The 144179-nt window shown below is 49.5% G+C and overlaps 1 long non-coding RNA gene across 1 annotated transcript; it reads right to left on the bottom strand.

Annotated features, from left to right (window-relative positions):
• Positions 1-55220: 55220 nt before the first annotated feature.
• LOC308191375 lies at positions 55221-100392 on the bottom strand. The gene is made up of 2 exons (XR_013947925.1): positions 100067-100392; positions 55221-57117 (listed from the first exon to the last, which is right to left on the bottom strand). It is a non-coding gene; the product is annotated as an uncharacterized lncRNA (long non-coding RNA).
• Positions 100393-144179: the final 43787 nt, after the last annotated feature.

Raw genomic sequence — 144179 nt, 5'->3', positions numbered from 1 at the left:
CACTGCAGTTACTCCAGAGAGTGCACTGGCACCACTGGGGATGCGGTGCGGTGAGTCCAGAGAGTGCACTGGCACCACTGGGGATGCACTGCAGTGAGTCCAGTGAGTGTACTGGCACCACTGGGGATGCACTGCAGTGAGTCCAGAGAGTGCACGGGCTCCACTGGGGATGCACTGCAGTGAGTCCACAGAGTGCACTGGCACCACTGGGGATGCACTGCAGTGAGTCCACAGAGTGCACTAGCACCACTGGGGATGCAGTGCAGTGACTCCAGAGAGTGCACTGGCACCACTGGGGATGCACTTCAGTGAGTCCAGAGAGTGCACTGGCACCACTGGGGATGCAGTGCAGTGAGTCCAGAGAGTGCATTGGCACCACTGGGGATGCAGTGCAGTGAGTCCAGAGAGTGCACTGGCACCACTGGGGATGCACTGCAGTGAGTCCACAGAGTGCACTGGTACCACTGGGGATGCAGTGCAGTGAGTCCAGAGAGTGCACTGGCACCACTGGGGATGCAGTGCAGTGAGTCCAGAGAGTGCACTGGCACCACTGGGGATGCAGTGCAGTGAGTCCAGAGAGTGCACTGGCACCACTGGGGATGCACTGCAGTGAGTCCAGAGAGTGCACTTGCACCACTGGGGATGCAGTGCAGTGAGTCCGGAGAGTGCACTGGCACCACTGGGGATGCAGTGCAGTGAGTCCAGAGAGTGCACTGGCACCAATAGGGATGCACAGCAGTGAGTCCACAGAGTGCACTGGAACCACTGGGGATGCAGCGCAGTGAGTCCAGAGAGTGCACTGGCACCACTGGGGATGCACTGCAGTGAGTCCAGAGAGTGCTCTGGCACCACTGGAGATGCAGTGCAGTGAGTCCAGAGAGTGCACTAGCACCACTGGGGATGCAGTGCAGTCAGTCCAGTGAGTGTACTGGCACCACTGGGGATGCCCTTCAGTGAGTCCAGAGAGTCCACTGGCACCACTGGGGATGCACTGCAGTGAGTCCACAGAGTGCACGGGCTCCACTGGGGATGCACTGCAGTGAGTCCACAGAGTGCACTGGCACCACTGGGGATGCAGTGCAGTGAGCCCAGAGATCGCACTGGCTCCACTGGGGATGCAGTGCAGTGAGTCCAGAGAGTGCTCTGGCACCACTGGGGATGCAGTGCAGTGAGTCCAGAGAGTGCACTGGCACCACTGGTGATGCACTGCAGTTACTCCAGAGAGTGCACTGGCACCACTGGGGATGCGGTGCGGTGAGTCCAGAGAGTGCACTGGCACCACTGGGGATGCAGTGCAGTCAGTCCAGTGAGTGTACTGGCACCACTGGGGATGCACTGCATTGAGTCCAGAGAGTACACTGGCACCACTGAGAATGCCCTTCAGTGAGTCCAGAGAGTGCACTGGCACCACTGGGGATGCACTGCAGTGAGTCCAGAGAGTGCACTGGCACCACTGGGGATGCGGTGCGGTGAGTCCAGAGAGTGCACTAGCACCACTGGGGATGCAGTGCAGTGAGTCCAGAGAGTGCACTGGCACCACTGGGGATGCACTTCAGTGAGTCCAGAGAGTGCACGCGCTCCACTGGGGATGCACTGCAGTGAGTCCAGAGAGTGCACTGGCACCACTGGGGATGCAGTGCAGTGAGTCCAGAGAGTGCACTGGCAGCACAGAGGATGCAGTGCTGTGAGTCCAGAGAGTGCTCTGGCACCACTGGGGATGCAGTGCAGTGAGTCCAGAGAGTGCACTGGCACCACTGGGGATGCAGTGCAGTGAGTCCAGAGAGTGCACTGGCACCACTGGGGATGCAGTGCAGTGAGTCCAGAGAGTGCACTGGCAGCACTGGGGATGCAGTGCAGTGAGTCCAGAGAGTGCACTGGCACCACTGGGGATGCACTGCAGTGAGTCCAGAGAGTGCACTGGCACCACTGGGGATGCAGTGCAGTGAGTCCAGAGAGTGCACTGGCACCAGAGGGAATGCAGTGCAGTGAGTCCAGAGAGTGCACTTGCACCACTGGGGATGCAGTGCAGTGAGTGCAGAGAGTGCACTGGCACCACTGGACATGCAGTGCAGTGAGTCAGAGAGTGCAGTGGCACCACTGGGGATGCAGTGCAGTGAGTCCAGAGAGTGCACTGGCAGCACTGGGGATGCAGTGCAGTGAGTCCAGAGAGTGCACTGGCAATACTGGGGATGCAGTGCAGTGAGTCCAGAGAGTGCACTGGCACCACTGGGGCTGCAGTGCAGTGAGTCCAGAGAGTGCACTGGCACCACTGGGGATGCAGTGCAGTGAGTCCAGAGAGTTCACTGGCACCACTGGGGATGCACTGAAGTGAGTCCAGAGAGTGCACTGGCACCACTGGGGATGCAGTGCAGTGAGTCCAGAGAGTGCACTGGCAACACTGGGGTTGCAGTGCAGTGAGTCCAGAGAGTGCACTGGCACCACTGGGGATGCAGTGCAGTGAGTCCAGACTGTGCACTGGCACGACTGGGAATGCAGTGCAGTGAGTCCAGAGATTGCACTGGCACCACTGGGGATGCAGTACAGTGAGTCCAGTGAGAGAACTAGCACCACTGGGGATGTAGTGCAGTGACTCGAGAGAGTGCACTGGCACCACTGGGGATGCAGTGCAGGGAGTCCAGACAGTGCACTGGTACCACTTGGGATGCAGTGCAGTGAGTCCAGTGAGTGCACTGGCACCACTGTGGATGCAGTGCAGTGAGTCCAGAGAGTGCATTGGCACCACTGGGGATGCAGTGCAGTGAGTCCAGAGAGTGCACTGGCACCACTGGGGATGCACTGCAGTCACTCCAGAGAGTGCACTGGCACCACTGATGATGCAGTACAGTGAGTCCAGTGAGCGCACTGGCACCACTGGGGATGTAGTGCAGTGACTCGAGAGAGTGCACTGGCACCACTGGGGATGCAGTGCAGTGAGTCCAGAGAGTGCACTGGCACCACTTGGGATGCAGTGCAGTGAGTCCAGAGAGTGCACTGGCACCACTGGGGATGCAGTGCAGTGAGTCCAGAGAGTGCATTGGCACCACTGGGGATGCAGTGCAGTGAGTCCAGAGAGTGCACTGGCACCACTGGGGATGCACTGCTGTGAGTCCAGAGAGTTCACTGGCAGCAGTGGGGATGCACTGCAGTGAGTCCAGAGAGTGCACTGGCACCACTGGGGCTGCAGTGCAGTGAGTCCAGAGAGTGCAGTGGCACCACTGGGGATGCAGTGCAGTGAGTCCAGAGAGTGCACTGGCACCACTGGGGATGCAGTGCAGTTACTCCAGAGAGTGCACTGGCACCACTGGGGATGCACTGCAGTGAGTCCAGAGAGTGCATTGGCACCACTGGGGATGCAGTGCAGTGAGTCCAGAGAGTGCACTGGCACCACTGGGGATGCACTGCGGTGAGTCCACAGAGTGCACTGGTACCACTGGGGATGCAGTGCAGTGAGTCCAGAGAGTGCACTGGCACCACTGGGGATGCACTGCAGTGAGTCCACAGAGTGCACTGGCACCACTGGGGATGCAGTGCAGTGAGTCCAGAGAGTGCACTGGCACCACTGGGGATGCAGTGCAGTGAGTCCAGAGAGTGCATTGGCAGCACTGGGGATGCAGTGCAGTGAGTCCAGAGAGTGCACTGGCACCACTGGGGATGCACTGCAGTGAGTCCAGAGAGCGCACTGGCACCACTGGGGATGCACTGCAGTGAGTCCACAGAGTGCACTGGCACCACTGAGAATGCACTTCAGTGAGTCCAGAGAGTGCACTGGTACCACTGGGGATGCAGTGCAGTGAGTCCAGAGAGTGCACTGGCACCACTGGGGATGCAGTGCAGTGAGTGCAGAGAGTGCACTGGCTCCACTGGGGATGCACTGCAGTGAGTCCAGAGAGTGCACTGGCACCAGAGGGAATGCACTGCAGTGAGTCCAGTGAGTGCACTGGCACCACTGGGTATGCAGTGCAGTGAGTGCAGAGAGTGCACTGGCACAACTGGGGATGCACTGCAGTGAGTCCAGAGAGTGCAGTGACACCACTGGGGATGCAGTACAGTGAGTCCAGTGAGCGCACTGGCACCACTGGGGATGTAGTGCAGTGACTCGAGAGAGTGCACTGGCACCACTGGGGATGCAGTGCAGTGAGTCCAGAGAGTGCACTGGCACCACTTGGGATGCAGTGCAGTGAGTCCAGAGAGTGCACTGGCACCACTGGGGATGCAGTGCAGTGATTCCAGAGAGTGCATTGGCACCACTGGGGATGCAGTGCAGTGAGTCCACAGAGTGCACTGGCACCACTGGGGATGCACTGCTGTGAGTCCAGAGAGTTCACTGGCAGCAGTGGGGATGCACTGCAGTGAGTCCAGAGAGTGCACTGGCACCACTGGGGCTGCGGTGCAGTGAGTCCAGAGAGTGCAGTGGCACCACTGGGGATGCAGTGCAGTGAGTCCAGAGAGTGCACTGGCACCACTGGGGATGCAGTGCAGTTACTCCAGAGAGTGCACTGGCACCACTGGGGATGCGGTGCGGTGAGTCCAGAGAGTGCAGTGGCACCACTGGGGATGCAGTGCAGTGAGTCCAGAGAGTGCACTGGCACCACTGGGGATGCACTGCAGTGAGTCCAGAGAGTGCACTAGCACCACTGGGAATGTAGTGCAGTGAATCCAGTGAGTGCACTGGCACCAGTGGGGATGCACTGCAGTGAGTCCAGAGAGTGCACTGGCACCACTGGGGATGCACTGCAGTGAGCCCAGAGAGTGCACTGGCACCACTGGAGATGCAGTACAGTGAGTCCAGTGAGTGCAGTGGCACCACTGGGGATGTAGTGCAGTGACTCGAGAGAGTGCACTGGCACCACTGGGGATGCAGTGCAGTGACACCAGAGAGTGCACTGGCACCACTGGGGATGCACTGCAGTGAGTCCAGAGAGTGCACTGGCACCACTGGGGATGCAGTGCAGTGAGTCCAGAGAGTGCATTGGCACCACTGGGGATGCAGTGCAGTGAGTCCAGAGAGTGCACTGGCACCACTGGGGATGCACTGCAGTGAGTCCACAGAGTGCACTGGTACCACTGGGGATGCAGTGCAGTGAGTCCAGAGAGTGCACTGGCACCACTGGGGATGCACTGCAGTGAGTCCAGAGAGTGCACTGGCACCACTGGGGATGCAGTGCAGTGAGTCCAGAGAGTGCACTGGCACCACTGGGGATGCAGTGCAGTGAGTCCAGAGAGTGCATTGGCAGCACTGGGGATGCAGTGCAGTGAGTCCAGAGAGTGCACTGGCACCACTGGGGATGCACTGCAGTGAGTCCAGAGAGTGCACTGGCACCACTGGGGATGCACTGCAGTGAGTCCACAGAGTGCACTGGCACCACTGAGAATGCACTTCAGTGAGTCCAGAGAGTGCACTGGTACCACTGGGGATGCACTGCAGTGAGTCCACAGAGTGCACTAGCACCACTGGGGATGCAGTGCAGTGAATCCAGTGAGTGCACTGGCACCACTGGGGATGCAGTGCAGTGAGTCAAGAGAGTGCACTGGCACCACTGGGGATGCACTGCAGTGAGCCCAGAGAGTGCACTGGCACCACTGGGGATGCGGTGCCGGGAGTCCAGAGAGTGCACTGGCACCACTGGGGATGCAGTGCAGTGAGTCCAGAGAGTGCACTGGCACCACTGGGGATGCAGTGCAGTGAGTCCAGAGAGTGCACTGGCACCACTCTGGATGCACTGCAGTGAGTCCAGAGACTGCTCTGGCACCACTGGGGATGCAGTGCAGTGAGTCCAGAGAGTGCACTGGCACCAGAGGGAATGCACTGCAGTGAGTCCAGTGAGTGCACTGGCACCACTGGGGATGCAGTGCAGTGAGTGCAGAGAGTGCACTGGCACCACTGGGGATGCACTGCAGTGAGTCCAGTGAGTGCACTGGCACCACTGGGTTTGCAGTGCAGTGAGTGCAGAGAGTGCACTGGCACCACTGGACATGCAGTGCAGTGAGTCCAGAGATTGCAGTGGCACCACTGGGGATGCAGTGCAGTGAGTCGAGAGAGTGCACTGGCAGCACTGGGGATGCAGTGCAGTGAGTCCAGAGAGTGCACTGGCAATACTGGGGATGCAGTGCAGTGAGTCCAGAGAGTGCAGTGGCACCACTGGGGATGCAGTGCAGTGAGTCCAGAGAGTGCTCTGGCACCACTGGGGATGCAGTGCAGTGAGTCCAGAGAGTACACTGGCACCACTGGGGATGCAGTGCAGTGAGTCCAGAGAGTGTACTGGCAACACTGGGGTTGCAGTGCAGTGAGTCCAGAGAGTGCACTGGCACCACTGGGGATGCAGTGCAGTGAGTCCAGAGTGTGCACTGGCACGACTGGGAATGCAGTGCAGTGAGTCCAGAGATTGCACTGGCACCACTGGGGATGCACTGCAGTGAGTCCAGAGAGTGCACTGGCACCACAGGTGATGCACTGAAGTGAGTCCAGAGAGTGCACTGGCACCACTGGGGATGCAGTGCAGTGAGTCCAGAGAGTGCACTGGCACCACTGGGGATGCAGTGCAGTGAGTCCAGAGAGTGCACTGGCACCAGAGGGAATGCACTGCAGTGAGTCCAGTGAGTGCACTGGCAACACCGGGGATGCAGTGCAGTGAGTGCAGAGAGTGCACTGGCACAACTGGGGATGCAGTGCAGTGAGTCCAGAGAGTGCAGTGACACCACTGGGGATGCAGTGCAGTGAGTTCAGAGAGTGCACAGGCAGCACTGGGGATGCAGTGCAGTGAGTCCAGAGAGTGCACTGGCACCACTGGGGATGCAGTGCAGTGAGTCCAGAGAGTGCACTGGCACCACTGGGGATGCAGTGCAGTGAGTCCACAGAGTGTACTGGCACCACTGGGGATGCACTGCAGTGAGTCCAGAGAGTGCACTGGCACCACTGAGAATGCAGTGCAGTGAGTCCAGAGAGTGCACTGGCACCACTGATAATGCACTTCAGTGAGTCCAAAGAGTGCACTGGCACCACTGGGGATGCACTGCAGTGAGTCCAGAGAGTGCACTAGCACCACTGGGAATGCAGTACAGTGAGTCCAGTGAGTGCACTGGCACCACTGGGGATGTAGTGCAGTGACTCGAGAGACTGCACTGGCACCACTGGGGATGCAGTGCAGTGAGTTCCGAGAGTGCACTGGTACCACTCGGGATGCAGTGCAGTGAGTCCAGTGAGTGCACTGGCACCACTGGGGATGCAGTGCAGTGAGTCCAGAGAGTGCATTGGCACCACTGGGGATGCAGTGCAGTGAGTCCAGAGAGTGCACTGGCACCACTGGGGATGCACTGCAGTCACTCCAGAGAGTGCACTGTCACCACTGGGGATGCACTGCTGTGAGTCGAGAGAGTGCACTGGCAGCAGTGGGGATGCAGTGCAGTGAGTCCAGAGAGTGCACTGGCACCACTGGGGATGCACTGCAGTGAGTCCAGAGAGTGCTCTGGCACCACTGGGGATGCAGTGCAGTGAGTCCAGAGAGTGCACTGGCACCACTGGGGATGCACTGCAGTGAGTCCAGAGAGTGCACTGGCACCACTGGGGATGCAGTGCAGTGAGTCCAGAGAGTGCACTGACACCACTGGGGATGCAGTGCAGTGAGTCCACAGAGTGCACTGGCACCACTGGGGATGCAGTGCAGTGAGTCCAGAGAGTGCACTGGCACCACTGGGGATGCAGTGCAGTGAGTCCAGAGTGTGCACTGGCACCACTGGGGATGCACTGCAGTGAGTCCAGAGATTGCACTGGCACCACTGGGGATGCAGTGCAGTGAGTCCAGAGAGTGCACTGGCACCACTGGTGATGCACTGCAGTGAGTCCAGAGAATGCACTGGCACCACTGGGGATGCAGTGCAGTGAGTCCAGAGAGTGCACTGGCACCACTGGGGATGCAGTGCAGTGAGTCCAGAGAGTGCACTGGCACCAGAGGGAATGCACTGCAGTGAGTCCAGTGAGTGCACTGGCACCACTGTGGATGCACTGCAGTGAGTCCAGAGAGTGCACTGGCACCACTGGGGATGCAGTGCAGTGAGTCCAAAGACTTCACTGGCAAAACTGGGGATGCAGTGCAGTGAGTCCAGAGAGTGCACTGGCACCACTGGGGATGCAGTGCAGTGAGTCCAGAGATTGCACTGGCACCACCGGGGCTGCAGTGCAGTGAGTCCAGAGACTGCACTGGCACCACGGGGGATGCACTGCAGTGAGTCCAGTGAGTGCACTGGCACCACTGGGGATGCAGTGCAGTGACTGCAGAGAGTACACTGGCACCACCGGGGATTCACTGCAGTGAGTCCAGAGAGTGCACTGGCACCACCTGTGATGCAGTGCAGTGAGTCCAGTGAGTGCACTGGCACCACTGGGGATGCAGTGCTGTGACTCCAGAGAGCGCACTGGCACCACTGGGGATGCAGTGCAGTCAGTCCAGTGAGTGCACTGGCACCACTGGGGGTGCAGTACAGTGAGTCCAGAGAGTGCACTGACACCACTGGGGATGCAGTGCAGTGAGTCCAGAGAGTGCACTGGCACCACTGGGGATGCACTGCAGTGAGTCCAGAGAGTACACTGCCACCACTGGGGATGCAGTGCAGTGAGTCCAGAGAGTTCACTGGCACCACTGGGGATGCAGTCCAGTGAGTCCAGTGAGTGCACTGGCACCACTGGGGATGCAGTGCAGTGACTGCAGAGAGTACACTGGCACCACCGGGGATTCACTGCAGTGAGTCCAGAGAGTGCACTGGCACCACTGGGGATGCCCTGCAGTGAGTCCAGTGAGTGCACTGGCACCACTGGGGATGCAGTGCTGTGACTCCAGAGAGCGCACTGGCACCACTGGGGATGCAGTGCAGTCAGTCCAGTGAGTGCACTGGCACCACTGGGGGTGCAGTACAGTGAGTCCAGAGAGTGCACTGGCACCACTGGGGATGCACTGCAGTGAGTCCAGACAGTGCACTGGCACCACTTGGGATGCAGTGCAGTGAGTCCAGAGAGTGCACTGGCAGCACTGGGGATGCAGTGCAGTGAGACCAGAGAGTGCACTGGCACCACTGGGGATGCACTGCAGTGAGTCCAGAGAGTGCACTGGCACCACTGGGGATGCACTGCAGTTAGTCCAGAGAGTGCACTGTCACCACTGGGGATGCAGTACAGTGAGTCCACATAGTGCACTGGCACCAGTGGGGATGCAGTACAGTGAGTCCAGAGAGTGCACTGGCACCACTGGACATGCAGTGCAGTGAGTCCAGAGAGTGCACTGGCACCACTGGGGATGCACTTCAGTGACTCCACAGAGTGCACTGGCACCACTGGGGATGCAGTGCAGTGAGTGCAAACACTTCACTGGCACCACTGGGGATGCAATGCAGTGAGTCCAGAGAGTGCACTGGCACCACTGGGGATGCAGTGAAGTGAGTGCAGAGAGTGCACTGGCACCACTGGGGATGCACTGCAGTGAGTCCAGAGAGTGCACTGGCACCACTGGGGATGCACTACAGTGAGTCCAGAGAGTGCACTGGCACCAGTGGGGATGCAGTGCAGTGAGTCCAGAGAGTGCACTGGCACCACTGGGGATGCAGTGCAGTGAGTCCAGAGAGTGCACTAGCACCACTGGGGATGCAGTGCAGTGAATCCTGTGAGTACACTGGCACCACTGGGGATGCAGAGCAGTGAGTCCAGAGAGCTCACTGGCACCACTGGGGATGCAGTGCAGTGAGTCCAGAGAGTGCACTGGCACCACTGGAGATGCAGTACAGTGAGTCCAGTGAATGCACTGGAACCACTGGGGATGCAGTGCAGTGAGTCCAGAGAGTGCACTGGCACCACTGGTGATGCAGTACAGTGAGTCCAGTGAGTGCACTGGTACCACTGGGCCTGCAGTGCAGTGAGTCCAGAGAGTGCACTGGCACCACAGCGGATGCAGTGAAGTGAGTCCAGAGAGTGCACTGGCACCACCGATGATGCAGTACAGTGAGTCCAGTGAGTGCACTGGCACCACTGGGGATGTAGTGCAGTGACTCGAGAGAGTGCACTGGCACCACTGGGGATGCAGTGCAGTGAGTCCAGAGAGTGCACTGGCAGCAGTGGGGATGCAGTGCAGTGAGTCCAGAGAGTGCACTGGCACCACTGGGGATGCAGTGCAGTGAGTCCAGAGACTTCACTGGCACCACTGGGAATGCAGTGCAGTGAGTGCAGAGAGTGCACTGGCACCACTGGGGATGCAGTGCAGTGAGTCCAGAGAGTGCACTGGCACCACTGGGGATGCACTGCAGTGAGTCCAGAGAGTGCATTGGCACCACTTGGGATGCAGTGCAGTGAGTCCAGAGAGTGCACTTGCACCACTGGGGATGCAGTGCAGTGAGTCCAGAGAGTGCACTGGCACCACTGGGGATGCAGTGCAGTGAGTCCAGAGAGTGCACTGGCACCAATAGGGATGCACAGCAGTGAGTCCACAGAGTGGACTGGCACCACTGGGGATGCAGCGCAGTGAGTCCAGAGAGTGCACTGGCACCACTGGGGATGCACTGCAGTGAGTCCAGAGAGTGCTCTGGCACCACTGGGGATGCACTGCAGTGAGTCCAGAGAGTACACTGGCACCACTGGGGATGCACTGCAGTGAGTCCAGAGAGTACACTGGCACCACTGGGAATGCAGTGCAGTGAGTGCAGAGAGTGCACTGGCACCACTGGGGATGCAGTGCAGTGAGTCCAGAGAGTGCACTGGCACCACTGGGGATGCACTGCAGTGAGTCCAGAGAGTGCATTGGCACCACTTGGGATGCAGTGCAGTGAGTCCAGAGAGTGCACTTGCACCACTGGGGATGCAGTGCAGTGAGTCCAGAGAGTGCACTGGCACCACTGGGGATGCAGTGCAGTGAGTCCAGAGAGTGCACTGGCACCAATGGGGATGCACAGCAGTGAGTCCACAGAGTGGACTGGCACCACTGGGGATGCAGCGCAGTGAGTCCAGAGAGTGCACTGGCACCACTGGGGATGCACTGCAGTGAGTCCAGAGAGTGCTCTGGCACCACTGGGGATGCACTGCAGTGAGTCCAGAGAGTACACTGGCACCACTGGGGATGCACTGCAGTGAGTCCAGAGAGTACACTGGCACCACTGGGAATGCAGTGCAGTGAGTGCAGAGAGTGCACTGGCACCACTGGGGATGCAGTGCAGTGAGTCCAGAGAGTGCACTGGCACCACTGGGGATGCACTGCAGTGAGTCCAGAGAGTGCATTGGCACCACTGGGGATGCCGTCCAGTGAGTCCAGTGAGTGCACTGGCACCACTGGGGATGCAGTGCAGTGACTGCAGAGAGTACACTGGCACCACCGGGGATTCACTGCAGTGAGTCCAGAGAGTGCACTGGCACCACCTGTGATGCAGTGCAGTGAGTCCAGTGAGTGCACTGGCACCACTGGGGATGCAGTGCTGTGAGTCCAGAGAGTGCACTGGCACCACTGGAGATGCAGTACAGTGAGTCCAGTGAATGCACTGGAACCACTGGGGATGCAGTGCAGTGAGTCCAGAGAGTGCACTGGCACCACTGGTGATGCAGTGCAGTGAGTCCAGTGAGTGCACTGGTACCACTGGGCCTGCAGTGCAGTGAGTCCAGAGAGTGCACTGGCACCACAGCGGATGCAGTGAAGTGAGTCCAGAGAGTGCACTGGCACCACCGATGATGCAGTACAGTGAGTCCAGTGAATGCACTGGCACCACTGGGGATGTAGTGCAGTGACTCGAGAGAGTGCACTGGCACCACTGGGGATGCAGTGCAGTGAGTCCAGAGAGTGCGCTGGCACCACTGGGGATGCACTGCAGTTAGTCCAGAGAGTGCACTGTCACCACTGGGGATGCAGTACAGTGAGTCCACATAGTGCACTGGCACCAGTGGGGATGCAGTACAGTGAGTCCAGAGAGTGCACTGGCACCACTGGACATGCATTGCAGTGAGTCCAGAGAGTGCACTGGCACCACTGGGGATGCACTTCAGTGACTCCACAGAGTGCACTGGCACCACTGGGGATGCAGTGCAGTGAGTCCAAAGACTTCACTGGCACCACTGGGTATGCAGTGTAGTGAGTCCAGAGAGTGCACTGGCACCACTGGGGATGCAGTGCAGTGAGTCCAGAGAGTGCACTGGCACCACTGGGGATGCACTGCAGTGAGTCCAGAGAGTGCACTGGCACCACTGGGGATGCACTACAGTGAGTCCAGAGAGTGCACTGGCACCACTGGGGATGCAGTGCAGTGAGTCCAGAGAGTGCACTGGCACCACTGGGGATGCAGTGCAGTGAGTCCAGTGAGTGTACTGGCACCACTGGGGATGCACTTCAGTGAGCCCAGAGAGTGCACTGGCACCACAGAGAATGCACTTCAGTGAGTCCAGAGAGTGCACTGGCACCACTGGGGATGCACTGCAGTGAGTCCAGAGAGTGCACTAGCACCACTGGGGATGCAGTGCAGTGAATCCTGTGAGTACACTGGCACCACTGGGGATGCAGAGCAGTGAGTCCAGAGAGCTCACTGGCACCACTGGGGATGCAGTGCAGTGAGTCCAGAGAGTGCACTGGCACCACTGGAGATGCAGTACAGTGAGTCCAGTGAATGCACTGGAACCACTGGGGATGCAGTGCAGTGAGTCCAGAGAGTGCACTGGCACCACTGGTGATGCAGTGCAGTGAGTCCAGTGAGTGCACTGGTACCACTGGGCCTGCAGTGCAGTGAGTCCAGAGAGTGCACTGGCACCACAGCGGATGCAGTGAAGTGAGTCCAGAGAGTGCACTGGCACCACCGATGATGCAGTACAGTGAGTCCAGTGAGTGCACTGGCACCACTGGGGATGTAGTGCAGTGACTCGAGAGAGTGCACTGGCACCACTGGGGATGCAGTGCAGTGAGTCCAGAGAGTGCACTGGCACCACTGGGGATGCAGTGCAGTGAGTCCAGAGACTTCACTGGCACCACTGGGAATGCAGTGCAGTGAGTGCAGAGAGTGCACTGGCACCACTGGGGATGCACTGCAGTGAGTCCAGAGAGTGCACTGGCACCACTGGGGATGCACTACAGTGAGTCCAGAGATTGCACTGGCACCACTGGGGATGCAGTGCAGTGAGTCCAGAGAGTGCACTGGCACCACTGGTGATGCAGTTTAGTGAGTCCAGAGAGTGCACTGGCACCACTGGGGATGCACTTCAGTGAGTCCAGAGAGTGTACTGACACCACTGGGGATGCGGTGCAGTGAGTCCAGAGAGTGCACTGGCACCACTGGGGATGCAGTGCAGTGAGTCCAGAGAGTGCTCTGGCACCACTGGGGATGCACTGCAGTGAGTCCAGAGACTGCACTGGCACCACTGGGGATGCAGTGCAGTGAGTCCAGAGAGTGCACTGGCACCACTGGGGCTGCAGTGCAGTGAGTCCAGAGAGTGCACTGGCACCACTGGTGATGCAGTCCAGTGAGTCCAGAGAGTGCACTGGCACCACTGGGGATGCAGTGCAGTGAGTCCAGAGAGTGCTCTGGCACCACTGGGGATGCACTGCAGTGAGTCCAGAGACTGCACTGGCACCACTGGGGATGCAGTGCAGTGAGTCCAGAGAGTGCACTGGCACCACTGGAGATGCACTACAGTGAGTCCACAGAGTGCACTGGCACCACTGGGGATGCTCTGCAGTGAGTCCAGAGATTGCACTGGCACCACTGGGGATGCAGTGCAGTGAGTGCAGAGAGTGCACTGGCACCACTGGGGATGCACTTCAGTGAGTTCAGAGAGTGCACTGGCACCACTGGGGATGGGTTTCAAGCCAACTGCATTAACCGCTCATGCTTCTTTCTTATGAGACGTTAGTAAACCAATTACATAGCCTTGTCAAGACTAAATCACAGGTAAAAATCCTGTACATCTCATGTGGCCAACCACTCCCAACTAGGATTCCAAGAACCAGGAGGTTCGGTGAAAATAGGGCTAGTGCTATTAGAGGGGTGATTATTAGGGTAAGCCCTAAGCTGTCTTTAATGGAGAAGTATGGGTGGAATGGGATTTTGTCGCAGTCTGATACGATTCCTAGTGGGTTATTTGAGCCTGATTCGTGTAGGAAGGTTAGGTGGACTAGGGTGATTCCTGCAATTAGGAAGGGCAGTAGGAAGTGGATGGCGAAGAATCGGGTTAAGGTTGGATTGTCTACTGAGAATCCTCCTCAGGCTCATTCTACTAGAGTTTGCCCAATGTACGGGATGGCTGAGAATAGGTTGGTGATTACGGTGGCCCCTCAGAATGACATTTGTCCTCATGGTAGGACATACCCTACGAAGGCAGTTGCTATTAGGGTGAGTAGGAGGATTACTCCTGTGTTTCAGGTTTCTTTGTATAGGTAGGAGCCGTAGTAGAGGCCTCGTCCGATGTGTAAGTAGATGCAGATAAAGAAGAGCGAAGCACCGTTGGCGTGGAGGTTGCGGATGAGCCATCCGTACTGGACGTCTCGGCATGTGTGAGCTACTGAGGAGAAGGCGAGTGAAGTGTCTGCGGTGTAGTGTATGGCTAGTAGCAGGCCTGTTAGGATTTGTGTGGCTAAGCAGATGGCTAGAAGGGAGCCGAAGTTTCATCAGGCAGAGATGTTGGAGGGGGCGGGTAGGTCGATTAGGGAGTTGTTGATTATTTTTAGTAGGGGATGGGATTTGCGGATGTTAGGGGCCATTAGTGAGTCTGTGTGTTATTAGGATTATTACCAGGATGGAGAGGGCGAAGGATCCTAGGTAGGCCTTAATTAGCCCTGTGTGTATTGAGGTTGCGGCTTTGCTTGCGGCTACTTGTAGTTCAGCAAGGCCCTCTGGCCCTATTTTTTTGAGTCAGGAGAGGTCGATCAAGTGTAGGGCAATGTTTTGTCCCTTTTCTAGTAGGTTTTTGGAGAAGAATCGGTGTACTAGGGGGTTGAAGTACCCTAATGCAGAGGAGAAGTTTATGAGGGGGTTTGGTTTGGGGTGAGTGAGGGTGTGTGTTATGTTCGATAGTTCTAGGGCTAGGATGATTCCTAGGATTGTTATGAGGATGGCAGCGGTTTTGGTGATAAGGGGTATGGTTATTGGGGGGGTTTTGGTTGGTGTGATGAAAGAGGTAATGATTATTCCTGCTGTAATGCTGCCTAGGGCGAGTCGGGTTAGGGGGGCGGTGATTAGTGGGTTGTTTTCGTTTATTGATACTATTGGGGGGATTCGGGTTTGTCCAGCTTGGACTAGGATGGTTATGCGGATGCTGTAGGTTGCGGTGAATGCTGTGGCTATAAGGGTTAGGAGTAGGGCTCAAGTATTTAGGTATGATGTGTTTAAGCTTTCGATGATGAGGTCTTTTGAGTAGAATCCGGCTAGGAATGGGGTTCCTATCAGCGCCAGGTTTCCGATGGTTAGGCAGGAAGTAGTGACTGGGAGTATTTTCTGTAGGCCTCCTATCTTTCGGATATCTTGTTCTCCGTTTAGGTTGTGGATGATAGACCCTGAGCATAGGAATAGTATGGCTTTAAAGAAGGCATGGGTTGAGATGTGTAGGAAGGCTAGTTGTGGGAGGTTTAGTCCGATAGTGACTATTATTAGTCCTAGTTGGCTGGATGTTGAGAAAGCAATGATTTTTTTGATGTCATTTTGGGTTAGGGCGCATGTGGCAGCGAATAGGGTTGATAGAGCACCTAGGCATAGGCAGGCAGTTAGGGCTGTCTGGTTGGTGGCTAGCAGGGGGTGCATGCGGATGAGCAGGAAGATTCCGGCTACTACTATGGTACTGGAGTGCAGTAGGGCTGATACTGGGGTGGGGCCTTCTATTGCTGCGGGCAGTCATGGGTGGAGTCCAAATTGGGCGGATTTTCCTGCGGCTGCGAGGATTAATCCTATGAGGGGGAGGATTGGGGTTTGGTGGGGGTGTACGGCTTGTTGGATCTCTCAGGTGTTGAATGTTGAAGCTAGTCATGCTATGCTCAGGGTCAGTCCGACGTCTCCGATTCGGTTGTAGATTACGGCTTGTAGGGCGGCGGTGTTGGCATCTGCTCGGCCTTGTCATCAGCCGATGAGAAGGAAGGACATGATTCGTACTCCTTCCCAGCCTACGAATAGGAGGAATATGTTGTTTGCGGTTGTTAGGAGGAGTATGGCGACTAGGAATGTCAGTAGGTAGGTGAAAAATTTTGTTACGTATGGCTCTGAGGCCATGTATCATATGGCAAATTGTAGGATTGATCATGTTACAAATAGGGCGATTGGAAGAAATGTTATTGAGTATTGGTCTATTTTTAGGCTCAGGGGGATTTTAAAGTTTATAATGAATTTTCACTCCCAGTGGCAGGTGACAGATTCTACTCCCGAGTAGATGAATGCGGTTGTAGGGGCTAGGCTAATTAGGAATGCGGTTTTAACAGCGCGGGTGGTGGCTTGTGGGGTGTTTTTAAAGTTTTTAAATAGAAATGGCAGGATGATTGGGGTTAGGAGGATTGTCAGCGTGAGTAGTGTGAGGGAGTTGATTAGTAGTGTGGGGTTCACTACTTTTACTTGGATTTGCACCAAGATGGGTGGTTCCTAAGACCAGTGGATTGCTGTTATCCTTTAAAAGTAAGGGGGCTGAGGTTTTAGGCTCAGATGTAAGAGTTAGCAGCTCTTGTTGGTTAAACCCTCCCCTCGGCAGGTAAGAAGGTTTGAACTTCTATTCTTAGAATCACAGTCTAATGTTTGGTTTAAACTATACTTGCATGAGGGGATTCCGGAGATCAGTTCGGGTTTGAGGATTAGGAGGAATATTGGGATAATGTGGAGTGTTATGAGCAGGTGTTCTCGCGTGGTTGAGTTTTGCATAGATGTGATGTGGGAGGGGATTGAGCCTCGTTGGGTCATTAGTAGTATGAATAAGGTGTAGGAGGCGGTTAGTAGGGTTGCGATTCCTGTTAGGATGATCGTGAAGGCAGATCAGTTGAATAAGGTGATTATAATGGTTAGCTCTGCTATGAGGTTTGTTGTTGGGGGTAAGGCTATGTTTGTTAGATTGGCCAGCAATCATCAGGTAGCTATGAGTGGTAGGAGAGGTTGTAGGCCTCGTGTGAGTAGTAGAATTCGGCTGTGCGTACGTTCATAGTTTGTGTTGGCTAGGCAGAATAGTATGGAGGAAGTTAGTCCATGGGAAATTATTAGGATCATTGCCCCTGAGAATGATCAGTGGGTTTGGATTATTCCTGCGGCGATAACTAGGCCTATGTGGCTAACGGATGAATAAGCGATTAGTGATTTTAGGTCTGTCTGTCGTAGGCAGATTGAGCTAGTCATTAGGGCGCCTCATAGGGCCAGGGTTAGGAAGGGGTAGTGCAGGAGGTTGGACAGTGGGCCCATAAATAGAGTGACTCGTATAATTCCGTATCCTCCTAGCTTTAGTAGTAGGGCGGCGAGGAGTATTGAGCCTGCGATGGGTGCTTCTACGTGGGCTTTTGGCAGTCAGAGGTGTAGGCCGTATAGTGGGGCTTTTACTATGAATGCTATGAGCAGTGCTAGACCTGATAGTATTCCTGTCCATGAGGTGGATAGGGTTGGGTGGGTTAGTTGTAGGGTTGGCAGGTGCAGGGTGCCAATTTTCACGTATAGGTGTATGATTGTGATTAGCAGGGGTAGAGAGCTTACTAGCGTGTAGAATAGCAGGTAGATGCCAGCGCTTAGGCGTTCTGGTTGGTTCCCCCATCGGGTGATTAAGATTAGGGTGGGAATGAGGGTTGCTTCAAATGAGATGTAAAATAGTGCTAGTTCTGTGGTGGAAAAGGCTAGTAGGATGAATGGCTGGACTGCGACTAAGGTTGAGATAAAGATTCGTTTGCGTTGTAGGGGTTCTTGTTGCAGGTGGTTTTGGCTTGCTATGATTATGAGTGGGAGTAGTCAGCAGGATAGTACTAGGAGGGGGGATGAGATTTGGTCAATTCCTGTTCAGTTGGATAAAAATTTGTAGGGGTAGTAGGTTGGGATTAATCACTGTAGGCTTAGGGCAGCGATTAGGAGGCTGTATAAGGTGGTGTTAGTCCATAGAAATTTTGGTGGAGACAGCAGGGCTGTTGGAAGAAGTATGATTGTGGGTAGGATGATTTTTAGCATTGCAGGAGGTTTAGGTTGTGTAGATGGTCGGAGCCATGTGTGCGGGTGGAGGCTACTAGGATGGCCAGGCCTGTGCCCGCCTCACACGCTGAGAAGGTTAGCATGAGAATTGGTACCATGGTGAATGAGGAGACTTGGTTTTCGATGGATCGTATTGATAGGCCTACGAATATCGATAATATTATGCTTTCAAGGCATAGTAGGGCGGATACTAGGTGGGTTCGGTGGAAGGCTAGTCCTAGTCCGCTGAAAATGAAGGCTGAGTAGAAGCTTAAATGTAGGGGCGACATAAAAAAGTTACAGGGTTGGCTGTAATCTGCTGGGTCGAAACCAGCTATCTTTTTGGTTAGACTAACTTTCTGTTATTCTGCTCATTCTAGGCCCCCTTGAATTCACTCGTAGGCCAGTCCGAGTGTTAGGAGAAGGAGGATCACTACAGTTCAGGTGAGGGTCATTAGGGGGGATTGGAGTTGGACGGCTCATGGCAGGGGGAGTAGGAGGGCGATTTCTAGGTCGAATAGGACGAACAGGATGGCTACTGAGGAAGAATCGGACTGAGAATGGTAATCGAGCAGATCCAAGTGGGTCGAATCCACATTCGTACGGTGAGAGTTTCTCTGAGTCGGGGTTTATTTGGGCGAGTCAGAAGTTTAATGCGGTTAGGGCGGCGCTTAGGATTGATGATAGGGCGAATATGAACATGAGTGCGTTCATTGCTCTCCTCTGGGTTTATACCAGATTCTAGAGATTGGAAGTCAATTGTAATTAATATACTAGAAGAGCAAGATCCTCATCAGTAGATGGTTATGTAGAGGAATAGTCAGATGACGTCTACGAAGTGTCAGTATCAGGCTGCTGCCTCGAATCCGAAGTGGTGGTCTGATGTAAAGTGGAACTTGATCAGTCGGAAGAGGCAGACGGTCAGGAAGGAGGATCCGATGATTACGTGGAGTCCGTGGAATCCAGTGGCAACGAAGAAGGTAGATCCGTAGACGCTATCGGCGATTGAGAATGGGGCTTCGTGGTATTCTATTGCTTGTAGGGCTGTGAAGTAGAATCCCAGGAGGATCGTTAGGGTTAGGGCGTGGATGGCGTTTTCGGTTTCCTTCTGTGATGCTGTGATGGGCTCACGTTACGGTAACGCCTGAGGCTAGTAGGATGGCTGTGTTTAGTAGGGGGACTTCTATCGGGTTGAGTGGTTTAATTCCTGTTGGGGGTCATTGGCCTCCTAGTTCTGGGGTCGGGGCCAGGCTCGAGTGGAAGAACGCTCAGAAGAACCCTAAGAAGAAGAATGCTTCGGATGTGATGAAAAGGATTATGCCGTATCGTAGGCCTTTTTGGACTGTGGGAGTGTGATGGCCTTGGAAGGTGCTTTCTCGTACAATGTCTCGTCATCATTGGAGTATTACTAGGAGTATTGAGATGAGGCCTAGGGTTAGTAGTATGGATGAGTTGTAGTGGAATCACATGATTAATCCTGAGGTTGTGAGTAGGGCGGCGGCTGCCCCGAAGATTGGTCAAGGGCTTGGGTCAACTATGTGGTATGAGTGTGCTTGGTGTGCCATTAGATGTTTTCTTGTAAGTATAGGCTTAGAAGGAGCACGAAGACGTAGGCCTGGATTATGGCTACTGCTACTTCTAGGATGGTTAGGAGTAGTAGGATGATTATTGTTAGGATGGATACTGCAGGAAGGGTGGGTATTAATGCAATGGAGGCTGTAGAGATGAGTTGGATGAGTAAGTGTCCTGCTGTAAGGTTGGCTGTAAGGCGGACTCCGAGGGCTAGGGGGCGGATTAGTAGGCTGGTTGTTTCGATCAGGATTAGTGCGGGGATTAGGGGTGTAGGGGTACCTTCGGGTAATAGGTGGGCTAAAGAGGCTGATGGTTGGTTTCGTAGGCCTGTTAGTAGTGTGGCGAGCCATAGTGGGAAGGCTAGGGCTATGTTCATAGATAGTTGGGTGGTTGGGGTGAATGTATATGGAAGGAGGCCTAGAAGGTTGATTGTAAGAAGTATGATTATTAGGGATGTAAATATTATGGCTCATTTGTGGCCATTTTTGTTGAGTGGGACTATTAGTTGTTTTGTGATTAGGTGAAGGAGTCATGTTTGGATAGTAGAAAGGCGGTTGTTGATTCATCGGTTGTTTGGGGACGGGAATAGTAGGGCTGGGAAGAGTAGGGATAGTAGGATTAAGGGGATGCCAAATAGATTGGGGCTGGAAAATTGGTCAAAGAAGCTTAGGTTCATGGTCAGGATCATGGTGTGGGTTTGGTAGTGAGGGAGGTCTTATTTGATGGGGGGTTGGTTGTGGTGAAGGCTAGTAGTTTTGGTTGGATGAGGAGTGCTAGGGTTAATCAGGTTATAATTATGATTGAAAATCATGGTGCGGGGTTAAGCTGTGGCATATCATTAAGGAGGGGGAAGTCCCTCTTTGGCTAGCTTAAAAGGCTAGTGCTGTTGCATAGCTTCTTAATGATTAGGATGATGATAGAAGGGACGATCAGGCCTCGAAATGTGGGAGTGGGGTTGATTCTACTACAATGGGTATGTAGCTGTGATTAGCCCCGCAAATTTCTGAGCATTGTCCGTAAAAAATCCCAGGCCGGGTGGTAATGAATGAAGTTTGGTTTAGTCGGCCTGGGATTGCGTCTGTTTTAACTCCGAGCGTTGGGACTGCTCAGGAGTGGAGTACGTCTCCTGCAGTAATGATCACGCGGATGGGGGATTCTATTGGGATAACTACGCGGTGGTCAACTTCTAGCAGTCGGAAGTGGCCGTTGGGTAGGTCTGGGGTGGGCACTATGTAGGAGTCGAATGATAGGTCTTTGAAGTCTGTGTATTCGTAGCTTCAGTATCATTGGTGGCCGATGGCTTTTAGGGTGAGGTCTGGTTCATCGATTTTGTCCATTATGTAGAGGATTTGTAGGGATGGGAGGGCGAGGAGTACCAGGACGATAGCAGGTAGGATTGTCCAGATCAGCTCTACTTCTTGGGCGTCTACAGCATTGGACGAGAGTTTTTCTGTTAGTATGTGGGCTAAAAGGTAGAGAACTAGGCTGCAGATAGCTAGGGCAACGATTAGGGCGTGGTCGTGGAATTCAACGAGTTCTTCTATGATGGGTGATGAGGCGTCTTGGAATCCTAGTTGGGAGTGGTTGGCCACATGAGATGTACAGGATTTTTACCTGTGATTTAGTCTTGACAAGGCTATGTAATTGGTTTACTAACGTCTCATAAGAAAGAAGCATGAGCGGTTAATGCAGTTGGCTTGAAACCAGCATGTGAGGGTTCGATTCCTTCCTTTCTTGTACTTGGACGAAGGCCGGTTCCTCGAAAGTATGGTATGGGGGAGGGCAGCCGTGGATTCATTCAACGTTTGTGGTAGTTAGTTCTGGTTGTAGGACTTTTCGTTTGGCCGGAAAGGCTTCTCAGATGATGAATATTAGTATGATTACGGCTACTATTGAGATTAGGGAGCCGATGGAGGAAATGGTGTTTCATAGTGTGTAGGAATCGGGATAGTCCGAGTATCATCGGGGTATTCCTGCTAGGCCTAGGAAGTGCTGGGGGAAGAACGTTAGGTTTACTCTTGTAAATATTACCCCGAAGTGGGCTTTTGCTCATGTTTGGTGTAGGGTAAACCCAGTGAGTAGTGGGAATCAGTGAGTAAATCCTGCTAGAATGGCAAAGACGGCGCCTATGGATAGGACGTAGTGGAAGTGGGCAACTACGTAGTACGTGTCGTGCAGGGCGATGTCTAGGGAAGAGTTTGCAAGAACGATTCCTGTTAATCCTCCGATGGTAAATAGGAAGATAAATCCTAGAGCTCATAGTATTGGGGGGGTCTCATTTGATTGTTCCTCCGTGCAGGGTGGCTAGTCAGCTAAATACTTTGATTCCGGTAGGGATGGCAATGATTATAGTGGCTGATGTAAAGTAGGCTCGGGTATCAACGTCTATTCCTACTGTAAACATGTGGTGAGCTCAGACAATGAATCCTAGGAAGCCGATGGATAGTATGGCTCAGACTATTCCCATGTAGCCGAAGGGCTCCTTTTTGCCTGAGTAGTACGTGACTACGTGTGAGATGATTCCGAACCCCGGTAGGATCAGAATATAGACTTCTGGGTGTCCGAAGAATCAGAATAGGTGTTGGTACAGGATTGGGTCTCCTCCTCCAGCGGGGTCGAAGAATGTGGTGTTTAGGTTTCGATCAGTTAGTAATATTGTAATACCGGCGGCGAGTACGGGGAGTGATAGAAGGAGTAGGATGGCGGTAATTAGTACGGATCAGACAAATAGTGGGGTTTGGTATTGTGAGAGTGCGGGGGGTTTTATGTTGATGGCTGTGGTGATAAAGTTGATGGCCCCAAGGATGGAGGAGATACCGGCTAAGTGGAGTGAGAAGATAGCCAGGTCTACTGAAGCTCCGGCGTGGGCAAGGTTACCTGCTAGGGGAGGGTAGACAGTTCAGCCTGTGCCGGCGCCAGCTTCTACAGTGGATGAGACTAGTAGTAGGAGGAATGATGGGGGGAGGAGTCAAAAGCTTATGTTGTTTATTCGCGGGAATGCTATGTCGGGGGCACCGATTATGAGGGGGACTACTCAGTTGCCCAATCCTCCGATCATGAGCGGATGCAGTGCAGTGAGTCCAGAGAGTGCACTGGCACCACTGGGCATGCAGTGCAGTGAGTCCAGAGAGTGCACTGGCACCACTGGGGATGCACTTCAGTGACTCCAGAGAGTGCACTGGCACCACTGGGGATGCAGTGCAGTGAGTCCAAAGACTTCACTGGCAAAACTGGGGATGCACTGCAGTGAGTCCAGAGAGTGCACTGGCACCACTGGGGATGCAGTGCAGTGAGTCCAGAGAGTGCACTGGCACCACTGGGGATGCAGTGCAGTGAGTCCAGAGAGTGCACTGGCACCACTGGTGATGTAGTACAGTGAGTCCAGAGAGTGCACTGGCACCTAAGGGGCTGCACTGCAGTGAGTCCAGAGAGTGCACTGGCACCACTGGGGATGCACTGCAGTGAGTCCACAGAGTGCACGGGCTCCACTGGGGATGCACTGCAGTGAGTCCACAGAGTGCACTGGCACCACAGGAGTTACACTGCAGTGAGTCCAGAGAGTGCACTGGAACCACTGGGGATGCAGCACAGTGAGTCCAGAGAGTGCACTGACACGACTGGGGATGCAGTGCAGTGAGTCCAGAGAGTGCACTGGCACCACTGGGGATGCAGTGCAGTGAGTCCAGAGAGTGCACTGGCACCACTGGGGATGCAGTGCAGTGAGTCCAGAGAGTGCACTGGCACCACTGGGGATGCAGTCCAGTGAGTCCAGTGAGTGCACTGGCACCACTGGGGATGCAGCGCAGTGACTGCAGAGAGTACACTGGCACCACCGGGGATTCATTGCAGTGAGTCCAGAGCGTGCACTGGCACCACCTGTGATGCAGTGCAGTGAGTCCAGTGAGTGCACTGGCACCACTGGGGATGCAGTGCTGTGACTCCAGAGAGCGCACTGGCACCACTGGGGATGCAGTGCAGTCAGTCCAGCGAGTGCACTGGCACCACTGGGGGTGCAGTACAGTGAGTCCAGAGAGTGCACTGACACCACTGGGGATGCAGTGCAGTGTGTCCAGACAGTGCACTGGCACCACTGGGGATGCAGTGCAGTGAGTCCAGAGAGTGCACTGGCACCACTGGGGATGCAGTGCAGTGAGACCAGAGAGTGCACTGGCACCACTGGGGATGCACTGCAGTGAGTCCAGAGAGTGCACTGGCACCACTGGGGATGCACTGCAGTTAGTCCAGAGAGTGCACTGTCACCACTGGGGATGCAGTACAGTGAGTCCAGAGAGTGCACTGGCACCAGTGGGGATGCAGTACAGTGAGTCCACAGAGTGCACTGGCACCACTGGGGATGCAGTGCAGTGAGTCCAGAGAGTGCACTGGCACCACTGGGGATGCACTTCAGTGACTCCAGAGAGTGCACTGGCACCACTGGGGATGCATTGCAGTGAGTCCAAAGATTTCACTGGCACCACTGGGGATGCAGTGCAGTGAGTCCAGAGAGTGCACTGGCACCACTGGGGATGCAGTGAAGTGAGTGCAGAGAGTGCACTGGCACGACTGGGGATGCACTGCAGTGAGTCCAGAGAGTGCACTGGCACCACTGGGGATGCAGTGCAGTGAGTCCAGAGAGTGCACTGGCACCACTGGGGATGCAGTGCAGTGAGTCCAGTGAGTGTACTGGCACCACTGGGGATGCACTTCAGTGAGCCCAGAGAGTGCACTGGCACCACTGAGAATGCACTTCAGTGAGTCCAGAGAGTGCACTGGCACCACTGGGGATGCACTGCAGTGAGTCCAGAGAGTGCACTAGCACCACTGGGGATGCAGTGCAGTGAATCCTGTGAGTACACTGGCACCACTGGGGATGCAGTGCAGTGAGTCCAGAGAGCTCACTGGCACCACTGGGGATGCAGTGCAGTGAGTCCAGAGAGTGCACTGGCACCACTGGAGATGCAGTACAGTGAGTCCAGTGAATGCACTGGAACCACTGGGGATGCAGTGCAGTGAGTCCAGAGAGTGCACTGGCACCACAGGGGATGCAGAACAGTGAGTCCAGTGAGTGCACTGGTACCACTGGGCCTGCAGTGCAGTGAGTCCAGAGAGTGCACTGGCACCACTGGGGATGCAGTGCAGTGAGTCCAGAGAGTGCACTGGCACCACCGATGATGCAGTACAGTGAGTCCAGTGAGTGCACTGGCACCACTGGGGATGTAGTGCAGTGACTCGAGAGAGTGCACTGGCACCACTGGGGATGCAGTGCAGTGAGTCCAGAGAGTGCACTGGCACCACTGGGGATGCAGTGCAGTGAGTCCAGAGAGTGCACTGGCACCACTGGGGATGCACTGCAGTGAGTCCAGAGAGTGCAGTGGCACCACTGGGGATGCAGTGCAGTGAGTCCAGAGAGTGCATTGGCACCACTGGGGATGCAGTGCAGTGAGTCCAGAGAGTGCACTGGCACCACTGGGGATGCACTGCAGTGAGTCCAGAGAGTGCACTGGCACCACTGGTGATGCAGTACAGTGAGTCCAGAGAGTGCACTGGCACCACTGGGGATGCACTGCAGTGAGTCCAGAGAGTGCACTGGCACCACTGGGTATGCACTACAGTGAGTCCAGAGATTGCACTGGCACCACTGGGGATGCACTTCAGTGAGTCCAGAGAGTGTACTTACACCACTGGGGATGCGGTGCAGTGAGTCCAGAGAGTGCACTGGCACCACTGGGGATGCAGTGCAGTGAGTCCAGAGAGTGCTCTGGCACCACTGGGGATGCACTGCAGTGAGTCCAGAGACTGCACTGGCACCACTGGGGATGCAGTGCAGTGAGTCCAGAGAGTGCACTGGCACCACTGGGGATGCAGTGCAGTGAGTCCAGAGAGTGCACTGGCACCACTGGGGATGCACTGCAGTGAGTCCAGAGAGTGCACTGGCACCACCTGTGATGCAGTACAGTGTGTCCAGTGAGTGCACTGGAACCACTGGGGATGCAGTGCAGTGAGTCCAGAGAGTGCACTGGCACCACAGGGGATGCAGTACAGTGAGTCCAGTGAGTGCACTGGTACCACTGGGCCTGCAGTGCAGTGAGTCCAGAGAGTGCACTGGCACCACTGGGGATGCAGTGCAGTGAGTCCAGAGAGTGCACTGGCACCACCGATGATGCAGTACAGTGAGTCCAGTGAGTGCACTGGCACCACTGGGGATGTAGTGCAGTGACTCGAGAGAGTGCACTGGCACCACTGGGGATGCAGTGCAGTGAGTCCAGAGAGTGCACTGGCACCACTGGGGATGCAGTGCAGTGAGTCCAGAGAGTGCACTGGCACCACTGGGGATGCAGTGCAGTGAGTCCAGAGACTTCACTGGCACCACTGGGGATGCAGTGCAGTGAGTCCAGAGAGTGCATTGGCACCACTGGGGATGCAGTGCAGTGAGTCCAGAGAGTGCACTGGCACCACTGGGGATGCACTGCAGTGAGTCCAGAGAGTGCACTGGCACCACTGGTGATGCAGTACAGTGAGTCCAGAGAGTGCACTGGCACCACTGGGGATGCACTGCAGTGAGTCCAGAGAGTGCACTGGCACCACTGGGTATGCACTACAGTGAGTCCAGAGATTGCACTGGCACCACTGGGGATGCACTTCAGTGAGTCCAGAGAGTGTACTGACACCACTGGGGATGCGGTGCAGTGAGTCCAGAGAGTGCACTGGCACCACTGGGGATGCAGTGCAGTGAGTCCAGAGAGTGCTCTGGCACCACTGGGGATGCACTGCAGTGAGTCCAGAGACTGCACTGGCACCACTGGGGATGCAGTGCAGTGAGTCCAGAGAGTGCACTGGCACCACTGGGGATGCACTGCAGTGAGTCCAGAGAGTGCACTGGCACCACTGGGGATGCACTGCAGTGAGTCCAGGGAGTGCACTGGCACCACCTGTGATGCAGTACAGTGTGTCCAGTGAGTGCACTGGCACCACTGGGGATGCAGTGCTGTGACTCCGGAGAGCGCACTGGCACCACTGGGGATGCACTGCAGTGAGTCCAGAGAGTGCACTGGCACCACTGGGGATGCACTGCAGTGAGTCCAGAGACTGCACTGGCACCACTGGGGATGCAGTGCAGTGAGTCCAGAGAGTGCACTGACACCACTGGGGATGCACTACAGTGAGTCCACAGAGTGCACTGGCACCACTGGGGATGCTCTGCAGTGAGTCCAGAGATTGCACTGGCACCACTGGGGATGCAGTGCAGTGAGTGCAGAGAGTGCACTGGCACCACTGGGGATGCACTTCAGTGAGTTCAGAGAGTGCACTTGCACCACTGGGGATGGGTTTCAAGCCAACTGCATTAACCGCTCATGCTTCTTTCTTATGAGACGTTAGTAAACCAATTACATAGCCTTGTCAAGACTAAATCACAGGTAAAAATCCTGTACATCTCATGTGGCCAACCACTCCCAACTAGGATTCCAAGAACCAGGAGGTTCGGTGAAAATAGGGCTAGTGCTATTAGAGGGGTGATTATTAGGGTAAGCCCTAAGCTGTCTTTAATGGAGAAGTATGGGTGGAATGGGATTTTGTCGCAGTCTGATACGATTCCTAGTGGGTTATTTGAGCCTGATTCATGTAGGAAGGTTAGGTGGACTAGGGTGATTCCTGCAATTAGGAAGGGCAGTAGGAAGTGGATGGCGAAGAATCGGGTTAAGGTTGGATTGTCTACTGAGAATCCTCCTCAGGCTCATTCTACTAGAGTTTGCCCAATGTACGGGATGGCTGAGAATAGGTTGGTGATTACAGTGGCCCCTCAGAATGACATTTGTCCTCATGGTAGGACATACCCTACGAAGGCAGTTGCTATTAGGGTGAGTAGGAGGATTACTCCTGTGTTTCAGGTTTCTTTGTATAGGTAGGAGCCGTAGTAGAGGCCTCGTCCGATGTGTAAGTAGATGCAGATAAAGAAGAGCGAAGCACCGTTGGCGTGGAGGTTGCGGATGAGCCATCCGTACTGGACGTCTCGGCATGTGTGAGCTACTGAGGAGAAGGCGAGTGAAGTGTCTGCGGTGTAGTGTATGGCTAGTAGCAGGCCTGTTAGGATTTGTGTGGCTAAGCAGATGGCTAGAAGGGAGCCGAAGTTTCATCAGGCAGAGATGTTGGAGGGGGCGGGTAGGTCGATTAGGGAGTTGTTGATTATTTTTAGTAGGGGATGGGATTTGCGGATGTTAGGGGCCATTAGTGAGTCTGTGTGTTATTAGGATTATTACCAGGATGGAGAGGGCGAAGGATCCTAGGTAGGCCTTAATTAGCCCTGTGTGTATTGAGGTTGCGGCTTTGCTTGCGGCTACTTGTAGTTCAGCAAGGCCCTCTGGCCCTATTTTTTTGAGTCAGGAGAGGTCGATCAAGTGTAGGGCAATGTTTTGTCCCTTTTCTAGTAGGTTTTTGGAGAAGAATCGGTGTACTAGGGGGTTGAAGTACCCTAATGCAGAGGAGAAGTTTATGAGGGGGTTTGGTTTGGGGTGAGTGAGGGTGTGTGTTATGTTCGATAGTTCTAGGGCTAGGATGATTCCTAGGATTGTTATGAGGATGGCAGCGGTTTTGGTGATAAGGGGTATGGTTATTGGGGGGGTTTGGTTGGTGTGATGAAAGAGGTAATGATTATTCCTGCTGTAATGCTGCCTAGGGCGAGTCGGGTTAGGGGGGCGGTGATTAGTGGGTTGTTTTCGTTTATTGATACTATTGGGGGGATTCGGGTTTGTCCAGCTTGGACTAGGATGGTTATGCGGATGCTGTAGGTTGCGGTGAATGCTGTGGCTATAAGGGTTAGGAGTAGGGCTCAAGTATTTAGGTATGATGTGTTTAAGCTTTCGATGATGAGGTCTTTTGAGTAGAATCCGGCTAGGAATGGGGTTCCTATCAGCGCCAGGTTTCCGATGGTTAGGCAGGAAGTAGTGACTGGGAGTATTTTCTGTAGGCCTCCTATCTTTCGGATATCTTGTTCTCCGTTTAGGTTGTGGATGATAGACCCTGAGCATAGGAATAGTATGGCTTTAAAGAAGGCATGGGTTGAGATGTGTAGGAAGGCTAGTTGTGGGAGGTTTAGTCCGATAGTGACTATTATTAATCCTAGTTGGCTGGATGTTGAGAAAGCAATGATTTTTTTGATGTCATTTTGGGTTAGGGCGCATGTGGCAGCGAATAGGGTTGATAGAGCACCTAGGCATAGGCAGGCAGTTAGGGCTGTCTGGTTGGTGGCTAGCAGGGGGTGCATGCGGATGAGCAGGAAGATTCCGGCTACTACTATGGTACTGGAGTGCAGTAGGGCTGATACTGGGGTGGGGCCTTCTATTGCTGCGGGCAGTCATGGGTGGAGTCCAAATTGGGCGGATTTTCCTGCGGCTGCGAGGATTAATCCTATGAGGGGGAGGATTGGGGTTTGGTGGGGGTGTACGGCTTGTTGGATCTCTCAGGTGTTGAATGTTGAAGCTAGTCATGCTATGCTCAGGGTCAGTCCGATGTCTCCGATTCGGTTGTAGATTACGGCTTGTAGGGCGGCGGTGTTGGCATCTGCTCGGCCTTGTCATCAGCCGATGAGAAGGAAGGACATGATTCGTACTCCTTCCCAGCCTACGAATAGGAGGAATATGTTGTTTGCGGTTGTTAGGAGGAGTATGGCGACTAGGAATGTCAGTAGGTAGGTGAAAAATTTTGTTACGTATGGCTCTGAGGCCATGTATCATATGGCGAATTGTAGGATTGATCATGTTACAAATAGGGCGATTGGAAGAAATGTTATTGAGTATTGGTCTATTTTTAGGCTCAGGGGGATTTTAAAGTTTATAATGAATTTTCACTCCCAGTGGCAGGTGACAGATTCTACTCCCGAGTAGATGAATGCGGTTGTAGGGGCTAGGCTAATTAGGAATGCGGTTTTAACAGCGCGGGTGGTGGCTTGTGGGGTGTTTTTAAAGTTTTTAAATAGAAATGGCAGGATGATTGGGGTTAGGAGGATTGTCAGCGTGAGTAGTGTGAGGGAGTTGATTAGTAGTGTGGGGTTCACTACTTTTACTTGGATTTGCACCAAGATGGGTGGTTCCTAAGACCAGTGGATTGCTGTTATCCTTTAAAAGTAAGGGGGCTGAGGTTTTAGGCTCAGATGTAAGAGTTAGCAGCTCTTGTTGGTTAAACCCTCCCCTCGGCAGGTAAGAAGGTTTGAACTTCTATTCTTAGAATCACAGTCTAATGTTTGGTTTAAACTATACTTGCATGAGGGGATTCCGGAGATCAGTTCGGGTTTGAGGATTAGGAGGAATATTGGGATAATGTGGAGTGTTATGAGCAGGTGTTCTCGCGTGGTTGAGTTTTGCATAGATGTGATGTGGGAGGGGATTGAGCCTCGTTGGGTCATTAGTAGTATGAATAAGGTGTAGGAGGCGGTTAGTAGGGTTGCGATTCCTGTTAGGATGATCGTGAAGGCAGATCAGTTGAATAAGGTGATTATAATGGTTAGCTCTGCTATGAGGTTTGTTGTTGGGGGTAAGGCTATGTTTGTTAGATTGGCCAGCAATCATCAGGTAGCTATGAGTGGTAGGAGAGGTTGTAGGCCTCGTGTGAGTAGTAGAATTCGGCTGTGCGTACGTTCATAGTTTGTGTTGGCTAGGCAGAATAGTATGGAGGAAGTTAGTCCATGGGAAATTATTAGGATCATTGCCCCTGAGAATGATCAGTGGGTTTGGATTATTCCTGCGGCGATAACTAGGCCTATGTGGCTAACGGATGAATAAGCGATTAGTGATTTTAGGTCTGTCTGTCGTAGGCAGATTGAGCTAGTCATTAGGGCGCCTCATAGGGCCAGGGTTAGGAAGGGGTAGTGCAGGAGGTTGGACAGTGGGCCCATAAATAGAGTGACTCGTATAATTCCGTATCCTCCTAGCTTTAGTAGTAGGGCGGCGAGGAGTATTGAGCCTGCGATGGGTGCTTCTACGTGGGCTTTTGGCAGTCAGAGGTGTAGGCCGTATAGTGGGGCTTTTACTATGAATGCTATGAGCAGTGCTAGACCTGATAGTATTCCTGTCCATGAGGTGGATAGGGTTGGGTGGGTTAGTTGTAGGGTTGGCAGGTGCAGGGTGCCAATTTTCACGTATAGGTGTATGATTGTGATTAGCAGGGGTAGAGAGCTTACTAGCGTGTAGAATAGCAGGTAGATGCCAGCGCTTAGGCGTTCTGGTTGGTTCCCCCATCGGGTGATTAAGATTAGGGTGGGAATGAGGGTTGCTTCAAATGAGATGTAAAATAGTGCTAGTTCTGTGGTGGAAAAGGCTAGTAGGATGAATGGCTGGACTGCGACTAAGGTTGAGATAAAGATTCGTTTGCGTTGTAGGGGTTCTTGTTGCAGGTGGTTTTGGCTTGCTATGATTATGAGTGGGAGTAGTCAGCAGGATAGTACTAGGAGGGGGGATGAGATTTGGTCAATTCCTGTTCAGTTGGATAAAAATTTGTAGGGGTAGTAGGTTGGGATTAATCACTGTAGGCTTAGGGCAGCGATTAGGAGGCTGTATAAGGTGGTGTTAGTCCATAGAAATTTTGGTGGAGACAGCAGGGCTGTTGGAAGAAGTATGATTGTGGGTAGGATGATTTTTAGCATTGCAGGAGGTTTAGGTTGTGTAGATGGTCGGAGCCATGTGTGCGGGTGGAGGCTACTAGGATGGCCAGGCCTGTGCCCGCCTCACACGCTGAGAAGGTTAGCATGAGAATTGGTACCATGGTGAATGAGGAGACTTGGTTTTCGATGGATCGTATTGATAGGCCTACGAATATCGATAATATTATGCTTTCAAGGCATAGTAGGGCGGATACTAGGTGGGTTCGGTGGAAGGCTAGTCCTAGTCCGCTGAAAATGAAGGCTGAGTAGAAGCTTAAATGTAGGGGCGACATAAAAAAGTTACAGGGTTGGCTGTAATCTGCTGGGTCGAAACCAGCTATCTTTTTGGTTAGACTAACTTTCTGTTATTCTGCTCATTCTAGGCCCCCTTGAATTCACTCGTAGGCCAGTCCGAGTGTTAGGAGAAGGAGGATCACTACAGTTCAGGTGAGGGTCATTAGGGGGGATTGGAGTTGGACGGCTCATGGCAGGGGGAGTAGGAGGGCGATTTCTAGGTCGAATAGGACGAACAGGATGGCTACTGAGGAAGAATCGGACTGAGAATGGTAATCGAGCAGATCCAAGTGGGTCGAATCCACATTCGTACGGTGAGAGTTTCTCTGAGTCGGGGTTTATTTGGGCGAGTCAGAAGTTTAATGCGGTTAGGGCGGCGCTTAGGATTGATGATAGGGCGAATATGAACATGAGTGCGTTCATTGCTCTCCTCTGGGTTTATACCAGATTCTAGAGATTGGAAGTCAATTGTAATTAATATACTAGAAGAGCAAGATCCTCATCAGTAGATGGTTATGTAGAGGAATAGTCAGATGACGTCTACGAAGTGTCAGTATCAGGCTGCTGCCTCGAATCCGAAGTGGTGGTCTGATGTAAAGTGGAACTTGATCAGTCGGAAGAGGCAGACGGTCAGGAAGGAGGATCCGATGATTACGTGGAGTCCGTGGAATCCAGTGGCAACGAAGAAGGTAGATCCGTAGACGCTATCGGCGATTGAGAATGGGGCTTCGTGGTATTCTATTGCTTGTAGGGCTGTGAAGTAGAATCCCAGGAGGATCGTTAGGGTTAGGGCGTGGATGGCGTGTTTTCGGTTTCCTTCTGTGATGCTGTGATGGGCTCACGTTACGGTAACGCCTGAGGCTAGTAGGATGGCTGTGTTTAGTAGGGGGACTTCTATCGGGTTGAGTGGTTTAATTCCTGTTGGGGGTCATTGGCCTCCTAGTTCTGGGGTTGGGGCCAGGCTCGAGTGGAAGAACGCTCAGAAGAACCCTAAGAAGAAGAATGCTTCGGATGTGATGAAAAGGATTATGCCGTATCGTAGGCCTTTTTGGACTGTGGGAGTGTGATGGCCTTGGAAGGTGCTTTCTCGTACAATGTCTCGTCATCATTGGAGTATTACTAGGAGTATTGAGATGAGGCCTAGGGTTAGTAGTATGGATGAGTTGTAGTGGAATCACATGATTAATCCTGAGGTTGTGAGTAGGGCGGCGGCTGCCCCGAAGATTGGTCAAGGGCTTGGGTCAACTATGTGGTATGAGTGTGCTTGGTGTGCCATTAGATGTTTTCTTGTAAGTATAGGCTTAGAAGGAGCACGAAGACGTAGGCCTGGATTATGGCTACTGCTACTTCTAGGATGGTTAGGAGTAGTAGGATGATTATTGTTAGGATGGATACTGCAGGAAGGGTGGGTATTAATGCAATGGAGGCTGTAGAGATGAGTTGGATGAGTAAGTGTCCTGCTGTAAGGTTGGCTGTAAGGCGGACTCCGAGGGCTAGGGGGCGGATTAGTAGGCTGGTTGTTTCGATCAGGATTAGTGCGGGGATTAGGGGTGTAGGGGTACCTTCGGGTAATAGGTGGGCTAAAGAGGCTGATGGTTGGTTTCGTAGGCCTGTTAGTAGTGTGGCGAGCCATAGTGGGAAGGCTAGGGCTATGTTCATAGATAGTTGGGTGGTTGGGGTGAATGTATATGGAAGGAGGCCTAGAAGGTTGATTGTAAGAAGTATGATTATTAGGGATGTAAATATTATGGCTCATTTGTGGCCATTTTTGTTGAGTGGGACTATTAGTTGTTTTGTGATTAGGTGAAGGAGTCATGTTTGGATAGTAGAAAGGCGGTTGTTGATTCATCGGTTGTTTGGGGACGGGAATAGTAGGGCTGGGAAGAGTAGGGATAGTAGGATTAAGGGGATGCCAAATAGATTGGGGCTGGAAAATTGGTCAAAGAAGCTTAGGTTCATGGTCAGGATCATGGTGTGGGTTTGGTAGTGAGGGAGGTCTTATTTGATGGGGGGTTGGTTGTGGTGAAGGCTAGTAGTTTTGGTTGGATGAGGAGTGCTAGGGTTAATCAGGTTATAATTATGATTGAAAATCATGGTGCGGGGTTAAGCTGTGGCATATCATTAAGGAGGGGGAAGTCCCTCTTTGGCTAGCTTAAAAGGCTAGTGCTGTTGCATAGCTTCTTAATGATTAGGATGATGATAGAAGGGACGATCAGGCCTCGAAATGTGGGAGTGGGGTTGATTCTACTACAATGGGTATGTAGCTGTGATTAGCCCCGCAAATTTCTGAGCATTGTCCGTAAAAAATCCCAGGCCGGGTGGTAATGAATGAAGTTTGGTTTAGTCGGCCTGGGATTGCGTCTGTTTTAACTCCGAGCGTTGGGACTGCTCAGGAGTGGAGTACGTCTCCTGCAGTAATGATCACGCGGATGGGGGATTCTATTGGGATAACTACGCGGTGGTCAACTTCTAGCAGTCGGAAGTGGCCGTTGGGTAGGTCTGGGGTGGGCACTATGTAGGAGTCGAATGATAGGTCTTTGAAGTCTGTGTATTCGTAGCTTCAGTATCATTGGTGGCCGATGGCTTTTAGGGTGAGGTCTGGTTCATCGATTTTGTCCATTATGTAGAGGATTTGTAGGGATGGGAGGGCGAGGAGTACCAGGACGATAGCAGGTAGGATTGTCCAGATCAGCTCTACTTCTTGGGCGTCTACAGCATTGGACGAGAGTTTTTCTGTTAGTATGTGGGCTAAAAGGTAGAGAACTAGGCTGCAGATAGCTAGGGCAACGATTAGGGCGTGGTCGTGGAATTCAACGAGTTCTTCTATGATGGGTGATGAGGCGTCTTGGAATCCTAGTTGGGAGTGGTTGGCCACATGAGATGTACAGGATTTTTACCTGTGATTTAGTCTTGACAAGGCTATGTAATTGGTTTACTAACGTCTCATAAGAAAGAAGCATGAGCGGTTAATGCAGTTGGCTTGAAACCAGCATGTGAGGGTTCGATTCCTTCCTTTCTTGTACTTGGACGAAGGCCGGTTCCTCGAAAGTATGGTATGGGGGAGGGCAGCCGTGGATTCATTCAACGTTTGTGGTAGTTAGTTCTGGTTGTAGGACTTTTCGTTTGGCCGGAAAGGCTTCTCAGATGATGAATATTAGTATGATTACGGCTACTATTGAGATTAGGGAGCCGATGGAGGAAATGGTGTTTCATAGTGTGTAGGAATCGGGATAGTCCGAGTATCATCGGGGTATTCCTGCTAGGCCTAGGAAGTGCTGGGGGAAGAACGTTAGGTTTACTCTTGTAAATATTACCCCGAAGTGGGCTTTTGCTCATGTTTGGTGTAGGGTAAACCCAGTGAGTAGTGGGAATCAGTGAGTAAATCCTGCTAGAATGGCAAAGACGGCGCCTATGGATAGGACGTAGTGGAAGTGGGCAACTACGTAGTACGTGTCGTGCAGGGCGATGTCTAGGGAAGAGTTTGCAAGAACGATTCCTGTTAATCCTCCGATGGTAAATAGGAAGATAAATCCTAGAGCTCATAGTATTGGGGGGGTCTCATTTGATTGTTCCTCCGTGCAGGGTGGCTAGTCAGCTAAATACTTTGATTCCGGTAGGGATGGCAATGATTATAGTGGCTGATGTAAAGTAGGCTCGGGTATCAACGTCTATTCCTACTGTAAACATGTGGTGAGCTCAGACAATGAATCCTAGGAAGCCGATGGATAGTATGGCTCAGACTATTCCCATGTAGCCGAAGGGCTCCTTTTTGCCTGAGTAGTACGTGACTACGTGTGAGATGATTCCGAACCCCGGTAGGATCAGAATATAGACTTCTGGGTGTCCGAAGAATCAGAATAGGTGTTGGTACAGGATTGGGTCTCCTCCTCCAGCGGGGTCGAAGAATGTGGTGTTTAGGTTTCGATCAGTTAGTAATATTGTAATACCGGCGGCGAGTACGGGGAGTGATAGAAGGAGTAGGATGGCGGTAATTAGTACGGATCAGACAAATAGTGGGGTTTGGTATTGTGAGAGTGCGGGGGGTTTTATGTTGATGGCTGTGGTGATAAAGTTGATGGCCCCAAGGATGGAGGAGATACCGGCTAAGTGGAGTGAGAAGATAGCCAGGTCTACTGAAGCTCCGGCGTGGGCAAGGTTACCTGCTAGGGGAGGGTAGACAGTTCAGCCTGTGCCGGCGCCAGCTTCTACAGTGGATGAGACTAGTAGTAGGAGGAATGATGGGGGGAGGAGTCAAAAGCTTATGTTGTTTATTCGCGGGAATGCTATGTCGGGGGCACCGATTATGAGGGGGACTACTCAGTTGCCCAATCCTCCGATCATGAGCGGATGCAGTGCAGTGAGTCCAGAGAGTGCACTGGCACCACTGGGCATGCAGTGCAGTGAGTCCAGAGAGTGCACTGGCACCACTGGGGATGCACTTCAGTGACTCCAGAGAGTGCACTGGCACCACTGGGGATGCAGTGCAGTGAGTCCAAAGACTTCACTGGCAAAACTGGGGATGCAGTGCAGTGAGTCCAGAGAGTGCACTGGCACCACTGGGGATGCAGTGCAGTGAGTCCAGAGAGTGCACTGGCACCACTGGGGATGCAGTGCAGTGAGTCCAGAGAGTGCACTGGCACCACTGGTGATGCAGTACAGTGAGTCCAGAGAGTGCACTGGCACCTAAGGGGCTGCACTGCGGTGAGTCCAGAGAGTGCACTGGCACCACTGGGGATGCATTGCACTGAGAGCACAGAGTGCACTGGCACCACAGGGGTTACACTGCAGTGAGTCCAGAGAGTGCACTGGAACCACTGGGGATGCAGCACAGTGAGTCCAGAGAGTGCACTGACACGACTGGGGATGCAGTGCAGTGAGTCCAGAGAGTGCACTGGCACCACTGGGGATGCAGTGCAGTGAGTCCAGAGAGTGCACTGGCACCACTGGGGATGCAGTGCAGTGAGTCCAGAGAGTGCACTGGCACCACTGGGGATGCAGTCCAGTGAGTCCAGTGAGTGCACTGGCACCACTGGGGATGCAGCGCAGTGACTGCAGAGAGTACACTGGCACCACCGGGGATTCATTGCAGTGAGTCCAGAGCGTGCACTGGCACCACCTGTGATGCAGTGCAGTGAGTCCAGTGAGTGCACTGGCACCACTGGGGATGCAGTGCTGTGACTCCAGAGAGCGCACTGGCACCACTGGGGATGCAGTGCAGTCAGTCCAGTGAGTGCACTGGCACCACTGGGGGTGCAGTACAGTGAGTCCAGAGAGTGCACTGACACCACTGGGGATGCAGTGCAGTGTGTCCAGACAGTGCACTGGCACCACTGGGGATGCAGTGCAGTGAGTCCAGAGAGTGCACTGGCACCACTGGGGATGCAGTGCAGTGAGACCAGAGAGTGCACTGGCACCACTGGGGATGCACTGCAGTGAGTCCAGAGAGTGCACTGGCACCACTGGGGATGCACTGCAGTTAGTCCAGAGAGTGCACTGTCACCACTGGGGATGCAGTACAGTGAGTCCAGAGAGTGCACTGGCACCAGTGGGGATGCAGTACAGTGAGTCCACAGAGTGCACTGGCACCACTGGGGATGCAGTGCAGTGAGTCCAGAGAGTGCACTGGCACCACTGGGGATGCACTTCAGTGACTCCAGAGAGTGCACTGGCACCACTGGGGATGCATTGCAGTGAGTCCAAAGACTTCACTGGCACCACTGGGGATGCAGTGCAGTGAGTCCAGAGAGTGCACTGGCACCACTGGGGATGCAGTGAAGTGAGTGCAGAGAGTGCACTGGCACGACTGGGGATGCACTGCAGTGAGTCCAGAGAGTGCACTGGCACCACTGGGGATGCAGTGCAGTGAGTCCAGAGAGTGCACTGGCACCACTGGGGATGCAGTGCAGTGAGTCCAGTGAGTGTACTGGCACCACTGGGGATGCACTTCAGTGAGCCCAGAGAGTGCACTGGCACCACTGAGAATGCACTTCAGTGAGTCCAGAGAGTGCACTGGCACCTCTGGGGATGCACTGCAGTGAGTCCAGAGAGTGCACTGGCACCACTGGGGATGCAGTGCAGTGAATCCTGTGAGTACACTGGCACCACTGGGGATGCAGTGCAGTGAGTCCAGAGAGCTCACTGGCACCACTGGGGATGCAGTGCAGTGAGTCCAGAGAGTGCACTGGCACCACTGGAGATGCAGTACAGTGAGTCCAGTGAATGCACTGGAACCACTGGGGATGCAGTGCAGTGAGTCCAGAGAGTGCACTGGCACCACAGGGGATGCAGTACAGTGAGTCCAGTGAGTGCACTGGTACCACTGGGCCTGCAGTGCAGTGAGTCCAGAGAGTGCACTGGCACCACTGGGGATGCAGTGCAGTGAGTCCAGAGAGTGCACTGGCACCACCGATGATGCAGTACAGTGAGTCCAGTGAGTGCACTGGCACCACTGGGGATGTAGTGCAGTGACTCGAGAGAGTGCACTGGCACCACTGGGGATGCAGTGCAGTGAGTCCAGAGAGTGCTCTGGCACCACTGGGGATGCACTGCAGTGAGTCCAGAGACTGCACTGGCACCACTGGGAATGCAGTGCAGTGAGTGCAGAGAGTGCACTGGCACCACTGGGGATGCAGTGCAGTGAGTCCAGAGAGTGCACTGGCACCACTGGGGATGCACTGCAGTGAGTCCAGAGAGTGCACTGGCACCACTGGGGATGCACTGCAGTGAGTCCAGAGAGTGCACTGGCACCACCTGTGATGCAGTACAGTGTGTCCAGTGAGTGCACTGGCACCACTGGGGATGCAGTGCTGTGACTCCGGAGAGCGCACTGGCACCACTGGGGATGCACTGCAGTGAGTCCAGAGAGTGCACTGGCACCACTGGGGATGCACTGCAGTGAGTCCAGAGATTGCACTGGCACCACTGGGGATGCAGTGCAGTGAGTCCAGAGAGTGCACTGGCACCACTGGGGATGCACTACAGTGAGTCCACAGAGTGCACTGGCACCACTGGGGATGCTCTGCAGTGAGTCCAGAGATTGCACTGGCACCACTGGGGATGCAGTGCAGTGAGTGCAGAGAGTGCACTGGCACCACTGGGGATGCACTTCAGTGAGTTCAGAGAGTGCACTTGCACCACTGGGGATGGGTTTCAAGCCAACTGCATTAACCGCTCATGCTTCTTTCTTATGAGACGTTAGTAAACCAATTACATAGCCTTGTCAAGACTAAATCACAGGTAAAAATCCTGTACATCTCATGTGGCCAACCACTCCCAACTAGGATTCCAAGAACCAGGAGGTTCGGTGAAAATAGGGCTAGTGCTATTAGAGGGGTGATTATTAGGGTAAGCCCTAAGCTGTCTTTAATGGAGAAGTATGGGTGGAATGGGATTTTGTCGCAGTCTGATACGATTCCTAGTGGGTTATTTGAGCCTGATTCGTGTAGGAAGGTTAGGTGGACTAGGGTGATTCCTGCAATTAGGAAGGGCAGTAGGAAGTGGATGGCGAAGAATCGGGTTAAGGTTGGATTGTCTACTGAGAATCCTCCTCAGGCTCATTCTACTAGAGTTTGCCCAATGTACGGGATGGCTGAGAATAGGTTGGTGATTACGGTGGCCCCTCAGAATGACATTTGTCCTCATGGTAGGACATACCCTACGAAGGCAGTTGCTATTAGGGTGAGTAGGAGGATTACTCCTGTGTTTCAGGTTTCTTTGTATAGGTAGGAGCCGTAGTAGAGGCCTCGTCCGATGTGTAAGTAGATGCAGATAAAGAAGAGCGAAGCACCGTTGGCGTGGAGGTTGCGGATGAGCCATCCGTACTGGACGTCTCGGCATGTGTGAGCTACTGAGGAGAAGGCGAGTGAAGTGTCTGCGGTGTAGTGTATGGCTAGTAGCAGGCCTGTTAGGATTTGTGTGGCTAAGCAGATGGCTAGAAGGGAGCCGAAGTTTCATCAGGCAGAGATGTTGGAGGGGGCGGGTAGGTCGATTAGGGAGTTGTTGATTATTTTTAGTAGGGGATGGGATTTGCGGATGTTAGGAGCCATTAGTGAGTCTGTGTGTTATTAGGATTATTACCAGGATGGAGAGGGCGAAGGATCCTAGGTAGGCCTTAATTAGCCCTGTGTGTATTGAGGTTGCGGCTTTGCTTGCGGCTACTTGTAGTTCAGCAAGGCCCTCTGGCCCTATTTTTTTGAGTCAGGAGAGGTCGATCAAGTGTAGGGCAATGTTTTGTCCCTTTTCTAGTAGGTTTTTGGAGAAGAATCGGTGTACTAGGGGGTTGAAGTACCCTAATGCAGAGGAGAAGTTTATGAGGGGGTTTGGTTTGGGGTGAGTGAGGGTGTGTGTTATGTTCGATAGTTCTAGGGCTAGGATGATTCCTAGGATTGTTATGAGGATGGCAGCGGTTTTGGTGATAAGGGGTATGGTTATTGGGGGGGTTTTGGTTGGTGTGATGAAAGAGGTAATGATTATTCCTGCTGTAATGCTGCCTAGGGCGAGTCGGGTTAGGGGGGCGGTGATTAGTGGGTTGTTTTCGTTTATTGATACTATTGGGGGGATTCGGGTTTGTCCAGCTTGGACTAGGATGGTTATGCGGATGCTGTAGGTTGCGGTGAATGCTGTGGCTATAAGGGTTAGGAGTAGGGCTCAAGTATTTAGGTATGATGTGTTTAAGCTTTCGATGATGAGGTCTTTTGAGTAGAATCCGGCTAGGAATGGGGTTCCTATCAGCGCCAGGTTTCCGATGGTTAGGCAGGAAGTAGTGACTGGGAGTATTTTCTGTAGGCCTCCTATCTTTCGGATATCTTGTTCTCCGTTTAGGTTGTGGATGATAGACCCTGAGCATAGGAATAGTATGGCTTTAAAGAAGGCATGGGTTGAGATGTGTAGGAAGGCTAGTTGTGGGAGGTTTAGTCCGATAGTGACTATTATTAGTCCTAGTTGGCTGGATGTTGAGAAAGCAATGATTTTTTTGATGTCATTTTGGGTTAGGGCGCATGTGGCAGCGAATAGGGTTGATAGAGCACCTAGGCATAGGCAGGCAGTTAGGGCTGTCTGGTTGGTGGCTAGCAGGGGGTGCATGCGGATGAGCAGGAAGATTCCGGCTACTACTATGGTACTGGAGTGCAGTAGGGCTGATACTGGGGTGGGGCCTTCTATTGCTGCGGGCAGTCATGGGTGGAGTCCAAATTGGGCGGATTTTCCTGCGGCTGCGAGGATTAATCCTATGAGGGGGAGGATTGGGGTTTGGTGGGGGTGTACGGCTTGTTGGATCTCTCAGGTGTTGAATGTTGAAGCTAGTCATGCTATGCTCAGGGTCAGTCCGATGTCTCCGATTCGGTTGTAGATTACGGCTTGTAGGGCGGCGGTGTTGGCATCTGCTCGGCCTTGTCATCAGCCGATGAGAAGGAAGGACATGATTCGTACTCCTTCCCAGCCTACGAATAGGAGGAATATGTTGTTTGCGGTTGTTAGGAGGAGTATGGCGACTAGGAATGTCAGTAGGTAGGTGAAAAATTTTGTTACGTATGGCTCTGAGGCCATGTATCATATGGCGAATTGTAGGATTGATCATGTTACAAATAGGGCGATTGGAAGAAATGTTATTGAGTATTGGTCTATTTTTAGGCTCAGGGGGATTTTAAAGTTTATAATGAATTTTCACTCCCAGTGGCAGGTGACAGATTCTACTCCCGAGTAGATGAATGCGGTTGTAGGGGCTAGGCTAATTAGGAATGCGGTTTTAACAGCGCGGGTGGTGGCTTGTGGGGTGTTTTTAAAGTTTTTAAATAGAAATGGCAGGATGATTGGGGTTAGGAGGATTGTCAGCGTGAGTAGTGTGAGGGAGTTGATTAGTAGTGTGGGGTTCACTACTTTTACTTGGATTTGCACCAAGATGGGTGGTTCCTAAGACCAGTGGATTGCTGTTATCCTTTAAAAGTAAGGGGGCTGAGGTTTTAGGCTCAGATGTAAGAGTTAGCAGCTCTTGTTGGTTAAACCCTCCCCTCGGCAGGTAAGAAGGTTTGAACTTCTATTCTTAGAATCACAGTCTAATGTTTGGTTTAAACTATACTTGCATGAGGGGATTCCGGAGATCAGTTCGGGTTTGAGGATTAGGAGGAATATTGGGATAATGTGGAGTGTTATGAGCAGGTGTTCTCGCGTGGTTGAGTTTTGCATAGATGTGATGTGGGAGGGGATTGAGCCTCGTTGGGTCATTAGTAGTATGAATAAGGTGTAGGAGGCGGTTAGTAGGGTTGCGATTCCTGTTAGGATGATCGTGAAGGCAGATCAGTTGAATAAGGTGATTATAATGGTTAGCTCTGCTATGAGGTTTGTTGTTGGGGGTAAGGCTATGTTTGTTAGATTGGCCAGCAATCATCAGGTAGCTATGAGTGGTAGGAGAGGTTGTAGGCCTCGTGTGAGTAGTAGAATTCGGCTGTGCGTACGTTCATAGTTTGTGTTGGCTAGGCAGAATAGTATGGAGGAAGTTAGTCCATGGGAAATTATTAGGATCATTGCCCCTGAGAATGATCAGTGGGTTTGGATTATTCCTGCGGCGATAACTAGGCCTATGTGGCTAACGGATGAATAAGCGATTAGTGATTTTAGGTCTGTCTGTCGTAGGCAGATTGAGCTAGTCATTAGGGCGCCTCATAGGGCCAGGGTTAGGAAGGGGTAGTGCAGGAGGTTGGACAGTGGGCCCATAAATAGAGTGACTCGTATAATTCCGTATCCTCCTAGCTTTAGTAGTAGGGCGGCGAGGAGTATTGAGCCTGCGATGGGTGCTTCTACGTGGGCTTTTGGCAGTCAGAGGTGTAGGCCGTATAGTGGGGCTTTTACTATGAATGCTATGAGCAGTGCTAGACCTGATAGTATTCCTGTCCATGAGGTGGATAGGGTTGGGTGGGTTAGTTGTAGGGTTGGCAGGTGCAGGGTGCCAATTTTCACGTATAGGTGTATGATTGTGATTAGCAGGGGTAGAGAGCTTACTAGCGTGTAGAATAGCAGGTAGATGCCAGCGCTTAGGCGTTCTGGTTGGTTCCCCCATCGGGTGATTAAGATTAGGGTGGGAATGAGGGTTGCTTCAAATGAGATGTAAAATAGTGCTAGTTCTGTGGTGGAAAAGGCTAGTAGGATGAATGGCTGGACTGCGACTAAGGTTGAGATAAAGATTCGTTTGCGTTGTAGGGGTTCTTGTTGCAGGTGGTTTTGGCTTGCTATGATTATGAGTGGGAGTAGTCAGCAGGATAGTACTAGGAGGGGGGATGAGATTTGGTCAATTCCTGTTCAGTTGGATAAAAATTTGTAGGGGTAGTAGGTTGGGATTAATCACTGTAGGCTTAGGGCAGCGATTAGGAGGCTGTATAAGGTGGTGTTAGTCCATAGAAATTTTGGTGGAGACAGCAGGGCTGTTGGAAGAAGTATGATTGTGGGTAGGATGATTTTTAGCATTGCAGGAGGTTTAGGTTGTGTAGATGGTCGGAGCCATGTGTGCGGGTGGAGGCTACTAGGATGGCCAGGCCTGTGCCCGCCTCACACGCTGAGAAGGTTAGCATGAGAATTGGTACCATGGTGAATGAGGAGACTTGGTTTTCGATGGATCGTATTGATAGGCCTACGAATATCGATAATATTATGCTTTCAAGGCATAGTAGGGCGGATACTAGGTGGGTTCGGTGGAAGGCTAGTCCTAGTCCGCTGAAAATGAAGGCTGAGTAGAAGCTTAAATGTAGGGGCGACATAAAAAAGTTACAGGGTTGGCTGTAATCTGCTGGGTCGAAACCAGCTATCTTTTTGGTTAGACTAACTTTCTGTTATTCTGCTCATTCTAGGCCCCCTTGAATTCACTCGTAGGCCAGTCCGAGTGTTAGGAGAAGGAGGATCACTACAGTTCAGGTGAGGGTCATTAGGGGGGATTGGAGTTGGACGGCTCATGGCAGGGGGAGTAGGAGGGCGATTTCTAGGTCGAATAGGACGAACAGGATGGCTACTGAGGAAGAATCGGACTGAGAATGGTAATCGAGCAGATCCAAGTGGGTCGAATCCACATTCGTACGGTGAGAGTTTCTCTGAGTCGGGGTTTATTTGGGCGAGTCAGAAGTTTAATGCGGTTAGGGCGGCGCTTAGGATTGATGATAGGGCGAATATGAACATGAGTGCGTTCATTGCTCTCCTCTGGGTTTATACCAGATTCTAGAGATTGGAAGTCAATTGTAATTAATATACTAGAAGAGCAAGATCCTCATCAGTAGATGGTTATGTAGAGGAATAGTCAGATGACGTCTACGAAGTGTCAGTATCAGGCTGCTGCCTCGAATCCGAAGTGGTGGTCTGATGTAAAGTGGAACTTGATCAGTCGGAAGAGGCAGACGGTCAGGAAGGAGGATCCGATGATTACGTGGAGTCCGTGGAATCCAGTGGCAACGAAGAAGGTAGATCCGTAGACGCTATCGGCGATTGAGAATGGGGCTTCGTGGTATTCTATTGCTTGTAGGGCTGTGAAGTAGAATCCCAGGAGGATCGTTAGGGTTAGGGCGTGGATGGCGTGTTTTCGGTTTCCTTCTGTGATGCTGTGATGGGCTCACGTTACGGTAACGCCTGAGGCTAGTAGGATGGCTGTGTTTAGTAGGGGGACTTCTATCGGGTTGAGTGGTTTAATTCCTGTTGGGGGTCATTGGCCTCCTAGTTCTGGGGTTGGGGCCAGGCTCGAGTGGAAGAACGCTCAGAAGAACCCTAAGAAGAAGAATGCTTCGGATGTGATGAAAAGGATTATGCCGTATCGTAGGCCTTTTTGGACTGTGGGAGTGTGATGGCCTTGGAAGGTGCTTTCTCGTACAATGTCTCGTCATCATTGGAGTATTACTAGGAGTATTGAGATGAGGCCTAGGGTTAGTAGTATGGATGAGTTGTAGTGGAATCACATGATTAATCCTGAGGTTGTGAGTAGGGCGGCGGCTGCCCCGAAGATTGGTCAAGGGCTTGGGTCAACTATGTGGTATGAGTGTGCTTGGTGTGCCATTAGATGTTTTCTTGTAAGTATAGGCTTAGAAGGAGCACGAAGACGTAGGCCTGGATTATGGCTACTGCTACTTCTAGGATGGTTAGGAGTAGTAGGATGATTATTGTTAGGATGGATACTGCAGGAAGGGTGGGTATTAATGCAATGGAGGCTGTAGAGATGAGTTGGATGAGTAAGTGTCCTGCTGTAAGGTTGGCTGTAAGGCGGACTCCGAGGGCTAGGGGGCGGATTAGTAGGCTGGTTGTTTCGATCAGGATTAGTGCGGGGATTAGGGGTGTAGGGGTACCTTCGGGTAATAGGTGGGCTAAAGAGGCTGATGGTTGGTTTCGTAGGCCTGTTAGTAGTGTGGCGAGCCATAGTGGGAAGGCTAGGGCTATGTTCATAGATAGTTGGGTGGTTGGGGTGAATGTATATGGAAGGAGGCCTAGAAGGTTGATTGTAAGAAGTATGATTATTAGGGATGTAAATATTATGGCTCATTTGTGGCCATTTTTGTTGAGTGGGACTATTAGTTGTTTTGTGATTAGGTGAAGGAGTCATGTTTGGATAGTAGAAAGGCGGTTGTTGATTCATCGGTTGTTTGGGGACGGGAATAGTAGGGCTGGGAAGAGTAGGGATAGTAGGATTAAGGGGATGCCAAATAGATTGGGGCTGGAAAATTGGTCAAAGAAGCTTAGGTTCATGGTCAGGATCATGGTGTGGGTTTGGTAGTGAGGGAGGTCTTATTTGATGGGGGGTTGGTTGTGGTGAAGGCTAGTAGTTTTGGTTGGATGAGGAGTGCTAGGGTTAATCAGGTTATAATTATGATTGAAAATCATGGTGCGGGGTTAAGCTGTGGCATATCATTAAGGAGGGGGAAGTCCCTCTTTGGCTAGCTTAAAAGGCTAGTGCTGTTGCATAGCTTCTTAATGATTAGGATGATGATAGAAGGGACGATCAGGCCTCGAAATGTGGGAGTGGGGTTGATTCTACTACAATGGGTATGTAGCTGTGATTAGCCCCGCAAATTTCTGAGCATTGTCCGTAAAAAATCCCAGGCCGGGTGGTAATGAATGAAGTTTGGTTTAGTCGGCCTGGGATTGCGTCTGTTTTAACTCCGAGCGTTGGGACTGCTCAGGAGTGGAGTACGTCTCCTGCAGTAATGATCACGCGGATGGGGGATTCTATTGGGATAACTACGCGGTGGTCAACTTCTAGCAGTCGGAAGTGGCCGTTGGGTAGGTCTGGGGTGGGCACTATGTAGGAGTCGAATGATAGGTCTTTGAAGTCTGTGTATTCGTAGCTTCAGTATCATTGGTGGCCGATGGCTTTTAGGGTGAGGTCTGGTTCATCGATTTTGTCCATTATGTAGAGGATTTGTAGGGATGGGAGGGCGAGGAGTACCAGGACGATAGCAGGTAGGATTGTCCAGATCAGCTCTACTTCTTGGGCGTCTACAGCATTGGACGAGAGTTTTTCTGTTAGTATGTGGGCTAAAAGGTAGAGAACTAGGCTGCAGATAGCTAGGGCAACGATTAGGGCGTGGTCGTGGAATTCAACGAGTTCTTCTATGATGGGTGATGAGGCGTCTTGGAATCCTAGTTGGGAGTGGTTGGCCACATGAGATGTACAGGATTTTTACCTGTGATTTAGTCTTGACAAGGCTATGTAATTGGTTTACTAACGTCTCATAAGAAAGAAGCATGAGTGGTTAATGCAGTTGGCTTGAAACCAGCATGTGAGGGTTCGATTCCTTCCTTTCTTGTACTTGGACGAAGGCCGGTTCCTCGAAAGTATGGTATGGGGGAGGGCAGCCGTGGATTCATTCAACGTTTGTGGTAGTTAGTTCTGGTTGTAGGACTTTTCGTTTGGCCGGAAAGGCTTCTCAGATGATGAATATTAGTATGATTACGGCTACTATTGAGATTAGGGAGCCGATGGAGGAAATGGTGTTTCATAGTGTGTAGGAATTGGGATAGTCCGAGTATCATCGGGGTATTCCTGCTAGGCCTAGGAAGTGCTGGGGGAAGAACGTTAGGTTTACTCTTGTAAATATTACCCCGAAGTGGGCTTTTGCTCATGTTTGGTGTAGGGTAAACCCAGTGAGTAGTGGGAATCAGTGAGTAAATCCTGCTAGAATGGCAAAGACGGCGCCTATGGATAGGACGTAGTGGAAGTGGGCAACTACGTAGTACGTGTCGTGCAGGGCGATGTCTAGGGAAGAGTTTGCAAGAACGATTCCTGTTAATCCTCCGATGGTAAATAGGAAGATAAATCCTAGAGCTCATAGTATTGGGGGGGTCTCATTTGATTGTTCCTCCGTGCAGGGTGGCTAGTCAGCTAAATACTTTGATTCCGGTAGGGATGGCAATGATTATAGTGGCTGATGTAAAGTAGGCTCGGGTATCAACGTCTATTCCTACTGTAAACATGTGGTGAGCTCAGACAATGAATCCTAGGAAGCCGATGGATAGTATGGCTCAGACTATTCCCATGTAGCCGAAGGGCTCCTTTTTGCCTGAGTAGTACGTGACTACGTGTGAGATGATTCCGAACCCCGGTAGGATCAGAATATAGACTTCTGGGTGTCCGAAGAATCAGAATAGGTGTTGGTACAGGATTGGGTCTCCTCCTCCAGCGGGGTCGAAGAATGTGGTGTTTAGGTTTCGATCAGTTAGTAATATTGTAATACCGGCGGCGAGTACGGGGAGTGATAGAAGGAGTAGGATGGCGGTAATTAGTACGGATCAGACAAATAGTGGGGTTTGGTATTGTGAGAGTGCGGGGGGTTTTATGTTGATGGCTGTGGTGATAAAGTTGATGGCCCCAAGGATGGAGGAGATACCGGCTAAGTGGAGTGAGAAGATAGCCAGGTCTACTGAAGCTCCGGCGTGGGCAAGGTTACCTGCTAGGGGAGGGTAGACAGTTCAGCCTGTGCCGGCACCAGCTTCTACAGTGGATGAGACTAGTAGTAGGAGGAATGATGGGGGGAGGAGTCAAAAGCTTATGTTGTTTATTCGCGGGAATGCTATGTCGGGGGCACCGATTATGAGGGGGACTACTCAGTTGCCCAATCCTCCGATCATGAGCGGATGCAGTGCAGTGAGTCCAGAGAGTGCACTGGCAACACTGGGGATGCACTGCAGTGAGTCCAGAGAGTGCACTGGCACCACTGGGGATGCACTTCAGTGACTCCAGAGAGTACACTGGCACCACTGGGGATGCAGTGCAGTGAGTCCAAAGACTTCACTGGCAAAACTGGGGATGCAGTGCAGTGAGTCCAGAGAGTGCACTGGCACCACTGGGGATGCAGTGCAGTGAGTCCAGAGATTGCACTGGCACCACTGGGGATGCAGTGCAGTGAGTCCAGAGAGTGCACTGGCACCACTGGGGATGCAGTACAGTGAGTCCAGAGAGTGCACTGGCAACTAAGGGGCTGCACTGCAGTGAGTCCAGAGAGTGCACTGGCACCACTTGGGCTGCACTGCGGTGAGTCCAGAGAGTGCACTGGCACCACTGGGGATGCATTGCACTGAGAGCACAGAGTGCACTGGCACCACAGGGGTTACACTGCAGTGAGTCCAGAGAGTGCACTGGAACCACTGGGGATGCAGCACAGTGAGTCCAGAGAGTGCACTGACACGACTGGGGATGCAGTGCAGTGAGTCCAGAGAGTGCACTGGCACCACTGGAGATGCAGTGCAGTGAGTCCAGAGAGTGCACTGGCACCACTGGGGATGCAGTGCAGTGAGTCCAGAGAGTGCACTGGCACCACTGGGGATGCAGTCCAGTGAGTCCAGTGAGTGCACTGGCACGACTGGGGATGCAGCGCAGTGACTGCAGAGAGTACACTGGCACCACCGGGGATTCATTGCAGTGAGTCCAGAGAGTGCACTGGCACCACCTGTGATGCAGTGCAGTGAGTCCAGTGAGTGCACTGGCACCACTGGGGATGCAGTGCTGTGACTCCAGAGAGCGCACTGGCACCACTGGGGATGCAGTGCAGTCAGTCCAGTGAGTGCACTGGCACCACTGGGGGTGCAGTACAGTGAGTCCAGAGAGTGCACTGACACCCCTGGGGATGCACTGCAGTGAGTCCAGACAGTGCACTGGCACCACTGGGGATGCAGTGCAGTGAGTCCAGAGAGTGCACTGGCACCACTGGGGATGCAGTGCAGTGAGACCAGAGAGTGCACTGGCACTACTGGGGATGCACTGCAGTGAGTCCAGAGAGTGCACTGGCACCACTGGGGATGCACTGCAGTTAGTCCAGAGAGTGCACTGTCACCACTGGGGATGCAGTACAGTGAGTCCAAAGAGTGCACTGGCACCAGTGGGGATGCAGTACAGTGAGTCCACAGAGTGCACTGGCACCACTGGGGATGCAGTGCAGTGAGTCCAGAGAGTGCACTGGCACCACTGGGGATGCACTTCAGTGACTCCAGAGAGTGCACTGGCACCACTGGGGATGCAGTGCAGTGAGTCCAAAGACTTCACTGGCACCACTGGGGATGCAGTGCAGTGAGTCCAGAGAGTGCACTGGCACCACTGGGGATGCAGTGAAGTGAGTGCAGAGAGTGCACTGGCACGACTGGGGATGCAGTGCAGTGAGTGCAGAGAGTGCACTGGCACCACTGGGGATGCAGTGCAGTGAGTCCAGAGAGTGCACTGGCACCACTGGGGATGCAGTGCAGTGAGTCCAGTGAGTGTACTGGCACCACTGGGGATGCACTTCAGTGAGCCCAGAGAGTGCACTGGCACCACTGAGAATGCACTTCAGTGAGTCCAGAGAGTGCACTGGCACCACTGGGGATGCACTGCAGTGAGTCCAGAGAGTGCACTAGCACCACTGGGGATGCAGTGCAGTGAATCCTGTGAGTACACTGGCACCACTGGGGATGCAGTGCAGTGAGTCCAGAGAGCTCACTGGCACCACTGGGGATGCAGTGCAGTGAGTCCAGAGAGTGCACTGGCACCACTGGAGATGCAGTACAGTGAGTCCAGTGAATGCACTGGAACCACTGGGGATGCAGTGCAGTGAGTCCAGAGAGTGCACTGGCACCACTGGTGATGCAGTACAGTGAGTCCAGTGAGTGCACTGGTACCACTGGGCCTGCAGTGCAGTGAGTCCAGAGAGTGCACTGGCACCACTGGGGATGCAGTGCAGTGAGTCCAGAGAGTGCACTGGCACCACCGATGATGCAGTACAGTGAGTCCAGTGAGTGCACTGGCACCACTGGGGATGTAGTGCAGTGACTCGAGAGAGTGCACTGGCACCACTGGGGATGCAGTGCAGTGAGTCCAGAGAGTGCACTGGCACCACTGGGGATGCAGTGCAGTGAGTCCAGACAGTGCACTGGCACCACTGGGGATGCAGTGCAGTGAGTCCAGAGACTTCACTGGCACCACTGGGGATGCAGTGCAGTGAGTCCAGAGAGTGCATTGGCACCACTGGGGATGCAGTGCAGTGAGTCCAGAGAGTGCACTGGCACCACTGGGGATGCACTGCTGTGAGTCCAGAGAGTGCACTGGCACCACTGGTGATGCAGTACAGTGAGTCCAGAGAGTGCACTAGCACCACTGGGGATGCACTGCAGTGAGTCCAGAGAGTGCACTGGCACCACTGGGGATGCACTACAGTGAGTCCAGAGATTGCACTGGCACCACTGGGGATGCACTTCAGTGAGTCCAGAGAGTGTACTGACACCACTGGGGATGCGGTGCAGTGAGTCCAGAGAGTGCACTGGCACCACTGGGGATGCAGTGCAGTGAGTCCAGAGAGTGCTCTGGCACCACTGGGGATGCACTGCAGTGAGTCCAGAGACTGCACTGGCACCACTGGGAATGCAGTGCAGTGAGTGCAGAGAGTGCACTGGCACCACTGGGGATGCAGTGCAGTGAGTCCAGAGAGTGCACTGGCACCACTGGGGATGCACTGCAGTGAGTCCAGAGAGTGCACTGGCACCACTGGGGATGCACTGCAGTGAGTCCAGAGAGTGCACTGGCACCACCTGTGATGCAGTACAGTGTGTCCAGTGAGTGCACTGGCACCACTGGGGATGCAGTGCTGTGACTCCGGAGAGCGCACTGGCACCACTGGGGATGCACTGCAGTGAGTCCAGAGAGTGCACTGGCACCACTGGGGATGCACTGCAGTGAGTCCAGAGATTGCACTGGCACCACTGGGGATGCACTGCAGTGAGTCCAGAGAGTGCACTGGCACCACTGGGGATGCACTACAGTGAGTCCACAGAGTGCACTGGCACCACTGGGGATGCTCTGCAGTGAGTCCAGAGATTGCACTGGCACCACTGGGGATGCAGTGCAGTGAGTGCAGAGAGTGCACTGGCACCACTGGGGATGCACTTCAGTGAGTTCAGAGAGTGCACTTGCACCACTGGGGATGGGTTTCAAGCCAACTGCATTAACCGCTCATGCTTCTTTCTTATGAGACGTTAGTAAACCAATTACATAGCCTTGTCAAGACTAAATCACAGGTAAAAATCCTGTACATCTCATGTGGCCAACCACTCCCAACTAGGATTCCAAGAACCAGGAGGTTCGGTGAAAATAGGGCTAGTGCTATTAGAGGGGTGATTATTAGGGTAAGCCCTAAGCTGTCTTTAATGGAGAAGTATGGGTGGAATGGGATTTTGTCGCAGTCTGATACGATTCCTAGTGGGTTATTTGAGCCTGATTCGTGTAGGAAGGTTAGGTGGACTAGGGTGATTCCTGCAATTAGGAAGGGCAGTAGGAAGTGGATGGCGAAGAATCGGGTTAAGGTTGGATTGTCTACTGAGAATCCTCCTCAGGCTCATTCTACTAGAGTTTGCCCAATGTACGGGATGGCTGAGAATAGGTTGGTGATTACGGTGGCCCCTCAGAATGACATTTGTCCTCATGGTAGGACATACCCTACGAAGGCAGTTGCTATTAGGGTGAGTAGGAGGATTACTCCTGTGTTTCAGGTTTCTTTGTATAGGTAGGAGCCGTAGTAGAGGCCTCGTCCGATGTGTAAGTAGATGCAGATAAAGAAGAGCGAAGCACCGTTGGCGTGGAGGTTGCGGATGAGCCATCCGTACTGGACGTCTCGGCATGTGTGAGCTACTGAGGAGAAGGCGAGTGAAGTGTCTGCGGTGTAGTGTATGGCTAGTAGCAGGCCTGTTAGGATTTGTGTGGCTAAGCAGATGGCTAGAAGGGAGCCGAAGTTTCATCAGGCAGAGATGTTGGAGGGGGCGGGTAGGTCGATTAGGGAGTTGTTGATTATTTTTAGTAGGGGATGGGATTTGCGGATGTTAGGGGCCATTAGTGAGTCTGTGTGTTATTAGGATTATTACCAGGATGGAGAGGGCGAAGGATCCTAGGTAGGCCTTAATTAGCCCTGTGTGTATTGAGGTTGCGGCTTTGCTTGCGGCTACTTGTAGTTCAGCAAGGCCCTCTGGCCCTATTTTTTTGAGTCAGGAGAGGTCGATCAAGTGTAGGGCAATGTTTTGTCCCTTTTCTAGTAGGTTTTTGGAGAAGAATCGGTGTACTAGGGGGTTGAAGTACCCTAATGCAGAGGAGAAGTTTATGAGGGGGTTTGGTTTGGGGTGAGTGAGGGTGTGTGTTATGTTCGATAGTTCTAGGGCTAGGATGATTCCTAGGATTGTTATGAGGATGGCAGCGGTTTTGGTGATAAGGGGTATGGTTATTGGGGGGGTTTTGGTTGGTGTGATGAAAGAGGTAATGATTATTCCTGCTGTAATGCTGCCTAGGGCGAGTCGGGTTAGGGGGGCGGTGATTAGTGGGTTGTTTTCGTTTATTGATACTATTGGGGGGATTCGGGTTTGTCCAGCTTGGACTAGGATGGTTATGCGGATGCTGTAGGTTGCGGTGAATGCTGTGGCTATAAGGGTTAGGAGTAGGGCTCAAGTATTTAGGTATGATGTGTTTAAGCTTTCGATGATGAGGTCTTTTGAGTAGAATCCGGCTAGGAATGGGGTTCCTATCAGCGCCAGGTTTCCGATGGTTAGGCAGGAAGTAGTGACTGGGAGTATTTTCTGTAGGCCTCCTATCTTTCGGATATCTTGTTCTCTGTTTAGGTTGTGGATGATAGACCCTGAGCATAGGAATAGTATGGCTTTAAAGAAGGCATGGGTTGAGATGTGTAGGAAGGCTAGTTGTGGGAGGTTTAGTCCGATAGTGACTATTATTAGTCCTAGTTGGCTGGATGTTGAGAAAGCAATGATTTTTTTGATGTCATTTTGGGTTAGGGCGCATGTGGCAGCGAATAGGGTTGATAGAGCACCTAGGCATAGGCAGGCAGTTAGGGCTGTCTGGTTGGTGGCTAGCAGGGGGTGCATGCGGATGAGCAGGAAGATTCCGGCTACTACTATGGTACTGGAGTGCAGTAGGGCTGATACTGGGGTGGGGCCTTCTATTGCTGCGGGCAGTCATGGGTGGAGTCCAAATTGGGCGGATTTTCCTGCGGCTGCGAGGATTAATCCTATGAGGGGGAGGATTGGGGTTTGGTGGGGGTGTACGGCTTGTTGGATCTCTCAGGTGTTGAATGTTGAAGCTAGTCATGCTATGCTCAGGGTCAGTCCGATGTCTCCGATTCGGTTGTAGATTACGGCTTGTAGGGCGGCGGTGTTGGCATCTGCTCGGCCTTGTCATCAGCCGATGAGAAGGAAGGACATGATTCGTACTCCTTCCCAGCCTACGAATAGGAGGAATATGTTGTTTGCGGTTGTTAGGAGGAGTATGGCGACTAGGAATGTCAGTAGGTAGGTGAAAAATTTTGTTACGTATGGCTCTGAGGCCATGTATCATATGGCGAATTGTAGGATTGATCATGTTACAAATAGGGCGATTGGAAGAAATGTTATTGAGTATTGGTCTATTTTTAGGCTCAGGGGGATTTTAAAGTTTATAATGAATTTTCACTCCCAGTGGCAGGTGACAGATTCTACTCCCGAGTAGATGAATGCGGTTGTAGGGGCTAGGCTAATTAGGAATGCGGTTTTAACAGCGCGGGTGGTGGCTTGTGGGGTGTTTTTAAAGTTTTTAAATAGAAATGGCAGGATGATTGGGGTTAGGAGGATTGTCAGCGTGAGTAGTGTGAGGGAGTTGATTAGTAGTGTGGGGTTCACTACTTTTACTTGGATTTGCACCAAGATGGGTGGTTCCTAAGACCAGTGGATTGCTGTTATCCTTTAAAAGTAAGGGGGCTGAGGTTTTAGGCTCAGATGTAAGAGTTAGCAGCTCTTGTTGGTTAAACCCTCCCCTCGGCAGGTAAGAAGGTTTGAACTTCTATTCTTAGAATCACAGTCTAATGTTTGGTTTAAACTATACTTGCATGAGGGGATTCCGGAGATCAGTTCGGGTTTGAGGATTAGGAGGAATATTGGGATAATGTGGAGTGTTATGAGCAGGTGTTCTCGCGTGGTTGAGTTTTGCATAGATGTGATGTGGGAGGGGATTGAGCCTCGTTGGGTCATTAGTAGTATGAATAAGGTGTAGGAGGCGGTTAGTAGGGTTGCGATTCCTGTTAGGATGATCGTGAAGGCAGATCAGTTGAATAAGGTGATTATAATGGTTAGCTCTGCTATGAGGTTTGTTGTTGGGGGTAAGGCTATGTTTGTTAGATTGGCCAGCAATCATCAGGTAGCTATGAGTGGTAGGAGAGGTTGTAGGCCTCGTGTGAGTAGTAGAATTCGGCTGTGCGTACGTTCATAGTTTGTGTTGGCTAGGCAGAATAGTATGGAGGAAGTTAGTCCATGGGAAATTATTAGGATCATTGCCCCTGAGAATGATCAGTGGGTTTGGATTATTCCTGCGGCGATAACTAGGCCTATGTGGCTAACGGATGAATAAGCGATTAGTGATTTTAGGTCTGTCTGTCGTAGGCAGATTGAGCTAGTCATTAGGGCGCCTCATAGGGCCAGGGTTAGGAAGGGGTAGTGCAGGAGGTTGGACAGTGGGCCCATAAATAGAGTGACTCGTATAATTCCGTATCCTCCTAGCTTTAGTAGTAGGGCGGCGAGGAGTATTGAGCCTGCGATGGGTGCTTCTACGTGGGCTTTTGGCAGTCAGAGGTGTAGGCCGTATAGTGGGGCTTTTACTATGAATGCTATGAGCAGTGCTAGACCTGATAGTATTCCTGTCCATGAGGTGGATAGGGTTGGGTGGGTTAGTTGTAGGGTTGGCAGGTGCAGGGTGCCAATTTTCACGTATAGGTGTATGATTGTGATTAGCAGGGGTAGAGAGCTTACTGGCATGTAGAATAGCAGGTAGATGCCAGCGCTTAGGCGTTCTGGTTGGTTCCCCCATCGGGTGATTAAGATTAGGGTGGGAATGAGGGTTGCTTCAAATGAGATGTAAAATAGTGCTAGTTCTGTGGTGGAAAAGGCTAGTAGGATGAATGGCTGGACTGCGACTAAGGTTGAGATAAAGATTCGTTTGCGTTGTAGGGGTTCTTGTTGCAGGTGGTTTTGGCTTGCTATGATTATGAGTGGGAGTAGTCAGCAGGATAGTACTAGGAGGGGGGATGAGATTTGGTCAATTCCTGTTCAGTTGGATAAAAATTTGTAGGGGTAGTTGTTGTCGACGGAGGGAAGACACAAACGCTCAATATGAGTGTTAAGTATGCTTCAGCTTTAATGGATAGCTCAATTGTCTTTTATCGTGTACAGGATAATTAGCTCATACATATTGCAAAAGCCAAGCTCCTTATTGGTAAGCGTCATCTACTGCCCTATCTGTTAGTTCCGCATTCTTCTATCCGCTAGTTCCCATTTCTAATCTAACTATAACTCCCAGGGCAGTATGCCCTCTACTATCATTGTTTCTAATTGCCTGGGATTTCTCACAAGAGTTCCCAGACAAGCCTTGCGTACGTGTCTTTGCTCTTGTTTCTCTAGACCAGCTGGGTGCGGTAATCCGCCATTTCCTTATCTTGCAGCTGCATGATATCAATGTGATTACGTGCAGCGAGCCAGTCCTCAACAATTCCCCCGTTTTTATTTTGAACCAAAAGCTTTCTATAGATTTTTCTATCAATCACCGCACACACTGCAATAAGCAAGGTACAATAAGCAACAGGGTCAAAAATCTCATGCAGAACTACGATTGTAAAGTAGTGTGCCTACTAGAATCTACATCAGTCAACAAGCCACTAAGCGCTAGGAATGTTGCTTCGCAGCGATACTGCTTCTTACTCACACAGCACAATCACACAATCACACAATCACGCAGAGAGGCCTCTTGCACTTCTCATTCATACCACAAGACAATATCACTTAAAATAATTTGTGTGCAGCTTCAGGAGGTCCTTGTCTGCTCCCGTGGTGAGCGGCTGAGAGTGGAGACCCCTCCGAGGAAAAATGCTCGGGGTGCACCTAGGGGCGTCCGTTCCACAGTCGATCCCACAGCCGAGCAGAGCGGCTCCTGGCGCAAGGAAGGATGCTATTATAGTTTGTATAATGACAGCAAAGAGATGCATTGCAATAAGGAGCACGTGTGGCATTGACCCCCTTTACACATGCTATTACTGTTGCTAGAAAAACCCTACTAGTTAACTGCTCGAGCCTTTTTATTAGGCAACTAAATACTACTCGCGCCGCTACTATAATTAGGACAATTATTAGTAGTAAGCGTAGCCCTTCTTTTATCAGACCCAATATCCAACCCCCCATGTTCCCAAACCAATTTGCAAACAGTTCATCAAGCCAATTATCTTGGACCACTATCTTCTTGGTGTGGTCTCTCAGCCATTTCAGTTGCTCGTGGACTGACTCGCCATGGTCCGAGAGATTAAAACAGCACATTCCTTCGAGCTCTTCACACCCGTGGCCCTGTGCCAGCAGTAGAAAATCAATCGCCGCTCTGTTCTGTAATACAGCGTGTCGCAGGCTGTCCAGGTCCTGGGCCATTTCTGTGAGTATCTGCGTAGTCACATTTAATGTTTTCACCACTGTACTTCAAATCTACATTTTACAAAGTGACCAGCAAGTGTGCCACATTAACTGACCAACCTCTGAGATTTTACCTTTCATACCAGTGTCTTCTTGGGCTCTTTTAATTAAACACGTTTCTCATTCAAGTGAATTGAAATGCTTCAGTTGGTTTTATTCTCAGGAGCCTCATAAAAAACAAAGATATTGCACCCTCTTTGTTCAGTTATTCAATGTTTGTCTCTTTCACAGCAAATAATTACTTCATTGAAGTTAAAACTTCCAAACATAACTTACTAATAGTCTCCAATTTCAGCTCAGATCACTCGTTGAAAATACTCTGCTAAATACAGATAACTTACAATAACTTTAACAGTTAATTGTCCATAACAAACACCATGGTTTTTCTCCAGACCAATGCTCAAATTTTAAGACCACCCTTTAATATTTCTTTGTACAGGTGAAAAACAGTCTTCAATTTTCTAGTCTTGTTTTAAATATAAAAGTTGGAAGGGACATTCAAGTTTCAAGTCTCCACTTTTTTTTTTTTTTTTTTTTTTTTTTTTTTTTTTTTTTTTCTCTCAACTGTCCAGTGCAGGAAAAAATTCTCACAAAATTTCACAGACCTAAAATGTGCAAGCTAGTTTCTCTCCCCTCTTTTTTTTCAAATGTCACATTTGCTTGTTTTACAGCCCAACAAGCTAGTTTCCCTAGACTAGCCATAGCATGAGCCACAGCCACTCCAGGCACAAGTGCCGCTGAAAAGAACCTTTCAGCAGGACCCCAGAGTTCGACCTGGTCATCGCAGTCACTCCCCAAAGTTTTTGAGACTGCGTCTCGTCCGTCGTTTCCATTGTTGAGTAATGTTTCGCAATTCTTGACTGTGTAGGTCAGGGGCAAACAAAGTCAAGCGTCCCAAATAGCATGGCCCACCGTGTGCATTTGCTGGAATCCCCTGCCAGGCTCGATCTCCACAGATCAGGAATATACCAGGTGGTAAGGCCTTAGCAGTTTGCCTTGGCCATGTGCTTGACTCGTTCCCGTATGCCCCCATGGTGGTGTTGGTGGTGTCGTTGTACCCGCAATAGCTGCTATTAGCTTCGAACCCCCTTGTGTGAGAGGTCACATTCTGTCTCAATCCCATTGTCAACATCGCCATTCCTCCCGTCGATCCAAACGCTCTCGATCCTCGTGATTGATTATGTAGTGGGGGAACATTTTCAGTCAAGTGTGGCAAAGGCACCAATTGAGCCAATCGAGTTCCCTTCGGTATATGTAGCGGAGGGAACATGGCTGATACCATAATTTGTATCTCCCCAGTAAAGTCCTTATCAATAAGTCCTGTTAACACTAAAGCCCCATTTAATGTCGCCGATGACCTTCCAATCAGAAGTGCTCCAACAGGCTCATTATTAATTTTTACAGGTCCCATAACGCCTGTTTTCACCCCAACAGGCTTATTGTCCATCAAAGTCACATTTACTGCGGTTGCCAAGTCCAATCCCCAGGCTCCCTCTGGTGGCTGGTTGGAGGTGAAAGGATTCGTCTCGGTTGGAGTCTCCGCAGCTGCCGCCGCTGTTGAGGGAAAAGCCGCTTTTTGTGTCATCGCGGGGCGGCGGTTCCCGCTGGTCTTCCCGTTTCCCTGGGTCTTCCGCCGGCAAGCGGTTTCATTATGCGTATTAGATCGGCAAGAGGGACACCACACACTAGCCGTCCCACATTGCCTCTTCATATGACCCGCGATGCCACACCGATAGCAGCGTAGTGCAGGTCTTCTCGACGAGTGAGGTCCTTTTCCACTTTGCAGGGGGGCAAGGGCGGCGAATACCTGCGACTGACTAGCCTGCAGTCCCTGAGTAATCCTTTCCCCTACCCCCAAAAGCTCATGCAGCGTGACCCCGTATAATGGATCTCCGGGCTGACGTTGCACCGCAACTTCCTCCTGACAAGCTGATTGCCAATGGGCATTAAACAGCAGGATCTGATGCTGCGTCAGTATTAGTTTCATGATATTACGAATGTCGCCGGGGAGCAACACGTTAGTGGACCACAGATAGTCTAACATCTGTTTCGTTGGCTCCCCACGTATTCCTGACTCATTTACCGTGGCACGCAATTGGGTCAGTATTTTCCAGTCCAGATTTGTCATAGTAACAGTTATCTGGCCCTGGGCGTCTGGTGGAGAATACACCACGGGGAAGGCGCCTACAAGCTCTGTCGCTGCCCCCACATCACCTTCACGTAACGCCTCCCCTGCTATTTTCGCCCAGAGTCCTGCTCTCTCCGACCCCCCTGATTCAAGTCGCATATCTTTCAAAAATGGATTCTTATGTCTCCCCTCGCCTGCCGCCTCTCCCTCGGGAGTTTCCAGGGGTAGAGGAGGCGCACTGGGTTGTGCTCCCTCCTCCCCTCCCCCGGGGGCCGGGGGTAGAGGAGGCGCACTGGGTTGTGCTCCCTCCTCCCCTCCCCCGGGGGCTTTCATAGTGAATTGCCGGACTGATGGAGGGAGGGGGTACGGATTGGTCTCTTCATCTGCCCTCATCGTTTTGCGCAGCCGCTGTGTCGCAGCGGCTGCCACTTTCTGCTCTACCCGATATATCGTTAAAGCGTTCGTGACGGCCCGCCAAGGCTTTGCCAACTTCTTAGCCGTCTTATTCTCACTAATCATTTCCTCAAACAATATATCGCCAAACTTACGCCACTCATCCTCCTCAAACAAATTATCAGAGTTAGTAAAACAGCCCTTCGCCACCCCGTAGGCCACTAACCCCGGTAATTCTTTATGACAATCTATATCTGGCATCTTACGCTTTTCTAAAAAGCACTTAAGTAAATTAATTGCCGCTTGTTTCTCCATGCTTACTCACGGTGCCGTTGCCCCCGTGCAAAGCGTGTCTTACGCTTTTCTAAAAAGCACTTAAGTAAATTAATTGCCGCTTGTTTCTCCATGCTTACTCACGGTGCCGTTGCCCCCGTACAAAGCTTCCGTTCGCGGCGTTCCGGCGGGACCCGCTATGGGTTCGTCCCGGGCGCTCTTCCCGAGTCGCCTTCTGCTCGCCCCAATCTTATGTTCCGCGGATTCCGGGTTACGTAGTCAGAACCGGCTTTCCCCTTGTACTCCGTCGCCTAATACCGGCTTACTCGTTCAGGGTTCTCGTCCAGCAAGGCCTGTTCGGGCGCCATTTGTTGTCGACGGAGGGAAGACACAAACGCTCAATATGAGTGTTAAGTATGCTTCAGCTTTAATGGATAGCTCAATTGTCTTTTATCGTGTACAGGATAATTAGCTCATACATATTGCAAAAGCCAAGCTCCTTATTGGTAAGCGTCATCTACTGCCCTATCTGTTAGTTCCGCATTCTTCTATCCGCTAGTTCCCATTTCTAATCTAACTATAACTCCCAGGGCAGTATGCCCTCTACTATCATTGTTTCTAATTGCCTGGGATTTCTCACAAGAGTTCCCAGACAAGCCTTGCGTACGTGTCTTTGCTCTTGTTTCTCTAGACCAGCTGGGTGCGGTAATCCGCCATTTCCTTATCTTGCAGCTGCATGATATCAATGTGATTACGTGCAGCGAGCCAGTCCTCAACAGGGTAGTAGGTTGGGATTAATCACTGTAGGCTTAGGGCAGCGATTAGGAGGCTGTATAAGGTGGTGTTAGTCCATAGAAATTTTGGTGGAGACAGCAGGGCTGTTGGAAGAAGTATGATTGTGGGTAGGATGATTTTTAGCATTGCAGGAGGTTTAGGTTGTGTAGATGGTCGGAGCCATGTGTGCGGGTGGAGGCTACTAGGATGGCCAGGCCTGTGCCCGCCTCACACGCTGAGAAGGTTAGCATGAGAATTGGTACCATGGTGAATGAGGAGACTTGGTTTTCGATGGATCATATTGATAGGCCTACGAATATCGATAATATTATGCTTTCAAGGCATAGTAGGGCGGATACTAGGTGGGTTCGGTGGAAGGCTAGTCCTAGTCCGCTGAAAATGAAGGCTGAGTAGAAGCTTAAATGTAGGGGCGACATAAAAAAGTTACAGGGTTGGCTGTAATCTGCTGGGTCGAAACCAGCTATCTTTTTGGTTAGACTAACTTTCTGTTATTCTGCTCATTCTAGGCCCCCTTGAATTCACTCGTAGGCCAGTCCGAGTGTTAGGAGAAGGAGGATCACTACAGTTCAGGTGAGGGTCATTAGGGGGGATTGGAGTTGGACGGCTCATGGCAGGGGGAGTAGGAGGGCGATTTCTAGGTCGAATAGGACGAACAGGATGGCTACTGAGGAAGAATCGGACTGAGAATGGTAATCGAGCAGATCCAAGTGGGTTGAATCCACATTCGTACGGTGAGAGTTTCTCTGAGTCGGGGTTTATTTGGGCGAGTCAGAAGTTTAATGCGGTTAGGGCGGCGCTTAGGATTGATGATAGGGCGAATATGAACATGAGTGCGTTCATTGCTCTCCTCTGGGTTTATACCAGATTCTAGAGATTGGAAGTCAATTGTAATTAATATACTAGAAGAGCAAGATCCTCATCAGTAGATGGTTATGTAGAGGAATAGTCAGATGACGTCTACGAAGTGTCAGTATCAGGCTGCTGCCTCGAATCCGAAGTGGTGGTCTGATGTAAAGTGGAACTTGATCAGTCGGAAGAGGCAGACGGTCAGGAAGGAGGATCCGATGATTACGTGGAGTCCGTGGAATCCAGTGGCAACGAAGAAGGTAGATCCGTAGACGCTATCGGCGATTGAGAATGGGGCTTCGTGGTATTCTATTGCTTGTAGGGCTGTGAAGTAGAATCCCAGGAGGATCGTTAGGGTTAGGGCGTGGATGGCGTGTTTTCGGTTTCCTTCTGTGATGCTGTGATGGGCTCACGTTACGGTAACGCCTGAGGCTAGTAGGATGGCTGTGTTTAGTAGGGGGACTTCTATCGGGTTGAGTGGTTTAATTCCTGTTGGGGGTCATTGGCCTCCTAGTTCTGGGGTTGGGGCCAGGCTCGAGTGGAAGAACGCTCAGAAGAACCCTAAGAAGAAGAATGCTTCGGATGTGATGAAAAGGATTATGCCGTATCGTAGGCCTTTTTGGACTGTGGGAGTGTGATGGCCTTGGAAGGTGCTTTCTCGTACAATGTCTCGTCATCATTGGAGTATTACTAGGAGTATTGAGATGAGGCCTAGGGTTAGTAGTATGGATGAGTTGTAGTGGAATCACATGATTAATCCTGAGGTTGTGAGTAGGGCGGCGGCTGCCCCGAAGATTGGTCAAGGGCTTGGGTCAACTATGTGGTATGAGTGTGCTTGGTGTGCCATTAGATGTTTTCTTGTAAGTATAGGCTTAGAAGGAGCACGAAGACGTAGGCCTGGATTATGGCTACTGCTACTTCTAGGATGGTTAGGAGTAGTAGGATGATTATTGTTAGGATGGATACTGCAGGAAGGGTGGGTATTAATGCAATGGAGGCTGTAGAGATGAGTTGGATGAGTAAGTGTCCTGCTGTAAGGTTGGCTGTAAGGCGGACTCCGAGGGCTAGGGGGCGGATTAGTAGGCTGGTTGTTTCGATCAGGATTAGTGCGGGGATTAGGGGTGTAGGGGTACCTTCGGGTAATAGGTGGGCTAAAGAGGCTGATGGTTGGTTTCGTAGGCCTGTTAGTAGTGTGGCGAGCCATAGTGGGAAGGCTAGGGCTATGTTCATAGATAGTTGGGTGGTTGGGGTGAATGTATACGGAAGGAGGCCTAGAAGGTTGATTGTAAGAAGTATGATTATTAGGGATGTAAATATTATGGCTCATTTGTGGCCATTTTTGTTGAGTGGGACTATTAGTTGTTTTGTGATTAGGTGAAGGAGTCATGTTTGGATAGTAGAAAGGCGGTTGTTGATTCATCGGTTGTTTGGGGACGGGAATAGTAGGGCTGGGAAGAGTAGGGATAGTAGGATTAAGGGGATGCCAAATAGATTGGGGCTGGAAAATTGGTCAAAGAAGCTTAGGTTCATGGTCAGGATCATGGTGTGGGTTTGGTAGTGAGGGAGGTCTTATTTGATGGGGGGTTGGTTGTGGTGAAGGCTAGTAGTTTTGGTTGGATGAGGAGTGCTAGGGTTAATCAGGTTATAATTATGATTGAAAATCATGGTGCGGGGTTAAGCTGTGGCATATCATTAAGGAGGGGGAAGTCCCTCTTTGGCTAGCTTAAAAGGCTAGTGCTGTTGCATAGCTTCTTAATGATTAGGATGATGATAGAAGGGACGATCAGGCCTCGAAATGTGGGAGTGGGGTTGATTCTACTACAATGGGTATGTAGCTGTGATTAGCCCCGCAAATTTCTGAGCATTGTCCGTAAAAAATCCCAGGCCGGGTGGTAATGAATGAAGTTTGGTTTAGTCGGCCTGGGATTGCGTCTGTTTTAACTCCGAGCGTTGGGACTGCTCAGGAGTGGAGTACGTCTCCTGCAGTAATGATCACGCGGATGGGGGATTCTATTGGGATAACTACGCGGTGGTCAACTTCTAGCAGTCGGAAGTGGCCGTTGGGTAAGTCTGGGGTGGGCACTATGTAGGAGTCGAATGATAGGTCTTTGAAGTCTGTGTATTCGTAGCTTCAGTATCATTGGTGGCCGATGGCTTTTAGGGTGAGGTCTGGTTCATCGATTTTGTCCATTATGTAGAGGATTTGTAGGGATGGGAGGGCGAGGAGTACCAGGACGATAGCAGGTAGGATTGTCCAGATCAGCTCTACTTCTTGGGCGTCTACAGCATTGGACGAGAGTTTTTCTGTTAGTATGTGGGCTAAAAGGTAGAGAACTAGGCTGCAGATAGCTAGGGCAACGATTAGGGCGTGGTCGTGGAATTCAACGAGTTCTTCTATGATGGGTGATGAGGCGTCTTGGAATCCTAGTTGGGAGTGGTTGGCCACATGAGATGTACAGGATTTTTACCTGTGATTTAGTCTTGACAAGGCTATGTAATTGGTTTACTAACGTCTCATAAGAAAGAAGCATGAGCGGTTAATGCAGTTGGCTTGAAACCAGCATGTGAGGGTTCGATTCCTTCCTTTCTTGTACTTGGACGAAGGCCGGTTCCTCGAAAGTATGGTATGGGGGAGGGCAGCCGTGGATTCATTCAACGTTTGTGGTAGTTAGTTCTGGTTGTAGGACTTTTCGTTTGGCCGAAAAGGCTTCTCAGATGATGAATATTAGTATGATTACGGCTACTATTGAGATTAGGGAGCCGATGGAGGAAATGGTGTTTCATAGTGTGTAGGCGTCGGGATAGTCTGAGTATCGTCGGGGTATTCCTGCTAGGCCTAGGAAGTGCTGGGGGAAGAACGTTAGGTTTACTCCTGTAAATATTACCCCGAAGTGGGCTTTTGCTCATGTTTGGTGTAGGGTAAACCCAGTGAGTAGTGGGAATCAGTGAGTAAATCCTGCTAGAATGGCAAAGACGGCGCCTATGGATAGGACGTAGTGGAAGTGGGCAACTACGTAGTACGTGTCGTGCAGGGCGATGTCTAGGGAAGAGTTTGCAAGAACGATTCCTGTTAATCCTCCGATGGTAAATAGGAAGATAAATCCTAGAGCTCATAGTATTGGGGGGGGTCTCATTTGATTGTTCCTCCGTGCAGGGTGGCTAGTCAGCTAAATACTTTGATTCCGGTAGGGATGGCAATGATTATAGTGGCTGATGTAAAGTAGGCTCGGGTATCAACGTCTATTCCTACTGTAAACATGTGGTGAGCTCAGACGATGAATCCTAGGAAGCCGATGGATAGTATGGCTCAGACTATTCCCATGTAGCCGAAGGGCTCCTTTTTGCCTGAGTAGTACGTGACTACGTGTGAGATGATTCCGAACCCCGGTAGGATCAGAATATAGACTTCTGGGTGTCCGAAGAATCAGAATAGGTGTTGGTACAGGATTGGGTCTCCTCCTCCAGCGGGGTCGAAGAATGTGGTGTTTAGGTTTCAATCAGTTAGTAATATTGTAATACCGGTGGCGAGTACGGGGAGTGATAGAAGGAGTAGGATGGCGGTAATTAGTACGGATCAGACAAATAGTGTCCACTTCCACTACGTCCTATCCATAGGCGCCGTCTTTGCCATTCTAGCAGGATTTACTCACTGATTCCCACTACTCACTGGGTTTACCCTACACCAAACATGAGCAAAAGCCCACTTCGGGGTAATATTTACAGGAGTAAACCTAACGTTCTTCCCCCAGCACTTCCTAGGCCTAGCAGGAATACCCCGACGATACTCGGACTATCCCGACGCCTACACACTATGAAACACCATTTCCTCCTAGTCCTAGGACTTAGAGAAACTCCAGTACTAAAAATAGTAAACACAAGCAATAATTTCATATACTTCACTCTCACTCACCACTCAACTATCAGCTAACCACACCCCCGTCCACATAGCTTAACACAAAGCATGGCACTGAAGTTGCCAAGATGGCATAAAACATGCCTGCGGACAAAAGACTTAGTCCTAACCTTACGGTTGGTTTTTGCTAAATATATACATGCAAGTATCCGCGCCCCAGTGTAAACGCCCTCGACCACCTACCCCCATACAGGCCTTGAGGAGCGGGTATCAGGCACACCCAAGTAGTAGCCCAAGACGCCTCGCTAAGCCACGCCCCCACGGGTATTCAGCAGTAATTAACATTAAGCAATGAGTGCAAACTTGACTTAGTTATAGCAACAGCCTAACTTCAAGGGTTGGTAAATCTTGTGCCAGCCACCGCGGTCATACAAGAAACCCAAATCAACCGTCCTATTGACACGGCGTAAAGAGTGGTAAAATGCCTATCCTAGCTAACTAAGATCAAAATGCAACTGAGCTGTCATAAGCCCAAGATGCACCTAAACACACCATTAAGATGATCTTAGGAACTAACGACTGATTTAAACCCACGAAAGCCAGGGCCCAAACTGGGATTAGATACCCCACTATGCCTGGCCCTAAATCTTGATACTTACTTTACCGAAGTATCCGCCAGAGAACTACGAGCACAAACGCTTAAAACTCTAAGGACTTGGCGGTGCCCCAAACCCACCTAGAGGAGCCTGTTCTACAATCGATAATCCCCGATTAACCCAACCACCCCTTGCCAACACAGCCTACATACCGCCGTCGCCAGCCCACCTCGAATGAGAGCACAACAGTGGACACAATAGCACCCCGCTAATAAGACAGGTCAAGGTATAGCCTATGGAGTGGAAGAAATGGGCTACATTCCCTATTCATAGGGCACACGGAAAGAAGCGTGAAACCACTTCTGGAAGGCGGATTTAGCAGTAAAGTGGGACAATAGAGCCTACTTTAAGCCGGCCCTGGGGCACGTACATACCGCCCGTCACCCTCCTCAAAAGCCACATCCCACATAACTAATACCATAAATACGCTGAAGATGAGGTAAGTCGTAACAAGGTAAGTGTACCGGAAGGTGTACTTAGAATATCAAGACGTAGCTATAACACCAAAGCACTCAGCTTACACCTGAAAGATATCTACTAGACCGGATCGTCTTGAAGCCCCCCCTCTAGCTCAACCACACAAATAGTACACCAAAACTAAAGAATTTACTAAACTAATTAAACTAAAGCATTTTACAGTCTTAGTATAGGCGATAGAAAAGACACTTAGACGCGATAGAGACCCCAGTACCGTAAGGGAAAGATGAAATAGCAGTGAAACAATCAAAGCGACAGACAGCAAAGATCAACCCTTGTACCTTTTGCATCATGGTTTAGCGAGAACAACCAAGCAAAGTGAACTAAAGTTTGCCCCCCCGAAACCCAAGCGAGCTACTTTCAAGCAGTTAAAGAGAGCGAACCCGTCTCTGTTGCAAAAGAGTGGGATGACTTGTCAGTAGAGGTGAAAAGCCAACCGAGCTGGGTGATAGCTGGTTACCTGTGAAACGAATCTAAGTTCCCCCTTAATCCTCCCTACCGGACATCCTGAACCCTAATGAGATGATTAAGAGCTATTTAATGGAGGGACAGCTCCATTAAAAAAGGACACAACCTCGACTAGCGGATAATTCTTACTACTGATCCTACCGTGGGCCCTAAAGCAGCCATCAAAAAAGAGTGCGTCAAAGCTCCACCACCTAAAACTACCAAAATAAGATGATTCCCTTATCACAAACAGGTCAACCTATGAATATAGGAGAATTAATGCTAAAATAAGTAACTCAGGGCCACACCCCTCTAACGGCGCAAGCTTACATAGAAACATTATTAACAGACCTAGACAGATACAAAAACCCCTACAAGACCACGTATTAACTAACCCTGTTAACCCGACTCAGGAGCGCCTATAAGAGCGATTAAAATCTGTGAAAGGAACTCGGCAAATTAATAAGGCCCGACTGTTTACCAAAAACATAGCCTTCAGCAAATTAAACAAGTATTGAAGGTGATGCCTGCCCGGTGACTTAGGTTTAACGGCCGCGGTATCCTAACCGTGCAAAGGTAGCGCAATCAATTGTCCCATAAATCGAGACTTGTATGAATGGCTAAACGAGGTCTTAACTGTCTCTCACAGATAATCAGTGAAATTGATCTCCCCGTGCAAAAGCGGGGATGTGAACATAAGACGAGAAGACCCTGTGGAACTTAAAAATCAACGACCACCGCGAATCCTCAATCAACCCCACTGGGGCCACTACCATCGCAGAGCCTGGTCGATATTTTTCGGTTGGGGCGACCTTGGAGGAGAACAAATCCTCCAAAAACAAGACCATACCTCTTTACCTAGAGCTACCCCTCAAAGTGCTAACAGTGACCAGACCCAATATAATTGATTAATGGACCAAGCTACCCCAGGGATAACAGCGCAATCCCCCTCAAGAGCCCATATCGACAGGGGGGTTTACGACCTCGATGTTGGATCAGGACATCCTAATGGTGCAGCCGCTATTAAGGGTTCGTTTGTTCAACGATTAACAGTCCTACGTGATCTGAGTTCAGACCGGAGCAATCCAGGTCGGTTTCTATCTATGACACACTCTCCCCAGTACGAAAGGACCGGGAAAGTGGGGCCAATACCACAAGCACGCCCCCCCCCTCTAAGCAGTGAAACCAACTAAACCGTGAAGAGGGCCTTCCCCCACCACTTTCAATCCTAGAAAAGGACCAGCTAGAGTGGCAGAGCCCGGCAAGTGCAGAAGGCTTAAGCCCTTTCCCCAGAGGTTCAAATCCTCTCCCTAGCTTCACCCATGATTCAAATAACAACACTAAGCTGCCTCGTTATATCCCTCCTATACATCATCCCAATCCTGATTGCCGTAGCCTTCCTAACCCTAGTAGAACGGAAAATCCTAAGCTACATACAATCCCGCAAAGGCCCTAACGTTGTCGGGCCTTTTGGCCTACTTCAACCATTTGCGGACGGACTGAAACTATTTACCAAAGAGCCCATCCGACCCTCTACCTCTTCCCCACTTCTATTCATTCTGATACCAATACTAGCCCTTGTCCTAGCCCTCACCACTTGAGCACCACTACCACTCCCATTTCCCCTAGCAGATCTAAACCTCGGAGTTCTCTTCCTAATAGCCATGTCAAGCCTAGCCGTCTACTCAGTCCTATGATCAGGCTGAGCCTCGAACTCAAAATACGCACTAATCGGAGCCCTACGGGCAGTAGCACAGACCATTTCATACGAAGTGACACTGGCCATAATCCTGCTATCAATAATCATACTAAGCGGAAGCTACACACTCAGCTCCTTTGCCGTCGCACAGGAGCCTCTATACTTCATTTTCTCCTCATGACCCCTAGCAATAATATGATACGTATCCACCCTAGCAGAGACAAACCGAGCTCCTTTTGACCTCACAGAGGGTGAATCTGAGCTAGTCTCAGGGTTTAACGTTGAATACGCCGCAGGACCCTTCGCCTTATTCTTCCTAGCTGAATATGCGAACATTATGCTAATAAATACACTTACAGCCATCATATTCCTAAACCCAAGCGCCCTAGGGCCACCCACAGAACTATTCCCCGTCATCCTAGCCACAAAAGTCCTCCTACTATCTTCTGGTTTCTTATGGGTCCGAGCTTCATACCCACGATTCCGATATGACCAACTAATGCACCTACTATGAAAAAACTTCCTACCCCTCACACTAGCTCTGTGCCTCTGACACATCAGCATACCTATCTGCTATGCAGGCCTACCTCCTTACATAAGGAAATGTGCCTGAACTACAAAGGGTCACTATGATAAAGTGAACATAGAGGTATAACAGCCCTCTCATTTCCTGTTGACCTTAGAAAAGTAGGAATTGAACCCACACAAGAGAAATCAAAATTCTCCATACTTCCCTTATATTATTTTCTAGTAGAGTCAGCTAATCAAGCTATCGGGCCCATACCCCGAAAATGATGGTTTAACCCCCTCCTCTACTAATGAACCCTTACGCGACCCCAATCATAACCTTCAGCCTCATCTTGGGCACCACAATCACAATTTCCAGCAACCACTGAGTTCTGGCCTGGACAGGACTGGAGATCAACACACTAGCCATCATTCCCCTAATTGCCAAATCCCACCACCCACGAGCAGTAGAAGCCGCAACGAAATACTTCCTAACCCAAGCAGCTGCTTCCGCCCTGGTCCTATTCTCTAGCATAACCAATGCCTGAGTCACCGGCCAATGAGACATCACACAAATAAACCACCCAACCTCCTGTCTACTACTGACAGCAGCAATCGCTATTAAACTGGGCCTAGTGCCATTTCACTTCTGATTCCCAGAAGTACTACAAGGATCGCCACTAATAACAGCCCTGCTACTCTCGACCCTCATAAAATTCCCCCCACTAACCCTGCTCCTACTAACATCCAAATCCCTCGACCCAGCTCTACTCACCGCCATGGCCCTAGCCTCAACAGCACTAGGAGGCTGAATAGGACTGAGCCAAACACAAACACGCAAAATCCTAGCCTTCTCGTCCATCTCCCACTTAGGCTGAATCGCCATCATCCTAGTTTACAGCCCCAAATTGGCCTTACTTACCTTCTACCTATACACAATCATAACATCAGCCGTATTCCTAGCCCTTAACAAAATCAAAGCCCTTAACCTATCCATGATCACAACCTCATGAACAAAAACCCCAGTGCTAAACGCCACCCTAATACTAGTACTTTTATCCCTAGCAGGCCTCCCCCCATTAACAGGCTTTATACCAAAGTGACTTATCATCCAAGAACTAACTAAACAGGAAATAACACCAGCAGCCATGGCAATTGCCATGCTATCACTGCTCAGCCTCTTCTTCTACCTACGCCTCGCATACCACTCAACAATTACCCTTCCCCCCAACTCCTCTAACCACATAAAACAATGATACACTAGCAAAGCCCCAAGCACACCTACTGCGGTCCTTGCCTCACTATCAATCCTCTTACTTCCCCTGTCCCCAATAATACATGCCATTGTCTAGAAACTTAGGATAACACCCCAAACCGAAGGCCTTCAAAGCCTTAAATAAGAGTTAAACCCTCTTAGTTTCTGCACATTAAGACTTACAGAATATTAACCTGTATCTTCTGAATGCAAGTCAGACGCTTTAATTAAGCTAAAGCCTCCCTAGACAGATGGGCTTCGATCCCACAAAACTCTAGTTAACAGCTAAATGCCTAAACCAATTGGCTTCTGCCTACAAAGACCCTGACGCACCCTAGTGCGCATCGATGAGCTTGCAACTCAACATGAATTTCACTACAGAGCCGATAAGAAGAGGAATTAAACCTCTGTAAAAAGGACTACAGCCTAACGCTTCAACACTCAGCCATCTTACCCGTCACCTTCATCAACCGATGACTATTTTCCACTAACCATAAGGATATTGGCACCCTGTACCTCATCTTCGGGGCATGAGCAGGAATAGTCGGCACCGCACTCAGCCTATTAATCCGCGCAGAACTAGGACAACCAGGAACTCTCCTAGGCGACGACCAAATTTACAATGTAATCGTTACCGCTCACGCCTTTGTAATAAGCTTCTTTATAGTCATACCCATCATGATCGGAGGATTCGGCAACTGATTAGTCCCCCTCATAATCGGTGCCCCCGACATAGCATTCCCGCGAATAAACAACATAAGCTTTTGACTCCTCCCCCCATCATTCCTCCTCCTACTAGCCTCATCCACTGTAGAAGCTGGCGCCGGCACAGGCTGAACTGTCTACCCTCCCCTAGCAGGTGACCTTGCCCACGCCGGAGCTTCAGTAGACCTGGCTATCTTCTCACTCCACTTAGCCGGTATCTCCTCCATCCTTGGGGCCATCAACTTTATCACCACAGCCATCAACATAAAACCCCCCGCACTCTCACAATACCAAACCCCACTATTTGTCTGATCCGTACTAATTACCGCCATCCTACTCCTTCTATCACTCCCCGTACTCGCTGCCGGTATTACAATATTACTAACTGATCGAAACCTAAACACCACATTCTTCGACCCCGCTGGAGGAGGAGACCCAATCCTGTACCAACACCTATTCTGATTCTTCGGACACCCAGAAGTCTATATTCTGATCCTACCGGGGTTCGGAATCATCTCACACGTAGTCACGTACTACTCAGGCAAAAAGGAGCCCTTCGGCTACATGGGAATAGTCTGAGCCATACTATCCATCGGCTTCCTAGGATTCATCGTCTGAGCTCACCACATGTTTACAGTAGGAATAGACGTTGATACCCGAGCCTACTTTACATCAGCCACTATAATCATTGCCATCCCTACCGGAATCAAAGTATTTAGCTGACTAGCCACCCTGCACGGAGGAACAATCAAATGAGACCCCCCCCAATACTATGAGCTCTAGGATTTATCTTCCTATTTACCATCGGAGGATTAACAGGAATCGTTCTTGCAAACTCTTCCCTAGACATCGCCCTGCACGACACGTACTACGTAGTTGCCCACTTCCACTACGTCCTATCCATAGGCGCCGTCTTTGCCATTCTAGCAGGATTTACTCACTGATTCCCACTACTCACTGGGTTTACCCTACACCAAACATGAGCAAAAGCCCACTTCGGGGTAATATTTACAGGAGTAAACCTAACGTTCTTCCCCCAGCACTTCCTAGGCCTAGCAGGAATACCCCGACGATACTCGGACTATCCCGACGCCTACACACTATGAAACACCATTTCCTCCTAGTCCTAGGACTTAGAGAAACTCCAGTACTAAAAATAGTAAACACAAGCAATAATTTCATATACTTCACTCTCACTCACCACTCAACTATCAGCTAACCACACCCCCGTCCACATAGCTTAACACAAAGCATGGCACTGAAGTTGCCAAGATGGCATAAAACATGCCTGCGGACAAAAGACTTAGTCCTAACCTTACGGTTGGTTTTTGCTAAATATATACATGCAAGTATCCGCGCCCCAGTGTAAACGCCCTCGACCACCTACCCCCATACAGGCCTTGAGGAGCGGGTATCAGGCACACCCAAGTAGTAGCCCAAGACGCCTCGCTAAGCCACGCCCCCACGGGTATTCAGCAGTAATTAACATTAAGCAATGAGTGCAAACTTGACTTAGTTATAGCAACAGCCTAACTTCAAGGGTTGGTAAATCTTGTGCCAGCCACCGCGGTCATACAAGAAACCCAAATCAACCGTCCTATTGACACGGCGTAAAGAGTGGTAAAATGCCTATCCTAGCTAACTAAGATCAAAATGCAACTGAGCTGTCATAAGCCCAAGATGCACCTAAACACACCATTAAGATGATCTTAGGAACTAACGACTGATTTAAACCCACGAAAGCCAGGGCCCAAACTGGGATTAGATACCCCACTATGCCTGGCCCTAAATCTTGATACTTACTTTACCGAAGTATCCGCCAGAGAACTACGAGCACAAACGCTTAAAACTCTAAGGACTTGGCGGTGCCCCAAACCCACCTAGAGGAGCCTGTTCTACAATCGATAATCCCCGATTAACCCAACCACCCCTTGCCAACACAGCCTACATACCGCCGTCGCCAGCCCACCTCGAATGAGAGCACAACAGTGGACACAATAGCACCCCGCTAATAAGACAGGTCAAGGTATAGCCTATGGAGTGGAAGAAATGGGCTACATTCCCTATTCATAGGGCACACGGAAAGAAGCGTGAAACCACTTCTGGAAGGCGGATTTAGCAGTAAAGTGGGACAATAGAGCCTACTTTAAGCCGGCCCTGGGGCACGTACATGGTTAAACATGCCTGTTAGTAGTGTGGCGAGCCATAGTGGGAAGGCTAGGGCTATGTTCATAGATAGTTGGGTGGTTGGGGTGAATGTATATGGAAGGAGGCCTAGAAGGTTGATTGTAAGAAGTATGATTATTAGGGATGTAAATATTATGGCTCATTTGTGGCCATTTTTGTTGAGTGGGACTATTAGTTGTTTTGTGATTAGGTGAAGGAGTCATGTTTGGATAGTAGAAAGGCGGTTGTTGATTCATCGGTTGTTTGGGGACGGGAATAGTAGGGCTGGGAAGAGTAGGGATAGTAGGATTAAGGGGATGCCAAATAGATTGGGGCTGGAAAATTGGTCAAAGAAGCTTAGGTTCATGGTCAGGATCATGGTGTGGGTTTGGTAGTGAGGGAGGTCTTATTTGATGGGGGGTTGGTTGTGGTGAAGGCTAGTAGTTTTGGTTGGATGAGGAGTGCTAGGGTTAATCAGGTTATAATTATGATTGAAAATCATGGTGCGGGGTTAAGCTGTGGCATATCATTAAGGAGGGGGAAGTCCCTCTTTGGCTAGCTTAAAAGGCTAGTGCTGTTGCATAGCTTCTTAATGATTAGGATGATGATAGAAGGGACGATCAGGCCTCGAAATGTGGGAGTGGGGTTGATTCTACTACAATGGGTATGTAGCTGTGATTAGCCCCGCAAATTTCTGAGCATTGTCCGTAAAAAATCCCAGGCCGGGTGGTAATGAATGAAGTTTGGTTTAGTCGGCCTGGGATTGCGTCTGTTTTAACTCCGAGCGTTGGGACTGCTCAGGAGTGGAGTACGTCTCCTGCAGTAATGATCACGCGGATGGGGGATTCTATTGGGATAACTACGCGGTGGTCAACTTCTAGCAGTCGGAAGTGGCCGTTGGGTAAGTCTGGGGTGGGCACTATGTAGGAGTCGAATGATAGGTCTTTGAAGTCTGTGTATTCGTAGCTTCAGTATCATTGGTGGCCGATGGCTTTTAGGGTGAGGTCTGGTTCATCGATTTTGTCCATTATGTAGAGGATACAAAGTAGGGATGGGAGGGCGAGGAGTACCAGGACGATAGCAGGTAGGATTGTCCAGATCAGCTCTACTTCTTGGGCGTCTACAGCATTGGACGAGAGTTTTTCTGTTAGTATGTGGGCTAAAAGGTAGAGAACTAGGCTGCAGATAGCTAGGGCAACGATTAGGGCGTGGTCGTGGAATTCAACGAGTTCTTCTATGATGGGTGATGAGGCGTCTTGGAATCCTAGTTGGGAGTGGTTGGCCACATGAGATGTACAGGATTTTTACCTGTGATTTAGTCTTGACAAGGCTATGTAATTGGTTTACTAACGTCTCATAAGAAAGAAGCATGAGCGGTTAATGCAGTTGGCTTGAAACCAGCATGTGAGGGTTCGATTCCTTCCTTTCTTGTACTTGGACGAAGGCCGGTTCCTCGAAAGTATGGTATGGGGGAGGGCAGCCGTGGATTCATTCAACGTTTGTGGTAGTTAGTTCTGGTTGTAGGACTTTTCGTTTGGCCGGAAAGGCTTCTCAGATGATGAATATTAGTATGATTACGGCTACTATTGAGATTAGGGAGCCGATGGAGGAAATGGTGTTTCATAGTGTGTAGGAATTGGGATAGTCCGAGTATCATCGGGGTATTCCTGCTAGGCCTAGGAAGTGCTGGGGGAAGAACGTTAGGTTTACTCTTGTAAATATTACCCCGAAGTGGGCTTTTGCTCATGTTTGGTGTAGGGTAAACCCAGTGAGTAGTGGGAATCAGTGAGTAAATCCTGCTAGAATGGCAAAGACGGCGCCTATGGATAGGACGTAGTGGAAGTGGGCAACTACGTAGTACGTGTCGTGCAGGGCGATGTCTAGGGAAGAGTTTGCAAGAACGATTCCTGTTAATCCTCCGATGGTAAATAGGAAGATAAATCCTAGAGCTCATAGTATTGGGGGGGTCTCATTTGATTGTTCCTCCGTGCAGGGTGGCTAGTCAGCTAAATACTTTGATTCCGGTAGGGATGGCAATGATTATAGTGGCTGATGTAAAGTAGGCTCGGGTATCAACGTCTATTCCTACTGTAAACATGTGGTGAGCTCAGACAATGAATCCTAGGAAGCCGATGGATAGTATGGCTCAGACTATTCCCATGTAGCCGAAGGGCTCCTTTTTGCCTGAGTAGTACGTGACTACGTGTGAGATGATTCCGAACCCCGGTAGGATCAGAATATAGACTTCTGGGTGTCCGAAGAATCAGAATAGGTGTTGGTACAGGATTGGGTCTCCTCCTCCAGCGGGGTCGAAGAATGTGGTGTTTAGGTTTCGATCAGTTAGTAATATTGTAATACCGGCGGCGAGTACGGGGAGTGATAGAAGGAGTAGGATGGCGGTAATTAGTACGGATCAGACAAATAGTGGGGTTTGGTATTGTGAGAGTGCGGGGGGTTTTATGTTGATGGCTGTGGTGATAAAGTTGATGGCCCCAAGGATGGAGGAGATACCGGCTAAGTGGAGTGAGAAGATAGCCAGGTCTACTGAAGCTCCGGCGTGGGCAAGGTTACCTGCTAGGGGAGGGTAGACAGTTCAGCCTGTGCCGGCACCAGCTTCTACAGTGGATGAGACTAGTAGTAGGAGGAATGATGGGGGGAGGAGTCAAAAGCTTATGTTGTTTATTCGCGGGAATGCTATGTCGGGGGCACCGATTATGAGGGGGACTACTCAGTTGCCCAATCCTCCGATCATGAGCGGATGCAGTGCAGTGAGTCCAGAGAGTGCACTGGCACCACTGGGGATGCACTGCAGTGAGTCCAGAGAGTGCACTGGCACCACTGGGGATGCACTTCAGTGACTCCAGAGAGTACACTGGCACCACTGGGGATGCAGTGCAGTGAGTCCAAAGACTTCACTGGCAAAACTGGGGATGCAGTGCAGTGAGTCCAGAGAGTGCACTGGCACCACTGGGGATGCAGTGCAGTGAGTCCAGAGATTGCACTGGCACCACTGGGGATGCAGTGCAGTCAGTCCAGAGAGTGCACTGGCACCACTGGTGATGCAGTACAGTGAGTCCAGAGAGTGCACTGGCAACTAAGGGGCTGCACTGCAGTGAGTCCAGAGAGTGCACTGGCACCACTTGGGCTGCACTGCGGTGAGTCCAGAGAGTGCACTGGCACCACTGGGGATGCATTGCACTGAGAGCACAGAGTGCACTGGCACCACAGGGGTTACACTGCAGTGAGTCCAGAGAGTGCACTGGAACCACTGGGGATGCAGCACAGTGAGTCCAGAGAGTGCACTGACACGACTGGGGATGCAGTGCAGTGAGTCCAGAGAGTGCACTGGCACCACTGGAGATGCAGTGCAGTGAGTCCAGAGAGTGCACTGGCACCACTGGGGATGCAGTGCAGTGAGTCCAGAGAGTGCACTGGCACCACTGGGGATGCAGTCCAGTGAGTCCAGTGAGTGCACTGGCACCACTGGGGATGCAGCGCAGTGACTGCAGAGAGTACACTGGCACCACCGGGGATTCATTGCAGTGAGTCCAGAGAGTGCACTGGCACCACCTGTGATGCAGTGCAGTGAGTCCAGTGAGTGCACTGGCACCACTGGGGATGCAGTGCTGTGACTCCAGAGAGCGCACTGGCACCACTGGGGATGCAGTGCAGTCAGTCCAGTGAGTGCACTGGCACCACTGGGGGTGCAGTACAGTGAGTCCAGAGAGTGCACTGACACCCCTGGGGATGCACTGCAGTGAGTCCAGACAGTGCACTGGCACCACTGGGGATGCAGTGCAGTGAGTCCAGAGAGTGCACTGGCACCACTGTGGATGCAGTGCAGTGAGACCAGAGAGTGCACTGGCACTACTGGGGATGCACTGCAGTGAGTCCAGAGAGTGCACTGGCACCACTGGGGATGCACTGCAGTTAGTCCAGAGAGTGCACTGTCACCACTGGGGATGCAGTACAGTGAGTCCAGAGAGTGCACTGGCACCAGTGGGGATGCAGTACAGTGAGTCCACAGAGTGCACTGGCACCACTGGGGATGCAGTGCAGTGACTCCAGAGAGTGCACTGGCACCACTGGGGATGCACTTCAGTGACTCCAGAGAGTGCACTGGCACCACTGGGGATGCAGTGCAGTGAGTCCAAAGACTTCACTGGCACCACTGGGGATGCAGTGCAGTGAGTCCAGAGAGTGCACTGGCACCACTGGGGATGCAGTGAAGTGAGTGCAGAGAGTGCACTGGCACGACTGGGGATGCAGTGCAGTGAGTGCAGAGAGTGCCCTGGCACCACTGGGGATGCAGTGCAGTGAGTCCAGAGAGTGCACTGGCACCACTGGGGATGCAGTGCAGTGAGTCCAGTGAGTGTACTGGCACCACTGGGGATGCACTTCAGTGAGCCCAGAGAGTGCACTGGCACCACTGAGAATGCACTTCAGTGAGTCCAGAGAGTGCACTGGCACCACTGGGGATGCACTGCAGTGAGTCCAGAGAGTGCACTAGCACCACTGGGGATGCAGTGCAGTGAATCCTGTGAGTACACTGGCACCACTGGGGATGCAGTGCAGTGAGTCCAGAGAGCTCACTGGCACCACTGGGGATGCAGTGCAGTGAGTCCAGAGAGTGCACAGGCACCACTGGAGATGCAGTACAGTGAGTCCAGTGAATGCACTGGAACCACTGGGGATGCAGTGCAGTGAGTCCAGAGAGTGCACTGGCACCACTGGTGATGCAGTACAGTGAGTCCAGTGAGTGCACTGGTACCACTGGGCCTGCAGTGCAGTGAGTCCAGAGAGTGCACTGGCACCACTGGGGATGCAGTGCAGTGAGTCCAGAGAGTGCACTGGCACCACCGATGATGCAGTACAGTGAGTCCAGTGAGTGCACTGGCACCACTGGGGATGTAGTGCAGTGACTCGAGAGAGTGCACTGGCACCACTGGGGATGCAGTGCAGTGAGTCCAGAGAGTGCACTGGCACCACTGGGGATGCAGTGCAGTGAGTCCAGACAGTGCACTGGCACCACTGGGGATGCAGTGCAGTGAGTCCAGAGACTTCACTGGCACCACTGGGGATGCAGTGCAGTGAGTCCAGAGAGTGCATTGGCACCACTGGGGATGCAGTGCAGTGAGTCCAGAGAGTGCACTGGCACCACTGGGGATGCACTGCTGTGAGTCCAGAGAGTGCACTGGCACCACTGGTGATGCAGTACAGTGAGTCCAGAGAGTGCACTAGCACCACTGGGGATGCACTGCAGTGAGTCCAGAGAGTGCACTGGCACCACTGGGGATGCACTACAGTGAGTCCAGAGATTGCACTGGCACCACTGGGGATGCACTTCAGTGAGTCCAGAGAGTGTACTGACACCACTGGGGATGCGGTGCAGTGAGTCCAGAGAGTGCACTGGCACCACTGGGGATGCAGTGCAGTGAGTCCAGAGAGTGCTCTGGCACCACTGGGGATGCACTGCAGTGAGTCCAGAGACTGCACTGGCACCACTGGGAATGCAGTGCAGTGAGTGCAGAGAGTGCACTGGCACCACTGGGGATGCAGTGCAGTGAGTCCAGAGAGTGCACTGGCACCACTGGGGATGCACTGCAGTGAGTCCAGAGAGTGCACTGGCACCACTGGGGATGCACTGCAGTGAGTCCAGAGAGTGCACTGGCACCACCTGTGATGCAGTACAGTGTGTCCAGTGAGTGCACTGGCACCACTGGGGATGCAGTGCTGTGACTCCGGAGAGCGCACTGGCACCACTGGGGATGCACTGCAGTGAGTCCAGAGAGTGCACTGGCACCACTGGGGATGCACTGCAGTGAGTCCAGAGATTGCACTGGCACCACTGGGGATGCACTGCAGTGAGTCCAGAGAGTGCACTGGCACCACTGGGGATGCACTACAGTGAGTCCACAGAGTGCACTGGCACCACTGGGGATGCTCTGCAGTGAGTCCAGAGATTGCACTGGCACCACTGGGGATGCAGTGCAGTGAGTGCAGAGAGTGCACTGGCACCACTGGGGATGCACTTCAGTGAGTTCAGAGAGTGCACTTGCACCACTGGGGATGGGTTTCAAGCCAACTGCATTAACCGCTCATGCTTCTTTCTTATGAGACGTTAGTAAACCAATTACATAGCCTTGTCAAGACTAAATCACAGGTAAAAATCCTGTACATCTCATGTGGCCAACCACTCCCAACTAGGATTCCAAGAACCAGGAGGTTCGGTGAAAATAGGGCTAGTGCTATTAGGGGGGTGATTATTAGGGTAAGCCCTAAGCTGTCTTTAATGGAGAAGTATGGGTGGAATGGGATTTTGTCGCAGTCTGATACGATTCCTAGTGGGTTATTTGAGCCTGATTCGTGTAGGAAGGTTAGGTGGACTAGGGTGATTCCTGCAATTAGGAAGGGCAGTAGGAAGTGGATGGCGAAGAATCGGGTTAAGGTTGGATTGTCTACTGAGAATCCTCCTCAGGCTCATTCTACTAGAGTTTGCCCAATGTACGGGATGGCTGAGAATAGGTTGGTGATTACGGTGGCCCCTCAGAATGACATTTGTCCTCATGGTAGGACATACCCTACGAAGGCAGTTGCTATTAGGGTGAGTAGGAGGATTACTCCTGTGTTTCAGGTTTCTTTGTATAGGTAGGAGCCGTAGTAGAGGCCTCGTCCGATGTGTAAGTAGATGCAGATAAAGAAGAGCGAAGCACCGTTGGCGTGGAGGTTGCGGATGAGCCATCCGTACTGGACGTCTCGGCATGTGTGAGCTACTGAGGAGAAGGCGAGTGAAGTGTCTGCGGTGTAGTGTATGGCTAGTAGCAGGCCTGTTAGGATTTGTGTGGCTAAGCAGATGGCTAGAAGGGAGCCGAAGTTTCATCAGGCAGAGATGTTGGAGGGGGCGGGTAGGTCGATTAGGGAGTTGTTGATTATTTTTAGTAGGGGATGGGATTTGCGGATGTTAGGGGCCATTAGTGAGTCTGTGTGTTATTAGGATTATTACCAGGATGGAGAGGGCGAAGGATCCTAGGTAGGCCTTAATTAGCCCTGTGTGTATTGAGGTTGCGGCTTTGCTTGCGGCTACTTGTAGTTCAGCAAGGCCCTCTGGCCCTATTTTTTTGAGTCAGGAGAGGTCGATCAAGTGTAGGGCAATGTTTTGTCCCTTTTCTAGTAGGTTTTTGGAGAAGAATCGGTGTACTAGGGGGTTGAAGTACCCTAATGCAGAGGAGAAGTTTATGAGGGGGTTTGGTTTGGGGTGAGTGAGGGTGTGTGTTATGTTCGATAGTTCTAGGGCTAGGATGATTCCTAGGATTGTTATGAGGATGGCAGCGGTTTTGGTGATAAGGGGTATGGTTATTGGGGGGGTTTTGGTTGGTGTGATGAAAGAGGTAATGATTATTCCTGCTGTAATGCTGCCTAGGGCGAGTCGGGTTAGGGGGGCGGTGATTAGTGGGTTGTTTTCGTTTATTGATACTATTGGGGGGATTCGGGTTTGTCCAGCTTGGACTAGGATGGTTATGCGGATGCTGTAGGTTGCGGTGAATGCTGTGGCTATAAGGGTTAGGAGTAGGGCTCAAGTATTTAGGTATGATGTGTTTAAGCTTTCGATGATGAGGTCTTTTGAGTAGAATCCGGCTAGGAATGGGGTTCCTATCAGCGCCAGGTTTCCAATGGTTAGGCAGGAAGTAGTGACTGGGAGTATTTTCTGTAGGCCTCCTATCTTTCGGATATCTTGTTCTCCGTTTAGGTTGTGGATGATAGACCCTGAGCATAGGAATAGTATGGCTTTAAAGAAGGCATGGGTTGAGATGTGTAGGAAGGCTAGTTGTGGGAGGTTTAGTCCGATAGTGACTATTATTAGTCCTAGTTGGCTGGATGTTGAGAAAGCAATGATTTTTTTGATGTCATTTTGGGTTAGGGCGCATGTGGCAGCGAATAGGGTTGATAGAGCACCTAGGCATAGGCAGGCAGTTAGGGCTGTCTGGTTGGTGGCTAGCAGGGGGTGCATGCGGATGAGCAGGAAGATTCCGGCTACTACTATGGTACTGGAGTGCAGTAGGGCTGATACTGGGGTGGGGCCTTCTATTGCTGCGGGCAGTCATGGGTGGAGTCCAAATTGGGCGGATTTTCCTGCGGCTGCGAGGATTAATCCTATGAGGGGGAGGATTGGGGTTTGGTGGGGGTGTACGGCTTGTTGGATCTCTCAGGTGTTGAATGTTGAAGCTAGTCATGCTATGCTCAGGATCAGTCCGACGTCTCCGATTCGGTTGTAGATTACGGCTTGTAGGGCGGCGGTGTTGGCATCTGCTCGGCCTTGTCATCAGCCGATGAGAAGGAAGGACATGATTCGTACTCCTTCCCAGCCTACGAATAGGAGGAATATGTTGTTTGCGGTTGTTAGGAGGAGTATGGCGACTAGGAATGTCAGTAGGTAGGTGAAAAATTTTGTTACGTATGGCTCTGAGGCCATGTATCATATGGCGAATTGTAGGATTGATCATGTTACAAATAGGGCGATTGGAAGAAATGTTATTGAGTATTGGTCTATTTTTAGGCTCAGGGGGATTTTAAAGTTTATAATGAATTTTCACTCCCAGTGGCAGGTGACAGATTCTACTCCCGAGTAGATGAATGCGGTTGTAGGGGCTAGGCTAATTAGGAATGCGGTTTTAACAGCGCGGGTGGTGGCTTGTGGGGTGTTTTTAAAGTTTTTAAATAGAAATGGCAGGATGATTGGGGTTAGGAGGATTGTCAGCGTGAGTAGTGTGAGGGAGTTGATTAGTAGTGTGGGGTTCACTACTTTTACTTGGATTTGCACCAAGATGGGTGGTTCCTAAGACCAGTGGATTGCTGTTATCCTTTAAAAGTAAGGGGGCTGAGGTTTTAGGCTCAGATGTAAGAGTTAGCAGCTCTTGTTGGTTAAACCCTCCCCTCGGCAGGTAAGAAGGTTTGAACTTCTATTCTTAGAATCACAGTCTAATGTTTGGTTTAAACTATACTTGCATGAGGGGATTCCGGAGATCAGTTCGGGTTTGAGGATTAGGAGGAATATTGGGATAATGTGGAGTGTTATGAGCAGGTGTTCTCGCGTGGTTGAGTTTTGCATAGATGTGATGTGGGAGGGGATTGAGCCTCGTTGGGTCATTAGTAGTATGAATAAGGTGTAGGAGGCGGTTAGTAGGGTTGCGATTCCTGTTAGGATGATCGTGAAGGCAGATCAGTTGAATAAGGTGATTATAATGGTTAGCTCTGCTATGAGGTTTGTTGTTGGGGGTAAGGCTATGTTTGTTAGATTGGCCAGCAATCATCAGGTAGCTATGAGTGGTAGGAGAGGTTGTAGGCCTCGTGTGAGTAGTAGAATTCGGCTGTGCGTACGTTCATAGTTTGTGTTGGCTAGGCAGAATAGTATGGAGGAAGTTAGTCCATGGGAAATTATTAGGATCATTGCCCCTGAGAATGATCAGTGGGTTTGGATTATTCCTGCGGCGATAACTAGGCCTATGTGGCTAACGGATGAATAAGCGATTAGTGATTTTAGGTCTGTCTGTCGTAGGCAGATTGAGCTAGTCATTAGGGCGCCTCATAGGGCCAGGGTTAGGAAGGGGTAGTGCAGGAGGTTGGACAGTGGGCCCATAAATAGAGTGACTCGTATAATTCCGTATCCTCCTAGCTTTAGTAGTAGGGCGGCGAGGAGTATTGAGCCTGCGATGGGTGCTTCTACGTGGGCTTTTGGCAGTCAGAGGTGTAGGCCGTATAGTGGGGCTTTTACTATGAATGCTATGAGCAGTGCTAGACCTGATAGTATTCCTGTCCATGAGGTGGATAGGGTTGGGTGGGTTAGTTGTAGGGTTGGCAGGTGCAGGGTGCCAATTTTCACGTATAGGTGTATGATTGTGATTAGCAGGGGTAGAGAGCTTACTGGCATGTAGAATAGCAGGTAGATGCCAGCGCTTAGGCGTTCTGGTTGGTTCCCCCATCGGGTGATTAAGATTAGGGTGGGAATGAGGGTTGCTTCAAATGAGATGTAAAATAGTGCTAGTTCTGTGGTGGAAAAGGCTAGTAGGATGAATGGCTGGACTGCGACTAAGGTTGAGATAAAGATTCGTTTGCGTTGTAGGGGTTCTTGTTGCAGGTGGTTTTGGCTTGCTATGATTATGAGTGGGAGTAGTCAGCAGGATAGTACTAGGAGGGGGGATGAGATTTGGTCAATTCCTGTTCAGTTGGATAAAAATTTGTAGGGGTAGTAGGTTGGGATTAATCACTGTAGGCTTAGGGCAGCGATTAGGAGGCTGTATAAGGTGGTGTTAGTCCATAGAAATTTTGGTGGAGACAGCAGGGCTGTTGGAAGAAGTATGATTGTGGGTAGGATGATTTTTAGCATTGCAGGAGGTTTAGGTTGTGTAGATGGTCGGAGCCATGTGTGCGGGTGGAGGCTACTAGGATGGCCAGGCCTGTGCCCGCCTCACACGCTGAGAAGGTTAGCATGAGAATTGGTACCATGGTGAATGAGGAGACTTGGTTTTCGATGGATCATATTGATAGGCCTACGAATATCGATAATATTATGCTTTCAAGGCATAGTAGGGCGGATACTAGGTGGGTTCGGTGGAAGGCTAGTCCTAGTCCGCTGAAAATGAAGGCTGAGTAGAAGCTTAAATGTAGGGGCGACATAAAAAAGTTACAGGGTTGGCTGTAATCTGCTGGGTCGAAACCAGCTATCTTTTTGGTTAGACTAACTTTCTGTTATTCTGCTCATTCTAGGCCCCCTTGAATTCACTCGTAGGCCAGTCCGAGTGTTAGGAGAAGGAGGATCGCTACAGTTCAGGTGAGGGTCATTAGGGGGGATTGGAGTTGGACGGCTCATGGCAGGGGGAGTAGGAGGGCGATTTCTAGGTCGAATAGGACGAACAGGATGGCTACTGAGGAAGAATCGGACTGAGAATGGTAATCGAGCAGATCCAAGTGGGTCGAATCCACATTCGTACGGTGAGAGTTTCTCTGAGTCGGGGTTTATTTGGGCGAGTCAGAAGTTTAATGCGGTTAGGGCGGCGCTTAGGATTGATGATAGGGCGAATATGAACATGAGTGCGTTCATTGCTCTCCTCTGGGTTTATACCAGATTCTAGAGATTGGAAGTCAATTGTAATTAATATACTAGAAGAGCAAGATCCTCATCAGTAGATGGTTATGTAGAGGAATAGTCAGATGACGTCTACGAAGTGTCAGTATCAGGCTGCTGCCTCGAATCCGAAGTGGTGGTCTGATGTAAAGTGGAACTTGATCAGTCGGAAGAGGCAGACGGTCAGGAAGGAGGATCCGATGATTACGTGGAGTCCGTGGAATCCAGTGGCAACGAAGAAGGTAGATCCGTAGACGCTATCGGCGATTGAGAATGGGGCTTCGTGGTATTCTATTGCTTGTAGGGCTGTGAAGTAGAATCCCAGGAGGATCGTTAGGGTTAGGGCGTGGATGGCGTGTTTTCGGTTTCCTTCTGTGATGCTGTGATGGGCTCACGTTACGGTAACGCCTGAGGCTAGTAGGATGGCTGTGTTTAGTAGGGGGACTTCTATCGGGTTGAGTGGTTTAATTCCTGTTGGGGGTCATTGGCCTCCTAGTTCTGGGGTTGGGGCCAGGCTCGAGTGGAAGAACGCTCAGAAGAACCCTAAGAAGAAGAATGCTTCGGATGTGATGAAAAGGATTATGCCGTATCGTAGGCCTTTTTGGACTGTGGGAGTGTGATGGCCTTGGAAGGTGCTTTCTCGTACAATGTCTCGTCATCATTGGAGTATTACTAGGAGTATTGAGATGAGGCCTAGGGTTAGTAGTATGGATGAGTTGTAGTGGAATCACATGATTAATCCTGAGGTTGTGAGTAGGGCGGCGGCTGCCCCGAAGATTGGTCAAGGGCTTGGGTCAACTATGTGGTATGAGTGTGCTTGGTGTGCCATTAGATGTTTTCTTGTAAGTATAGGCTTAGAAGGAGCACGAAGACGTAGGCCTGGATTATGGCTACTGCTACTTCTAGGATGGTTAGGAGTAGTAGGATGATTATTGTTAGGATGGATACTGCAGGAAGGGTGGGTATTAATGCAATGGAGGCTGTAGAGATGAGTTGGATGAGTAAGTGTCCTGCTGTAAGGTTGGCTGTAAGGCGGACTCCGAGGGCTAGGGGGCGGATTAGTAGGCTGGTTGTTTCGATCAGGATTAGTGCGGGGATTAGGGGTGTAGGGGTACCTTCGGGTAATAGGTGGGCTAAAGAGGCTGATGGTTGGTTTCGTAGGCCTGTTAGTAGTGTGGCGAGCCATAGTGGGAAGGCTAGGGCTATGTTCATAGATAGTTGGGTGGTTGGGGTGAATGTATACGGAAGGAGGCCTAGAAGGTTGATTGTAAGAAGTATGATTATTAGGGATGTAAATATTATGGCTCATTTGTGGCCATTTTTGTTGAGTGGGACTATTAGTTGTTTTGTGATTAGGTGAAGGAGTCATGTTTGGATAGTAGAAAGGCGGTTGTTGATTCATCGGTTGTTTGGGGACGGGAATAGTAGGGCTGGGAAGAGTAGGGATAGTAGGATTAAGGGGATGCCAAATAGATTGGGGCTGGAAAATTGGTCAAAGAAGCTTAGGTTCATGGTCAGGATCATGGTGTGGGTTTGGTAGTGAGGGAGGTCTTATTTGATGGGGGGTTGGTTGTGGTGAAGGCTAGTAGTTTTGGTTGGATGAGGAGTGCTAGGGTTAATCAGGTTATAATTATGATTGAAAATCATGGTGCGGGGTTAAGCTGTGGCATATCATTAAGGAGGGGGAAGTCCCTCTTTGGCTAGCTTAAAAGGCTAGTGCTGTTGCATAGCTTCTTAATGATTAGGATGATGATAGAAGGGACGATCAGGCCTCGAAATGTGGGAGTGGGGTTGATTCTACTACAATGGGTATGTAGCTGTGATTAGCCCCGCAAATTTCTGAGCATTGTCCGTAAAAAATCCCAGGCCGGGTGGTAATGAATGAAGTTTGGTTTAGTCGGCCTGGGATTGCGTCTGTTTTAACTCCGAGCGTTGGGACTGCTCAGGAGTGGAGTACGTCTCCTGCAGTAATGATCACGCGGATGGGGGATTCTATTGGGATAACTACGCGGTGGTCAACTTCTAGCAGTCGGAAGTGGCCGTTGGGTAAGTCTGGGGTGGGCACTATGTAGGAGTCGAATGATAGGTCTTTGAAGTCTGTGTATTCGTAGCTTCAGTATCATTGGTGGCCGATGGCTTTTAGGGTGAGGTCTGGTTCATCGATTTTGTCCATTATGTAGAGGATTTGTAGGGATGGGAGGGCGAGGAGTACCAGGACGATAGCAGGTAGGATTGTCCAGATCAGCTCTACTTCTTGGGCGTCTACAGCATTGGACGAGAGTTTTTCTGTTAGTATGTGGGCTAAAAGGTAGAGAACTAGGCTGCAGATAGCTAGGGCAACGATTAGGGCGTGGTCGTGGAATTCAACGAGTTCTTCTATGATGGGTGATGAGGCGTCTTGGAATCCTAGTTGGGAGTGGTTGGCCACATGAGATGTACAGGATTTTTACCTGTGATTTAGTCTTGACAAGGCTATGTAATTGGTTTACTAACGTCTCATAAGAAAGAAGCATGAGCGGTTAATGCAGTTGGCTTGAAACCAGCATGTGAGGGTTCGATTCCTTCCTTTCTTGTACTTGGACGAAGGCCGGTTCCTCGAAAGTATGGTATGGGGGAGGGCAGCCGTGGATTCATTCAACGTTTGTGGTAGTTAGTTCTGGTTGTAGGACTTTTCGTTTGGCCGAAAAGGCTTCTCAGATGATGAATATTAGTATGATTACGGCTACTATTGAGATTAGGGAGCCGATGGAGGAAATGGTGTTTCATAGTGTGTAGGCGTCGGGATAGTCTGAGTATCGTCGGGGTATTCCTGCTAGGCCTAGGAAGTGCTGGGGGAAGAACGTTAGGTTTACTCCTGTAAATATTACCCCGAAGTGGGCTTTTGCTCATGTTTGGTGTAGGGTAAACCCAGTGAGTAGTGGGAATCAGTGAGTAAATCCTGCTAGAATGGCAAAGACGGCGCCTATGGATAGGACGTAGTGGAAGTGGGCAACTACGTAGTACGTGTCGTGCAGGGCGATGTCTAGGGAAGAGTTTGCAAGAACGATTCCTGTTAATCCTCCGATGGTAAATAGGAAGATAAATCCTAGAGCTCATAGTATTGGGGGGGGTCTCATTTGATTGTTCCTCCGTGCAGGGTGGCTAGTCAGCTAAATACTTTGATTCCGGTAGGGATGGCAATGATTATAGTGGCTGATGTAAAGTAGGCTCGGGTATCAACGTCTATTCCTACTGTAAACATGTGGTGAGCTCAGACGATGAATCCTAGGAAGCCGATGGATAGTATGGCTCAGACTATTCCCATGTAGCCGAAGGGCTCCTTTTTGCCTGAGTAGTACGTGACTACGTGTGAGATGATTCCGAACCCCGGTAGGATCAGAATATAGACTTCTGGGTGTCCGAAGAATCAGAATAGGTGTTGGTACAGGATTGGGTCTCCTCCTCCAGCGGGGTCGAAGAATGTGGTGTTTAGGTTTCAATCAGTTAGTAATATTGTAATACCGGTGGCGAGTACGGGGAGTGATAGAAGGAGTAGGATGGCGGTAATTAGTACGGATCAGACAAATAGTGTCCACTTCCACTACGTCCTATCCATAGGCGCCGTCTTTGCCATTCTAGCAGGATTTACTCACTGATTCCCACTACTCACTGGGTTTACCCTACACCAAACATGAGCAAAAGCCCACTTCGGGGTAATATTTACAGGAGTAAACCTAACGTTCTTCCCCCAGCACTTCCTAGGCCTAGCAGGAATACCCCGACGATACTCGGACTATCCCGACGCCTACACACTATGAAACACCATTTCCTCCTAGTCCTAGGACTTAGAGAAACTCCAGTACTAAAAATAGTAAACACAAGCAATAATTTCATATACTTCACTCTCACTCACCACTCAACTATCAGCTAACCACACCCCCGTCCACATAGCTTAACACAAAGCATGGCACTGAAGTTGCCAAGATGGCATAAAACATGCCTGCGGACAAAAGACTTAGTCCTAACCTTACGGTTGGTTTTTGCTAAATATATACATGCAAGTATCCGCGCCCCAGTGTAAACGCCCTCGACCACCTACCCCCATACAGGCCTTGAGGAGCGGGTATCAGGCACACCCAAGTAGTAGCCCAAGACGCCTCGCTAAGCCACGCCCCCACGGGTATTCAGCAGTAATTAACATTAAGCAATGAGTGCAAACTTGACTTAGTTATAGCAACAGCCTAACTTCAAGGGTTGGTAAATCTTGTGCCAGCCACCGCGGTCATACAAGAAACCCAAATCAACCGTCCTATTGACACGGCGTAAAGAGTGGTAAAATGCCTATCCTAGCTAACTAAGATCAAAATGCAACTGAGCTGTCATAAGCCCAAGATGCACCTAAACACACCATTAAGATGATCTTAGGAACTAACGACTGATTTAAACCCACGAAAGCCAGGGCCCAAACTGGGATTAGATACCCCACTATGCCTGGCCCTAAATCTTGATACTTACTTTACCGAAGTATCCGCCAGAGAACTACGAGCACAAACGCTTAAAACTCTAAGGACTTGGCGGTGCCCCAAACCCACCTAGAGGAGCCTGTTCTACAATCGATAATCCCCGATTAACCCAACCACCCCTTGCCAACACAGCCTACATACCGCCGTCGCCAGCCCACCTCGAATGAGAGCACAACAGTGGACACAATAGCACCCCGCTAATAAGACAGGTCAAGGTATAGCCTATGGAGTGGAAGAAATGGGCTACATTCCCTATTCATAGGGCACACGGAAAGAAGCGTGAAACCACTTCTGGAAGGCGGATTTAGCAGTAAAGTGGGACAATAGAGCCTACTTTAAGCCGGCCCTGGGGCACGTACATACCGCCCGTCACCCTCCTCAAAAGCCACATCCCACATAACTAATACCATAAATACGCTGAAGATGAGGTAAGTCGTAACAAGGTAAGTGTACCGGAAGGTGTACTTAGAATATCAAGACGTAGCTATAACACCAAAGCACTCAGCTTACACCTGAAAGATATCTACTAGACCGGATCGTCTTGAAGCCCCCCCTCTAGCTCAACCACACAAATAGTACACCAAAACTAAAGAATTTACTAAACTAATTAAACTAAAGCATTTTACAGTCTTAGTATAGGCGATAGAAAAGACACTTAGACGCGATAGAGACCCCAGTACCGTAAGGGAAAGATGAAATAGCAGTGAAACAATCAAAGCGACAGACAGCAAAGATCAACCCTTGTACCTTTTGCATCATGGTTTAGCGAGAACAACCAAGCAAAGTGAACTAAAGTTTGCCCCCCCGAAACCCAAGCGAGCTACTTTCAAGCAGTTAAAGAGAGCGAACCCGTCTCTGTTGCAAAAGAGTGGGATGACTTGTCAGTAGAGGTGAAAAGCCAACCGAGCTGGGTGATAGCTGGTTACCTGTGAAACGAATCTAAGTTCCCCCTTAATCCTCCCTACCGGACATCCTGAACCCTAATGAGATGATTAAGAGCTATTTAATGGAGGGACAGCTCCATTAAAAAAGGACACAACCTCGACTAGCGGATAATTCTTACTACTGATCCTACCGTGGGCCCTAAAGCAGCCATCAAAAAAGAGTGCGTCAAAGCTCCACCACCTAAAAATACCAAAATAAGATGATTCCCTTATCACAAACAGGTCAACCTATGAATATAGGAGAATTAATGCTAAAATAAGTAACTCAGGGCCACACCCCTCTAACGGCGCAAGCTTACATAGAAACATTATTAACAGACCTAGACAGATACAAAAACCCCTACAAGACCACGTATTAACTAACCCTGTTAACCCGACTCAGGAGCGCCTATAAGAGCGATTAAAATCTGTGAAAGGAACTCGGCAAATTAATAAGGCCCGACTGTTTACCAAAAACATAGCCTTCAGCAAATTAAACAAGTATTGAAGGTGATGCCTGCCCGGTGACTTAGGTTTAACGGCCGCGGTATCCTAACCGTGCAAAGGTAGCGCAATCAATTGTCCCATAAATCGAGACTTGTATGAATGGCTAAACGAGGTCTTAACTGTCTCTCACAGATAATCAGTGAAATTGATCTCCCCGTGCAAAAGCGGGGATGTGAACATAAGACGAGAAGACCCTGTGGAACTTAAAAATCAACGACCACCGCGAATCCTCAATCAACCCCACTGGGGCCACTACCATCGCAGAGCCTGGTCGATATTTTTCGGTTGGGGCGACCTTGGAGGAGAACAAATCCTCCAAAAACAAGACCATACCTCTTTACCTAGAGCTACCCCTCAAAGTGCTAACAGTGACCAGACCCAATATAATTGATTAATGGACCAAGCTACCCCAGGGATAACAGCGCAATCCCCCTCAAGAGCCCATATTGACAGGGGGGTTTACGACCTCGATGTTGGATCAGGACATCCTAATGGTGCAGCCGCTATTAAGGGTTCGTTTGTTCAACGATTAACAGTCCTACGTGATCTGAGTTCAGACCGGAGCAATCCAGGTCGGTTTCTATCTATGACACACTCTCCCCAGTACGAAAGGACCGGGAAAGTGGGGCCAATACCACAAGCACGCCCCCCCCCTCTAAGCAGTGAAACCAACTAAACCGTGAAGAGGGCCTTCCCCCACCACTTTCAATCCTAGAAAAGGACCAGCTAGAGTGGCAGAGCCCGGCAAGTGCAGAAGGCTTAAGCCCTTTCCCCAGAGGTTCAAATCCTCTCCCTAGCTTCACCCATGATTCAAATAACAACACTAAGCTGCCTCGTTATATCCCTCCTATACATCATCCCAATCCTGATTGCCGTAGCCTTCCTAACCCTAGTAGAACGGAAAATCCTAAGCTACATACAATCCCGCAAAGGCCCTAACGTTGTCGGGCCTTTTGGCCTACTTCAACCATTTGCGGACGGACTGAAACTATTTACCAAAGAGCCCATCCGACCCTCTACCTCTTCCCCACTTCTATTCATTCTGATACCAATACTAGCCCTTGTCCTAGCCCTCACCACTTGAGCACCACTACCACTCCCATTTCCCCTAGCAGATCTAAACCTCGGAGTTCTCTTCCTAATAGCCATGTCAAGCCTAGCCGTCTACTCAGTCCTATGATCAGGCTGAGCCTCGAACTCAAAATACGCACTAATCGGAGCCCTACGGGCAGTAGCACAGACCATTTCATACGAAGTGACACTGGCCATAATCCTGCTATCAATAATCATACTAAGCGGAAGCTACACACTCAGCTCCTTTGCCGTCGCACAGGAGCCTCTATACTTCATTTTCTCCTCATGACCCCTAGCAATAATATGATACGTATCCACCCTAGCAGAGACAAACCGAGCTCCTTTTGACCTCACAGAGGGTGAATCTGAGCTAGTCTCAGGGTTTAACGTTGAATACGCCGCAGGACCCTTCGCCTTATTCTTCCTAGCTGAATATGCGAACATTATGCTAATAAATACACTTACAGCCATCATATTCCTAAACCCAAGCGCCCTAGGGCCACCCACAGAACTATTCCCCGTCATCCTAGCCACAAAAGTCCTCCTACTATCTTCTGGTTTCTTATGGGTCCGAGCTTCATACCCACGATTCCGATATGACCAACTAATGCACCTACTATGAAAAAACTTCCTACCCCTCACACTAGCTCTGTGCCTCTGACACATCAGCATACCTATCTGCTATGCAGGCCTACCTCCTTACATAAGGAAATGTGCCTGAACTACAAAGGGTCACTATGATAAAGTGAACATAGAGGTATAACAGCCCTCTCATTTCCTGTTGACCTTAGAAAAGTAGGAATTGAACCCACACAAGAGAAATCAAAATTCTCCATACTTCCCTTATATTATTTTCTAGTAGAGTCAGCTAATCAAGCTATCGGGCCCATACCCCGAAAATGATGGTTTAACCCCCTCCTCTACTAATGAACCCTTACGCGACCCCAATCATAACCTTCAGCCTCATCTTGGGCACCACAATCACAATTTCCAGCAACCACTGAGTTCTGGCCTGGACAGGACTGGAGATCAACACACTAGCCATCATTCCCCTAATTGCCAAATCCCACCACCCACGAGCAGTAGAAGCCGCAACGAAATACTTCCTAACCCAAGCAGCTGCTTCCGCCCTGGTCCTATTCTCTAGCATAACCAATGCCTGAGTCACCGGCCAATGAGACATCACACAAATAAACCACCCAACCTCCTGTCTACTACTGACAGCAGCAATCGCTATTAAACTGGGCCTAGTGCCATTTCACTTCTGATTCCCAGAAGTACTACAAGGATCGCCACTAATAACAGCCCTGCTACTCTCGACCCTCATAAAATTCCCCCCACTAACCCTGCTCCTACTAACATCCAAATCCCTCGACCCAGCTCTACTCACCGCCATGGCCCTAGCCTCAACAGCACTAGGAGGCTGAATAGGACTGAGCCAAACACAAACACGCAAAATCCTAGCCTTCTCGTCCATCTCCCACTTAGGCTGAATCGCCATCATCCTAGTTTACAGCCCCAAATTGGCCTTACTTACCTTCTACCTATACACAATCATAACATCAGCCGTATTCCTAGCCCTTAACAAAATCAAAGCCCTTAACCTATCCATGATCACAACCTCATGAACAAAAACCCCAGTGCTAAACGCCACCCTAATACTAGTACTTTTATCCCTAGCAGGCCTCCCCCCATTAACAGGCTTTATACCAAAGTGACTTATCATCCAAGAACTAACTAAACAGGAAATAACACCAGCAGCCATGGCAATTGCCATGCTATCACTGCTCAGCCTCTTCTTCTACCTACGCCTCGCATACCACTCAACAATTACCCTTCCCCCCAACTCCTCTAACCACATAAAACAATGATACACTAGCAAAGCCCCAAGCACACCTACTGCGGTCCTTGCCTCACTATCAATCCTCTTACTTCCCCTGTCCCCAATAATACATGCCATTGTCTAGAAACTTAGGATAACACCCCAAACCGAAGGCCTTCAAAGCCTTAAATAAGAGTTAAACCCTCTTAGTTTCTGCACATTAAGACTTACAGAATATTAACCTGTATCTTCTGAATGCAAGTCAGACGCTTTAATTAAGCTAAAGCCTCCCTAGACAGATGGGCTTCGATCCCACAAAACTCTAGTTAACAGCTAAATGCCTAAACCAATTGGCTTCTGCCTACAAAGACCCTGACGCACCCTAGTGCGCATCGATGAGCTTGCAACTCAACATGAATTTCACTACAGAGCCGATAAGAAGAGGAATTAAACCTCTGTAAAAAGGACTACAGCCTAACGCTTCAACACTCAGCCATCTTACCCGTCACCTTCATCAACCGATGACTATTTTCCACTAACCATAAGGATATTGGCACCCTGTACCTCATCTTCGGGGCATGAGCAGGAATAGTCGGCACCGCACTCAGCCTATTAATCCGCGCAGAACTAGGACAACCAGGAACTCTCCTAGGCGACGACCAAATTTACAATGTAATCGTTACCGCTCACGCCTTTGTAATAAGCTTCTTTATAGTCATACCCATCATGATCGGAGGATTCGGCAACTGATTAGTCCCCCTCATAATCGGTGCCCCCGACATAGCATTCCCGCGAATAAACAACATAAGCTTTTGACTCCTCCCCCCATCATTCCTCCTCCTACTAGCCTCATCCACTGTAGAAGCTGTCGCCGGCACAGGCTGAACTGTCTACCCTCCCCTAGCAGGTGACCTTGCCCACGCCGGAGCTTCAGTAGACCTGGCTATCTTCTCACTCCACTTAGCCGGTATCTCCTCCATCCTTGGGGCCATCAACTTTATCACCACAGCCATCAACATAAAACCCCCCGCACTCTCACAATACCAAACCCCACTATTTGTCTGATCCGTACTAATTACCGCCATCCTACTCCTTCTATCACTCCCCGTACTCGCTGCCGGTATTACAATATTACTAACTGATCGAAACCTAAACACCACATTCTTCGACCCCGCTGGAGGAGGAGACCCAATCCTGTACCAACACCTATTCTGATTCTTCGGACACCCAGAAGTCTATATTCTGATCCTACCGGGGTTCGGAATCATCTCACACGTAGTCACGTACTACTCAGGCAAAAAGGAGCCCTTCGGCTACATGGGAATAGTCTGAGCCATACTATCCATCGGCTTCCTAGGATTCATCGTCTGAGCTCACCACATGTTTACAGTAGGAATAGACGTTGATACCCGAGCCTACTTTACATCAGCCACTATAATCATTGCCATCCCTACCGGAATCAAAGTATTTAGCTGACTAGCCACCCTGCACGGAGGAACAATCAAATGAGACCCCCCCCAATACTATGAGCTCTAGGATTTATCTTCCTATTTACCATCGGAGGATTAACAGGAATCGTTCTTGCAAACTCTTCCCTAGACATCGCCCTGCACGACACGTACTACGTAGTTGCCCACTTCCACTACGTCCTATCCATAGGCGCCGTCTTTGCCATTCTAGCAGGATTTACTCACTGATTCCCACTACTCACTGGGTTTACCCTACACCAAACATGAGCAAAAGCCCACTTCGGGGTAATATTTACAGGAGTAAACCTAACGTTCTTCCCCCAGCACTTCCTAGGCCTAGCAGGAATACCCCGACGATACTCGGACTATCCCGACGCCTACACACTATGAAACACCATTTCCTCCTAGTCCTAGGACTTAGAGAAACTCCAGTACTAAAAATAGTAAACACAAGCAATAATTTCATATACTTCACTCTCACTCACCACTCAACTATCAGCTAACCACACCCCCGTCCACATAGCTTAACACAAAGCATGGCACTGAAGTTGCCAAGATGGCATAAAACATGCCTGCGGACAAAAGACTTAGTCCTAACCTTACGGTTGGTTTTTGCTAAATATATACATGCAAGTATCCGTGCCCCAGTGTAAACGCCCTCGACCACCTACCCCCATACAGGCCTTGAGGAGCGGGTATCAGGCACACCCAAGTAGTAGCCCAAGACGCCTCGCTAAGCCACGCCCCCACGGGTATTCAGCAGTAATTAACATTAAGCAATGAGTGCAAACTTGACTTAGTTATAGCAACAGCCTAACTTCAGGGGTTGGTAAATCTTGTGCCAGCCACCGCGGTCATACAAGAAACCCAAATCAACCGTCCTATTGACACGGCGTAAAGAGTGGTAAAATGCCTATCCTAGCTAACTAAGATCAAAATGCAACTGAGCTGTCATAAGCCCAAGATGCACCTAAACACACCATTAAGATGATCTTAGGAACTAACGACTGATTTAAACCCACGAAAGCCAGGGCCCAAACTGGGATTAGATACCCCACTATGCCTGGCCCTAAATCTTGATACTTACTTTACCGAAGTATCCGCCAGAGAACTACGAGCACAAACGCTTAAAACTCTAAGGACTTGGCGGTGCCCCAAACCCACCTAGAGGAGCCTGTTCTACAATCGATAATCCCCGATTAACCCAACCACCCCTTGCCAACACAGCCTACATACCGCCGTCGCCAGCCCACCTCGAATGAGAGCACAACAGTGGACACAATAGCACCCCGCTAATAAGACAGGTCAAGGTATAGCCTATGGAGTGGAAGAAATGGGCTACATTCCCTATTCATAGGGCACACGGAAAGAAGCGTGAAACCACTTCTGGAAGGCGGATTTAGCAGTAAAGTGGGACAATAGAGCCTACTTTAAGCCGGCCCTGGGGCACGTACATGGTTAAACATGCCTGTTAGTAGTGTGGCGAGCCATAGTGGGAAGGCTAGGGCTATGTTCATAGATAGTTGGGTGGTTGGGGTGAATGTATATGGAAGGAGGCCTAGAAGGTTGATTGTAAGAAGTATGATTATTAGGGATGTAAATATTATGGCTCATTTGTGGCCATTTTTGTTGAGTGGGACTATTAGTTGTTTTGTGATTAGGTGAAGGAGTCATGTTTGGATAGTAGAAAGGCGGTTGTTGATTCATCGGTTGTTTGGGGACGGGAATAGTAGGGCTGGGAAGAGTAGGGATAGTAGGATTAAGGGGATGCCAAATAGATTGGGGCTGGAAAATTGGTCAAAGAAGCTTAGGTTCATGGTCAGGATCATGGTGTGGGTTTGGTAGTGAGGGAGGTCTTATTTGATGGGGGGTTGGTTGTGGTGAAGGCTAGTAGTTTTGGTTGGATGAGGAGTGCTAGGGTTAATCAGGTTATAATTATGATTGAAAATCATGGTGCGGGGTTAAGCTGTGGCATATCATTAAGGAGGGGGAAGTCCCTCTTTGGCTAGCTTAAAAGGCTAGTGCTGTTGCATAGCTTCTTAATGATTAGGATGATGATAGAAGGGACGATCAGGCCTCGAAATGTGGGAGTGGGGTTGATTCTACTACAATGGGTATGTAGCTGTGATTAGCCCCGCAAATTTCTGAGCATTGTCCGTAAAAAATCCCAGGCCGGGTGGTAATGAATGAAGTTTGGTTTAGTCGGCCTGGGATTGCGTCTGTTTTAACTCCGAGCGTTGGGACTGCTCAGGAGTGGAGTACGTCTCCTGCAGTAATGATCACGCGGATGGGGGATTCTATTGGGATAACTACGCGGTGGTCAACTTCTAGCAGTCGGAAGTGGCCGTTGGGTAAGTCTGGGGTGGGCACTATGTAGGAGTCGAATGATAGGTCTTTGAAGTCTGTGTATTCGTAGCTTCAGTATCATTGGTGGCCGATGGCTTTTAGGGTGAGGTCTGGTTCATCGATTTTGTCCATTATGTAGAGGATTTGTAGGGATGGGAGGGCGAGGAGTACCAGGACGATAGCAGGTAGGATTGTCCAGATCAGCTCTACTTCTTGGGCGTCTACAGCATTGGACGAGAGTTTTTCTGTTAGTATGTGGGCTAAAAGGTAGAGAACTAGGCTGCAGATAGCTAGGGCAACGATTAGGGCGTGGTCGTGGAATTCAACGAGTTCTTCTATGATGGGTGATGAGGCGTCTTGGAATCCTAGTTGGGAGTGGTTGGCCACATGAGATGTACAGGATTTTTACCTGTGATTTAGTCTTGACAAGGCTATGTAATTGGTTTACTAACGTCTCATAAGAAAGAAGCATGAGCGGTTAATGCAGTTGGCTTGAAACCAGCATGTGAGGGTTCGATTCCTTCCTTTCTTGTACTTGGACGAAGGCCGGTTCCTCGAAAGTATGGTATGGGGGAGGGCAGCCGTGGATTCATTCAACGTTTGTGGTAGTTAGTTCTGGTTGTAGGACTTTTCGTTTGGCCGGAAAGGCTTCTCAGATGATGAATATTAGTATGATTACGGCTACTATTGAGATTAGGGAGCCGATGGAGGAAATGGTGTTTCATAGTGTGTAGGCGTCGGGATAGTCCGAGTATCGTCGGGGTATTCCTGCTAGGCCTAGGAAGTGCTGGGGGAAGAACGTTAGGTTTACTCCTGTAAATATTACCCCGAAGTGGGCTTTTGCTCATGTTTGGTGTAGGGTAAACCCAGTGAGTAGTGGGAATCAGTGAGTAAATCCTGCTAGAATGGCAAAGACGGCGCCTATGGATAGGACGTAGTGGAAGTGGGCAACTACGTAGTACGTGTCGTGCAGGGCGATGTCTAGGGAAGAGTTTGCAAGAACGATTCCTGTTAATCCTCCGATGGTAAATAGGAAGATAAATCCTAGAGCTCATAGTATTGGGGGGGGTCTCATTTGATTGTTCCTCCGTGCAGGGTGGCTAGTCAGCTAAATACTTTGATTCCGGTAGGGATGGCAATGATTATAGTGGCTGATGTAAAGTAGGCTCGGGTATCAACGTCTATTCCTACTGTAAACATGTGGTGAGCTCAGACGATGAATCCTAGGAAGCCGATGGATAGTATGGCTCAGACTATTCCCATGTAGCCGAAGGGCTCCTTTTTGCCTGAGTAGTACGTGACTACGTGTGAGATGATTCCGAACCCCGGTAGGATCAGAATATAGACTTCTGGGTGTCCGAAGAATCAGAATAGGTGTTGGTACAGGATTGGGTCTCCTCCTCCAGCGGGGTCGAAGAATGTGGTGTTTAGGTTTCGATCAGTTAGTAATATTGTAATACCGGCGGCGAGTACGGGGAGTGATAGAAGGAGTAGGATGGCGGTAATTAGTACGGATCAGACAAATAGTGGGGTTTGGTATTGTGAGAGTGCGGGGGGTTTTATGTTGATGGCTGTGGTGATAAAGTTGATGGCCCCAAGGATGGAGGAGATACCGGCTAAGTGGAGTGAGAAGATAGCCAGGTCTACTGAAGCTCCGGCGTGGGCAAGGTCACCTGCTAGGGGAGGGTAGACAGTTCAGCCTGTGCCGGCGACAGCTTCTACAGTGGATGAGGCTAGTAGGAGGAGGAATGATGGGGGGAGGAGTCAAAAGCTTATGTTGTTTATTTGCGGGAATGCTATGTCGGGGGCACCGATTATGAGGGGGACTAATCAGTTGCCGAATCCTCCGATCATGATGGGTATGACTATAAAGAAGCTTATTACAAAGGCGTGAGCGGTAACGATTACATTGTAAATTTGGTCGTCGCCTAGGAGAGTTCCTGGTTGTCCTAGTTCTGCGCGGATTAATAGGCTGAGTGCGGTGCCGACTATTCCTGCTCATGCCCCGAAGATGAGGTACAGGGTGCCAATATCCTTATGGTTAGTGGAAAATAGTCATCGGTTGATGAAGGTGACGGGTAAGATGGCTGAGTGTTGAAGCGTTAGGCTGTAGTCCTTTTTACAGAGGTTTAATTCCTCTTCTTATCGGCTCTGTAGTGAAATTCATGTTGAGTTGCAAGCTCATCGATGCGCACTAGGGTGCGTCAGGGTCTTTGTAGGCAGAAGCCAATTGGTTTAGGCATTTAGCTGTTAACTAGAGTTTTGTGGGATCGAAGCCCATCTGTCTAGGGAGGCTTTAGCTTAATTAAAGCGTCTGACTTGCATTCAGAAGATACAGGTTAATATTCTGTAAGTCTTAATGTGCAGAAACTAAGAGGGTTTAACTCTTATTTAAGGCTTTGAAGGCCTTCGGTTTGGGGTGTTATCCTAAGTTTCTAGACAATGGCATGTATTATTGGGGACAGGGGAAGTAAGAGGATTGATAGTGAGGCAAGGACCGCAGTAGGTGTGCTTGGGGCTTTGCTAGTGTATCATTGTTTTATGTGGTTAGAGGAGTTGGGGGGAAGGGTAATTGTTGAGTGGTATGCGAGGCGTAGGTAGAAGAAGAGGCTGAGCAGTGATAGCATGGCAATTGCCATGGCTGCTGGTGTTATTTCCTGTTTAGTTAGTTCTTGGATGATAAGTCACTTTGGTATAAAGCCTGTTAATGGGGGGAGGCCTGCTAGGGATAAAAGTACTAGTATTAGGGTGGCGTTTAGCACTGGGGTTTTTGTTCATGAGGTTGTGATCATGGATAGGTTAAGGGCTTTGATTTTGTTAAGGGCTAGGAATACGGCTGATGTTATGATTGTGTATAGGTAGAAGGTAAGTAAGGCCAATTTGGGGCTGTAAACTAGGATGATGGCGATTCAGCCTAAGTGGGAGATGGACGAGAAGGCTAGGATTTTGCGTGTTTGTGTTTGGTTCAGTCCTATTCAGCCTCCTAGTGCTGTTGAGGCTAGGGCCATGGCGGTGAGTAGAGCTGGGTCGAGGGATTTGGATGTTAGTAGGAGCAGGGTTAGTGGGGGGAATTTTATGAGGGTCGAGAGTAGCAGGGCTGTTATTAGTGGCGATCCTTGTAGTACTTCTGGGAATCAGAAGTGAAATGGCACTAGGCCCAGTTTAATAGCGATTGCTGCTGTCAGTAGTAGACAGGAGGTTGGGTGGTTTATTTGTGTGATGTCTCATTGGCCGGTGACTCAGGCATTGGTTATGCTAGAGAATAGGACCAGGGCGGAAGCAGCTGCTTGGGTTAGGAAGTATTTCGTTGCGGCTTCTACTGCTCGTGGGTGGTGGGATTTGGCAATTAGGGGAATGATGGCTAGTGCGTTGATCTCCAGTCCTGTCCAGGCCAGAACTCAGTGGTTGCTGGAAATTGTGATTGTGGTGCCCAAGATGAGGCTGAAGGTTATGATTGGGGTCGCGTAAGGGTTCATTAGTAGAGGAGGGGGTTAAACCATCATTTTCGGGGTATGGGCCCGATAGCTTGATTAGCTGACTCTACTAGAAAATAATATAAGGGAAGTATGGAGAATTTTGATTTCTCTTGTGTGGGTTCAATTCCTACTTTTCTAAGGTCAACAGGAAATGAGAGGGCTGTTATACCTCTATGTTCACTTTATCATAGTGACCCTTTGTAGTTCAGGCACATTTCCTTATGTAAGGAGGTAGGCCTGCATAGCAGATAGGTATGCTGATGTGTCAGAGGCACAGAGCTAGTGTGAGGGGTAGGAAGTTTTTTCATAGTAGGTGCATTAGTTGGTCATATCGGAATCGTGGGTATGAAGCTCGGACCCATAAGAAACCAGAAGATAGTAGGAGGACTTTTGTGGCTAGGATGACGGGGAATAGTTCTGTGGGTGGCCCTAGGGCGCTTGGGTTTAGGAATATGATGGCTGTAAGTGTATTTATTAGCATAATGTTCGCATATTCAGCTAGGAAGAATAAGGCGAAGGGTCCTGCGGCGTATTCAACGTTAAACCCTGAGACTAGCTCAGATTCACCCTCTGTGAGGTCAAAAGGAGCTCGGTTTGTCTCTGCTAGGGTGGATACGTATCATATTATTGCTAGGGGTCATGAGGAGAAAATGAAGTATAGAGGCTCCTGTGCGACGGCAAAGGAGCTGAGTGTGTAGCTTCCGCTTAGTATGATTATTGATAGCAGGATTATGGCCAGTGTCACTTCGTATGAAATGGTCTGTGCTACTGCCCGTAGGGCTCCGATTAGTGCGTATTTTGAGTTCGAGGCTCAGCCTGATCATAGGACTGAGTAGACGGCTAGGCTTGACATGGCTATTAGGAAGAGAACTCCGAGGTTTAGATCTGCTAGGGGAAATGGGAGTGGTAGTGGTGCTCAAGTGGTGAGGGCTAGGACAAGGGCTAGTATTGGTATCAGAATGAATAGAAGTGGGGAAGAGGTAGAGGGTCGGATGGGCTCTTTGGTAAATAGTTTCAGTCCGTCCGCAAATGGTTGAAGTAGGCCAAAAGGCCCGACAACGTTAGGGCCTTTGCGGGATTGTATGTAGCTTAGGATTTTCCGTTCTACTAGGGTTAGGAAGGCTACGGCAATCAGGATTGGGATGATGTATAGGAGGGATATAATGAGGCAGCTTAGTGTTGTTATTTGAATCATGGGTGAAGCTAGGGAGAGGATTTGAACCTCTGGGGAAAGGGCTTAAGCCTTCTGCACTTGCCGGGCTCTGCCACTCTAGCTGGTCCTTTTCTAGGATTGAAAGTGGTGGGGGAAGGCCCTCTTCACGGTTTAGTTGGTTTCACTGCTTAGAGGGGGGGGGCGTGCTTGTGGTATTGGCCCCACTTTCCCGGTCCTTTCGTACTGGGGAGAGTGTGTCATAGATAGAAACCGACCTGGATTGCTCCGGTCTGAACTCAGATCACGTAGGACTGTTAATCGTTGAACAAACGAACCCTTAATAGCGGCTGCACCATTAGGATGTCCTGATCCAACATCGAGGTCGTAAACCCCCCTGTCGATATGGGCTCTTGAGGGGGATTGCGCTGTTATCCCTGGGGTAGCTTGGTCCATTAATCAATTATATTGGGTCTGGTCACTGTTAGCACTTTGAGGGGTAGCTCTAGGTAAAGAGGTATGGTCTTGTTTTTGGAGGATTTGTTCTCCTCCAAGGTCGCCCCAACCGAAAAATATCGACCAGGCTCTGCGATGGTAGTGGCCCCAGTGGGGTTGATTGAGGATTCGCGGTGGTCGTTGATTTTTAAGTTCCACAGGGTCTTCTCGTCTTATGTTCACATCCCCGCTTTTGCACGGGGAGATCAATTTCACTGATTATCTGTGAGAGACAGTTAAGACCTCGTTTAGCCATTCATACAAGTCTCGATTTATGGGACAATTGATTGCGCTACCTTTGCACGGTTAGGATACCGCGGCCGTTAAACCTAAGTCACCGGGCAGGCATCACCTTCAATACTTGTTTAATTTGCTGAAGGCTATGTTTTTGGTAAACAGTCGGGCCTTATTAATTTGCCGAGTTCCTTTCACAGATTTTAATCGCTCTTATAGGCGCTCCTGAGTCGGGTTAACAGGGTTAGTTAATACGTGGTCTTGTAGGGGTTTTTGTATCTGTCTAGGTCTGTTAATAATGTTTCTATGTAAGCTTGCGCCGTTAGAGGGGTGTGGCCCTGAGTTACTTATTTTAGCATTAATTCTCCTATATTCATAGGTTGACCTGTTTGTGATAAGGGAATCATCTTATTTTGGTATTTTTAGGTGGTGGAGCTTTGACGCACTCTTTTTTGATGGCTGCTTTAGGGCCCACGGTAGGATCAGTAGTAAGAATTATCCGCTAGTCGAGGTTGTGTCCTTTTTTAATGGAGCTGTCCCTCCATTAAATAGCTCTTAATCATCTCATTAGGGTTCAGGATGTCCGGTAGGGAGGATTAAGGGGGAACTTAGATTCGTTTCACAGGTAACCAGCTATCACCCAGCTCGGTTGGCTTTTCACCTCTACTGACAAGTCATCCCACTCTTTTGCAACAGAGACGGGTTCGCTCTCTTTAACTGCTTGAAAGTAGCTCACTTGGGTTTCGGGGGGGCAAACTTTAGTTCACTTTGCTTGGTTGTTCTCGCTAAACCATGATGCAAAAGGTACAAGGGTTGATCTTTGCTGTCTGTCGCTTTGATTGTTTCACTGCTATTTCATCTTTCCCTTACGGTACTGGGGTCTCTATCGCGTCTAAGTGTCTTTTCTATCGCCTATACTAAGACTGTAAAATGCTTTAGTTTAATTAGTTTAGTAAATTCTTTAGTTTTGGTGTACTATTTGTGTGGTTGAGCTAGAGGGGGGGCTTCAAGACGATCCGGTCTAGTAGATATCTTTCAGGTGTAAGCTGAGTGCTTTGGTGTTATAGCTACGTCTTGATATTCTAAGTACACCTTCCGGTACACTTACCTTGTTACGACTTACCTCATCTTCAGCGTATTTATGGTATTAGTTATGTGGGATGTGGCTTTTGAGGAGGGTGACGGGCGGTATGTACGTGCCCCAGGGCCGGCTTAAAGTAGGCTCTATTGTCCCACTTTACTGCTAAATCCGCCTTCCAGAAGTGGTTTCACGCTTCTTTCCGTGTGCCCTATGAATAGGGAATGTAGCCCATTTCTTCCACTCCATAGGCTATACCTTGACCTGTCTTATTAGCGGGGTGCTATTGTGTCCACTGTTGTGCTCTCATTCGAGGTGGGCTGGCGACGGCGGTATGTAGGCTGTGTTGGCAAGGGGTGGTTGGGTTAATCGGGGATTATCGATTGTAGAACAGGCTCCTCTAGGTGGGTTTGGGGCACCGCCAAGTCCTTAGAGTTTTAAGCGTTTGTGCTCGTAGTTCTCTGGCGGATACTTCGGTAAAGTAAGTATCAAGATTTAGGGCCAGGCATAGTGGGGTATCTAATCCCAGTTTGGGCCCTGGCTTTCGTGGGTTTAAATCAGTCGTTAGTTCCTAAGATCATCTTAATGGTGTGTTTAGGTGCATCTTGGGCTTATGACAGCTCAGTTGCATTTTGATCTTAGTTAGCTAGGATAGGCATTTTACCACTCTTTACGCCGTGTCAATAGGACGGTTGATTTGGGTTTCTTGTATGACCGCGGTGGCTGGCACAAGATTTACCAACCCTTGAAGTTAGGCTGTTGCTATAACTAAGTCAAGTTTGCACTCATTGCTTAATGTTAATTACTGCTGAATACCCGTGGGGGCGTGGCTTAGCGAGGCGTCTTGGGCTACTACTTGGGTGTGCCTGATACCCGCTCCTCAAGGCCTGTATGGGGGTAGGTGGTCGAGGGCGTTTACACTGGGGCGCGGATACTTGCATGTATATATTTAGCAAAAACCAACCGTAAGGTTAGGACTAAGTCTTTTGTCCGCAGGCATGTTTTATGCCATCTTGGCAACTTCAGTGCCATGCTTTGTGTTAAGCTATGTGGACGGGGGTGTGGTTAGCTGATAGTTGAGTGGTGAGTGAGAGTGAAGTATATGAAATTATTGCTTGTGTTTACTATTTTTAGTACTGGAGTTTCTCTAATAAGTTTAAGTTATTTTGTATGTGTTTGTGTGTATATGTACATCGTTCCGATGATGTCATGGAAGGGATGATTAATGGAGTTTTAGAGGTAGTTTGCTGGGATTGGGCGATGAAGGTTTATGCTACATGGTGGTTAGCGAAAGTTTACTGGTTTAGTTTGTGAAGCGCAGGGGTTGCGCTTAATGATTTGTTGTTTTGTGCTATGTCCAACGAGCATTCATCCAATAGCCCCATTTAACCCGGAGGGTGGAGGTAACATTAACTGAATGTGGTCAAAGTGCATCAGTGTCAGGATGATTCCCCATATACGCCAACCGTCTCATCGAGGGACCCTTGAAATATAGGATAGGCCGTGAGGCAGGTGTGTCCAGGCTTAGATTGTGGGACCCCCGAGATCACTGGGAATAGCCACCTGTGAGGTAACCCCGGAAAAAATAAGAGGAACCAGAGGCGCCAAAAAGCTGGAACATGCCGCGATTACGCATTGAGAAGGTGAAAGTACTCACAGATGCCACTTTGAAGGGCAAGGAGGGGTGAGTGAACCCAATGGATGGCCCTGACCGAGGAACCAGAGGCGCAAAAATGTGAGGAGGGCGAGGGGTTTAGGGGGAACGTATGGGCCTGAAGCTAGTCATACCGGACATTATGTGCAACGGGTTGCTGATTTCACGTGAGGAGTACGATTAATAAATCCGTCTGATACGAACTGCATGAGATATGTGGTGGAGAGTTGTTGTTGGAGCATGTCCTGTGAGCATTCATTAAAATGGGGTCTTGTTATGCGCTTGAGTGGAGTTGTATTGGGTGTTGTGGGGTATGGTCCTAGAACATTCATGCCGGGTGGTTTGGTAGGAGTGTGTTTAAGGGTTTAATGGCCGTGTACATGTATGGGTTTAGCACCTGCTTATAAGATAGTCCGTATATAATGTATATTACTGGTACTATAGTATGTATGTATATGGGGTATATAAATTTATGCACGAATATGCATAACCAAATACCCCCGCCTCGGGGGGGGAGGGGGGGGGGGTTAAGCATAATGGCATAGATGGGGTAGAATTATTGGGGGCTTGCGGTTAGTTCCTGTAGTTGAGAACAATGGCGGCTTTTCGAGCCGCAGGCCTCGGGTAGTGTCCGGGCAGGAATAATGACTTATTTTATGTTTTTTTTAGGGATTTGCTTTGCGGTGGGTGTTTTGGGTGTGGCGTCGAATCCTTCGCCGTATTATGGGGTTGTTGGTTTGGTGTTAGCGTCTGTGGCGGGGTGCGGGTGGTTGCTGGGCCTTGGGGTTTCGTTCGTGGCTTTAGTGCTGTTTATGGTGTATTTGGGGGGTATGCTGGTGGTGTTTGTTTATTCAGTAGCTTTAGCAGCGGAGCCTTTCCCTGGGGCTTGGGGGGATTGACGGGTGATTGGATGTGCAGTAGCGTTTGTGGCAATTGTTTTTGGGGGGTTGGTGTTTGGGGGGTTTATGGGGGCTTGGAAGTTCGGGGTTTCTACTGTGAATAATGTTGGGGTGTTTGTTGTTCGGTCGGATTTTAGTGGAGTTTCCATGTTTTATTCACATGGGGCAGGGATGTTTTTAGTGGCGGGTTGGGGGCTGTTGTTGACTTTGTTTGTTGTATTGGAGCTTGTGCGGGGGTTGTCGCGGGGTGCTATTCGGGCGGTTTAGGGGTTAGGGTCAGAGAATAGTTTATTGAAAATGCCAGCTTTGGGAGCTGGAGATAAAGGTTTGAGTCCTTTTTTTCTGAGTTTGGGGTACTCTAAGAAGTGGTAAGTCTTCAATCTTTGGTTTACAAGACCAATGTTTTTATAAACTATTAGAGTATTTAGCAGTTGAGTATTTTGTTTTCTAGGGCGCTTGCGGCGGGGAGGAGAAATAGGAGGATAGTGAAGTAGGCGATTGAAGCGAGTTGGCCGATGATGATGAATGGGTGTTCGACGGGTTGGCTTCCTACTCATGTTAGGACGAGGAGGTCGGCGACTAGTACTCAGAATAGGAGCTGGGAGAGTGGTCGGAATGTTATTGCTCGTTGTTTTGATTTGTGCAGGAATGGGATTAGGAATAGGATCAGTACGGAGGCGGCCAGTGCTAATACGCCTCCTAGTTTATTTGGGATTGAACGTAGGATGGCGTAGGCGAATAGGAAGTATCATTCTGGCTTGATGTGTGGTGGGGTTACTAGCGGGTTTGCTGGGGTGAAGTTTTCTGGGTCTCCCAGGAGGTTAACCGCTCATGCTTCTTTCTTATGAGACGTTAGTAAACCAATTACATAGCCTTGTCAAGACTAAATCACAGGTAAAAATCCTGTACATCTCATGTGGCCAACCACTCCCAACTAGGATTCCAAGACGCCTCATCACCCATCATAGAAGAACTCGTTGAATTCCACGACCACGCCCTAATCGTTGCCCTAGCTATCTGCAGCCTAGTTCTCTACCTTTTAGCCCACATACTAACAGAAAAACTCTCGTCCAATGCTGTAGACGCCCAAGAAGTAGAGCTGATCTGGACAATCCTACCTGCTATCGTCCTGGTACTCCTCGCCCTCCCATCCCTACAAATCCTCTACATAATGGACGAAATCGACGAACCAGACCTCACCCTAAAAGCCATCGGCCACCAATGATACTGAAGCTACGAATACACAGACTTCAAAGACCTATCATTCGACTCCTACATAGTGCCCACCCCAGACTTACCCAACGGCCACTTCCGACTGCTAGAAGTTGACCACCGCGTAGTTATCCCAATAGAATCCCCCATCCGCGTGATCATTACTGCAGGAGACGTACTCCACTCCTGAGCAGTCCCAACGCTCGGAGTTAAAACAGACGCAATCCCAGGCCGACTAAACCAAACTTCATTCATTACCACCCGGCCTGGGATTTTTTACGGACAATGCTCAGAAATTTGCGGGGCTAATCACAGCTACATACCTACTGTAGTAGAATCAACCCCACTCCCACATTTCGAGGCCTGATCGTCCCTTCTATCATCATCCTAATCATTAAGAAGCTATGCAACAGCACTAGCCTTTTAAGCTAGCCAAAGAGGGACTTCCCCCTCCTTAATGATATGCCACAGCTTAACCCCGCACCATGATTTTCAATCATAATTATAACCTGATTAACCCTAGCACTCCTCATCCAACCAAAACTACTAGCCTTCACCACAACCAACCCCCCATCAAATAAGACCTCCCTCACTACCAAACCCACACCATGATCCTGACCATGAACCTAAGCTTCTTTGACCAATTTTCCAGCCCCAATCTATTTGGCATCCCCTTAATCCTACTATCCCTACTCTTCCCAGCCCTACTATTCCCGTCCCCAAACAACCGATGAATCAACAACCGCCTTTCTACTATCCAAACATGACTCCTTCACCTAATCACAAAACAACTAATAGTCCCACTCAACAAAAATGGCCACAAATGAGCCATAATATTTACATCCCTAATAATCATACTTCTTACAATCAACCTTCTAGGCCTCCTTCCATATACATTCACCCCAACCACCCAACTATCTATGAACATAGCCCTAGCCTTCCCACTATGGCTCGCCACACTACTAACAGGCATGTTTAACCATGTACGTGCCCCAGGGCCGGCTTAAAGTAGGCTCTATTGTCCCACTTTACTGCTAAATCCGCCTTCCAGAAGTGGTTTCACGCTTCTTTCCGTGTGCCCTATGAATAGGGAATGTAGCCCATTTCTTCCACTCCATAGGCTATACCTTGACCTGTCTTATTAGCGGGGTGCTATTGTGTCCACTGTTGTGCTCTCATTCGAGGTGGGCTGGCGACGGCGGTATGTAGGCTGTGTTGGCAAGGGGTGGTTGGGTTAATCGGGGATTATCGATTGTAGAACAGGCTCCTCTAGGTGGGTTTGGGGCACCGCCAAGTCCTTAGAGTTTTAAGCGTTTGTGCTCGTAGTTCTCTGGCGGATACTTCGGTAAAGTAAGTATCAAGATTTAGGGCCAGGCATAGTGGGGTATCTAATCCCAGTTTGGGCCCTGGCTTTCGTGGGTTTAAATCAGTCGTTAGTTCCTAAGATCATCTTAATGGTGTGTTTAGGTGCATCTTGGGCTTATGACAGCTCAGTTGCATTTTGATCTTAGTTAGCTAGGATAGGCATTTTACCACTCTTTACGCCGTGTCAATAGGACGGTTGATTTGGGTTTCTTGTATGACCGCGGTGGCTGGCACAAGATTTACCAACCCTTGAAGTTAGGCTGTTGCTATAACTAAGTCAAGTTTGCACTCATTGCTTAATGTTAATTACTGCTGAATACCCGTGGGGGCGTGGCTTAGCGAGGCGTCTTGGGCTACTACTTGGGTGTGCCTGATACCCGCTCCTCAAGGCCTGTATGGGGGTAGGTGGTCGAGGGCGTTTACACTGGGGCGCGGATACTTGCATGTATATATTTAGCAAAAACCAACCGTAAGGTTAGGACTAAGTCTTTTGTCCGCAGGCATGTTTTATGCCATCTTGGCAACTTCAGTGCCATGCTTTGTGTTAAGCTATGTGGACGGGGGTGTGGTTAGCTGATAGTTGAGTGGTGAGTGAGAGTGAAGTATATGAAATTATTGCTTGTGTTTACTATTTTTAGTACTGGAGTTTCTCTAATAAGTTTAAGTTATTTTGTATGTGTTTGTGTGTATATGTACATCGTTCCGATGATGTCATGGAAGAGATGATTAATGGAGTTTTAGAGGTAGTTTGCTGGGATTGGGCGATGAAGGTTTATGCTACATGGTGGTTAGCGAAAGTTTACTGGTTTAGTTTGTGAAGCGCAGGGGTTGCGCTTAATGATTTGTTGTTTTGTGCTATGTCCAACGAGCATTCATCCAATAGCCCCATTTAACCCGGAGGGTGGAGGTAACATTAACTGAATGTGGTCAAAGTGCATCAGTGTCAGGATGATTCCCCATATACGCCAACCGTCTCATCGAGGGACCCTTGAAATATAGGATAGGCCGTGAGGCAGGTGTGTCCAGGCTTAGATTGTGGGACCCCCGAGATCACTGGGAATAGCCACCTGTGAGGTAACCCCGGAAAAAATAAGAGGAACCAGAGGCGCCAAAAAGCTGGAACATGCCGCGATTACGCATTGAGAAGGTGAAAGTACTCACAGATGCCACTTTGAAGGGCAAGGAGGGGTGAGTGAACCCAATGGATGGCCCTGACCGAGGAACCAGAGGCGCAAAAATGTGAGGAGGGCGAGGGGTTTAGGGGGAACGTATGGGCCTGAAGCTAGTCATACCGGACATTATGTGCAACGGGTTGCTGATTTCACGTGAGGAGTACGATTAATAAATCCGTCTGATACGAACTGCATGAGATATGTGGTGGAGAGTTGTTGTTGGAGCATGTCCTGTGAGCATTCATTAAAATGGGGTCTTGTTATGCGCTTGAGTGGAGTTGTATTGGGTGTTGTGGGGTATGGTCCTAGAACATTCATGCCGGGTGGTTTGGTAGGAGTGTGTTTAAGGGTTTAATGGCCGTGTACATGTATGGGTTTAGCACCTGCTTATAAGATAGTCCGTATATAATGTATATTACTGGTACTATAGTATGTATGTATATGGGGTATATAAATTTATGCACGAATATGCATAACCAAATACCCCCGCCTCGGGGGGGGAGGGGGGGGGGGTTAAGCATAATGGCATAGATGGGGTAGAATTATTGGGGGCTTGCGGTTAGTTCCTGTAGTTGAGAACAATGGCGGCTTTTCGAGCCGCAGGCCTCGGGTAGTGTCCGGGCAGGAATAATGACTTATTTTATGTTTTTTTTAGGGATTTGCTTTGCGGTGGGTGTTTTGGGTGTGGCGTCGAATCCTTCGCCGTATTATGGGGTTGTTGGTTTGGTGTTAGCGTCTGTGGCGGGGTGCGGGTGGTTGCTGGGCCTTGGGGTTTCGTTCGTGGCTTTAGTGCTGTTTATGGTGTATTTGGGGGGTATGCTGGTGGTGTTTGTTTATTCAGTAGCTTTAGCAGCGGAGCCTTTCCCTGGGGCTTGGGGGGATTGACGGGTGATTGGATGTGCAGTAGCGTTTGTGGCAATTGTTTTTGGGGGGTTGGTGTTTGGGGGGTTTATGGGGGCTTGGAAGTTCGGGGTTTCTACTGTGAATAATGTTGGGGTGTTTGTTGTTCGGTCGGATTTTAGTGGAGTTTCCATGTTTTATTCACATGGGGCAGGGATGTTTTTAGTGGCGGGTTGGGGGCTGTTGTTGACTTTGTTTGTTGTATTGGAGCTTGTGCGGGGGTTGTCGCGGGGTGCTATTCGGGCGGTTTAGGGGTTAGGGTCAGAGAATAGTTTATTGAAAATGCCAGCTTTGGGAGCTGGAGATAAAGGTTTGAGTCCTTTTTTTCTGAGTTTGGGGTACTCTAAGAAGTGGTAAGTCTTCAATCTTTGGTTTACAAGACCAATGTTTTTATAAACTATTAGAGTATTTAGCAGTTGAGTATTTTGTTTTCTAGGGCGCTTGCGGCGGGGAGGAGAAATAGGAGGATAGTGAAGTAGGCGATTGAAGCGAGTTGGCCGATGATGATGAATGGGTGTTCGACGGGTTGGCTTCCTACTCATGTTAGGACGAGGAGGTCGGCGACTAGTACTCAGAATAGGAGCTGGGAGAGTGGTCGGAATGTTATTGCTCGTTGTTTTGATTTGTGCAGGAATGGGATTAGGAATAGGATCAGTACGGAGGCGGCCAGTGCTAATACGCCTCCTAGTTTATTTGGGATTGAACGTAGGATGGCGTAGGCGAATAGGAAGTATCATTCTGGCTTGATGTGTGGTGGGGTTACTAGCGGGTTTGCTGGGGTGAAGTTTTCTGGGTCTCCCAGGAGGTTAACCGCTCATGCTTCTTTCTTATGAGACGTTAGTAAACCAATTACATAGCCTTGTCAAGACTAAATCACAGGTAAAAATCCTGTACATCTCATGTGGCCAACCACTCCCAACTAGGATTCCAAGACGCCTCATCACCCATCATAGAAGAACTCGTTGAATTCCACGACCACGCCCTAATCGTTGCCCTAGCTATCTGCAGCCTAGTTCTCTACCTTTTAGCCCACATACTAACAGAAAAACTCTCGTCCAATGCTGTAGACGCCCAAGAAGTAGAGCTGATCTGGACAATCCTACCTGCTATCGTCCTGGTACTCCTCGCCCTCCCATCCCTACAAATCCTCTACATAATGGACGAAATCGACGAACCAGACCTCACCCTAAAAGCCATCGGCCACCAATGATACTGAAGCTACGAATACACAGACTTCAAAGACCTATCATTCGACTCCTACATAGTGCCCACCCCAGACTTACCCAACGGCCACTTCCGACTGCTAGAAGTTGACCACCGCGTAGTTATCCCAATAGAATCCCCCATCCGCGTGATCATTACTGCAGGAGACGTACTCCACTCCTGAGCAGTCCCAACGCTCGGAGTTAAAACAGACGCAATCCCAGGCCGACTAAACCAAACTTCATTCATTACCACCCGGCCTGGGATTTTTTACGGACAATGCTCAGAAATTTGCGGGGCTAATCACAGCTACATACCCATTGTAGTAGAATCAACCCCACTCCCACATTTCGAGGCCTGATCGTCCCTTCTATCATCATCCTAATCATTAAGAAGCTATGCAACAGCACTAGCCTTTTAAGCTAGCCAAAGAGGGACTTCCCCCTCCTTAATGATATGCCACAGCTTAACCCCGCACCATGATTTTCAATCATAATTATAACCTGATTAACCCTAGCACTCCTCATCCAACCAAAACTACTAGCCTTCACCACAACCAACCCCCCATCAAATAAGACCTCCCTCACTACCAAACCCACACCATGATCCTGACCATGAACCTAAGCTTCTTTGACCAATTTTCCAGCCCCAATCTATTTGGCATCCCCTTAATCCTACTATCCCTACTCTTCCCAGCCCTACTATTCCTGTCCCCAAACAACCGATGAATCAACAACCGCCTTTCTACTATCCAAACATGACTCCTTCACCTAATCACAAAACAACTAATAGTCCCACTCAACAAAAATGGCCACAAATGAGCCATAATATTTACATCCCTAATAATCATACTTCTTACAATCAACCTTCTAGGCCTCCTTCCATATACATTCACCCCAACCACCCAACTATCTATGAACATAGCCCTAGCCTTCCCACTATGGCTCGCCACACTACTAACAGGCATGTTTAACCATGTACGTGCCCCAGGGCCGGCTTAAAGTAGGCTCTATTGTCCCACTTTACTGCTAAATCCGCCTTCCAGAAGTGGTTTCACGCTTCTTTCCGTGTGCCCTATGAATAGGGAATGTAGCCCATTTCTTCCACTCCATAGGCTATACCTTGACCTGTCTTATTAGCGGGGTGCTATTGTGTCCACTGTTGTGCTCTCATTCGAGGTGGGCTGGCGACGGCGGTATGTAGGCTGTGTTGGCAAGGGGTGGTTGGGTTAATCGGGGATTATCGATTGTAGAACAGGCTCCTCTAGGTGGGTTTGGGGCACCGCCAAGTCCTTAGAGTTTTAAGCGTTTGTGCTCGTAGTTCTCTGGCGGATACTTCGGTAAAGTAAGTATCAAGATTTAGGGCCAGGCATAGTGGGGTATCTAATCCCAGTTTGGGCCCTGGCTTTCGTGGGTTTAAATCAGTCGTTAGTTCCTAAGATCATCTTAATGGTGTGTTTAGGTGCATCTTGGGCTTATGACAGCTCAGTTGCATTTTGATCTTAGTTAGCTAGGATAGGCATTTTACCACTCTTTACGCCGTGTCAATAGGACGGTTGATTTGGGTTTCTTGTATGACCGCGGTGGCTGGCACAAGATTTACCAACCCTTGAAGTTAGGCTGTTGCTATAACTAAGTCAAGTTTGCACTCATTGCTTAATGTTAATTACTGCTGAATACCCGTGGGGGCGTGGCTTAGCGAGGCGTCTTGGGCTACTACTTGGGTGTGCCTGATACCCGCTCCTCAAGGCCTGTATGGGGGTAGGTGGTCGAGGGCGTTTACACTGGGGCGCGGATACTTGCATGTATATATTTAGCAAAAACCAACCGTAAGGTTAGGACTAAGTCTTTTGTCCGCAGGCATGTTTTATGCCATCTTGGCAACTTCAGTGCCATGCTTTGTGTTAAGCTATGTGGACGGGGGTGTGGTTAGCTGATAGTTGAGCGGTGAGTGAGAGTGAAGTATATGAAATTATTGCTTGTGTTTACTATTTTTAGTACTGGAGTTTCTCTAAGTCCTAGGACTAGGAGGAAATGGTGTTTCATAGTGTGTAGGCGTCGGGATAGTCCGAGTATCGTCGGGGTATTCCTGCTAGGCCTAGGAAGTGCTGGGGGAAGAACGTTAGGTTTACTCCTGTAAATATTACCCCGAAGTGGGCTTTTGCTCATGTTTGGTGTAGGGTAAACCCAGTGAGTAGTGGGAATCAGTGAGTAAATCCTGCTAGAATGGCAAAGACGGCGCCTATGGATAGGACGTAGTGGAAGTGGGCAACTACGTAGTACGTGTCGTGCAGGGCGATGTCTAGGGAAGAGTTTGCAAGAACGATTCCTGTTAATCCTCCGATGGTAAATAGGAAGATAAATCCTAGAGCTCATAGTATTGGGGGGGGGGTCTCATTTGATTGTTCCTCCGTGCAGGGTGGCTAGTCAGCTAAATACTTTGATTCCGGTAGGGATGGCAATGATTATAGTGGCTGATGTAAAGTAGGCTCGGGTATCAACGTCTATTCCTACTGTAAACATGTGGTGAGCTCAGACGATGAATCCTAGGAAGCCGATGGATAGTATGGCTCAGACTATTCCCATGTAGCCGAAGGGCTCCTTTTTGCCTGAGTAGTACGTGACTACGTGTGAGATGATTCCGAACCCCGGTAGGATCAGAATATAGACTTCTGGGTGTCCGAAGAATCAGAATAGGTGTTGGTACAGGATTGGGTCTCCTCCTCCAGCGGGGTCGAAGAATGTGGTGTTTAGGTTTCGATCAGTTAGTAATATTGTAATACCGGCGGCGAGTACGGGGAGTGATAGAAGGAGTAGGATGGCGGTAATTAGTACGGATCAGACAAATAGTGGGGTTTGGTATTGTGAGAGTGCGGGGGGTTTTATGTTGATGGCTGTGGTGATAAAGTTGATGGCCCCAAGGATGGAGGAGATACCGGCTAAGTGGAGTGAGAAGATAGCCAGGTCTACTGAAGCTCCGGCGTGGGCAAGGTCACCTGCTAGGGGAGGGTAGACAGTTCAGCCTGTGCCGGCGCCAGCTTCTACAGTGGATGAGGCTAGTAGGAGGAGGAATGATGGGGGGAGGAGTCAAAAGCTTATGTTGTTTATTTGCGGGAATGCTATGTCGGGGGCACCGATTATGAGGGGGACTAATCAGTTGCCGAATCCTCCGATCATGATGGGTATGACTATAAAGAAGCTTATTACAAAGGCGTGAGCGGTAACGATTACATTGTAAATTTGGTCGTCGCCTAGGAGAGTTCCTGGTTGTCCTAGTTCTGCGCGGATTAATAGGCTGAGTGCGGTGCCGACTATTCCTGCTCATGCCCCGAAGATGAGGTACAGGGTGCCAATATCCTTATGGTTAGTGGAAAATAGTCATCGGTTGATGAAGGTGACGGGTAAGATGGCTGAGTGTTGAAGCGTTAGGCTGTAGTCCTTTTTACAGAGGTTTAATTCCTCTTCTTATCGGCTCTGTAGTGAAATTCATGTTGAGTTGCAAGCTCATCGATGCGCACTAGGGTGCGTCAGGGTCTTTGTAGGCAGAAGCCAATTGGTTTAGGCATTTAGCTGTTAACTAGAGTTTTGTGGGATCAAAGCCCATCTGTCTAGGGAGGCTTTAGCTTAATTAAAGCGTCTGACTTGCATTCAGAAGATACAGGTTAATATTCTGTAAGTCTTAATGTGCAGAAACTAAGAGGGTTTAACTCTTATTTAAGGCTTTGAAGGCCTTCGGTTTGGGGTGTTATCCTAAGTTTCTAGACAATGGCATGTATTATTGGGGACAGGGGAAGTAAGAGGATTGATAGTGAGGCAAGGACCGCAGTAGGTGTGCTTGGGGCTTTGCTAGTGTATCATTGTTTTATGTGGTTAGAGGAGTTGGGGGGAAGGGTAATTGTTGAGTGGTATGCGAGGCGTAGGTAGAAGAAGAGGCTGAGCAGTGATAGCATGGCAATTGCCATGGCTGCTGGTGTTATTTCCTGTTTAGTTAGTTCTTGGATGATAAGTCACTTTGGTATAAAGCCTGTTAATGGGGGGAGGCCTGCTAGGGATAAAAGTACTAGTATTAGGGTGGCGTTTAGCACTGGGGTTTTTGTTCATGAGGTTGTGATCATGGATAGGTTAAGGGCTTTGATTTTGTTAAGGGCTAGGAATACGGCTGATGTTATGATTGTGTATAGGTAGAAGGTAAGTAAGGCCAATTTGGGGCTGTAAACTAGGATGATGGCGATTCAGCCTAAGTGGGAGATGGACGAGAAGGCTAGGATTTTGCGTGTTTGTGTTTGGTTCAGTCCTATTCAGCCTCCTAGTGCTGTTGAGGCTAGGGCCATGGCGGTGAGTAGAGCTGGGTCGAGGGATTTGGATGTTAGTAGGAGCAGGGTTAGTGGGGGGAATTTTATGAGGGTCGAGAGTAGCAGGGCTGTTATTAGTGGCGATCCTTGTAGTACTTCTGGGAATCAGAAGTGAAATGGCACTAGGCCCAGTTTAATAGCGATTGCTGCTGTCAGTAGTAGACAGGAGGTTGGGTGGTTTATTTGTGTGATGTCTCATTGGCCGGTGACTCAGGCATTGGTTATGCTAGAGAATAGGACCAGGGCGGAAGCAGCTGCTTGGGTTAGGAAGTATTTCGTTGCGGCTTCTACTGCTCGTGGGTGGTGGGATTTGGCAATTAGGGGAATGATGGCTAGTGCGTTGATCTCCAGTCCTGTCCAGGCCAGAACTCAGTGGTTGCTGGAAATTGTGATTGTGGTGCCCAAGATGAGGCTGAAGGTTATGATTGGGGTCGCGTAAGGGTTCATTAGTAGAGGAGGGGGTTAAACCATCATTTTCGGGGTATGGGCCCGATAGCTTGATTAGCTGACTCTACTAGAAAATAATATAAGGGAAGTATGGAGAATTTTGATTTCTCTTGTGTGGGTTCAATTCCTACTTTTCTAAGGTCAACAGGAAATGAGAGGGCTGTTATACCTCTATGTTCACTTTATCATAGTGACCCTTTGTAGTTCAGGCACATTTCCTTATGTAAGGAGGTAGGCCTGCATAGCAGATAGGTATGCTGATGTGTCAGAGGCACAGAGCTAGTGTGAGGGGTAGGAAGTTTTTTCATAGTAGGTGCATTAGTTGGTCATATCGGAATCGTGGGTATGAAGCTCGGACCCATAAGAAACCAGAAGATAGTAGGAGGACTTTTGTGGCTAGGATGACGGGGAATAGTTCTGTGGGTGGCCCTAGGGCGCTTGGGTTTAGGAATATGATGGCTGTAAGTGTATTTATTAGCATAATGTTCGCATATTCAGCTAGGAAGAATAAGGCGAAGGGTCCTGCGGCGTATTCAACGTTAAACCCTGAGACTAGCTCAGATTCACCCTCTGTGAGGTCAAAAGGAGCTCGGTTTGTCTCTGCTAGGGTGGATACGTATCATATTATTGCTAGGGGTCATGAGGAGAAAATGAAGTATAGAGGCTCCTGTGCGACGGCAAAGGAGCTGAGTGTGTAGCTTCCGCTTAGTATGATTATTGATAGCAGGATTATGGCCAGTGTCACTTCGTATGAAATGGTCTGTGCTACTGCCCGTAGGGCTCCGATTAGTGCGTATTTTGAGTTCGAGGCTCAGCCTGATCATAGGACTGAGTAGACGGCTAGGCTTGACATGGCTATTAGGAAGAGAACTCCGAGGTTTAGATCTGCTAGGGGAAATGGGAGTGGTAGTGGTGCTCAAGTGGTGAGGGCTAGGACAAGGGCTAGTATTGGTATCAGAATGAATAGAAGTGGGGAAGAGGTAGAGGGTCGGATGGGCTCTTTGGTAAATAGTTTCAGTCCGTCCGCAAATGGTTGAAGTAGGCCAAAAGGCCCGACAACGTTAGGGCCTTTGCGGGATTGTATGTAGCTTAGGATTTTCCGTTCTACTAGGGTTAGGAAGGCTACGGCAATCAGGATTGGGATGATGTATAGGAGGGATATAATGAGGCAGCTTAGTGTTGTTATTTGAATCATGGGTGAAGCTAGGGAGAGGATTTGAACCTCTGGGGAAAGGGCTTAAGCCTTCTGCACTTGCCGGGCTCTGCCACTCTAGCTGGTCCTTTTCTAGGATTGAAAGTGGTGGGGGAAGGCCCTCTTCACGGTTTAGTTGGTTTCACTGCTTAGAGGGGGGGGGCGTGCTTGTGGTATTGGCCCCACTTTCCCGGTCCTTTCGTACTGGGGAGAGTGTGTCATAGATAGAAACCGACCTGGATTGCTCCGGTCTGAACTCAGATCACGTAGGACTGTTAATCGTTGAACAAACGAACCCTTAATAGCGGCTGCACCATTAGGATGTCCTGATCCAACATCGAGGTCGTAAACCCCCCTGTCGATATGGGCTCTTGAGGGGGATTGCGCTGTTATCCCTGGGGTAGCTTGGTCCATTAATCAATTATATTGGGTCTGGTCACTGTTAGCACTTTGAGGGGTAGCTCTAGGTAAAGAGGTATGGTCTTGTTTTTGGAGGATTTGTTCTCCTCCAAGGTCGCCCCAACCGAAAAATATCGACCAGGCTCTGCGATGGTAGTGGCCCCAGTGGGGTTGATTGAGGATTCGCGGTGGTCGTTGATTTTTAAGTTCCACAGGGTCTTCTCGTCTTATGTTCACATCCCCGCTTTTGCACGGGGAGATCAATTTCACTGATTATCTGTGAGAGACAGTTAAGACCTCGTTTAGCCATTCATACAAGTCTCGATTTATGGGACAATTGATTGCGCTACCTTTGCACGGTTAGGATACCGCGGCCGTTAAACCTAAGTCACCGGGCAGGCATCACCTTCAATACTTGTTTAATTTGCTGAAGGCTATGTTTTTGGTAAACAGTCGGGCCTTATTAATTTGCCGAGTTCCTTTCACAGATTTTAATCGCTCTTATAGGCGCTCCTGAGTCGGGTTAACAGGGTTAGTTAATACGTGGTCTTGTAGGGGTTTTTGTATCTGTCTAGGTCTGTTAATAATGTTTCTATGTAAGCTTGTGCCGTTAGAGGGGTGTGGCCCTGAGTTACTTATTTTAGCATTAATTCTCCTATATTCATAGGTTGACCTGTTTGTGATAAGGGAATCATCTTATTTTGGTATTTTTAGGTGGTGGAGCTTTGACGCACTCTTTTTTGATGGCTGCTTTAGGGCCCACGGTAGGATCAGTAGTAAGAATTATCCGCTAGTCGAGGTTGTGTCCTTTTTTAATGGAGCTGTCCCTCCATTAAATAGCTCTTAATCATCTCATTAGGGTTCAGGATGTCCGGTAGGGAGGATTAAGGGGGAGCTTAGATTCGTTTCACAGGTAACCAGCTATCACCCAGCTCGGTTGGCTTTTCACCTCTACTGACAAGTCATCCCACTCTTTTGCAACAGAGACGGGTTCGCTCTCTTTAACTGCTTGAAAGTAGCTCGCTTGGGTTTCGGGGGGGCAAACTTTAGTTCACTTTGCTTGGTTGTTCTCGCTAAACCATGATGCAAAAGGTACAAGGGTTGATCTTTGCTGTCTGTCGCTTTGATTGTTTCACTGCTATTTCATCTTTCCCTTACGGTACTGGGGTCTCTATCGCGTCTAAGTGTCTTTTCTATCGCCTATACTAAGACTGTAAAATGCTTTAGTTTAATTAGTTTAGTAAATTCTTTAGTTTTGGTGTACTATTTGTGTGGTTGAGCTAGAGGGGGGGCTTCAAGACGATCCGGTCTAGTAGATATCTTTCAGGTGTAAGCTGAGTGCTTTGGTGTTATAGCTACGTCTTGATATTCTAAGTACACCTTCCGGTACACTTACCTTGTTACGACTTACCTCATCTTCAGCGTATTTATGGTATTAGTTATGTGGGATGTGGCTTTTGAGGAGGGTGACGGGCGGTATGTACGTGCCCCAGGGCCGGCTTAAAGTAGGCTCTATTGTCCCACTTTACTGCTAAATCCGCCTTCCAGAAGTGGTTTCACGCTTCTTTCCGTGTGCCCTATGAATAGGGAATGTAGCCCATTTCTTCCACTCCATAGGCTATACCTTGACCTGTCTTATTAGCGGGGTGCTATTGTGTCCACTGTTGTGCTCTCATTCGAGGTGGGCTGGCGACGGTGGTATGTAGGCTGTGTTGGCAAGGGGTGGTTGGGTTAATCGGGGATTATCGATTGTAGAACAGGCTCCTCTAGGTGGGTTTGGGGCACCGCCAAGTCCTTAGAGTTTTAAGCGTTTGTGCTCGTAGTTCTCTGGCGGATACTTCGGTAAAGTAAGTATCAAGATTTAGGGCCAGGCATAGTGGGGTATCTAATCCCAGTTTGGGCCCTGGCTTTCGTGGGTTTAAATCAGTCGTTAGTTCCTAAGATCATCTTAATGGTGTGTTTAGGTGCATCTTGGGCTTATGACAGCTCAGTTGCATTTTGATCTTAGTTAGCTAGGATAGGCATTTTACCACTCTTTACGCCGTGTCAATAGGACGGTTGATTTGGGTTTCTTGTATGACCGCGGTGGCTGGCACAAGATTTACCAACCCTTGAAGTTAGGCTGTTGCTATAACTAAGTCAAGTTTGCACTCATTGCTTAATGTTAATTACTGCTGAATACCCGTGGGGGCGTGGCTTAGCGAGGCGTCTTGGGCTACTACTTGGGTGTGCCTGATACCCGCTCCTCAAGGCCTGTATGGGGGTAGGTGGTCGAGGGCGTTTACACTGGGGCGCGGATACTTGCATGTATATATTTAGCAAAAACCAACCGTAAGGTTAGGACTAAGTCTTTTGTCCGCAGGCATGTTTTATGCCATCTTGGCAACTTCAGTGCCATGCTTTGTGTTAAGCTATGTGGACGGGGGTGTGGTTAGCTGATAGTTGAGTGGTGAGTGAGAGTGAAGTATATGAAATTATTGCTTGTGTTTACTATTTTTAGTACTGGAGTTTCTCTAATAAGTTTAAGTTATTTTGTATGTGTTTGTGTGTATATGTACATCGTTCCGATGATGTCATGGAAGAGATGATTAATGGAGTTTTAGAGGTAGTTTGCTGGGATTGGGCGATGAAGGTTTATGCTACATGGTGGTTAGCGAAAGTTTACTGGTTTAGTTTGTGAAGCGCAGGGGTTGCGCTTAATGATTTGTTGTTTTGTGCTATGTCCAACGAGCATTCATCCAATAGCCCCATTTAACCCGGAGGGTGGAGGTAACATTAACTGAATGTGGTCAAAGTGCATCAGTGTCAGGATGATTCCCCATATACGCCAACCGTCTCATCGAGGGACCCTTGAAATATAGGATAGGCCGTGAGGCAGGTGTGTCCAGGCTTAGATTGTGGGACCCCCGAGATCACTGGGAATAGCCACCTGTGAGGTAACCCCGGAAAAAATAAGAGGAACCAGAGGCGCCAAAAAGCTGGAACATGCCGCGATTACGCATTGAGAAGGTGAAAGTACTCACAGATGCCACTTTGAAGGGCAAGGAGGGGTGAGTGAACCCAATGGATGGCCCTGACCGAGGAACCAGAGGCGCAAAAATGTGAGGAGGGCGAGGGGTTTAGGGGGAACGTATGGGCCTGAAGCTAGTCATACCGGACATTATGTGCAACGGGTTGCTGATTTCACGTGAGGAGTACGATTAATAAATCCGTCTGATACGAACTGCATGAGATATGTGGTGGAGAGTTGTTGTTGGAGCATGTCCTGTGAGCATTCATTAAAATGGGGTCTTGTTATGCGCTTGAGTGGAGTTGTATTGGGTGTTGTGGGGTATGGTCCTAGAACATTCATGCCGGGTGGTTTGGTAGGAGTGTGTTTAAGGGTTTAATGGCCGTGTACATGTATGGGTTTAGCACCTGCTTATAAGATAGTCCGTATATAATGTATATTACTGGTACTATAGTATGTATGTATATGGGGTATATAAATTTATGCACGAATATGCATAACCAAATACCCCCGCCTCGGGGGGGGAGGGGGGGGGGGTTAAGCATAATGGCATAGATGGGGTAGAATTATTGGGGGCTTGCGGTTAGTTCCTGTAGTTGAGAACAATGGCGGCTTTTCGAGCCGCAGGCCTCGGGTAGTGTCCGGGCAGGAATAATGACTTATTTTATGTTTTTTTTAGGGATTTGCTTTGCGGTGGGTGTTTTGGGTGTGGCGTCGAATCCTTCGCCGTATTATGGGGTTGTTGGTTTGGTGTTAGCGTCTGTGGCGGGGTGCGGGTGGTTGCTGGGCCTTGGGGTTTCGTTCGTGGCTTTAGTGCTGTTTATGGTGTATTTGGGGGGTATGCTGGTGGTGTTTGTTTATTCAGTAGCTTTAGCAGCGGAGCCTTTCCCTGGGGCTTGGGGGGATTGACGGGTGATTGGATGTGCAGTAGCGTTTGTGGCAATTGTTTTTGGGGGGTTGGTGTTTGGGGGGTTTATGGGGGCTTGGAAGTTCGGGGTTTCTACTGTGAATAATGTTGGGGTGTTTGTTGTTCGGTCGGATTTTAGTGGAGTTTCCATGTTTTATTCACATGGGGCAGGGATGTTTTTAGTGGCGGGTTGGGGGCTGTTGTTGACTTTGTTTGTTGTATTGGAGCTTGTGCGGGGGTTGTCGCGGGGTGCTATTCGGGCGGTTTAGGGGTTAGGGTCAGAGAATAGTTTATTGAAAATGCCAGCTTTGGGAGCTGGAGATAAAGGTTTGAGTCCTTTTTTTCTGAGTTTGGGGTACTCTAAGAAGTGGTAAGTCTTCAATCTTTGGTTTACAAGACCAATGTTTTTATAAACTATTAGAGTATTTAGCAGTTGAGTATTTTGTTTTCTAGGGCGCTTGCGGCGGGGAGGAGAAATAGGAGGATAGTGAAGTAGGCGATTGAAGCGAGTTGGCCGATGATGATGAATGGGTGTTCGACGGGTTGGCTTCCTACTCATGTTAGGACGAGGAGGTCGGCGACTAGTACTCAGAATAGGAGCTGGGAGAGTGGTCGGAATGTTATTGCTCGTTGTTTTGATTTGTGCAGGAATGGGATTAGGAATAGGATCAGTACGGAGGCGGCCAGTGCTAATACGCCTCCTAGTTTATTTGGGATTGAACGTAGGATGGCGTAGGCGAATAGGAAGTATCATTCTGGCTTGATGTGTGGTGGGGTTACTAGCGGGTTTGCTGGGGTGAAGTTTTCTGGGTCTCCCAGGAGGTTAACCGCTCATGCTTCTTTCTTATGAGACGTTAGTAAACCAATTACATAGCCTTGTCAAGACTAAATCACAGGTAAAAATCCTGTACATCTCATGTGGCCAACCACTCCCAACTAGGATTCCAAGACGTCTCATCACCCATCATAGAAGAACTCGTTGAATTCCACGACCACGCCCTAATCGTTGCCCTAGCTATCTGCAGCCTAGTTCTCTACCTTTTAGCCCACATACTAACAGAAAAACTCTCGTCCAATGCTGTAGACGCCCAAGAAGTAGAGCTGATCTGGACAATCCTACCTGCTATCGTCCTGGTACTCCTCGCCCTCCCATCCCTACAAATCCTCTACATAATGGACGAAATCGACGAACCAGACCTCACCCTAAAAGCCATCGGCCACCAATGATACTGAAGCTACGAATACACAGACTTCAAAGACCTATCATTCGACTCCTACATAGTGCCCACCCCAGACTTACCCAACGGCCACTTCCGACTGCTAGAAGTTGACCACCGCGTAGTTATCCCAATAGAATCCCCCATCCGCGTGATCATTACTGCAGGAGACGTACTCCACTCCTGAGCAGTCCCAACGCTCGGAGTTAAAACAGACGCAATCCCAGGCCGACTAAACCAAACTTCATTCATTACCACCCGGCCTGGGATTTTTTACGGACAATGCTCAGAAATTTGCGGGGCTAATCACAGCTACATACCCATTGTAGTAGAATCAACCCCACTCCCACATTTCGAGGCCTGATCGTCCCTTCTATCATCATCCTAATCATTAAGAAGCTATGCAACAGCACTAGCCTTTTAAGCTAGCCAAAGAGGGACTTCCCCCTCCTTAATGATATGCCACAGCTTAACCCCGCACCATGATTTTCAATCATAATTATAACCTGATTAACCCTAGCACTCCTCATCCAACCAAAACTACTAGCCTTCACCACAACCAACCCCCCATCAAATAAGACCTCCCTCACTACCAAACCCACACCATGATCCTGACCATGAACCTAAGCTTCTTTGACCAATTTTCCAGCCCCAATCTATTTGGCATCCCCTTAATCCTACTATCCCTACTCTTCCCAGCCCTACTATTCCCGTCCCCAAACAACCGATGAATCAACAACCGCCTTTCTACTATCCAAACATGACTCCTTCACCTAATCACAAAACAACTAATAGTCCCACTCAACAAAAATGGCCACAAATGAGCCATAATATTTACATCCCTAATAATCATACTTCTTACAATCAACCTTCTAGGCCTCCTTCCGTATACATTCACCCCAACCACCCAACTATCTATGAACATAGCCCTAGCCTTCCCACTATGGCTCGCCACACTACTAACAGGCATGTTTAACCATGTACGTGCCCCAGGGCCGGCTTAAAGTAGGCTCTATTGTCCCACTTTACTGCTAAATCCGCCTTCCAGAAGTGGTTTCACGCTTCTTTCCGTGTGCCCTATGAATAGGGAATGTAGCCCATTTCTTCCACTCCATAGGCTATACCTTGACCTGTCTTATTAGCGGGGTGCTATTGTGTCCACTGTTGTGCTCTCATTCGAGGTGGGCTGGCGACGGCGGTATGTAGGCTGTGTTGGCAAGGGGTGGTTGGGTTAATCGGGGATTATCGATTGTAGAACAGGCTCCTCTAGGTGGGTTTGGGGCACCGCCAAGTCCTTAGAGTTTTAAGCGTTTGTGCTCGTAGTTCTCTGGCGGATACTTCGGTAAAGTAAGTATCAAGATTTAGGGCCAGGCATAGTGGGGTATCTAATCCCAGTTTGGGCCCTGGCTTTCGTGGGTTTAAATCAGTCGTTAGTTCCTAAGATCATCTTAATGGTGTGTTTAGGTGCATCTTGGGCTTATGACAGCTCAGTTGCATTTTGATCTTAGTTAGCTAGGATAGGCATTTTACCACTCTTTACGCCGTGTCAATAGGACGGTTGATTTGGGTTTCTTGTATGACCGCGGTGGCTGGCACAAGATTTACCAACCCTTGAAGTTAGGCTGTTGCTATAACTAAGTCAAGTTTGCACTCATTGCTTAATGTTAATTACTGCTGAATACCCGTGGGGGCGTGGCTTAGCGAGGCGTCTTGGGCTACTACTTGGGTGTGCCTGATACCCGCTCCTCAAGGCCTGTATGGGGGTAGGTGGTCGAGGGCGTTTACACTGGGGCGCGGATACTTGCATGTATATATTTAGCAAAAACCAACCGTAAGGTTAGGACTAAGTCTTTTGTCCGCAGGCATGTTTTATGCCATCTTGGCAACTTCAGTGCCATGCTTTGTGTTAAGCTATGTGGACGGGGGTGTGGTTAGCTGATAGTTGAGTGGTGAGTGAGAGTGAAGTATATGAAATTATTGCTTGTGTTTACTATTTTTAGTACTGGAGTTTCTCTAAGTCCTAGGACTAGGAGGAAATGGTGTTTCATAGTGTGTAGGCGTCGGGATAGTCCGAGTATCGTCGGGGTATTCCTGCTAGGCCTAGGAAGTGCTGGGGGAAGAACGTTAGGTTTACTCCTGTAAATATTACCCCGAAGTGGGCTTTTGCTCATGTTTGGTGTAGGGTAAACCCAGTGAGTAGTGGGAATCAGTGAGTAAATCCTGCTAGAATGGCAAAGACGGCGCCTATGGATAGGACGTAGTGGAAGTGGGCAACTACGTAGTGCGTGTCGTGCAGGGCGATGTCTAGGGAAGAGTTTGCAAGAACGATTCCTGTTAATCCTCCGATGGTAAATAGGAAGATAAATCCTAGAGCTCATAGTATTGGGGGGGGTCTCATTTGATTGTTCCTCCGTGCAGGGTGGCTAGTCAGCTAAATACTTTGATTCCGGTAGGGATGGCAATGATTATAGTGGCTGATGTAAAGTAGGCTCGGGTATCAACGTCTATTCCTACTGTAAACATGTGGTGAGCTCAGACGATGAATCCTAGGAAGCCGATGGATAGTATGGCTCAGACTATTCCCATGTAGCCGAAGGGCTCCTTTTTGCCTGAGTAGTACGTGACTACGTGTGAGATGATTCCGAACCCCGGTAGGATCAGAATATAGACTTCTGGGTGTCCGAAGAATCAGAATAGGTGTTGGTACAGGATTGGGTCTCCTCCTCCAGCGGGGTCGAAGAATGTGGTGTTTAGGTTTCGATCAGTTAGTAATATTGTAATACCGGCGGCGAGTACGGGGAGTGATAGAAGGAGTAGGATGGCGGTAATTAGTACGGATCAGACAAATAGTGGGGTTTGGTATTGTGAGAGTGCGGGGGGTTTTATGTTGATGGCTGTGGTGATAAAGTTGATGGCCCCAAGGATGGAGGAGATACCGGCTAAGTGGAGTGAGAAGATAGCCAGGTCTACTGAAGCTCCGGCGTGGGCAAGGTCACCTGCTAGGGGAGGGTAGACAGTTCAGCCTGTGCCGGCGCCAGCTTCTACAGTGGATGAGGCTAGTAGGAGGAGGAATGATGGGGGGAGGAGTCAAAAGCTTATGTTGTTTATTTGCGGGAATGCTATGTCGGGGGCACCGATTATGAGGGGGACTAATCAGTTGCCGAATCCTCCGATCATGATGGGTATGACTATAAAGAAGCTTATTACAAAGGCGTGAGCGGTAACGATTACATTGTAAATTTGGTCGTCGCCTAGGAGAGTTCCTGGTTGTCCTAGTTCTGCGCGGATTAATAGGCTGAGTGCGGTGCCGACTATTCCTGCTCATGCCCCGAAGATGAGGTACAGGGTGCCAATATCCTTATGGTTAGTGGAAAATAGTCATCGGTTGATGAAGGTGACGGGTAAGATGGCTGAGTGTTGAAGCGTTAGGCTGTAGTCCTTTTTACAGAGGTTTAATTCCTCTTCTTATCGGCTCTGTAGTGAAATTCATGTTGAGTTGCAAGCTCATCGATGCGCACTAGGGTGCGTCAGGGTCTTTGTAGGCAGAAGCCAATTGGTTTAGGCATTTAGCTGTTAACTAGAGTTTTGTGGGATCGAAGCCCATCTGTCTAGGGAGGCTTTAGCTTAATTAAAGCGTCTGACTTGCATTCAGAAGATACAGGTTAATATTCTGTAAGTCTTAATGTGCAGAAACTAAGAGGGTTTAACTCTTATTTAAGGCTTTGAAGGCCTTCGGTTTGGGGTGTTATCCTAAGTTTCTAGACAATGGCATGTATTATTGGGGACAGGGGAAGTAAGAGGATTGATAGTGAGGCAAGGACCGCAGTAGGTGTGCTTGGGGCTTTGCTAGTGTATCATTGTTTTATGTGGTTAGAGGAGTTGGGGGGAAGGGTAATTGTTGAGTGGTATGCGAGGCGTAGGTAGAAGAAGAGGCTGAGCAGTGATAGCATGGCAATTGCCATGGCTGCTGGTGTTATTTCCTGTTTAGTTAGTTCTTGGATGATAAGTCACTTTGGTATAAAGCCTGTTAATGGGGGGAGGCCTGCTAGGGATAAAAGTACTAGTATTAGGGTGGCGTTTAGCACTGGGGTTTTTGTTCATGAGGTTGTGATCATGGATAGGTTAAGGGCTTTGATTTTGTTAAGGGCTAGGAATACGGCTGATGTTATGATTGTGTATAGGTAGAAGGTAAGTAAGGCCAATTTGGGGCTGTAAACTAGGATGATGGCGATTCAGCCTAAGTGGGAGATGGACGAGAAGGCTAGGATTTTGCGTGTTTGTGTTTGGTTCAGTCCTATTCAGCCTCCTAGTGCTGTTGAGGCTAGGGCCATGGCGGTGAGTAGAGCTGGGTCGAGGGATTTGGATGTTAGTAGGAGCAGGGTTAGTGGGGGGAATTTTATGAGGGTCGAGAGTAGCAGGGCTGTTATTAGTGGCGATCCTTGTAGTACTTCTGGGAATCAGAAGTGAAATGGCACTAGGCCCAGTTTAATAGCGATTGCTGCTGTCAGTAGTAGACAGGAGGTTGGGTGGTTTATTTGTGTGATGTCTCATTGGCCGGTGACTCAGGCATTGGTTATGCTAGAGAATAGGACCAGGGCGGAAGCAGCTGCTTGGGTTAGGAAGTATTTCGTTGCGGCTTCTACTGCTCGTGGGTGGTGGGATTTGGCAATTAGGGGAATGATGGCTAGTGCGTTGATCTCCAGTCCTGTCCAGGCCAGAACTCAGTGGTTGCTGGAAATTGTGATTGTGGTGCCCAAGATGAGGCTGAAGGTTATGATTGGGGTCGCGTAAGGGTTCATTAGTAGAGGAGGGGGTTAAACCATCATTTTCGGGGTATGGGCCCGATAGCTTGATTAGCTGACTCTACTAGAAAATAATATAAGGGAAGTATGGAGAATTTTGATTTCTCTTGTGTGGGTTCAATTCCTACTTTTCTAAGGTCAACAGGAAATGAGAGGGCTGTTATACCTCTATGTTCACTTTATCATAGTGACCCTTTGTAGTTCAGGCACATTTCCTTATGTAAGGAGGTAGGCCTGCATAGCAGATAGGTATGCTGATGTGTCAGAGGCACAGAGCTAGTGTGAGGGGTAGGAAGTTTTTTCATAGTAGGTGCATTAGTTGGTCATATCGGAATCGTGGGTATGAAGCTCGGACCCATAAGAAACCAGAAGATAGTAGGAGGACTTTTGTGGCTAGGATGACGGGGAATAGTTCTGTGGGTGGCCCTAGGGCGCTTGGGTTTAGGAATATGATGGCTGTAAGTGTATTTATTAGCATAATGTTCGCATATTCAGCTAGGAAGAATAAGGCGAAGGGTCCTGCGGCGTATTCAACGTTAAACCCTGAGACTAGCTCAGATTCACCCTCTGTGAGGTCAAAAGGAGCTCGGTTTGTCTCTGCTAGGGTGGATACGTATCATATTATTGCTAGGGGTCATGAGGAGAAAATGAAGTATAGAGGCTCCTGTGCGACGGCAAAGGAGCTGAGTGTGTAGCTTCCGCTTAGTATGATTATTGATAGCAGGATTATGGCCAGTGTCACTTCGTATGAAATGGTCTGTGCTACTGCCCGTAGGGCTCCGATTAGTGCGTATTTTGAGTTCGAGGCTCAGCCTGATCATAGGACTGAGTAGACGGCTAGGCTTGACATGGCTATTAGGAAGAGAACTCCGAGGTTTAGATCTGCTAGGGGAAATGGGAGTGGTAGTGGTGCTCAAGTGGTGAGGGCTAGGACAAGGGCTAGTATTGGTATCAGAATGAATAGAAGTGGGGAAGAGGTAGAGGGTCGGATGGGCTCTTTGGTAAATAGTTTCAGTCCGTCCGCAAATGGTTGAAGTAGGCCAAAAGGCCCGACAACGTTAGGGCCTTTGCGGGATTGTATGTAGCTTAGGATTTTCCGTTCTACTAGGGTTAGGAAGGCTACGGCAATCAGGATTGGGATGATGTATAGGAGGGATATAATGAGGCAGCTTAGTGTTGTTATTTGAATCATGGGTGAAGCTAGGGAGAGGATTTGAACCTCTGGGGAAAGGGCTTAAGCCTTCTGCACTTGCCGGGCTCTGCCACTCTAGCTGGTCCTTTTCTAGGATTGAAAGTGGTGGGGGAAGGCCCTCTTCACGGTTTAGTTGGTTTCACTGCTTAGAGGGGGGGGGCGTGCTTGTGGTATTGGCCCCACTTTCCCGGTCCTTTCGTACTGGGGAGAGTGTGTCATAGATAGAAACCGACCTGGATTGCTCCGGTCTGAACTCAGATCACGTAGGACTGTTAATCGTTGAACAAACGAACCCTTAATAGCGGCTGCACCATTAGGATGTCCTGATCCAACATCGAGGTCGTAAACCCCCCTGTCGATATGGGCTCTTGAGGGGGATTGCGCTGTTATCCCTGGGGTAGCTTGGTCCATTAATCAATTATATTGGGTCTGGTCACTGTTAGCACTTTGAGGGGTAGCTCTAGGTAAAGAGGTATGGTCTTGTTTTTGGAGGATTTGTTCTCCTCCAAGGTCGCCCCAACCGAAAAATATCGACCAGGCTCTGCGATGGTAGTGGCCCCAGTGGGGTTGATTGAGGATTCGCGGTGGTCGTTGATTTTTAAGTTCCACAGGGTCTTCTCGTCTTATGTTCACATCCCCGCTTTTGCACGGGGAGATCAATTTCACTGATTATCTGTGAGAGACAGTTAAGACCTCGTTTAGCCATTCATACAAGTCTCGATTTATGGGACAATTGATTGCGCTACCTTTGCACGGTTAGGATACCGCGGCCGTTAAACCTAAGTCACCGGGCAGGCATCACCTTCAATACTTGTTTAATTTGCTGAAGGCTATGTTTTTGGTAAACAGTCGGGCCTTATTAATTTGCCGAGTTCCTTTCACAGATTTTAATCGCTCTTATAGGCGCTCCTGAGTCGGGTTAACAGGGTTAGTTAATACGTGGTCTTGTAGGGGTTTTTGTATCTGTCTAGGTCTGTTAATAATGTTTCTATGTAAGCTTGCGCCGTTAGAGGGGTGTGGCCCTGAGTTACTTATTTTAGCATTAATTCTCCTATATTCATATGTTGACCTGTTTGTGATAAGGGAATCATCTTATTTTGGTATTTTTAGGTGGTGGAGCTTTGACGCACTCTTTTTTGATGGCTGCTTTAGGGCCCACGGTAGGATCAGTAGTAAGAATTATCCGCTAGTCGAGGTTGTGTCCTTTTTTAATGGAGCTGTCCCTCCATTAAATAGCTCTTAATCATCTCATTAGGGTTCAGGATGTCCGGTAGGGAGGATTAAGGGGGAACTTAGATTCGTTTCACAGGTAACCAGCTATCACCCAGCTCGGTTGGCTTTTCACCTCTACTGACAAGTCATCCCACTCTTTTGCAACAGAGACGGGTTCGCTCTCTTTAACTGCTTGAAAGTAGCTCGCTTGGGTTTCGGGGGGGCAAACTTTAGTTCACTTTGCTTGGTTGTTCTCGCTAAACCATGATGCAAAAGGTACAAGGGTTGATCTTTGCTGTCTGTCGCTTTGATTGTTTCACTGCTATTTCATCTTTCCCTTACGGTACTGGGGTCTCTATCGCGTCTAAGTGTCTTTTCTATCGCCTATACTAAGACTGTAAAATGCTTTAGTTTAATTAGTTTAGTAAATTCTTTAGTTTTGGTGTACTATTTGTGTGGTTGAGCTAGAGGGGGGGCTTCAAGACGATCCGGTCTAGTAGATATCTTTCAGGTGTAAGCTGAGTGCTTTGGTGTTATAGCTACGTCTTGATATTCTAAGTACACCTTCCGGTACACTTACCTTGTTACGACTTACCTCATCTTCAGCGTATTTATGGTATTAGTTATGTGGGATGTGGCTTTTGAGGAGGGTGACGGGCGGTATGTACGTGCCCCAGGGCCGGCTTAAAGTAGGCTCTATTGTCCCACTTTACTGCTAAATCCGCCTTCCAGAAGTGGTTTCACGCTTCTTTCCGTGTGCCCTATGAATAGGGAATGTAGCCCATTTCTTCCACTCCATAGGCTATACCTTGACCTGTCTTATTAGCGGGGTGCTATTGTGTCCACTGTTGTGCTCTCATTCGAGGTGGGCTGGCGACGGCGGTATGTAGGCTGTGTTGGCAAGGGGTGGTTGGGTTAATCGGGGATTATCGATTGTAGAACAGGCTCCTCTAGGTGGGTTTGGGGCACCGCCAAGTCCTTAGAGTTTTAAGCGTTTGTGCTCGTAGTTCTCTGGCGGATACTTCGGTAAAGTAAGTATCAAGATTTAGGGCCAGGCATAGTGGGGTATCTAATCCCAGTTTGGGCCCTGGCTTTCGTGGGTTTAAATCAGTCGTTAGTTCCTAAGATCATCTTAATGGTGTGTTTAGGTGCATCTTGGGCTTATGACAGCTCAGTTGCATTTTGATCTTAGTTAGCTAGGATAGGCATTTTACCACTCTTTACGCCGTGTCAATAGGACGGTTGATTTGGGTTTCTTGTATGACCGCGGTGGCTGGCACAAGATTTACCAACCCTTGAAGTTAGGCTGTTGCTATAACTAAGTCAAGTTTGCACTCATTGCTTAATGTTAATTACTGCTGAATACCCGTGGGGGCGTGGCTTAGCGAGGCGTCTTGGGCTACTACTTGGGTGTGCCTGATACCCGCTCCTCAAGGCCTGTATGGGGGTAGGTGGTCGAGGGCGTTTACACTGGGGCGCGGATACTTGCATGTATATATTTAGCAAAAACCAACCGTAAGGTTAGGACTAAGTCTTTTGTCCGCAGGCATGTTTTATGCCATCTTGGCAACTTCAGTGCCATGCTTTGTGTTAAGCTATGTGGACGGGGGTGTGGTTAGCTGATAGTTGAGTGGTGAGTGAGAGTGAAGTATATGAAATTATTGCTTGTGTTTACTATTTTTAGTACTGGAGTTTCTCTAATAAGTTTAAGTTATTTTGTATGTGTTTGTGTGTATATGTACATCGTTCCGATGATGTCATGGAAGAGATGATTAATGGAGTTTTAGAGGTAGTTTGCTGGGATTGGGCGATGAAGGTTTATGCTACATGGTGGTTAGCGAAAGTTTACTGGTTTAGTTTGTGAAGCGCAGGGGTTGCGCTTAATGATTTGTTGTTTTGTGCTATGTCCAACGAGCATTCATCCAATAGCCCCATTTAACCCGGAGGGTGGAGGTAACATTAACTGAATGTGGTCAAAGTGCATCAGTGTCAGGATGATTCCCCATATACGCCAACCGTCTCATCGAGGGACCCTTGAAATATAGGATAGGCCGTGAGGCAGGTGTGTCCAGGCTTAGATTGTGGGACCCCCGAGATCACTGGGAATAGCCACCTGTGAGGTAACCCCGGAAAAAATAAGAGGAACCAGAGGCGCCAAAAAGCTGGAACATGCCGCGATTACGCATTGAGAAGGTGAAAGTACTCACAGATGCCACTTTGAAGGGCAAGGAGGGGTGAGTGAACCCAATGGATGGCCCTGACCGAGGAACCAGAGGCGCAAAAATGTGAGGAGGGCGAGGGGTTTAGGGGGAACGTATGGGCCTGAAGCTAGTCATACCGGACATTATGTGCAACGGGTTGCTGATTTCACGTGAGGAGTACGATTAATAAATCCGTCTGATACGAACTGCATGAGATATGTGGTGGAGAGTTGTTGTTGGAGCATGTCCTGTGAGCATTCATTAAAATGGGGTCTTGTTATGCGCTTGAGTGGAGTTGTATTGGGTGTTGTGGGGTATGGTCCTAGAACATTCATGCCGGGTGGTTTGGTAGGAGTGTGTTTAAGGGTTTAATGGCCGTGTACATGTATGGGTTTAGCACCTGCTTATAAGATAGTCCGTATATAATGTATATTACTGGTACTATAGTATGTATGTATATGGGGTATATAAATTTATGCACGAATATGCATAACCAAATACCCCCGCCTCGGGGGGGGAGGGGGGGGGGGTTAAGCATAATGGCATAGATGGGGTAGAATTATTGGGGGCTTGCGGTTAGTTCCTGTAGTTGAGAACAATGGCGGCTTTTCGAGCCGCAGGCCTCGGGTAGTGTCCGGGCAGGAATAATGACTTATTTTATGTTTTTTTTAGGGATTTGCTTTGCGGTGGGTGTTTTGGGTGTGGCGTCGAATCCTTCGCCGTATTATGGGGTTGTTGGTTTGGTGTTAGCGTCTGTGGCGGGGTGCGGGTGGTTGCTGGGCCTTGGGGTTTCGTTCGTGGCTTTAGTGCTGTTTATGGTGTATTTGGGGGGTATGCTGGTGGTGTTTGTTTATTCAGTAGCTTTAGCAGCGGAGCCTTTCCCTGGGGCTTGGGGGGATTGACGGGTGATTGGATGTGCAGTAGCGTTTGTGGCAATTGTTTTTGGGGGGTTGGTGTTTGGGGGGTTTATGGGGGCTTGGAAGTTCGGGGTTTCTACTGTGAATAATGTTGGGGTGTTTGTTGTTCGGTCGGATTTTAGTGGAGTTTCCATGTTTTATTCACATGGGGCAGGGATGTTTTTAGTGGCGGGTTGGGGGCTGTTGTTGACTTTGTTTGTTGTATTGGAGCTTGTGCGGGGGTTGTCGCGGGGTGCTATTCGGGCGGTTTAGGGGTTAGGGTCAGAGAATAGTTTATTGAAAATGCCAGCTTTGGGAGCTGGAGATAAAGGTTTGAGTCCTTTTTTTCTGAGTTTGGGGTACTCTAAGAAGTGGTAAGTCTTCAATCTTTGGTTTACAAGACCAATGTTTTTATAAACTATTAGAGTATTTAGCAGTTGAGTATTTTGTTTTCTAGGGCGCTTGCGGCGGGGAGGAGAAATAGGAGGATAGTGAAGTAGGCGATTGAAGCGAGTTGGCCGATGATGATGAATGGGTGTTCGACGGGTTGGCTTCCTACTCATGTTAGGACGAGGAGGTCGGCGACTAGTACTCAGAATAGGAGCTGGGAGAGTGGTCGGAATGTTATTGCTCGTTGTTTTGATTTGTGCAGGAATGGGATTAGGAATAGGATCAGTACGGAGGCGGCCAGTGCTAATACGCCTCCTAGTTTATTTGGGATTGAACGTAGGATGGCGTAGGCGAATAGGAAGTATCATTCTGGCTTGATGTGTGGTGGGGTTACTAGCGGGTTTGCTGGGGTGAAGTTTTCTGGGTCTCCCAGGAGGTTAACCGCTCATGCTTCTTTCTTATGAGACGTTAGTAAACCAATTACATAGCCTTGTCAAGACTAAATCACAGGTAAAAATCCTGTACATCTCATGTGGCCAACCACTCCCAACTAGGATTCCAAGACGCCTCATCACCCATCATAGAAGAACTCGTTGAATTCCACGACCACGCCCTAATCGTTGCCCTAGCTATCTGCAGCCTAGTTCTCTACCTTTTAGCCCACATACTAACAGAAAAACTCTCGTCCAATGCTGTAGACGCCCAAGAAGTAGAGCTGATCTGGACAATCCTACCTGCTATCGTCCTGGTACTCCTCGCCCTCCCATCCCTACAAATCCTCTACATAATGGACGAAATCGACGAACCAGACCTCACCCTAAAAGCCATCGGCCACCAATGATACTGAAGCTACGAATACACAGACTTCAAAGACCTATCATTCGACTCCTACATAGTGCCCACCCCAGACTTACCCAACGGCCACTTCCGACTGCTAGAAGTTGACCACCGCGTAGTTATCCCAATAGAATCCCCCATCCGCGTGATCATTACTGCAGGAGACGTACTCCACTCCTGAGCAGTCCCAACGCTCGGAGTTAAAACAGACGCAATCCCAGGCCGACTAAACCAAACTTCATTCATTACCACCCGGCCTGGGATTTTTTACGGACAATGCTCAGAAATTTGCGGGGCTAATCACAGCTACATACCCATTGTAGTAGAATCAACCCCACTCCCACATTTCGAGGCCTGATCGTCCCTTCTATCATCATCCTAATCATTAAGAAGCTATGCAACAGCACTAGCCTTTTAAGCTAGCCAAAGAGGGACTTCCCCCTCCTTAATGATATGCCACAGCTTAACCCCGCACCATGATTTTCAATCATAATTATAACCTGATTAACCCTAGCACTCCTCATCCAACCAAAACTACTAGCCTTCACCACAACCAACCCCCCATCAAATAAGACCTCCCTCACTACCAAACCCACACCATGATCCTGACCATGAACCTAAGCTTCTTTGACCAATTTTCCAGCCCCAATCTATTTGGCATCCCCTTAATCCTACTATCCCTACTCTTCCCAGCCCTACTATTCCTGTCCCCAAACAACCGATGAATCAACAACCGCCTTTCTACTATCCAAACATGACTCCTTCACCTAATCACAAAACAACTAATAGTCCCACTCAACAAAAATGGCCACAAATGAGCCATAATATTTACATCCCTAATAATCATACTTCTTACAATCAACCTTCTAGGCCTCCTTCCATATACATTCACCCCAACCACCCAACTATCTATGAACATAGCCCTAGCCTTCCCACTATGGCTCGCCACACTACTAACAGGCATGTTTAACCATGTACGTGCCCCAGGGCCGGCTTAAAGTAGGCTCTATTGTCCCACTTTACTGCTAAATCCGCCTTCCAGAAGTGGTTTCACGCTTCTTTCCGTGTGCCCTATGAATAGGGAATGTAGCCCATTTCTTCCACTCCATAGGCTATACCTTGACCTGTCTTATTAGCGGGGTGCTATTGTGTCCACTGTTGTGCTCTCATTCGAGGTGGGCTGGCGACGGCGGTATGTAGGCTGTGTTGGCAAGGGGTGGTTGGGTTAATCGGGGATTATCGATTGTAGAACAGGCTCCTCTAGGTGGGTTTGGGGCACCGCCAAGTCCTTAGAGTTTTAAGCGTTTGTGCTCGTAGTTCTCTGGCGGATACTTCGGTAAAGTAAGTATCAAGATTTAGGGCCAGGCATAGTGGGGTATCTAATCCCAGTTTGGGCCCTGGCTTTCGTGGGTTTAAATCAGTCGTTAGTTCCTAAGATCATCTTAATGGTGTGTTTAGGTGCATCTTGGGCTTATGACAGCTCAGTTGCATTTTGATCTTAGTTAGCTAGGATAGGCATTTTACCACTCTTTACGCCGTGTCAATAGGACGGTTGATTTGGGTTTCTTGTATGACCGCGGTGGCTGGCACAAGATTTACCAACCCTTGAAGTTAGGCTGTTGCTATAACTAAGTCAAGTTTGCACTCATTGCTTAATGTTAATTACTGCTGAATACCCGTGGGGGCGTGGCTTAGCGAGGCGTCTTGGGCTACTACTTGGGTGTGCCTGATACCCGCTCCTCAAGGCCTGTATGGGGGTAGGTGGTCGAGGGCGTTTACACTGGGGCGCGGATACTTGCATGTATATATTTAGCAAAAACCAACCGTAAGGTTAGGACTAAGTCTTTTGTCCGCAGGCATGTTTTATGCCATCTTGGCAACTTCAGTGCCATGCTTTGTGTTAAGCTATGTGGACGGGGGTGTGGTTAGCTGATAGTTGAGTGGTGAGTGAGAGTGAAGTATATGAAATTATTGCTTGTGTTTACTATTTTTAGTACTGGAGTTTCTCTAAGTCCTAGGACTAGGAGGAAATGGTGTTTCATAGTGTGTAGGCGTCGGGATAGTCCGAGTATCGTCGGGGTATTCCTGCTAGGCCTAGGAAGTGCTGGGGGAAGAACGTTAGGTTTACTCCTGTAAATATTACCCCGAAGTGGGCTTTTGCTCATGTTTGGTGTAGGGTAAACCCAGTGAGTAGTGGGAATCAGTGAGTAAATCCTGCTAGAATGGCAAAGACGGCGCCTATGGATAGGACGTAGTGGAAGTGGGCAACTACGTAGTACGTGTCGTGCAGGGCGATGTCTAGGGAAGAGTTTGCAAGAACGATTCCTGTTAATCCTCCGATGGTAAATAGGAAGATAAATCCTAGAGCTCATAGTATTGGGGGGGGGGTCTCATTTGATTGTTCCTCCGTGCAGGGTGGCTAGTCAGCTAAATACTTTGATTCCGGTAGGGATGGCAATGATTATAGTGGCTGATGTAAAGTAGGCTCGGGTATCAACGTCTATTCCTACTGTAAACATGTGGTGAGCTCAGACGATGAATCCTAGGAAGCCGATGGATAGTATGGCTCAGACTATTCCCATGTAGCCGAAGGGCTCCTTTTTGCCTGAGTAGTACGTGACTACGTGTGAGATGATTCCGAACCCCGGTAGGATCAGAATATAGACTTCTGGGTGTCCGAAGAATCAGAATAGGTGTTGGTACAGGATTGGGTCTCCTCCTCCAGCGGGGTCGAAGAATGTGGTGTTTAGGTTTCGATCAGTTAGTAATATTGTAATACCGGCGGCGAGTACGGGGAGTGATAGAAGGAGTAGGATGGCGGTAATTAGTACGGATCAGACAAATAGTGGGGTTTGGTATTGTGAGAGTGCGGGGGGTTTTATGTTGATGGCTGTGGTGATAAAGTTGATGGCCCCAAGGATGGAGGAGATACCGGCTAAGTGGAGTGAGAAGATAGCCAGGTCTACTGAAGCTCCGGCGTGGGCAAGGTCACCTGCTAGGGGAGGGTAGACAGTTCAGCCTGTGCCGGCGCCAGCTTCTACAGTGGATGAGGCTAGTAGGAGGAGGAATGATGGGGGGAGGAGTCAAAAGCTTATGTTGTTTATTTGCGGGAATGCTATGTCGGGGGCACCGATTATGAGGGGGACTAATCAGTTGCCGAATCCTCCGATCATGATGGGTATGACTATAAAGAAGCTTATTACAAAGGCGTGAGCGGTAACGATTACATTGTAAATTTGGTCGTCGCCTAGGAGAGTTCCTGGTTGTCCTAGTTCTGCGCGGATTAATAGGCTGAGTGCGGTGCCGACTATTCCTGCTCATGCCCCGAAGATGAGGTACAGGGTGCCAATATCCTTATGGTTAGTGGAAAATAGTCATCGGTTGATGAAGGTGACGGGTAAGATGGCTGAGTGTTGAAGCGTTAGGCTGTAGTCCTTTTTACAGAGGTTTAATTCCTCTTCTTATCGGCTCTGTAGTGAAATTCATGTTGAGTTGCAAGCTCATCGATGCGCACTAGGGTGCGTCAGGGTCTTTGTAGGCAGAAGCCAATTGGTTTAGGCATTTAGCTGTTAACTAGAGTTTTGTGGGATCAAAGCCCATCTGTCTAGGGAGGCTTTAGCTTAATTAAAGCGTCTGACTTGCATTCAGAAGATACAGGTTAATATTCTGTAAGTCTTAATGTGCAGAAACTAAGAGGGTTTAACTCTTATTTAAGGCTTTGAAGGCCTTCGGTTTGGGGTGTTATCCTAAGTTTCTAGACAATGGCATGTATTATTGGGGACAGGGGAAGTAAGAGGATTGATAGTGAGGCAAGGACCGCAGTAGGTGTGCTTGGGGCTTTGCTAGTGTATCATTGTTTTATGTGGTTAGAGGAGTTGGGGGGAAGGGTAATTGTTGAGTGGTATGCGAGGCGTAGGTAGAAGAAGAGGCTGAGCAGTGATAGCATGGCAATTGCCATGGCTGCTGGTGTTATTTCCTGTTTAGTTAGTTCTTGGATGATAAGTCACTTTGGTATAAAGCCTGTTAATGGGGGGAGGCCTGCTAGGGATAAAAGTACTAGTATTAGGGTGGCGTTTAGCACTGGGGTTTTTGTTCATGAGGTTGTGATCATGGATAGGTTAAGGGCTTTGATTTTGTTAAGGGCTAGGAATACGGCTGATGTTATGATTGTGTATAGGTAGAAGGTAAGTAAGGCCAATTTGGGGCTGTAAACTAGGATGATGGCGATTCAGCCTAAGTGGGAGATGGACGAGAAGGCTAGGATTTTGCGTGTTTGTGTTTGGCTCAGTCCTATTCAGCCTCCTAGTGCTGTTGAGGCTAGGGCCATGGCGGTGAGTAGAGCTGGGTCGAGGGATTTGGATGTTAGTAGGAGCAGGGTTAGTGGGGGGAATTTTATGAGGGTCGAGAGTAGCAGGGCTGTTATTAGTGGCGATCCTTGTAGTACTTCTGGGAATCAGAAGTGAAATGGCACTAGGCCCAGTTTAATAGCGATTGCTGCTGTCAGTAGTAGACAGGAGGTTGGGTGGTTTATTTGTGTGATGTCTCATTGGCCGGTGACTCAGGCATTGGTTATGCTAGAGAATAGGACCAGGGCGGAAGCAGCTGCTTGGGTTAGGAAGTATTTCGTTGCGGCTTCTACTGCTCGTGGGTGGTGGGATTTGGCAATTAGGGGAATGATGGCTAGTGCGTTGATCTCCAGTCCTGTCCAGGCCAGAACTCAGTGGTTGCTGGAAATTGTGATTGTGGTGCCCAAGATGAGGCTGAAGGTTATGATTGGGGTCGCGTAAGGGTTCATTAGTAGAGGAGGGGGTTAAACCATCATTTTCGGGGTATGGGCCCGATAGCTTGATTAGCTGACTCTACTAGAAAATAATATAAGGGAAGTATGGAGAATTTTGATTTCTCTTGTGTGGGTTCAATTCCTACTTTTCTAAGGTCAACAGGAAATGAGAGGGCTGTTATACCTCTATGTTCACTTTATCATAGTGACCCTTTGTAGTTCAGGCACATTTCCTTATGTAAGGAGGTAGGCCTGCATAGCAGATAGGTATGCTGATGTGTCAGAGGCACAGAGCTAGTGTGAGGGGTAGGAAGTTTTTTCATAGTAGGTGCATTAGTTGGTCATATCGGAATCGTGGGTATGAAGCTCGGACCCATAAGAAACCAGAAGATAGTAGGAGGACTTTTGTGGCTAGGATGACGGGGAATAGTTCTGTGGGTGGCCCTAGGGCGCTTGGGTTTAGGAATATGATGGCTGTAAGTGTATTTATTAGCATAATGTTCGCATATTCAGCTAGGAAGAATAAGGCGAAGGGTCCTGCGGCGTATTCAACGTTAAACCCTGAGACTAGCTCAGATTCACCCTCTGTGAGGTCAAAAGGAGCTCGGTTTGTCTCTGCTAGGGTGGATACGTATCATATTATTGCTAGGGGTCATGAGGAGAAAATGAAGTATAGAGGCTCCTGTGCGACGGCAAAGGAGCTGAGTGTGTAGCTTCCGCTTAGTATGATTATTGATAGCAGGATTATGGCCAGTGTCACTTCGTATGAAATGGTCTGTGCTACTGCCCGTAGGGCTCCGATTAGTGCGTATTTTGAGTTCGAGGCTCAGCCTGATCATAGGACTGAGTAGACGGCTAGGCTTGACATGGCTATTAGGAAGAGAACTCCGAGGTTTAGATCTGCTAGGGGAAATGGGAGTGGTAGTGGTGCTCAAGTGGTGAGGGCTAGGACAAGGGCTAGTATTGGTATCAGAATGAATAGAAGTGGGGAAGAGGTAGAGGGTCGGATGGGCTCTTTGGTAAATAGTTTCAGTCCGTCCGCAAATGGTTGAAGTAGGCCAAAAGGCCCGACAACGTTAGGGCCTTTGCGGGATTGTATGTAGCTTAGGATTTTCCGTTCTACTAGGGTTAGGAAGGCTACGGCAATCAGGATTGGGATGATGTATAGGAGGGATATAATGAGGCAGCTTAGTGTTGTTATTTGAATCATGGGTGAAGCTAGGGAGAGGATTTGAACCTCTGGGGAAAGGGCTTAAGCCTTCTGCACTTGCCGGGCTCTGCCACTCTAGCTGGTCCTTTTCTAGGATTGAAAGTGGTGGGGGAAGGCCCTCTTCACGGTTTAGTTGGTTTCACTGCTTAGAGGGGGGGGGCGTGCTTGTGGTATTGGCCCCACTTTCCCGGTCCTTTCGTACTGGGGAGAGTGTGTCATAGATAGAAACCGACCTGGATTGCTCCGGTCTGAACTCAGATCACGTAGGACTGTTAATCGTTGAACAAACGAACCCTTAATAGCGGCTGCACCATTAGGATGTCCTGATCCAACATCGAGGTCGTAAACCCCCCTGTCGATATGGGCTCTTGAGGGGGATTGCGCTGTTATCCCTGGGGTAGCTTGGTCCATTAATCAATTATATTGGGTCTGGTCACTGTTAGCACTTTGAGGGGTAGCTCTAGGTAAAGAGGTATGGTCTTGTTTTTGGAGGATTTGTTCTCCTCCAAGGTCGCCCCAACCGAAAAATATCGACCAGGCTCTGCGATGGTAGTGGCCCCAGTGGGGTTGATTGAGGATTCGCGGTGGTCGTTGATTTTTAAGTTCCACAGGGTCTTCTCGTCTTATGTTCACATCCCCGCTTTTGCACGGGGAGATCAATTTCACTGATTATCTGTGAGAGACAGTTAAGACCTCGTTTAGCCATTCATACAAGTCTCGATTTATGGGACAATTGATTGCGCTACCTTTGCACGGTTAGGATACCGCGGCCGTTAAACCTAAGTCACCGGGCAGGCATCACCTTCAATACTTGTTTAATTTGCTGAAGGCTATGTTTTTGGTAAACAGTCGGGCCTTATTAATTTGCCGAGTTCCTTTCACAGATTTTAATCGCTCTTATAGGCGCTCCTGAGTCGGGTTAACAGGGTTAGTTAATACGTGGTCTTGTAGGGGTTTTTGTATCTGTCTAGGTCTGTTAATAATGTTTCTATGTAAGCTTGTGCCGTTAGAGGGGTGTGGCCCTGAGTTACTTATTTTAGCATTAATTCTCCTATATTCATAGGTTGACCTGTTTGTGATAAGGGAATCATCTTATTTTGGTATTTTTAGGTGGTGGAGCTTTGACGCACTCTTTTTTGATGGCTGCTTTAGGGCCCACGGTAGGATCAGTAGTAAGAATTATCCGCTAGTCGAGGTTGTGTCCTTTTTTAATGGAGCTGTCCCTCCATTAAATAGCTCTTAATCATCTCATTAGGGTTCAGGATGTCCGGTAGGGAGGATTAAGGGGGAGCTTAGATTCGTTTCACAGGTAACCAGCTATCACCCAGCTCGGTTGGCTTTTCACCTCTACTGACAAGTCATCCCACTCTTTTGCAACAGAGACGGGTTCGCTCTCTTTAACTGCTTGAAAGTAGCTCGCTTGGGTTTCGGGGGGGCAAACTTTAGTTCACTTTGCTTGGTTGTTCTCGCTAAACCATGATGCAAAAGGTACAAGGGTTGATCTTTGCTGTCTGTCGCTTTGATTGTTTCACTGCTATTTCATCTTTCCCTTACGGTACTGGGGTCTCTATCGCGTCTAAGTGTCTTTTCTATCGCCTATACTAAGACTGTAAAATGCTTTAGTTTAATTAGTTTAGTAAATTCTTTAGTTTTGGTGTACTATTTGTGTGGTTGAGCTAGAGGGGGGGCTTCAAGACGATCCGGTCTAGTAGATATCTTTCAGGTGTAAGCTGAGTGCTTTGGTGTTATAGCTACGTCTTGATATTCTAAGTACACCTTCCGGTACACTTACCTTGTTACGACTTACCTCATCTTCAGCGTATTTATGGTATTAGTTATGTGGGATGTGGCTTTTGAGGAGGGTGACGGGCGGTATGTACGTGCCCCAGGGCCGGCTTAAAGTAGGCTCTATTGTCCCACTTTACTGCTAAATCCGCCTTCCAGAAGTGGTTTCACGCTTCTTTCCGTGTGCCCTATGAATAGGGAATGTAGCCCATTTCTTCCACTCCATAGGCTATACCTTGACCTGTCTTATTAGCGGGGTGCTATTGTGTCCACTGTTGTGCTCTCATTCGAGGTGGGCTGGCGACGGTGGTATGTAGGCTGTGTTGGCAAGGGGTGGTTGGGTTAATCGGGGATTATCGATTGTAGAACAGGCTCCTCTAGGTGGGTTTGGGGCACCGCCAAGTCCTTAGAGTTTTAAGCGTTTGTGCTCGTAGTTCTCTGGCGGATACTTCGGTAAAGTAAGTATCAAGATTTAGGGCCAGGCATAGTGGGGTATCTAATCCCAGTTTGGGCCCTGGCTTTCGTGGGTTTAAATCAGTCGTTAGTTCCTAAGATCATCTTAATGGTGTGTTTAGGTGCATCTTGGGCTTATGACAGCTCAGTTGCATTTTGATCTTAGTTAGCTAGGATAGGCATTTTACCACTCTTTACGCCGTGTCAATAGGACGGTTGATTTGGGTTTCTTGTATGACCGCGGTGGCTGGCACAAGATTTACCAACCCTTGAAGTTAGGCTGTTGCTATAACTAAGTCAAGTTTGCACTCATTGCTTAATGTTAATTACTGCTGAATACCCGTGGGGGCGTGGCTTAGCGAGGCGTCTTGGGCTACTACTTGGGTGTGCCTGATACCCGCTCCTCAAGGCCTGTATGGGGGTAGGTGGTCGAGGGCGTTTACACTGGGGCGCGGATACTTGCATGTATATATTTAGCAAAAACCAACCGTAAGGTTAGGACTAAGTCTTTTGTCCGCAGGCATGTTTTATGCCATCTTGGCAACTTCAGTGCCATGCTTTGTGTTAAGCTATGTGGACGGGGGTGTGGTTAGCTGATAGTTGAGTGGTGAGTGAGAGTGAAGTATATGAAATTATTGCTTGTGTTTACTATTTTTAGTACTGGAGTTTCTCTAATAAGTTTAAGTTATTTTGTATGTGTTTGTGTGTATATGTACATCGTTCCGATGATGTCATGGAAGAGATGATTAATGGAGTTTTAGAGGTAGTTTGCTGGGATTGGGCGATGAAGGTTTATGCTACATGGTGGTTAGCGAAAGTTTACTGGTTTAGTTTGTGAAGCGCAGGGGTTGCGCTTAATGATTTGTTGTTTTGTGCTATGTCCAACGAGCATTCATCCAATAGCCCCATTTAACCCGGAGGGTGGAGGTAACATTAACTGAATGTGGTCAAAGTGCATCAGTGTCAGGATGATTCCCCATATACGCCAACCGTCTCATCGAGGGACCCTTGAAATATAGGATAGGCCGTGAGGCAGGTGTGTCCAGGCTTAGATTGTGGGACCCCCGAGATCACTGGGAATAGCCACCTGTGAGGTAACCCCGGAAAAAATAAGAGGAACCAGAGGCGCCAAAAAGCTGGAACATGCCGCGATTACGCATTGAGAAGGTGAAAGTACTCACAGATGCCACTTTGAAGGGCAAGGAGGGGTGAGTGAACCCAATGGATGGCCCTGACCGAGGAACCAGAGGCGCAAAAATGTGAGGAGGGCGAGGGGTTTAGGGGGAACGTATGGGCCTGAAGCTAGTCATACCGGACATTATGTGCAACGGGTTGCTGATTTCACGTGAGGAGTACGATTAATAAATCCGTCTGATACGAACTGCATGAGATATGTGGTGGAGAGTTGTTGTTGGAGCATGTCCTGTGAGCATTCATTAAAATGGGGTCTTGTTATGCGCTTGAGTGGAGTTGTATTGGGTGTTGTGGGGTATGGTCCTAGAACATTCATGCCGGGTGGTTTGGTAGGAGTGTGTTTA

This window comes from Anser brachyrhynchus (genome assembly GCF_964034855.1).
Source record: "Anser brachyrhynchus genome assembly, contig: SCAFFOLD_160, whole genome shotgun sequence".
NCBI classification, from domain to species: domain Eukaryota; kingdom Metazoa; phylum Chordata; class Aves; order Anseriformes; family Anatidae; genus Anser; species Anser brachyrhynchus.
The sequence above is the reverse complement of the archived record's forward strand: the minus strand, read 5'-3'. Positions and strand labels throughout refer to the sequence as shown.